Consider the following 133,928-nt stretch of genomic DNA (forward strand, 5'->3'; position numbering starts at 1 on the left):
GCAAAATTAAATATAAGAGCGAAGGAAATCTATGGAAGGTGTTGAAACATGTTCGTCTTGTCATTGTAAGCCAATGGGCTAAAAGAAATTATTGCTATCAATACTAGCTATTGATATCTAACAGAAACCAGTAAAAACTCCATGGATTATATTACCTAGGAATGAGCAACCTGTCCAAGTGTCATCCCTGTCTGTAAAGCAGCAAGCTCGTCGACTTCATCAACTGGTACATGGGACAGATACAACTGGTACAGGGGCAACTGTGGCCGCCTGGAGAAGCCTGTTCCTCCAAGTAGGCTCCTTCATGTTCTCCAAGCTCAGCTTCCAATTCATCCTGTAGAAGCAATGCTTTTTTCAATAGCAAAGTTGAATCTAAAGAAAGATAAAAGAACCTGCACGAAACAATACCTCATCATAATCAGCAGCTGCACCAATTTGGTGCTGACAATGTCTCCTGGAACTGTTTCATCATGCTCCTCAGTTTGCTCATCGATCTCATCCATTGTTTTGTCCAGATCTCTTTTATGTTCCTGTGCATGATACCATGCAAAAATAAGGCAAAGCATTGATCAAATTCTTCCCAGAATCAGCCCTAGTAACCTAAACTTGATTACATATATGTGGAAAACATCGCATGTCATACTTGATCATGAATGCTCAACTGGTAATTAGCAAGCGTCTCCATTTCATCGTTCCCAAATTTTCTTTCCCTTCAAACATCTCACTGCCTGCTGCACAATCACAATAAGACTAAGTTTAAATAAGATTAAAAGCAGAGCAGAAAGAGATAGAAACATTTTAGAATGCAACTTTGCAGTGACTAATTAACATTTCAGATGCAGCATAGATTCTCCGCACTATTGGGCCCATAGGCCCAACATCAAGAATCTCTTTCAGATCCAACATCAAACAGAATGCAAGAAATCTCTATTTCATAGAACATCCAAAATGATTTTTAAATTTACTTACCATTAAATGTTAATTCATACAAATTAATCAAAATAAAAGTATTAATAACAAAATTCATGGCAATTAAGAAATATAATAGTAAAATTGTATCATTGTATAATTATAACCTCTTTTTTTTTTTTTGACAACTCCCCATAAACTATCTTATAGTAACCATTCTACCCAACATCTAGGCGTGACATTTTTTGACAGAATAAAACATAAATTAGTTTGGGTTTTCTATTTTGGGCCCAAGAAAAATTAGTTTAGGAATTAGAAGAAAATAAAAAAGGTAAAAATGAAAACGGCCCCTGACGTTCTCTTTTTTAACTTTGTATTTTTAAACGGAATCGGAGGTGGTGGGAAGAAATTAAAAGAAAAAAAAGGGGTTAAAAACGGAGGGAGGAAAAAAAGAAAAGTAGGAAAAGGAAAGGAAGCGATATTGTTACTCAAACGATTGTTTCATATCAAAAGCCACGAAGTAACAGCTGAATAAATTCATTTCCTCCACAACGAATTCGAGATCTAACATTCCGCCCATTAATTCTCTCAGATCTGTGCCGTCTGGCTGGTTCGATCTCACATTTTCTTCCCCCGGTTATTATCTTTAATTAATTTTTTTTGTTAGATCGGCCATGGATTTCATGAAGGCCCTCGATCAAACGGTTCGCGAAATGTAAGCTCTAAACTCCCTTGTTCTGAATTTTGAATCAGAATTTGGTTGAGTACTGTTTGCAATACAAGATAAGTTGATTTAATTTGTTTTTTTTTTTCCTTTGATAATTTCAGCAAGAGGGAGGTTAACCTAAAGGTATTGAAGGTTCCGGAGATCGAACAGAAGGTGAGATCAAATGCAATTTAATGTTTTCTTGAATGCTTATTACTTGGAGAAATATGCTTAAGATTTTGTACTTGTTCATTTGTTGTTAGTTTCATTAATCTGTTTTAAAAAAAGAAGAGAGTAGGATTATGATTTGGTGTATACGGTAGAGTTCTTTATAGATTTGGCACAGATGTTTAAACTTGCGTGTGAAACAGAAATGTTAAATAGGAGAATTAGAATGTACTCACTACTCTAACTGAGGTTTATGCTATGATCGAAAGCTCAGGTTAGTTTTGTGTCGGCTTTAATTATCTTTTTTGGTATAATGAAGTTGTTTATTGCTTGCTAGTATATGTTTTTGATCCATGATCAAAGGTATCATAATTCTGTTATTCTTTGACTTGATCTTTTGGATTATGAGTTCTATTTTGTGTTAAAGTTAAAATATTTAGGTACAAAGGGCATCGTTCTGTCAGAAATCTGATTAGTGGTGCAATTATTTATTTATAGCGCAGGTTTTGAATCCGCCGACTTTGCTTTTTGTTACGGAACTGGTTGAAGCGTATGATGTTGCACAATATACAGAATTATTTGTGATTTTCCTTTTGCCGTTGGTTGTGACATTTATGGTGGAATTTGATGGTTTTATCTTACTTTTATTAGTTGTAATTGAGTGATTAGTTCAGAACTTGGTGGGCAATGATAAAAATGTGTTACAATATGTATAATAATGCGCTCAGTTTTTCTGGTAACGCTTAGGCTACATTTGAAGTGCATGTAAAGTTTTTTATGAAGATTAGTTGGTTTACATAATTATTTTGGCAAATGCATGCAGGTACTAGATGCAACAGATAATGAACCATGGGGTCCTCATGGTACTGCATTGGCAGAATTAGCACAAGCGACAAAAAAATTGTAATTATCGACATTTGCACATATTTCCTTTTTTTTCATTCTATTTTGTGTCTTTTCTCTGGTATTGGTGTTTGAAAGAAACATCTCTCTTTATGCTACTTGAATGGGCTGCCATATCTTGTAGCACTGAATGTCAGATGGTTATGAATGTTCTTTGGACAAGACTGGCTGAGACTGGAAAAGACTGGCGCTATGTCTACAAGGTATGTATATTCTTCCATAATATGACTGACTAGTCATCTAATACCAGTAGAAACTTGATATTTGTTTCCAAGCCTTGTTGGCTTATGGACCTTTTCATGCCTTGAAATCTAAAACCAATTCTCTACCAGGCATTGGCTGTTATAGAATATTTGATTTCCCATGGATCTGAACGTGCGGTTGATGACATAATAGAACATACTTTCCAGATTTCTGTAAGGCTCGAACTCCTAAATTTTTCGAATTGCCTTTGTATTTCTCTTACAATTTATGGAGTAAAGTTGAATTTCCTTTACTATTCTGCTTCCCCTATTTGTTTTGCATTTCGCAGTCCCTCACAAGTTTTGAATATGTTGAGCCAAGTGGGAAAGATGTGGGACTCAATGTCCGGAAGAAAGCAGAAACTATAGTGGGACTTTTGAATAATAAAGAAAAAATACAAGAAGCTAGAAATAAAGCTGCTGCAAACCGTGACAAGTAAGCTTATTTTCTTCAGGAAGTGAAATCATATGCTTGCTTGTATTATTGTCATGGACTAAACCGTGTCTCTGTTACTATTTTTAGGTATGTTGGCCTATCATCTACTGGCATTACTTATAAGTCTGGTGCAGCCTCATATACTAGTGGTGGCTACCATGGTGGTGGGGATAGGTATGGAGGCCTAAGTACCACAAGAGAAAGTGACAGCTATAGAGACAGTTATAAAGAGAAGGACCGATATGGAGAAGAAAAGTATGATACAGATACCTATGTGAAGTCACGTCGAGGGACTGCAAGTGGAAGCCAAGGGAATTCCTCAAAGGAGTCTACACGTCCTGGCAGGTTTAAGATTTTATGCTGTTAATTATTAGTTGCAAATTCTTAATAGTAATTTGAATAGAGTATAACTTGGCTACACTGTTATTTTTAAGTCGAAGAAAATTACTTGGGCATGTCCTTTTCCATTGATTGTGAACTACATAATCATTAGGACACTGCATTACCATATTTTTGGTTCTAGGAATCATGTTGCTGTTCTTAATCCTTTTATGTAGATGATGTTTCCCTTTTCACTATTCACAATACATTGATTATGGAAGTTCAAGCTCTACTACTATAACATGTTGGTCTTGTTCACACACATGCAAACACATAAAACGGGAGCTCGCACATTTTCACATCCTTAAACATACATCTGTACACCTGCAACCCTTGCATGTATACCTATTCCTGTTTTGCAAAAAAAAATTTCCACACTGCGTCCCACCTTGTCTTAAAAATTTTATTTTGTAATGATTGTTTTGCAGCAAGGATCCAAAGAATAAATTCTCTTCAAAGTTGAGTGATTCCAATAAATACAGTCAAAGCGCAAGCACCCCTTCAAATAATTATGATGCTGATGATTTTGATGATTTCGATCCCAGGGGAACATCCAGTTCTAGTAAGAAAAATATTCATTTCTTAAGTTGAGAATGCTTCTTCAGAGGTTTTCCTTTTATCATGTAAATCTTAAACATGGTACAAATCCGGTTTCTATAGTTCATTTTGTTAACAGGCCGAGGGTTGGTTGAAAGAGTGATCCTTTTCAGTAGTAAGTTTTATATGGGATGTCAGTTACCAATGCCTTGTTGATTATTATTCTTTTGACAGAGCCAGCGGCTGGAAGTTCTAACCAAGTGGATCTATTTGGACAAAGTTTGATTGATGACCTCTTCGATGCACCAGCATCTGTCCCTACGGAAAAGTCTGCTGTGAATACTGATTCAACAGAAGTTGATCTATTTGCTGATGCAACTTTTGTGTCAGCACCAACTAAAGTGGCAACCGAAGCAAGTCCTAAAGCTCAGGTTAGACAATTTTTTCATCTTAATTTTTAGCAATGCAACAATGAATTATCATAGCTATGCCAATTGAATTGACCTTAAAGAAAGTAGTGGTGTATTTTGTCTTTGAAACAGATATAACTAGCTTATCATGTAATATGAAATTCAATACATCTTGTTCCTTATGAAGCACTGACAATGTGTCAACCCCCTGCATCGGTGTTGTCCGTGTCTGACACGGACACATCTCTGATATATCAGAATACAGATATGACTCAGCTAGATATGGCAAATAATAATTTACTCGGACATAGCAATTGACAGTAGATTTCCAAAACCAAACCAAGAAAAAGGAGAGACATTGCTACTGGTGAAGCAATGGTGGAGGTGGCACACCTTGAATTGAAATTTTGAGATCACAAACAAAAATAACTAAAATTATAGGGAGAGAAGCCTTGTTGTCTGTATTAAGTCGATGGATGGCAAAATAGAAGAAGAACAAGAACAAGAAGACACGCGCTGAAGAAGACTTGAAGAATAAGAGAAATTAAGGGCTTTCCTTTTAATTATAACTTGGGCTCTTGCCTAACAAACAATAGCATGGGTTTCAGCCTTGAGATAATTTAAAACATATTTAATTATTTTTTGATGGAATAAAATTATTTAAAATCAACACTAATTGTCAATAATTAGTTCAATCGCTTAAAATATTTAAAAAGAGAAGGATTTATATAGGAAAAAATAAAAATCAAATTTAGTTATATATGGTAATGAATTAATCAAAATATATTTATATATTTAATATATTTCTTTATTGCCATAGTCTTGCTGTGTTGTGACTTAATTTTTTAGAAAATGCAGTGTCACTGTGTCTGTATCTTGTTGTATACGTATCCCATGCCCATGTCAATCCTTCATAGTTTTTTTCTTTACCTTGAAATATGGGATGGCAGTGATCACTTATGGCCAGGTCAGTTCACGTCCAAGCAGCTTGTAGTAGTTGGAGACTTAAGGGTCCTTTTAACCCCTTCCCTTCTTCTCTTTAACACAAAAAATATGTCTACTGGCAAAAAACCTTTATTTATTTTCCATTGGTTTGCTTAAGAATCCCTGTGATCTTAGAAGTGCTTTTATCTGAGCATGCAGAGTATTAACATATGTGCATGCAACCTGTTTTTCAGTTGGATATCATAGAGGTATTTGACTAGTTAATAAAGGAGTCAGGGTATATTCTTTAATGAGGAGGTCAAATCAGCTTCCCCCTTTCCCTTTCCTCATTTGTGCAGGAACAGGTTGATCTATTTGCTTCCCAGCCTGCCATCACTCCTGCAGCCTCTCCAACTGTTGACCTCTTTGCCACCACCGATCCAGTTGTGCAACCAGACACCATTGCACCGAAGTCTGAGCCAGAACATGCTAACATTGTTGATCCATTTGCTGCTGTTCCACTGAACAATTTTGATGGATCTGACATTTTTGGTTCATTCACTTCTCATTCTGATTCAGCTTCAAAAGAACCAACACAGAATCCCATTATTGATGGAAACCTTAACAACTTGAGCACCAAATCATCACAAGACTCTAAATCTCCTCAAAAGAAGGATACTTTCCAGGTGAAGTCTGGAATTTGGGCTGATTCACTGAGCCGTGGGATAATTGATCTTAACATATCTGCTCGTAAGTATCTTTCTTAGCAGCCCATAACATATATTATTTTCGTTATGTAGGAAAACTTGTTTCCACATAGTATATCACATTGTTTTTTATGGTCATTACTTTATGGGTGTTAATTGTTTTTTATAGTCATTGTCTAACGACTGTTCTTTATCGATGTTGCAGCCAAGAAGGTTTCGCTAGCAGATGTTGGAATCGTCGGGGGATTGACCGATGTAGATGAAAGAGAGAAAGGACCTCCAACAACTTCATTTTACATGGGGAGAGCAATGGGTACTGGGTCTGGTCTTGGTAAAACTGGGTTCGCATCTACACAAGCAGCTGCTGCTGATGATTTCTTCTCAAGCCTTGGCAGCCAACAATATCAATTTGGTAGCTTTAAGAAGTAATTTTGTTCACTTTCCCTAAGCATTCTTTTCCCAATTTGGAAAAAAAAAAAATTATCCAACGTGTGGTGCACATTGGTGTGCGAGTATTGTTCATCAATTCATGATGAGTATACTTATTATGCATCAATCATGAGGGGGTAACATATTAACGGTACTCCCCACACAGTCTTCAAATGTTTCCATTGAACTGTTGCTTTGTAATTTGGTATTGAGATTTCATTCAAGTTGGCACCCTATTTTTTGCTGTTCACACTACTTGGAATAATTACTTAATTAGCATTGCGCGAATCAAGTTGTACAGTCTGTAACCCAAGAGATTTTCCCAACATCGGACCTGTGAATGGAAAAAATTATGATTATCATCAATTTTGGATGAGATCGTTAACATTGGCATATTATTTGAAAATATTTTTACATTAAGAATAAAATTTTAAATAAATTTTTATTCTTGTATTACATTTAATTAAATATATATTTTTATTTTAAGTTAAATAAATTTTAATTATTAATAATTGACTAAGTAATATTTATTAAAATATTATTTATTATTTTATATTCACATGATATTAAAATCATACATAGACATGTTAACATATAACATCAAAATATTATATTATCATTAACGTCATGTGATATAAAATTATAAGAAATATTTTAACTTATAATTAATCAACTATTAATTATGAAAACTTATTTGATTTAAAATAAAAAAAATAAAATATAAAAATTCATTTAAATTTTCTTAAAAAATTTAAAAATTTATTTAAATATTACATTATTTGCTTTCAGTAATCCTCTTACCATACGCTACCTCCTTTGCTCTTCCCATCTCCTAAGCTCTTTCATAAAAATGACTATTTTTTCTAATTTTGGATGATGAATATCGTATCGGATTCAACATGACTTTCCCTGTATGAAAACATCATTAATTATATTTTCTTTAAACATCATATATTTGATGCCCTAAACCTGGTCAAGGCCACCCTCATCACTGGATTTATAGAATATTTTCATTTTTAGAACAAGAATCAAATTGCATCTAAAGGCTACCTCCAACACCAATATATAGTCTGCAATCAGATCAAAGCAGCATTCACTCAGATGGGTAATAACGACGGCTGTACATACAGGGAGGTCAGGCAAACACAAATCTATAGGGAGTTTGCAATCATTTGATTAAAAGTTTCAGAAGAGAAGCCCCCTAAGAGACACTCTCAATATAAATCCACCATTCTTCCCCTCAGCATGGCTTCAGCTTTTCTCACCTGCTTCACAGGTCCTATGATGAATACCTGCACAAAAATCCAGAAAGATATAAAGAGCTCAATTATGGAGATAACAGATAGTGCGTCAAAGTAAGTACATGTACATTCTCGAAAAGAATAAAAAATTATACGGTATATGTAGCAGCTAGGTACTCCAGCAAGGTAATTCTTTAAGATGTCAAAGAACTAACCTTGTCTGGTGGACCCTTAGCACCCCCAACCAGGATTTCCGCGCTGCAAGAAAATGAATTTGAAGTAAAGAATAGGTAGAAAATTTTGCAGTTCCAAACTTCAAGAGAAATATGTATGCATGTTCGTAGGGAGAGGGAGAAAGAGGCATATTACTTGCAAGACTCCTTTATTGACAAGATTGAAGCCCCTTTTCTTCCAATAATACGCCCCATCTTCCCTGGCGGAACATCAAGAATAGAAAGTATTTCTTCCTCGGGAGCATTCCCCTCCAAGTGATCTGCAGAAATAAATCTCACCCTCGGTCAGTATCCAATTAGAAAGTACAATATTTTTGCTTGCATTCTTAAAACAATTTTCCTTCTCTCTAATGAATAATGCTGAGTCCAGTACAATTACATGTATAGTTTGAAACTTGAATGTTATCATAATACGCACCATCACACTAGGCGAGAAATGACATACTCTATCAAAGCATTAAGCTCATTCAAACTTCATGAATATACGCCACATTACCTTTTCTTTGTTGATTCGGTGGCAAAAGGATCCAAACCCTGCTCTTTGAGCAAGGAGATACATGCACCAACCAGTAAAAGCCAACTACTTTATGCATATGCCACATTACCTTAATCGAAGGTAAGAGACTAAAAAACACTAATCAGGAAATTATATGGAGATACTCAGTAGATAGCAACAACTGTGCGTGTGTATGTGTGAATAAGAGAGAGAGAGAGAGAGAATCACATAAATGAATACTGTCTCTACAAAGCTCAGCGAATTAATTAACATCTTTCTCCAGGACTCTAACAAGAAATAAATCATTATAATACAGTCATTATGAATACAAGAACCTGGAATGGGAGGAACAGATGGCCAATCAGCATAGTTATTATCATTAATGCAGAAACATCGGCAATACAATGCTCCACGAACTGCAAGGTACCATAAGGATCGTTGATTTAGTTTCTCCATCATCATGTGGTAGATGTATAGAAGGAAGCGGACATCATCTGTAGCTGCACGGACCATAAGCTCAGATAATGGTCTGTAAGTCCAAAACTTGGGATCCTGCAGATAGGCAAGACATAATTGTGAGGATTGGAAAGAAATTCAATTTACATAGTACAGTGAAGTACGATTTTATCAACAATGAAGCATCTGCATATGCACATAACTTAATTGAGAGAAGAAGAAATTTTTTTTTTTTAAAGGAGAGAAGAAGAAATTTGATTATTGATCTACATGTAATCACATGACCAATAAATAGGAAATGTTTTCAAATCTACTTCTGTTGATATTGCAAAGCTATTTGCAGATTGGTCTTGTTCTCTGTAAGGGGAAATTTGGGTTAAACCTTCACCACCCAATAACATTTGAGAAGTGGCAAGAAACTTGCTATCCTTACTAGCTAGCTAGATGGCATCAAAGATCAAAAGAACACTGTGCAGGGTGTGAATAAAGTGGGAGAAGGGGGGAAATCATCAGTATAAAGACATGCTAATGTTCCAGCCAGCTACTTACCAAACTAGGATATCAAACATGAAATGCATAATTTGCTATCAATAAGAAAGCAAATACCAAATAGCTTTCTGGACTCCAAAAAGGACAACAGGGAATTACTTTTACCCCAAACACTCCAGCAGTATAATTAAAACAATTTTATGTTAGCGATAAATTGATTAAACTAACCTGCCTAAGGAGGAGACGAACCTCTTCCTTCTCCTGATAAGATATGCCTACATTTAAAGTATCAGGGCATAAATCAAAAGTCAAAACAAGCCAGTGGCTGTAACTTGATGAGCAAGTTAAACTTTGCTGGTTTAAAAGAAGCCTATAACACATTCAGTTTCAAATAGCAAAAAGAAACATTTATAAATCTTCCATACAATGTCATATCAGAGCATCATTACTTCTCATATGCGGAAGTTTGGAAAGTTGAAAGAAACAAATAAACAAAATGTCAGATTCCTGCATGGTCACAGTAAGGCAAACATAACTGCTTGATTTCAACATTAATTGGAGCACACTGCTTAAGTTACATCAACCAAAAGACCCGAAATGGGTACTTCAAGGCAATTAATAATACCTATTTCCGAAAGCCATTTAACATAACATCTTAAAGACTTTGCAAGCGAAAAATATATTCATTCAGCACAGTTAAGCTGCAGATTAAAAGCTTCCACAACCTGCATTAATTAAATTCAAATAGATACCAGGAAATATAAATACCACAATAGCGTGGATCTGCAAGGAGGCTAACAAATGATATGTAGTCATAAAGCAATCTTGTCCGTCCTTCTTGTTCCTCTATAAGAGAATAAGCAATCTGCAGGGCAACAAAAAAAAAAATGCAATGTCAAACTACTCAACCTTATTTTAGTAGTCCTCATATCAATTTGGACAATATTGAAAGCAAGCAAGAACAACCAACTTCAAGATTGAAGCAGTGTGTTTTTGAATGCATCTATGTGGATGTAAATAAAGGAATGAAATAAGCACCTACAAGCAAGAATTGAGAAAAAGAAAAGAAAGAGAAATGAAACCACAAACATTAGGAAAAAAATTGTTTAAAGTGCTAATTAGATAGGCTTAAATCCACCTAAGTACTCCACAATGGAGTAACAACAAACATTAACATGAAAGGAGCATAAAAAGAAATTACCAGTTTTTTCATATGATTTACAAGTTTGATATCAATAAGTCCTCAATCTCATAAAGGATGCTCACCTGGGTGTCCATAACATTGTGTAACTTGATGCCAAATTGAAAGTACAATGCCTGTAAAATAACAACAAATTCTAATTCGCCATAAAGCAAATCAAATACACCATAGTGTAAAAGTCAAACGAAAAACAATTAGACACCTCGCTATCTCGTTTGCAATCGTGAATAACTTTTTTGACGTAACTAGACTCAAGTGCAGGCTTACAGGCTTTTATAAGTGCCTCACCACCCTCAATGGCGTCAACCAAATATATAGCATCTGGAAATGCAAGCTGCCAGAAAAAAGTATTTCTATAAATCTTAGAATAGCACAGGCAATTTAAGGCATTTTGATTTTTAAACTAACCACAACAAAAAAATCTACTCTCCTATAAAACATAACATACATGTCTTACAAACAAACCATAGTTCTTCATAAAGCATATCATTATTGACTCAAGGAGCTACCTAAACTTTGAATAATTTGAGTCAAACAGTCACCAGAACTATAGTTAACCTGCATAATACAGAGAGTGCCGTGGCGACAAAGGTCAACACCTTCACAGTCAAAACCTACGACCAACTGCCTCTCCGGCGAAGGATTCAGGAACTCCACCGGAAGCTGAGAAGCATTGGTCACTATATGGATAGGAACCATAGGAGCTTCATTGTCTAATGGCTTACCACCTGCAACACATGCGTCAAGTCACCAAAGTTCAAAATTAAAACTAATCCATAATAGATTCAGTTAAATTCTATAAATAATATCCATAAGCAATATATAAAAAAAGAAAAAAGAAAAAAGTAAAGAACAGTGAAAAATCAGTGATCTGAACTGACGTTTCAGTTTTTTTCTTCACCAAAACAGGCCGGTCGAAGTGAATTAGGGCATGTCAAATGGCGGATAATCCACCACTATAAACTAAATTTGAATTAAACAGTAAAAAGCACAAGAGCAAACTTATAACTCAAACCAGAAAAACTTTTAAATTGATAATAAAAAGGATTACGAGATTAAATACCAGAGTTCGAAGGGAAAGGAACGTGAGTGCGATGAGAAGGAGGATGGTGAGACGAAGCCATGCGATCGGACCATCCAAGCAGATCGAGTTTTTTTTTTTTTTTTCTTTTTGTCCTTCTTTCAATCTGACTGAATTTATATTACTCTCCTGTTTTCCTTTTTATTTTTTTCTTACTGTGGTTTTTATCGCTAGTGGGATTTTCATTTCAAGGATGATCTGGAGCGGAAGGTAGTACGCGATTACGAAACGACTCGCTTTAGATTTTCGCCACGTCATTTAAAACATGGTCTTTCATTTTATATATCTCCCAAAGGTTTGAACATTAAACTAATTACGTGAATTATGACGCATATTCAATCACACACGCACTAAAAGATTAAATAATTAGTAGCGTTTTATGTAATGTAAAAGAAACGGAAATTGTATTACCATTCCATAAGAAGAATTAAATATTTGGAAATTGTATTACCACTCCATAAATGTAATACCTTTTTTTATTTCCCCACCCTTTAAAGTAATCCTATAATATATCTTGGAAGATGAGCAAAGGCATACGAATAATATTGATAATTCAAATTTGTGTCATAAGTTACCTAAAAGTTTTACCTTGTAATAAAGAAAAAGGGATTTTGGTCGATTTCATAAGAGTCAACTCATTAAAAAAATTGACTGATAGATAGTGATAGAAATTTTTTATTCTCATTTGATGTCTTTTTTATAATTTTGCATCAAATATTGGAAAAACTTTTCTTATTAAAATATAAAAATATTTTTTTTAAAATTTAATAAAAATAAAATTATTTTTTTGAAATATTATCATATTAGTAAATTAATAAAAATATTAACAATTAATTAACGATTAGATTCATATGTTTAGCAAAATATATTTTAAGATGCATTGTGCATTTTAAAAATAAATATATTACGTAAAATTATTATTAAAATTTAAAGATATTAATATATTTTACTTTTAAAAAATTCTAAACAGGTATCAAATAAAGACAAACGATTTATGTTGTCTGGATAATGGCATGATTTGAGACAATCTGTTAATATCAAAACGACATTGCGATGAGCCGCATATCCTATATGGGCATGTAAAAAAATGAATTGCTGGAAGCGAAAGGGTATGGTTAGAAAAATGCTTAATGAAATAGACACTTGCCGGCTTGGCTTACAGTATTATTTCCCTGGTTAAAAAACTGATCATCGGCAGAAATCTAGGATGGAAGCACCACATTTCTCACATCATGCTTACACTACGATTTAAAACTATTTGCCGAGAGGATAAGCATAAGTTTTTTAATTTGTTAATACCATCGTATATGTTGACGTCCAGGGATTATTTAAGGTTGCAATTTGTAAACAAAAATGCTGATTAAGTGATCATATTTGGTTCCAATCATATTTATTGAATGACAAATAAAGCAAATAATCGAGTAAAGGAGCTTAGTTAATAAGGTGAGAATAATTAGGATTTTATTTTTGAATTATTATATACAAAATTTTAATTTTAAGTTACGTCATTGTTATTGAATTTATGTAATTTTATGAAAATATATAAAAAAAATTGAATTGTTATGTTCAATTGAATCTGATTTTGAGCATTAAAATAATTTATTTGATTTCAGTTCAATTTTTGATTTGTAAAGTGAAAATTTAAAAATATTTAAAGCGAATGAATGAAGTTTTTATTATTTTTATATTTTTTAATTTAAAATAAAATATGAACAAATAAAAAATATTGAAATTTAAAAAATTATTTGACGAAATTAAATAAAATTTGATTTGAATAAATTCTTTTTCGATTCAATTAATGTCAGAATTCTATAAATATTTTTTTTTTTTTCAGAACCGAACCACCATATGCTGTCATGAAAGTCGGAACGCAAAGATTGGAGTGGAACTATCAATATCTTTTGTGGCGATATGGGTCTCCACTCGCCATTCCTTTGTTTTGTTTATCAGGGATTTCTTTGTAACTTTGTTGGCTTTCGAGCTGTTCGGCACAAGGAATAAGATGACACGTGGCGATTCTCCAATGGTGCACGTAGGTTTAAAAGTGTTGCACTAAAACGTGGGACCTTTTTCTAAAAAGCGACTGCACACGTGTACACGGCACCGATGATGTGTACGATTTGCACATTTCTTGTCAATCGGGATTTATTTCCAAAAACAAGAGAAAAAAAAGAAAAAATTTACTTACTTAAATTTATTACTGAATAATAAAAATAAAATTATAAATACTCCTTCAATTTTTTTTCATCTTTCGTGTTTCGAAGGTCCTTGAATAAAATCTTTATGTTCTTTTTTAAACATCTAATAATTTTACTTTTTGCATGATACAAATATATTTTTTGTGATTTTTTAATCATTTTGTATTAAAAAAATATCAAATATTAATATTATAAAACTTTTTAAAATTTTAATATAAAATACATTGAAATAAAAAATTTAATCTTAATCTACATTAAAACTAAAGAAGAAAAAAATCAGAAAAGTATTTCTTACCTTGAATAGTTGGATTGTAAAATTGCCAAATGCTTAATGTTATATCTCAATTGAAAATTCCCCACTTAACCCTTAACGAAATATTAATTTAACTTACAAAGTTATTTATTTTAATAGTAATTAAATAATTTGAATTTGAAACTTATTAAAATTTATTAATATCACAAATATATAGTATATTTTATTTGTCTACTCTGACTATTTAATATAAAAATTCCTGACCAAACACTAGTATGTTCTCTCTCATTTAAAGTTAAAAGGAACGGAGTGATTTGCAAATAAGGATCCTTCTTTCAGCACTGAATAAAATCAAGCTCAAGATTTTATACCAACTAAAGACATCATTAAGTCTGAAGTCATTACAATAGAAAGAGCCGTAAAAAAAAGACTCGAGGACAGTGTTGCCAAATGTCAACAGCATGCCAGTAAAACAAAATCCAGAGTTATTTTTATTTTATTTTTTGGCCAGTGGAAAGATCCAAAAGTGGGAGAAGGGTAGTTTTGTAAAAAGACTCAATGGTTAAAATGGATAAGAATGGTTGGACCAACCATGGCAAAGGGTAAAATACGAAAAATCCAAGAGGAGGAGCTTCTAGTTCTATCCAAAATGGGCCCACAATCCAAGCGCTTTTTCCCTTTTTCTTTCACTTTTCTGAGACCAGCCATGATTTTCTCTTCCTTGGTTCTCTGTCTTCCTCTCCTTCCCCTTCTCCTTCTTCGGAATACCTAATTAAGCTTGCCCTTCCAATTTGTCTCTCTTTTTCACTCTTTTCGAATCTCTTCTCTCTTCTCTATCTACTATAACCTTTTGTGTTTTTAACTATCCAAATCCTACTTTTATTTACATAACATTGTTTTTTCCTATTTCCATATATATCACTTTTCCTTTTCTTCTCCTTTTCTAAGTTTCAGTTACAAATTACCATTTTCCGAACTGGGTAGTCTCTGAGTTCTTGTAAATCTGTTTAATCTTGAGTCAAACAATCCAATTTGACATCTGGGTATTGACCAATTTGAGTTTCCTTAGAGTCGGTTTAGGTGTTGAATCCCTTTGCTTTTGTGAAAATTTGATTTTTTTTTTTTACTCAAAAGACTTTATGGATTGTTAAACTTTTAGTTTTTAGAGGTGGATTTTAATTTTAGTGGTGTGGTTCACAGGATCTCTGTGTGAATTCTATGTAAAAGTGAGTGTTGGTAATTGTGTTTTTCTTTTTTTTTTTTTTTTGGGGTTGAAGTTTGAGTGAGAAAATAAAATAATGAAGAGAGGGAAAGATGATGAGAAGATCATGGGGCCTATGTTCCCTAGGCTTCACGTTAATGATACAGAGAAAGGAGGGCCAAGAGCTCCTCCAAGGAATAAGATGGCTCTTTATGAGCAGCTCAGTATTCCTTCACAGAGGTTTAGCCCTGCGGTCTTGCCTCTTAACCCAAGTAATAAAAGCAGCTTGGTTCCTCCTAGTTCCTCAAGCCAGGTATTTTTCTTATCATTTACCTGTCTCTTTGTTATTCTATTGGTATATTATGGTAATATTTTTACACATCTGTTGGGGTTTGGTGAGGGGTTTTATTTCCTTATGAAGATCAACTCAATATTTTTACACATCTGTTGGGGTTTGGTGAGGGGTTTTATTTCCTTATGAAGATCAACTCATTACTTAGTAAACTTTGTCCAAATGGAGCATGATTATAGTAATTTTATAGGCATGGTGATTTATACTATCTCTGATTGCTGTAACTGATTGATGCTTGCAGGGGAGTAGCCTTGAAAGAAATATGCTTTTCCCATCTCGTGTATCTCTTTCCACATCCACAAATCTGGCTGAGAAGTTTAGTACTCGCCAGCTTGGAGGAGCAAGTGTAAATGCTCCTTTGGCACGCCTTGAGCAGAGAAAGGTCAGAGATGAAGATGATTTCATGGTTCCTGTATTTGTTAACTCAGAGACAGGTCACCAACATAATAAAACTAAGAATGGCTCAGATGGAGAAAAACTCACTCCCTTGAGCCCAACTTATCCCAGCCGTCTAATAAAACTCCAAAATGTTTGTGATAAGGATCCAAATCGGAGTAGCTATTCTGTTGTGAATTTAAGAAAAGAGGTTAGAGACCAGATTGAAGAGAGCTCAAGAGTGTGCTCAAGTAGGGAGCGTTCAGTAAAAACCGCTACGGACTTATCAACTAGAGAAAAAAGTGGACATGTCAAAGAAGCTAATATGTCTCCTGATCAAGATTGTGGAGAGCACCCTACTTCTAGACTTAGCCGATTGCATGAAAATGATGCTTGTCTGCAACAACCAGCTAATAATGGGTGCAATAATGGTGCTGAGTTGATGAGAGATATTGATGAGGGAATTCTTTCCCGGCAGAGAAGCATGTCTTATTCAGAAGGGAATCACAGTGGTCCAGATGAAACTAATAATGACAGTGAATGCCGTGGAGACAAGACATGTGGCTCACTACAGTGGGCAAATGAAGATAAAAGTGACAATGTCTCGGAGACCTCCATAGTGGATTCTGCATCTGGCTCGGATATCTCTCCTGATGATGTGGTGGAAATAATAGGTCAGAAGCATTTTTTGAAAGCAAGAAGAGCCATTGTCAAGTAAGTTTTCATTGTTAGTTACAATGTCTTGGAATTATTAAGTTTTCATTGTTAGTTACAATGTCTTGGAATTATTTCACTTTTCCGGATTTATATTGGAGAGGCCATGTGATTTTTTTTTCAAATGCTTATTCATGTTACCTTCTTGTAATATATTGTCAAAACAGTGCAAGCCTTGTGCTTTTGAAAATGAGAGAATGGCAAATTTAATCATGCACTTGCACAAGAAGCTTTCTAGGTCCCTTAGGAGGAGGGGTGGAACAAGAAATCTAGTCTATATTGCAGTGTTTCCATGTGATGTTTCAGAGGATACCTTGGCTGGTCCAATGGTGAAATTCTTGTCCTGATATTTGACATAATGCAGGTAGAGCTCTTGAGATTGGTCATTTAGGAATTAGTGCTCCCAAGACCTTGAAGAAATTTTTTAGATTGATAGATCCACATAAGATAAATTATGAAATGTTCCATGCAATCTGTACATGAAAATATAATTGAATTACCTTTATTAGTTTAAATGTGATTAATATGTTTTGAGGGTGGTTCTATTTATTTGTTAGTATCTTCTCTCTTGTTACATATGGAGCTATAACTTTTAGGTCCATGGCTGTAGCTAGTAGAAATAAAAGCACTGCTTTTTTAGTTATTATGAAAGTTTTGAGTGCTGCTTCCCTCTTATTTATTTTGGTTTTTTTGTTCTTTTTGGAATGTAAGCAATCAATCGCAATAGGTGAGTTTTAATTACTTCCTCTAGGCTGATACTACAATTGGATATAGACTACGATCACTATTCCACTATCTCTAGTTGTTATCACAAGTTAAAGTTGCCTCTAGTTTGCTGAATGCAATATGGATTACTAATAGTAGGAATATAGATTAAATGCTATCTTGTGGGGAGTAGTAAATATGGCTTTGATGGAGGGGAGAATTTATGCTCTGGAGTCCTGGGATTCCTCCCAAAGTGGCATTTTTGTGTTCAGAGGCCCTCGATAACGTATTAACCATGGATCATCTTCCAGCAGGGAGAGGACTAATTTGTGCAAGGCAACATCCGAGACAGCGGAACTCTTATTATTCATTGTCTGCTCATCTATATTTGGGTTTTATTTCTGTCTCGGTTTGATGCTGACTTCACCTTTTGGTCCTGAGAAATTTTGCTTCCATGGCACCCGAGGGCTTGGACAGGAGGAGAACAAGCTAGAGCTAATGTTGGTGGATCTCAAAGGAGGTGAACTGGGGAATGTTTGAATAATTTGAAGTTGGTGATGGTTATTTTGGCAAATGAGATGTTGTCTAGCATGGTATCTTGGGTTCTGTGGCGAAGGATTTTTTGGGAATTGGGATCTATAAGCAGAACTTAATATTACAATTTAATTTAATAGTTCTGTCCTATGTACAGCTTCTAATTGTTGTACATTTGTATAAGTTTGTATGCTTAACTCATTTTTGTGCGTATTCCTGTTCAAGAAAATATCTGTTTGTGTACATGCTGTAAATTGAAAGAAATTCTATTTGCAACAAGTGCATGTGGCTTTGGCTTTGATTTTATTGTACTGAAGCTAAATGTTCTGCATTCGGCTTGCCAAGAAGATGGCATTCAAAGAATTTCTGAGTTATGGTTATTGCTAGCCTTCAAATTAATTATTTTGTGTTTTCTCCAATGTAATGCTATCATATTTGTGTGATTGGTATTGCCTTCTTCTGTTTGTTAGATACTGATATAGCATTATCCTAATTGTTATCAAGTTCATAAGGTATATTGTAGAAAGTGTTGCCATTTAGAGCTAGGAAGAGGTTTCACCTATCAAAGAAAACTGAAGGAGGTTTTTGTTGTGAAAGAGTCACAAATCACCCCTCCCGAAAGCTGAGAACAAGGATTGAGGATAAGTGAGAGGAATCATAGACTTAAACTCAACCCTATTAACCACTTTAGTTACTTTGTCCTCATATGAAGTAATTCTTGTCTGTGTACTAATTTTTTCAAAATTATGTTATCTAGTGCTTATTCTGATGAATATCCAGTTGATATTGTCTGTTCACCTGTCAGTGATTGTATGTCTGTTAAAACTGAAATATTATGACCTTTGCAAGTTTTTCTTGATCAACTCCTGTTACTCTCTACAGTCAGCAAAGAATATTTGCAGTACAAGTGTTTGAGTTGCATAGACTTATTAAGGTAAGGTGGTCCTTGACCTTGTTTAGTAGTTTCTGCTGGTTCCCATTTGGATACATGCACACACTCACATGTATACATATAGTCAAAATGCTTAATGCTTTGGGTTGAAACAGGTTCAGAGACTAATTGCTGGATCACCACATATCTTGCTTGAGGATACAGCATATCTCAGCAAACCCTCTTTCCAAGGCTCTCCTGCAAAGAAACTACCACCAGAGTTTATTGTAAAACCACTGCCACACACTAAGTGCAAAGATGACACTGAGAAGCCAAGTCATAAAATGGAATGTTCTGCAGAAAATGCAGTTGGTAGGACATCCCTCTCTTCAGTGAAAAATGGTAGTCAGCCTTCAAACTATGGACCTTTCCTTGGAAACCCACCACCTGCACCAGTTAATGGTGATAATAAAATGAATCCTTGGTGTTTTCATCAAATGCCTGGCCATCAATGGCTGGTCCCTGTCATGTCCCCTTCCGAAGGACTGATATACAAGCCGTATACTGGACCTGGATTCATGGGATCCATTTGTGGAGGATGTGGACCTTTTGGACAAACTCCAATGACAGTCAACTTTATGACTTCAGCTTATGGAGTTGCAGCTCCTCCTCATCAAGGAATTGGGGTTCTACCCGGTGCTCCTCCAGTTGGCCACTCTTACTTTCCTCCTTATGGGATGCCAGTCATGAATCCAGCAGTCTCAGGTTCTGCTGTGGAACAAATGAACCAATTTGCTGGACCTGGTTCCTATGCCCATAATGGCCAGTTTTCTGGAGGTGGGGCAAACTTTAACATGCAACATCAAAATTCATGTAATTTGCCTAGCGAGAAGAATGGTGCTATTTCGCATGTCATGAAGTTTCAGGCATCGAAAGACACCGAACTACAAGGGAGTACAGCGAGCAGTCCTGGTGAGAGAGTGCAGAGAGATGGGACCCGTAGTGCTGCTGAAGGAAAAAATGCACTTCCGCTGTTTCGTACAGCTCCAACCATTCTGGAGGGAGCCCCTCAACCTCACGATAGTGAGCAGACGACAAGAGTGATAAGGGTTGTGCCTCACAATCCAAGATCAGCCACTGAATCAGCAGCTCGAATTTTCCAATCTATACAGGAAGAGAGAAAACAATATGACTCAGTTTAGCTTGTTTATATCAAGCAATCTATTACTAGTAAAATGATCTGGGACTCATCTAGCTAGGTGTGTTGCTTGGTCATTTTCTCTGTACTTTTTGGTAATGATACTGTAACCTTTTCCTACTAATTTTCTATTTTACCGGTCTGGTTATAGGTTAGTCATATGTAGATAGGAGTTTACAAGTCAATGTAACATGTATTTGTTATCTCTTCAATACTTTCTGATTGATGTTTCGGAGGAACAAGGATAGTAAATTCTGTGCTTGGATACCCTTGACTGCAGGCTTAGTAAGAGCTTTACTTTCCTATCAACATCTACAAGAGTTTCTTTAGGAGTAACTTCTGCATCGATACTAAGGTACTAAAATCAGATAAAGCCGGTACCAAGAAAAGCCTAGAAATCAGTTTTGCTCCTCAGCAATGGGAACACGAATCTATCTGAATGGTAAGACAGCAATGGTAATCTGAATGGAAATACTAATCCAAATTTCATTTATTTGTATAAATCCCTTATCTGTCCCTTGGGTTCGGGTTTCTTTAACCTTTTTGCTAGTTACTGATGAGTCTTTAAGAAGAGCTTGCTAGCATATCATCCATTCTGACTTCTGGAAAACATAGAACGTACTCCTTTCACTTTTTATTGGCACTAACCTCACTATCCTATAGAAAGAAAGAAGGAAAGAAAGAAAATTAACAACAGTAACCAATTACGGCAGCCATTACTAGTCCTTAAGGGCACATGAGATTCCTGCCTGGGCCCCCAAAATAGAATTCAGGATCTTCAATGTAATCTCCAACATATGTAGAACGATAGCAGTTGTATTCATCCACTTGACTACCCACCCACTCTGGGAACTTCAAGTTATAAGAGATGTCAAGTACTCGCATTCTTTTCACGAATCCTGAATTGCCAGTGATATAATCAGGAAATCTTCCATTACCCATGGCTGTTTTTGTATGGGGAGAGTGCCTTAACTTGGAGCTGTAGACATCGCCTCCCCACTCGGCGGATTCTGCACCCTGACTCAATCTTGTAAACAAGGTTCTTGGCCAATACCCTATGTTGGTTTTTTCCCCATACTGCACCCATATATTGCTTGTTTTGGGATCCTGAGCTTGAAAACCAAGTAGAAGATAATCAGAAGATTGAGGACTCAAAAATGCAAGGCTCACAAACTAATATTTCAATCCATGCACCAGTCCATGTTCTAGTGATTTTGGTTCTGATAATTGAATGATAGTTCCATCCTTAAGTTTTATTGCTAGCATTCTTAGTATTATCACTATCAAGAAAACAGACACTACTACTTTTAGTAACCAAAGTTGAGCTCTATATTTCCTGACCTTAAACATGAAGAGAGTTATCTGATATGGGAGCCCGCCGAAGACTGAGATAGGATAAATTGCTGCACCAAGAGCAATTTTATTGCTAATTTGAACGAAGCCCGGACAAGTGATATCAAAACAACCTGTTGAGTTCGATGCATCAGCCTATACATGGAGAAAAATATTTGGTTATTGATCAGATTTGTATAGCACAGTGCAAGCAACATGTTGACTAGAAAGAATGCACGTGCAATTGTCCCCCAGAAAGTTTTCTTTTAAAGCTTCAAGGCAATCACTCATGGTTAAAATGTACTTACAGTCCAGTAAACATATAATCGAGTTTGTCTGTCTCCGTAGACACTCGGGTTCACCTGAAAAGTTCAAAAATCAATCCTAGATTAATAACTATCAGATCTAATATGTAGAATCTTAGCTAAGGGGAGTTCGTACTAACCGCCCATCCAGATTCAACGCACTCAAAATCAAAGTAAGGGCCATTTCTGAGGCTGATTCTAGAAGTACTGTATTCATCATCAGATTCAACATGAGGATTCCAGACTTTGATGTCTCCTTTGACTCCAGCATAATTATACCCTGCTGTTAGCAATATTGCCTTCTGGTTCACATAAAGTTGGGCCAGAAATGCAAATGTGCCAATGAGAAATAGCAGATTTATAATAGTAAACTACTTGAACAACTGAAGTCTAGCACAGAAAGTGATGGATACCGAGTGATTCATTTGGTTTATTTGTTGAAGGGATAATGGAGTCTCCTCATTGCAGGGCTCTTTAACAGGATTATAATAGCTTGGCTTTTTATTCCAATAGCCTTCTCCAGAGTTGGATAATAGCCCTTTATTCCGGGTTCTGCGAACTGGGATTGTTCCTTTTGGACAGCTTCCACTTTTCTGCCATGGTTGAGATGTCATAATCCTGGAAGAATGCTCACTCGCTGGAGTTTCCTCCATAGTTGGATTATAACTTGGTGTCATCTAAATGGAACGAACAATAGTTTTGGTTACAAACAATTCCGATAGAAACAAAGTATCAGAACATCCAAGTAGCTAGAAATAAAGCTAAACAATTGAATGTTGATGTTCTAGCTGCAATAAAATGCATACCTGAATGATGTGATTCCTCAAAGCAGGATGATCCAACGCAGGCTGCTTGTAAATGTCAATGCAATCTATAATGTCACCATCTTCACTCTGCAGGCAAAAACATATCCTGCTTAAATGCATTGACTGGTTAAACAGGTTATATTATTCAAGAAATGAAGCATGAAACGAAATTCAGATACTATAACGTGGTCTTTTCACTGGCAGGCGACTTTCAAGGTTGCAGCTTTCAGAAGTGCTTCTTCTGATAATGAATATGAAGAGTAGTAGGATAAAAGAATCGAAAACCTATACCTGAATGGATTTCACTGCATGCCTTCCGTGGTTGCTTCCTTTTCTTCCTTCCAAAATCTTCTGTCTAGCTAAGCCTAAGTCACCCTCCCCAAGCTCATAACAAAGTGTTAGCCCCAAGAGAATAACCATGGCTTCAAAACTAGGAGAGTACAAAAAACCAGTTCTCATTTGTTACTCTCAGTTTCCTCTCCCTGAAAGGTGTTTGTATGTAATCACAAGTTCTAATGATATAATTATGAAGATGGAAAACTCTTTGGAATGCTGATATAGATGCTCTTGATGATCAAAATAGAGATGTAAGCAGCAATATTTATTTCAAGTCACACAAAATTTGCATGATTCAACTTCTAATCATGCATTTTCTATTTACACTTTCAACATTTGAATCATACTTGGAAACAAGAAACAAAAGTGAATTTTTAGCCATACTTTAGAACCACCAAATAGATATAACATATTGTTAGTATATTGGAAAAAAAGTAAAAAAAAAAGAAACCTTCAAAGCGAAACATTTAAACTTAAGTAGCCATAGACAAAGAGGCACAAAAAGGGGAGCTAGAAGTTTTAATATTTGGATTCTAACATACATAATGATGAATATATATATATATCATTTCAATTCGCAAAGGGTAAACAATTTAAATTTTGCTTAATAGCTTCAGTTCCTTCTTCTTGCTCAGTAATAATAATAAATTAATTTTGAATGGAGAATATTTTAATAATTTTATTAAATAAAATTAATCGTGTAAATTTTTGTAAAAATAAAAAATTAATTAAATAAAATTTTGTATGGTGTTAATTGAGGAAAAAAACATAAAATGTCGTGAATAAAATTGAAATGACGAAAATTGTAAGTGAAATTTATTCAAAAAGTAATATTTTGATTTTAAAAAAAATATCTGACTGTTACTTATAATAAGATACAAACATAAAGTGAATACTTTTGGGCCTTGGAATAATGGAATTAATCAAATGAAAATTAAAAAAAAAAAAGGAAATTAGGGGAAAGGATAAACATTAAACCATCTTTTGTTCTAAATAATTTCATGTCAAAAGAATCATTTCCAATATTAATGAAAATGTTTGTTTGAATATTATTTTACATTTCCACGTGGCCACTCAATACTGGCATATTCAGCCACGCTGGAGACGGAATATATTCTAGAAGGATCACACAAAAAAAAAAACATCTAAAATCCTTGGAAAATGGAAATCTAAAAGGAGTTGAAAAATCCTCACAAAGGATTTTCTATTTGTCTCCGACAGCCACCTTTTCATCCAGTGCACGGAGGAAGTGAGAGGGAGAGAGTGAAAGAGAAAGCTTGAGATAGACGCCACTAAGCGAAAATGGTGAACTTCATGCTGAAGATCGCTGCCGACCTTGAAAATCTAACGAACCTCCAGCCTCAAGGCGGCTGCGACGATCCCTCCTTCTCCTATCTCTTCAAGGTCTCTCTCTCTGTGTCTGCTTTTGACTTTGCTTTTCTTTGCTTGAGCTGAGCTCATTTCATTCCGATATGGTTTCCGGGCTTCGAACTGTTTCTTTTTACTTCTCTAAACGCAGATTACTACTCTTATTGTTGCTTGAATCCAGTATGTTCTCCGTTTTAATCCTTCTTTGTGGTCAAATGCCGGATTATTAGTTGAAATCTTCTTTTCTCAAATTTTTAGCCCTTTTTTTGTTTTAAAATAGTGAATTATTATAAGTTACTATAGTTGATAATTCTTGAGTTGAATTTATAATATTTTATTCATTTTGCTTCAGTTATCGCAACTGCAAATGCACGAAGATTTACTTTATCTGTCCGCTGCAAATGCATGTACCATTGACTTTATCTATCCGTTTATATTTCTTCCTTCGAAATTTGCTTCCATTTTCTTATTCTATTTTTTTTAATCTATTTCTCGTTATATTTATGTGATTTTACGCCTTTTTTTTTTATGGATTGCGATTAAAGATTCAGTGAAAACTACATAGATCTTCGATTTTTTCTATTGTTTTTGGATGGCTATGCTTTTAATATTTCTTTATTTGATTCCTTTCATAATTTTCTTGCAATCTCTTCCTTGCAGATCTGATTTCATTTTAATAGATTTTACTTAACTTTCCTTATTCTTCTTTCTCCTTACATAGATAAGGATGATGATAATTTAATGTTAGCATCTCTCTCATATCCTTGTTCTTTTTGTATGTCCTGGCTTTACGAGGTTTCATTTCACTAATATTTGAAATCTTGTATCTATTTGCATATTTGGAGTTTCAGCTGAAATGCGGTAGGTGTGGAGAGTTGAGTCAGAGGGAAACGTGTGTGAGCTTGGGCGAATCCATTCCTCTTCCTGTGGGCAAGGGAACCACCAATCTCATTCAGAAGGTAATCTTGTATACGTGTATTCTCAGTAAATGAATTGATTTCAAGTGAAAGGTCATTGCAATTGGTGGATTTTATGTCTGTTTGGTTGCTGAGAGCAAAGAATGGACGAGAGAGACAAATTTCTACTTCGTATAAGTTGCATCCTTACTTGGACTTAGTCAATTTCACCTGGGCTACACGTGGTAATACTAGTCTTGGTTTATGTTATTCCCCTTCTCATTTCTCAAGCTAGCAGATATTTCTAGTTTAGTGTTCTTAGATTATGTCTAATTGGAAGTTTTGTTTTGTGAATTTAGTTGTAAAATCACTGTGTTTTCTGAACTAAAAAAAAAAAAAAGGAATCTCATGCATTAGAATAAATCCACAAATCCATGCTACATGTTAAGAACCAATATTTAAGCAATGTTTTTTGTAGTTGCGAGATGCATAATTTTCTTTCCCCATCCTGTGCTGTATAATTTAGAAGAAGCATGATGTGATTCTAAACTCCAATTGTAAGTCCGCATGACTCCTTTCCATTTCACATGCTGTATTGTTGGTTGAGTTTTTCTTTGATTCATTCCTTCTAAAAGTTGCTTGGGGTCAAGTAAGCTTTGAGACCAGTATTTTTTTCTAGATAACATCTGTCTTATATCTAATGGTTTCAGTAGCCTTATGTAGATATTCTATGTGTTTATCTTGTATACAATCAAACTTCTGCATTTTATATGGCATGCTACTTGTAGTTGCTTTAACTGCAAAACTTCAATTTACTATACTGGGTTTTTCCTTTTTATCTACCTAGCTATTTACTTCCAGTGATTAATGGTATTGTTATGCCTTTTCTTTTTTACTTTAGTGCAAGTTTTGTTTGAGGGAAGGAACTATAACAATGATCCCTGGCCAAGGTCGACCACTGACCCACAAAGACAGTGAAGCAGGAAGCTATGCACCTTTGATGCTATTGGACTGTAGGGGTCATGAGCCTGTGGGTTTTATATTCGGTGGTGGCTGGAAGGTTGAATCTGTAAGTCTTTGTTCTTCATCCCCCACCCTAGATGATCTTTTTATTGGGTAGTGGAAATTGTGAACAAAGCTTTATTATAGCAAGGGCTTCAGACTGTAATGTCTTGGTATATATTGATTTTCCAATACCAATCATAGCAATAATCATTTATGAGCTATTAAAATGATAACACATTCTTTGTTTTTTATGACAAAAATAACCAGAGTCAGATGTAAAAGATCAAGACTAATCACTATATAGAAGTCCCTGCTTTATATTATGCATATTATGATGTTTGAAGATATTGCATTTGCTGTATTTCCTAGCTGGGAAGTACCTAGTTTGAATTTTTCCCACCCATTTCAAAAAGTGTATAATAACTTAGTAAGCACCTTGCACCTAAAGCTAAGGGCATTTAAACCACGTATTCAATCTTCAGCGGAATTGGATGGCAAGCCTGGCTAGAAGTTACAGTTAACGCTGCACTTACATGTGAATTTGTTTATGTGATGCTAGTAATTGCATAATATCCTGACCATAGTTAGGCATTGTTGTTGTCTGATTTCTGGTAGTTACTGAAATATTCCCTCACCGTTGGGTTGTTGGGCATTTACACGGTTACTTACTGCCATCTATATATTTGGTGAATGTGTTTCCATGTCAACTTACTGTAATTTGTTTGTGTAGCTGGAAGGGACTAAATTTGAAGATGTTGACTTGTCTGGAGATGACTTCGCTGAATATGATGAGAAGGGAGAGTGCCCAGTGATGATATCCAACCTTCGTGCTACTTTTGATGTGGTGAAGTAGAGTAGTACTACTCCCCAACTTGCACATGTCTTGGTAAATAAGACTGATGGTTCATCATGAATGAGGTAGAAACCTGTGACTGTAAAACATTTAATGTAGGCATGAAGCTATATCCAATCGTGGTTTGATGTGAATTGTTCAGTTTGTAGTATATGCTAATAGATACAATGGCAATGGTTTGCACTGATTAATGAATCACATAATGTTTGCGTGTTCATTGTTTTCTTTATTTTTTGAATTATGAAGATAATTACGCTGAATGCAAATAGCTTTCCCTTAAAGAAGTAAAGAAGTCCCCCATGTTTGAGAATGGATTCTTTTTAGACCTGGGGAAGCTTCATGGTTCTTGCTCTTCATAGCAAGAGCCTGGAGTTGTTGGTGAGGCTGAAATGTGCCAACTCGGAGTAGTGTCAAGAAACTTTTATCTGGCCTAGATTTTTTTATATTTTTCAGTTCACATTCGTATGTGGGAGCATACTAACTGTTCTTCCAGTACTTGGGAATGTTTCTGATACACTTGAAGACGCAAGGCTGCTCCATAATTTGCTGGTGCTGTAGTGCATCGCATATATCAGGTATTGTGAGAGATTGCGTTTTTGTTGGCAGGAAACAGATATTAGTACTTTTACTTTGGAAACAGATGCAACCGCCTTCTTACTACTACGTTTCTTTATTTATCTAGGAAACCATCGCCTGATCTGAATGAATTGGACAAATTTGTTCCATTGGGAGTATACGTAAGAATATTTTGCGGGATGTTTGAGGAATTGTCCTTCACCTCGTTGCCAGCCAGCCTTCGTTGGAAACAGGATAACGACTAGAATCAACTTAGGTGGAAGCGGTCCGCACGTCTCATGCATATGTTGGTGAGCAATCTTATAAATGTAGCTCTAGGTGGGTCCGGATCCGAGCTTCGTATGAAAGTGGAAACTCCACCTCGATGAAAATTCGACAAATTAGCTTTGCCATTAAATGTGTGAACCATACAATGGGTAAATGTTAATTCACTGCCCTTCCTGTTAAGAATCAAAATTCGACTATTCTCTCCTTTATTGCCTTCTACAGAAGGAGTTTGAATTACCTAAAATAGATTGTGTAGTGAGAATCCAGAGGGATTTATTTCGGGGGAGTTTCAGATTTTTCATTTTTTGTTTTTGATAATCCCATTTTTGGAGGAAAAGAAATCCTAACGGCATTGATCATGCTTAATATCAAATCCCACTTTCAGTGACGTGAGGGAATTGTACTTCTAGCTGACTGCCTGGCCCCTCTATTTGGGTCACCATTAACCCCAGAAGTTTGATCATCATGCCTCATTCTCCTGGTGCCTTGTTAACATCTTAAATATACAAAGAAGCCATTTCCTCTTTTAAAATTCCCATTATATCCCTGCATGTCAAACAGTAAACTGTAACTCCATAGGACAAGACTGCCTTTTTAACTCACTCAAGGCTGCCCAAAATCACAGGTGGGCATATCATTTTTAAATACCGTTCTTCACATGGCAGCCAAGAAAAGGCATCTCCCCGACAACTGCAAACGCCAACTCGCGAAAGGAAAATAAAAAAAAACAGCACTCACTTCACACTCCCAGCCTTCCTTCCTTCCTTCCCTGAGTGAAGAAAGAGACACTGTTATTAACTTGCCACAGATTTCACAAATCATGCTCTTAGCACCACAAAATCCAGAAAAACATACTTATTGACCAACCAACTTCACCACATCTCTTTCTCTTGGCCTTCACCAAACTTTTCTGTCCTCCTCTGCCAAACCTTCTTTAATCTTTATTGTTTTCCCATACTGACCTTAATAAATAGTCTGGGCGCAATCCCAGCACCTCATATAGAATTAGAAACCTCTTTATCTCTATATCTTTCCGCACCCAAAAGTTTACATGGTACGTTCACTGTCTTCTACTCTTTTTGTTTTCTTGTTAACGAAGACTTCTGTCAGCCTCGTTCTGGACTTTGATCTTGGGTTAGATTCTTGATAGAACACTGTTTATCCAATACCCTTTTCCTTTAAACTCTTGATTCTCACGTTAAATTAGTTTATAGTGATTTTTTTTTTGGTCAGGTGGTATAACTTGTAAACTCTGGATCTGTTGTTCTATTATTGTTTCTATTGCTAAAAGGGGCTGTATTTTTTAAAGTTAGTTAGTTGCTAAAAAACCCCAAGGTAGTGGAATTTATTTCACTGAATTAATCGGTGGGGATCTAAGATGCGAGAGATTTTAGTTTGCTTTTGAGTGGGAAAACAAAGAAAGGGGCGGTTTCTGGATCTGACCCCGGAAGTTGAATTCTGGTTTTTGAATTTTCTTAAACGATGCAAACAAGAGTTGGGTCGGCCGGGTCATTGGATGAAGTCAAGGATCCTGTGGTTACTACTAGGACAAGTCAATCTAAGACTTTGCCACTAAGGTTATTACAGTTGTTTGGGTTGTTCCTTGCTCTCTGTATCGCCTTTTCGATCGTTAGTATATATACAATCCGGCGTTTTGGAATTTATAGTGTGGTTACTACAGTTAAGTCTAATTTTGTACCGTGTGTTGAAGAACCAAATAGTTTGAATCGGTGGATAAAGCCTCCATCGAATTTGCTTCACACGATGAATGATAAAGAGTTATTATGGAGGGCATCTTTCGTGCCTCGAATAAAGAAGTATCCATTTAATAGACTTCCGAAGATTGCATTTATGTTCTTGACTAAGGGGCCGTTGCCGCTTTCTCCTCTTTGGGAGAGGTTCTTGAAGGGGCATGAAGGCCTTTATTCCATCTATATTCATTCACTGCCATCATACAATGCCGAGTTTCCTCCTTCATCAGTTTTTTACGGGAGGCAAATCCCAAGTCAGGTATGGTACTCATAATGTCCATTTCTTTTATAGGAGTTTTCATTTGTTTCTGAATTCTGTATTTTTTTTAATCGTCTTTGTTCTTTGTCATGTTATGAACCCTTCCATCCTTATTCCTCTGTAATGCACTTTGTGTGTTCTTTTACATGCTTATGCACAACATGGTAAGTTACTGTCCTTGATAATGCTAATTCTGTTTAGAACCTTTCTTATGTAGCGTTTTTGCTAAGTAGGTCTCCTGAGAATCTTTGTCCATAAGAGTGATAGTAGCATGCTTGTTATCTAGGCATTTCATAACTGTTGCAGAAGTTAGCATGCTAACTTAAGTTACATTAGGAAATTTGGTTTTTGGAGGTTAGACTTAGAACTGCTACCATTCATGGCCTCTCATTCCCTTTTTTTTTTTTCAATAATGGGATGTTAGTTTGTTCCTCTCCTTATTTATCTACTTAAATTCAAGTTTTGATTGGTTCTTGGTTAGCTGGATAGATGGTGATCTGCCTGACCTTTATAACCTCTTTGCCAGTGGAAAGGTTTTCTCATGTTCAATACATTTTAGGCATTCCACAAGTTTTTTGCAAACACACACAAAATTGTGGTCACAAATAGACAAATAATATATCACTTTGATAAACAAAAATAAAAATGGCATGAGATGTATTTGATTGTTCAAACTTTATGTGACCTTCAATTTTTTAGATCACCTAACCTGCATGCAAGCTTGCAATTTGAAATCTGTCTATTTTTACCATCTGGATTTATCTTGTGCTTCAAACCACAGCACAGGTTTAAGACCCTCATAGTATAGCACACTATATCAGTGATGCTTGTTGAAACTGGAGACAAAGTTAATTCTGAACTAATCATGCAGAGTAACATCAGGGTGACAGAGAAACTTTATGATTTAGACTTTAGAGACCTTTCAGGAAGTGAGTGTGGGGAATAGGAACTTATAGTGAGCTGAACATTTGCTTTGGAACAGATAGCTGTATTGTTTTGGCTAACTTGTAGGAGATGGCAAATTATTGTGATTGATTTGCCCGAAGAGATTTCACTAGATTTATGGTTGTCTTTCTAGTCCTGGTGTTAAGTAGAATATTGTGTGTGCAAGAGATGTGTTTTTGTTTGGGTCCCTGTAGGAAGATAAAAGAATCTGATTGTTTACATGTAAATTGTCAGCTGTTGTATTTGAAGGTAAAGGGGTAAACGTCTTCTACCCAGTATCTGTCATCTCTATATCAGCTCTTGTAGTGTTTTGCTGAATTTCTTTCTTTCAGTTACACCAAAGTACCCTGTTGTGGTTTCTATTTTTTTTTACTTCCCATCAGTCATGATTTATAGTAATTGTTTGGCATTTGTTCTTCAACAGTTCAGATAGATGTTTGTTATTTAAATGAGCAGCCTTTATTTCTTCTCTTTTGGGGATTGAGTTCCTGATTTCTGTATTTGCTCTCATGCAGGTCTCTGAGTGGGGAAGGATGAGTATGTGTGATGCTGAGAGAAGACTCCTTGCCAACGCCTTGCTTGACATATCAAATGAATGGTTTATCCTCCTCTCTGAATCTTGCATACCTCTATACAATTTCAGTGTCATCTACCACTACATAAAGAAATCCAAATATAGTTTCATTGGTGCATTTGATGACCCTGGGCCATATGGTAGAGGACGTTACAATGAGAACATGGCTCCTGAAGTGAATATCACCCAGTGGCGTAAGGGGTCCCAATGGTTCGAAATTAACCGAAGGCTTGCACTCAACATAGTGGAAGATAGTACATATTACCCGAAGTTTGAACAGTTCTGTAGACCGGCATGTTATGTTGATGAGCATTATTTCCCCACCATGTTAACAATCCAGGCATCAAATCTCATAGCAAATAGAAGCATCACATGGGTAGACTGGTCGAGAGGTGGGGCTCATCCTGCTACATTTGGTAGAGCAGACATTACAGAAGAGTTGTTCAAGAGAATTTTCGAAGATCATCAGTGCAGGTACAACGATCAGCCATCTTTGGTCTGTTTTCTTTTTGCCAGAAAATTTGCACCAAGCGCATTGGAGCCTTTGTTACAGATAGCACCAAAGATTTTGGGCTTCGGACTTTCTGAGTGATGAATGAACATAAACCTTGCCACTGCCAGATTTAGATCCTGAAACAAAATTTGAAGTGGAGATGAGTCCATGAGAGACTATGGGAGCATGCCAGGTCCATTCTTTGATCTCATACATAAATGGGTCCTCTTTTTCCTTTCTTTCTTTTATAAAATTTAACCCTCGTCGGTGATACGGTGTGGTTTTCTTACTTTGTACACTCTCCTAACTCTTTGGCACTCCCAACCCAAAAAACCATTCTGTATGTACAGAAAATTCACATTTTTGTATTGAGGTTGAGAATACTACTGTATCAGGATATTTAGATAGCACCAGTGTTTTTGTTTTGTGCAATTTTCAATACACCCCCCACCTCTCTCTCCCTCTCTCTTGATAGTTTTGGCCAATGAGTTTGAGCTTTGAAGTTTAAAAGAGCAGCAAGAGTATCACGTTAAAACTTCAGGTATTTGGTTCTGATTGGTGTGGGAAGAGTGACGTAATAATGTGAGAAGAACATTTTCTTGCTAAAGATAAAAGAAGTAACTAAACTAAAATGAGGTGGCATTTGTTTGTCTTTTAGGGTAAAAGTAAGCGACCTTAATCGTTGCTACTTAAGAAGCGTTGCTTTGTCATTTTTGTCAAAAGAAAAAAACAATGAGAATCCCATTCCTTAGTTCGTTTTTTGGTAGAAAAATCCCAATAATAGCTTATATCAAACGCAAATAGCTCCCCCCCCCCCCCCAAATTACACGCAAATTTAAAACCAAAAACGTTAGATAGATATGAGCTTAAATGCTTTCCCTTAATTAACTTTGAGAGACACAAGTCAAAAGTAAAACATTAAACAATAACACGTGTTGGTCATTCAAAATCGTGTGTGCCTTTTGACACCAGTCAAGGGGAAACTTCTCGAATTCATACACCTGTCTTTCATTCTTTGCTTTGAATTTCAAAAACAATAAACCCTGTTCCTTTTGGGCCCTCCACGTGTTCTTCCCCGGTTGGCCCAACCTCCGTCTCTACCATGTGACGTTTTGTGGACCCACGTTGAATCCGCATCTTTGCAGTTGTTTCGCGACGAAATCAGCGTGATTACTTCCTCAATTGCGGGCTGCCCATCACTCCTTCCCTCTCCTCTCATCTCCTCTGTTTTAACTTCGCTGCGAATGTCTCATGCGCGTGTCAACACGGGTGAATACTGAACCTCAATCTTAACCAGACCTATTTAGATAGCCACCAGATGCGCGAGTAGAATCACGCTCTTTAGCCCAGCGGTCCCACTACTCCCTTGATTTGGCAAAGAATCAAATTCTATTCCGAAAGAAGAAAAAACAAAGATCCGCCCCTAACAAGCATTAACAGCGTTAAAACGACCGCGTTTTCCATTGCACTACTTGTCATTATCAAAAAATACTGGGGGTAACGAACAATTTACACGCGTAAAATAAAATTAAGGAAGCCCTTTGAAACGGGGACCCGCTGGAGTACCAGCTGCAGCAATTGCAATCTCCAGGCTGGATATCCGGGCAGCTGCCCAAAGTCTCTCTCCTTCTCTCTCTATATATAGACCCCACCTATCCCACCCAAAACCCTCAACACATATCCTCACTCTCTAAAGGGGAAAAAGGAACGGTCTTTTTAACGCTTAAGAATTCCAACAATGGCTCTCTCCAGGGCTTCTCTAATGCTTGTTCTCGTCGCTGTTTGTGCTCTCATGGCTTCGGCTCTCGCTGCTGAGGCCCCAGCTCCAAGCCCCACCTCGGGAGCTGGCTCTATCTCTCTCTCATTCGTCTCCGTTGTCGCCGCCGCCGCTATGGCTCTCCTTTTCGGCTCTACTCTCAGGATCTGAAGATTTGTCACCTCTGGCGGTGGCGTCTCCTTGGATTGATGGCTATGGATGGTGTAGAGAGGGGGCTCGGATTTTCATTTTTATATATTTTTTTTGTGTTTTAAATTTGGTTTGGAATTTTAGTACTAGTGGATCTAGGGAGTGAGTATATATATATTTGAGAGAGTGAGACGGGGAGAGGTAGCTGTGTTTTGTGTCTGCACAGATTATTGATGTTGATGTTTGGACTTAATTATTTCAGTATCATTTCTTATGGATTTATATCATTTTTATTAGTATAATGAGAGATCTTTTATTTTTTACATACACTCCATTTGTTTCTTAATTTTTTCTGTTCAGTTATTTCTTACGTTTTCTCTGCAGCCAAACAATAGCCACATATTCTCTGCAATTATTTATATATACATTGGAATTTTCTGGTTCAACTCCTAGCCTAGGTCTTGCTTTGCTCTTAAAGTTTTGCTAGGACTGTAGAGACAAATTTACCCTTCAATGGTCCACACTCTAACCGTACCACTACCAGTAAAGCAAAAATTTTGCAGTAATGCTGGCCTCCACTCGCTACCATGTGACCTACAAAATATCCTTCTGTTCTCTTTACATAAACGAATGGCAGAATGGGGTCCCTCAAAAAGCTTTAAAAAAAGGTTGGTAAGAAGAAAACTTCAGAAAACTTTGCTTTGAAGTTAGCCTTGGCAGCAGCTCGCTCTCATTTTTTATTTCTTTTCCTTTATTCTTTTTCCCTTTTGCGGGTTCCAACTCCCAATTGTGGAAGTTGTGCTGCGTGGGTACGCAATTGCACAGATTGCCAGTTCCTAGTCTCTTTACAACTAATGATTCCATGTTCAATGTTCTTGAACAATTATTAGTGGTTTAACATGTTGAATTTTCTTTTGTTTTCAAGAATATGCTTTATTACAAAAAACGGGGTCTGAATACGAAACTAATAAGAGCACATGCTGGTGGGTCTTCTTGAGTTTATGGCACAGATCAATAATTCATTAGTGGTTAATTGAAATTATTTTTGAAGTCAATGATTAATGATTAATCCCACACGATTCTTTTAAATGCAATTTGGGAATCTGGAGCATTAGTCTTATTCTCCACTGAGAATTTGAAAGTGCCCTTTTCTTCTTTCAGTTTTTCACCAATCAGGTGGGCCGGTTTCTTCCATTTTAAGTTTTTTAATTCCGATAAACTAATCATGAATTGAATTGAATGTGAATTATGAAGTTAAATTTTCAAAGAAAACTAGGTCATATGAGTTAGATGTCAGCTTCTAGTGTGGGTAGGCTACAACGGCTTGTCCTGTTTGTATTTTTTTTTCTTTATTTATATATTCTATGAAGAGACGGGTCAAGATCCTATCAACACGCTTGAAGAAATGGGCAGGACCTTGGGCACTTAGAAGTTAGAAGTCCGTGTGTGGTTAAGAATGTCGATGTCGTGGGGAAAATCTTTCGCTGTTGAATCATTGATTGCTACCGGGTTCCATACACTACTAAAAGAATGACTGGCAAGATAAGTATGTTGCATCTTTATATTCTCTGATTATATATATATCTCTAAATTATATTAGTTTTATAGATAAAGGAGATATATATAAGCTTAATTTTAATCTTATTCGTTCTAACTAATTAATAGTATTATAGTGTAATTTTAATAAAATATTGTAATTTAATTAGATAATAATATTGTATAATAATTTTAATATAAATATTTTATGTATTTATCTTAACATGTCATGTGATAAGATAAATTTCCAAAACCGCAAAATTAACAAAGAAACATGTGAGGGATGCAAGATTAGATGTTCTCTTTTGATTGGGCCAGCGGATATAGAAAGTTTTAATATGCTTGTAATAGCGTTTTCCAGATCAATTCATTTGCTTAATCAGTTAAAACAATGGCGCCATTGTCGTACAAGCTTGGAAGAACCTAAGCATCGGAAACTCGCAAGTAAAGCAAAGTCAGTCAAGTTTTTACCAAATGAAAGAAATCTGGGGTGTTTACACACTGTAATCTCCTCGCAAGGAATTTCATTTTTGATTCAAGCCCCTTTAACTTTGTGGAGTCAGGTGAACTTTACACTTTTTTGCTTTTCGGGCTAAGCATTTAGTCCTAGTCATAGACGCCCCAATCACGAGATCGTGGAAAACACGGTGAAGTTTTCAATTCATTGCTAGAGAATTCCAGACCAGCGGCTGTACGGTAGACTGGAGTCAGTTACTGCGAAAATTGTTTTTCCTCAAAGGTCGTATAATGGGTCAAGAAAACCTGCATTTGTAAGCTTGTACGCAACATTTGCACCAGTCCATTAAGAAAATTTAGACTTTATTTTATTTATGCTTTTACTACTTGATTTTCGTTTTTCATTATTTATAATTTTTATAAAAGAATAATAAAAACATTAATACCCAAAAGTAAAAGGTTGAAGTAAACACCAAAAATTTTGGCTTAATTTAATTCTTTCATTATCCCAAAGACCAAAGGTCATCATTTACACAGTTTACACCCTTTCTGTCATCCTCCAAAACAAAAAGGCCTAGGTCTTCTGCCCATCAACATCTCATCATCATCATTCCATATTGCAATGCAAAAACCAACACCTGGGCGGTTTTCTATTCAGAATCGGATTCCATATTACCCATTGCCTTCAAACCTCTTGGTCTCTGCGCAAGGATTCACATTAAAACGATTTCAGCTTCGAATATATATTAGTTCTATCTAGGAATGAGAGAAAAATCAAGAAAACAGATGAATGATTTGATACTGTATTGGGACGGGTACCTTCTTTGAGATCTTCTTCTCCCTGACCTCATATCGCTCAAGGGTTAAATCGCATAGCCATGCCCCCGGGCTCACCAGCTGTACAACAAATTTCCCGAATTAGCTTTTGTTAATCCTCCGATTCACAAAGCTTCCAAACGTTGAAATAAATAGCGTAAGCAACAACCAGGAAAACAAAAGAAAAGAATAATAATCATTATCACTTTTGTGTCGTTTTGGGAAGAGAATCATCCCAACCACCGCCTCAACAGTTGCATTTATTATTCAAAAGTAACCCTACAATCACAGCATATTTGCAGAAATGCCCCCCCGACAATGATGGGTCGGGCCGAGCCACATGCTCTCTGTCCTTTTTTTTGTCGGTTGCTCTTCATTTACAAAACCATTTCATCAAGAAACTATTTTTTGAATCACACGTGTACGGCGGTGGGACCCACTCATTTTGTCTCTGCGAAGACATTCGACATTCGGCCGCCCACTTTTTGGGAAAATATTTCCCCTTTAATGAAGTGAATAAATTCCTATAGTAGATGAAAATAAAAAATCTTAAATAATACTTAGTAATAATTCACAAGTTTTTCAGAGCGAATGGAAGATAACAAAAAGCAATAAAAAGCTGTCCACTTGAAATATTTAATGGGAGGACATTAAATTCCCTAGAGTTGTACTTATTTTAAAGCCTTTTCTCGGGAAAAGAAGAATAAAAACAATTAAATAATGTATGAAAAAGAATGTAGTTTATTTCTTTTATTAGTTATTATTTTATATGCCAAACTATATATATATATATATTCTAGATGGTCGGCTGGCATTACGCATTACAGCGTAGCAATAGCAGTACACAGACAAGGCATAACGCACAACATTATCTAAACAAATTAAATTTGGAACTGGCTCACAGCCTCACAGTCACAGGCTTTCCAGTGGGCCGCTAACAAATTTAGGTACTTTTATTGGCTGCTCCTCCACAATTTGGCTGACACGTCGACTTTTACGTATCACTTACTATCGCTTTGCCCGCTTCCCTTGGCCTATTCTACTTTTTTACCTTTGTTCTTTTGAGTAGCAAAGTGGGCATAAAATAGAAAAAGCAAACCAAAATCATTATTTCACGTAACTCACAAGTACTCTCCTGCTCTAAAATGTTGTACCTCATCTATTAATTTCCTATACAAATGGTAGTAAATTAATTTCGCTTTCAAATCAAAGTCTGCTATAGTGAGTAAAATTTAATTCGTCCCCAATTTTAAAATTTCGAAATTACGTGCAAACGAAAACGATATTCAAATGAAATGAGGAATCACTCAAGGAAAAAGTAATGGGGATGCTTACATTGAGGGTACGTTGGATAAACTTGGCTCGTTTTTTGGGTCTTTGTGGTAGCTTAGATCCTTTAATGGCCAGGAAATCCTCTTCTTTCTCTTTATTCGTTAAAGCAATCACGAATTTCGGTGGCCAAACGGGTGGAACTGCCTCACCGCTCCCGGAAGACGAGCCTCCCTTTTTGCTATCGTGAGCCGTCTCCGAAGATGCCGCTGATTTGTTGTTGTGCTGGTGGTTGTTATCATTGTTGCTGTAGTGGTTGTTATTGTTATGGTTACCACCTCTCTTATCGCGCGCACCCCTGTCCGGCGAAGCGAATCCCCTTACACCACCGTTGCTTTGGCCTCTCATAGCACTGGGATTCTCAGAGTTCCTGAAAGATTTCCAAAGAAAAAACAAATTCGCATCGCAATAATAAGAATACCAGGGACAAATATCTTGAAAAGAATATGGTAAAATAATTAAAATAATTGGAGAAAGTATCAAGTGGTGTGAGTTTTGGAAAAGTAAAAAAAAGGGTAAGTGGTAAACGTAGAATTACCAAAATAACCTTAAAATGATCTAGAACAGTGGGTGAAAGAGAGTGGATAGAATCTGGACAAGTTTTGCGTAGAAAATGGGGGATGGATTTGTTTTTGGCTTCCTTAGGGGAGGGTTGGACTTTGGGGTTGGCTTTTAAATAGGGAGTGGATAATTTCTTCCTTTCTTTCTTTTGATGAAGAGCTTTAGATATTTGAGAAGAGAGGAAAGAGTGATTCTATCTCTATCCAAGGTGCACAGCTGGTTTTTTCAGACGGTTTAAGGCCGTCGGATTTTTAAGGCTTTCGCCTTTCTGGTGGATTAAGGTAACGTGTTGAAACATGGCTTGGTTTTGGGGGATAACAGTGGACCAGATTCCTAAATCCAATTTTCTGATCGGACGGCTGACCAGGGCTGAGATCAAAATAGACTTTTCGTGGACACGTGGTGAGGTAACTGTCCATTCCATGTTTCCAACGGAGTCCATGGGGTTAGGGCTAATGCGCTAGGCATTCCGGATCAGAGCACCTGGGTCTAGGATCAGGTGTGGTAAGGTGCAGTGTACCGTACATATAAAATATCTAAAACAGGTGCAATTCCATTAAAAACAATACTATTATTAACATAAAAGAAAGTAATAATAGCAAATATTAATAGCCTGTTGCAATTGCAATCAGATACCATCAACATACTAGTAACAGCAATTATCAAATAAAAACAAAAGATCAAACACTGATTCTGACTAGGACAAGAGATGAAAGAAAATCTCAGCAAGCTTACATGATAAAAATGATTTAATATAGTATATTGAATTGAAACTTGTTTCCAGCGAAGATGGAGGGTTATGTCAAGGAAGAGAGCTAATTTGTTATTTAGGCCAAAAAAGGAATGCAATCAAATAGGAAAAAATCCCTAAAAAGGTGGTCTCAATATATCATTCATCTTCGCAAGAAAAGAATCACTGCTAAGAATAATTTTCCCAATTATGTGGTTATTGAAACACGTAACCAGCACAAAATGAAGTAAATACTTCACAAGAAAAGAACTTAATATATCGATTCAACCAGAACCTCCTTGACGCACGAGATTTTTTTTAGACTATATTGATCATGCTAAATATAAACATTAGATATGCAAATTGTGCAAGTCATTAGGATTCCTCATGTAAAAGCAAAAACTTGCTCTTATGTCTATTTAAAGAAAATAATCACTGAATTAGCATGAACAACCTGCTTTCACTCAGAGGTAAGACCCTAACAAAGAAGGCGCCTTGATAAACTCACCAAGAGTTTCTCCTGAACCATACACTGGCGCCCACCTGACCAATTGGAGAGTGCACAAATATAAGCCTCATAAAAATAAATTCAGCCTTGATGCATCATAACATTTTGAAAAAGCTAAAAACTCTTCTGACGGTTCCGGATCCGACAAACCTTTACAACACTAAACATAGCAAATTCGAGGCTGAAATGTTATTTATTTATATATGAGACCCATACAATGCCATCACCAACTAGTCAAAAGGCCCATATGGAAATACCCATCCAACTTTGTGTAGGTTATAGGAGTGTCAATGGCGCCAGCTGTGCAGCTTATCCATTCCTGGAACAGCCTTTCCACTACCAGAAGAAAAAAAAAAAAAAAAGAAAAAGGACGATTGTCAATCAAACAGGTCAATTATCATATTATCACCAGAGCACTTGTGCCTCACAAAATTTGAGGATCTTTCTGCCATGACTGCGAAGGCTTTCCTCTAGACCAAGTAGATGCCAAATTCTATTGCCCCTAAAAGTAAAACTATGAAAACGAGAAAAAAAATCATGCAAAATCAAAATATGAATTGAAACAACACAAATTTTCTTCAGAAAATGATTACCAATACTTTCATCACAGCATGCAATAACTACATTAATTTTTCTTTTTCTTTTCACTTTCCATTATATGTGAAAACCATAAATTTTATGACCCTGTTCGACTGGGAAAATAATGACCTCAGAAAACTAAACTCATTAAACGTCATGTATGGAATAGTCAAATCGGCTAATCCAGCGGTAATCTCTGCTATTTTTAGAGGAGAAAAATAAAAGAAAAGGTACGAGTATTTCAGACTTATAAGGAAGTGGGACCCAGAAATGACGGATCTAAGTTTCATAATCATTTTACTCGTGCTCAACACCCAGACGAAAGGCAAATAAAAAAACTTGTGGAGTACTAAATGAGTTGATATACACTATACAGTACCTGAGAACGCGCTGAGGTGGCGGAGCTTGAGGAGAAGGAGGCCTTTGACGGAGGTTAAAACATCCATTCCCGTGATTATTATTGCTTGGCTGACTGGAAGAGTCTTTATCGGCCCTCACGACCCGGCGATCAACTCGAACCGTGGTTCGATGAACCGGGCCGGACTGATCGTCTTTGACCTGGATCTTCATACACCTGAGGCGCTTCCGGTTTCCCCACTGCAAAACAAAATCAGACGACGACGGCGTTTGCTTCGCCGGATCTGAGCTGGATCTTAACAATCCCCCGTCGCTTCCGGTTCTGTCTCTGCAGTGGTTGGTGTTATTACCATTGTTGTTGGTCCTTAATGAGTCCTTTTCCATCCTTCTTTGCACACCTGTCCCATCATGAGAGTAAAAAATTGAAAATTAAAAATACGATTCGGGTTAAGCTTTCAATTAGTAGTGGGTTCAACTTCAGAATTAAAGTGGGAGCGCCGAAAGGATAAGAAAAGGAGGAGATTAGGAGGTTTTAGATGTGGCTTCGCCTTCTCTTAAAACGTCCACGCAATTTCAAACAAAAGTTGTCTCACTCAGCTTTATCATCATGTCCATCGGACGGTTAGGAATTTCCGCCGAAACTTTGAAAAGAAAAAAATAAAAATCCGAGGGAAAGAAGGCGGCCTAAGCGTGAAGAAAAGTTGAAGATGGGAAGAAAAAGGCAAGCATCGAACGGTCTTTGCATCTTCGAGTAAAGAAAAAGGATTAACGGAATGTCAGCACTGAAATTGAGCGATTTTTATAAGATAATCAAATGGATTAACGAGAGAAAACAGAGATGATGAGAATTTTAGGTGGGATTGAGAAAATTCAGACAAGAATAGCCGCACTAATTTGAAAAATAGTTAAGTCAGAAAAGGAACACAGTTGAAACTTGAAAAGAAACAGAGAATGGGAAGATGTCTTTGGTCTTAGTTTAAAATGTAAGGAACAGGGACAATGATAGATTCGAAAACACAGAGAGAGATAACTAATCACTCCATTACAAGTTTCGAGGTTTTTTTTCTCTTGGTTTCCCGGTAACCAAACGGAAGTCATTGGGTAAGCAGGAACGGGAAGATAAGGAAAAAAAAAAGACAGACATGGAAAGAAACTTCAACAAAATCCGGAAAAACATCACAGAAAAAGATGAAAAACGTTTCTCAGCGGGGATTTAAGGAAGCGAAAATTAAAGACAGAGACAGAATAAAGCGAAATCAAAACCAAGATGCAATCGGGAGGAAAAATCTTCGCGGAAAAGGTCAAGTTCTTCCTTAAACTGTTCGAGAAAAGCCATTGAATGAAGGATTAGAAAGAAACTTGTGACTAAAATCCTGAGAGAAAAAAAAAAACACTACCAAAATGAAATAAAAATATGAAAATACGGACTCCTAATGCTCTCCAGAGAGATTGAGTGAAAGTCGCTTGCGAAAGAAAATCAACATTCTCGAAAAAATGCGACTCTGTTAAAGAAATCTTTTGTTCTCAATCAAATCCAAACTAGAGAAAACCGATTACTAAAACACTGAGCGTGGTCCAAAAAATCAAAAGAAAGAACAAGACGATGGGGAGAAGAAAAATATAACACTGTTTTAACAAAAAGCTTGGTGTATCAATGGCGAGTCAAAATCTTTAGGCAGATTTAAAATCAGTACTCAGATAGTCAGATTTCTGATCTTATCGTGAGATAATGGCTCTCATACCTGAATTACTCAGGCTCTGCCTTTCCAACTAATTCACCAAAAGCTTTGCTTCTTTTAGTCCTTTTGGTAGAAACACAAATCTACTTTGGATTTTCAACGAAATATTGACATTTGAAGCCTGTTCTTTCGACTCTCATGTGATGTAAGATTCTAATCTTTTGATATGTCAGCAATTGATCTGCCCATTTGCAGATATATTCAGTCCAAATTTCTTCAGAAAGCAGCTCCGGTCTCTTTGGAATGTATCTGTCAAACCAAAAATTCCAACAGAAACAAAATCATTTCCAAAGAACGAATCAAACACAGTCGTTGTTGCAAATCTCCAGAACTTGTACTTCGTATACCTTTTCTTCTTACAGATTCTCAAATTTCCAACAGAACATAAGCAATCTTCACGATCAGGTAATAGAACCAGCAAAAAAACTTTCCTCCAATCTCTCCAAATGTATCTGCAGAAACCAGGAAAAAAAATGGAGCATGAATAATTAACAGTTTCCTATTGAAAATAGACAAAGAAAAATCATCATAGTAAATGAAAATATAATCAATCTCTGCTCTCAATAACACACCTAACAATTCTCAGATTCTTCTCTCTCTCTGTCTCCCTCGCTTGGTTTAGAATTTAGATCCTCAACGTTTATTTATCAAATTATCATCAGTTTTAGTTTTTCCTCGGGAATTCTCTGTTAGGTTCTCGAGAAAGAAGAAGAAAGAAGAAGCAAATTAGCAGAGAACAAGAAGAAAATGAAAAACAAAGAAAGAGTAACAGGGAGGCTGTTTCTTCTTCTGATAAAACGAAATGCTCTCTCTCCCTTTCAAAACCAATTTTTATACCTCCTCTCACCCTCCGTTACACAACAAAGGTTAAGCACCGAGAATTATTGACCGTTGGTCATTAATCCAACGTCTCCTATCGCCTTCTCTTTCGACCGTCAACTCCGTCTATGTGCACTCCCCGTTACGGGATTTTCATGTGCCTGACCACCGTTATTTTAACTAACGGCGTTAATAGATCTAGCGGAATCTACAAACGACGCTGAAATAAAAAATAAAAAAAGCTATTCTAAAATTAAAAAATATTGTGTATATTTTTATTATTCATATTTTATTAATTTTGTTTTGTTTTAATTTTTCTCGCCCACGGGGTGAGGTGGTGCTGAGCGCAACAAGTTAACTATTGTTGGTTTGTAACTCTGGTGAACTAACCATGGTTAATTTCAACTGGTTTCCCGAATCTCATATTGGAGGACATTTTGGTAATTCTCGGCTGACTTTGGATTAAAGGGTAATTGGCCTTTTCCAACGTCAGTTGTCATTATATATATACTAGGATGGTGCCCTAGTTATACTACGAAAAATATTACAAAAAATATTGATTATATTAGAGTTGATTTTAATTTGACACTTTTAAAAGAGTTTGTAGAGAAAACAATATTGTATTAGTTAATTGTATGAATGTCTGATTTTTACTGATAAAGAAAAAAATAAACTGATATTAATTGAAAATAATTATTTGTTCTGGTTTCAATTATCGAAAACTTGTACCTACATATATGATTATAAAACAATAGAATATTAAGAAATGAGAGAGTATATAACATGTATTATTGACAGATTAAGATAAACAATTGTATAATATAAGGCAACCATATAATATAAAGATCCTATCAATATAAAATAGTTACTAATTTATAATAATATATATTTTATATATAAATGAATGGCTAAATATTGTCAAATTTAATTGATTTATTTATTCAATGACGACTATGTACTATGTATATTAAGAAATGAATAAACCTTTTTAATTTTTTTATTTTGTTCAATGAATTTGATAAATGTTTATTAGAATTTAAACATTCATATACAAAAAATGTCTATATACTATAAATTTAGGTTGATGCAGAATAAGAAAATATAGATAAAAAATAATATTAAATTGTAATTGATAAATATTAAATGAATCTATCTTATAAACATTAAAAGTTGAAAATTATTATTTTTAAATATTTTTTACTAAAATAAATAAAAGTAAAAAAAAAACCCTTCAAATGTCAAAAACATTGTAGTTTTAACATAAGGTGTAAAAAAAATTAATTTAATTATGAATGACAAATGTCAATTAATTGATCCAATCAATTATCCTACTTTTATATAATAAATTGGATGANAATGATGACTATGTGCTATTTATATTAAGAAATGAATAAACCTTCTTGACTTTTTTATTTTGTTTAATGAATTGGATGAATATTTATTAAAAATTAAACATTTAAGTGTAAAAGATATATTTATATACTATAGATTCAAGTTCATGTAGAATAAGAGGATATAAACATAAAATAATATTAAATTATAATTTATAAACATTAAATGAATCTGTCTTCTAAGCATTAAGAAATTATTATTTTTTAAGTTTTTTTTATTAAAATAAATAAAAGTAAAAAAGAAAAAAAATCCTTCAAATGTCAAAAACAACTTCTTTTTGACATAAGGTGTAAAAAAAATTAATTCAATAGAAAACGAAAGATCAAAAAAATAAAAAGGAATTATAATTGAATGACACTTGTCATTCAATTGAAGACTCAATTGAAAAAAATTGAAACATCTTACTTTTATATATATTATAGATATACACAGAGAGTAAAGTTTATCAAAATGTCTTGAGAAAGTTCAAGGAAATTAAATCCTCTGTTCCAAAAACATAAATTTTGTTTTAGTATTTTTAAATTATTTTTTCATTTTTTTGACATTGATAACATTTAATTTATAGTTTTTTCATTAATTCTCATAACATTCAAAACAAAAAAATAGTATGATAAAGAAATGTTTAAATGTCGAATTATAAGTGCATAAACAAAAATTAAAATATGATTATAATATTTGATTCATTAGTTGGTGTATAATTTTCTGTTTAAACAATATTTAAAATTTTTTAATTAAAAAACTTAAGAATATTATTTTAAAATTTTAATCAAATAACACATTTTTTGTAAGTTTTTTGGAAAAAAATCGCTTGACCAATGTTAATAACCACTGTTAGCATTTTAAACATGTGGAATCACAGGACAAGAGTCTTAAATATATACATAAATAAACAGTACTTTTTTCATTGATGTAAAATGATGATGTGAAGCAAGACATACCTTGCAATGCCATGCTACGTCACTCATCAACAAATACAAGTAGCCATATATATTCCATCTTCTTCTATCGAATTTCACTTTTTGTTGAAACAGCCATTAATAATTTGATAATTGAAGTTGTTGACAATGTTCCTAATTTCATATGTATATCGTCAATGCAAAATTTAAAATATAAGCCTCTCAACAATATGAGTAAAGACATTATAGAGAAAATTGTAAGAAATGACCTTCATAGAAAGGTAACTTAAAAAATGATCATCTCTATAATTTAAACTGTATTTAACCAGTTTTTTGTATTACTTAACAATAATACTCTTTAAATAATTTCAGACAAATTAAAATGGTTTCAATTTTCTCTCTCCTGCCATCCAAATAAAAATTTTAAAATTAAATATCGATTTCTCTTTTTGCTAAAATATGTTTATTTCATCATTCAATTCGCAGATATAACATCAAACTCTTTCTTATTTTGTTTTATTTTTTTAGATGGTGGATCTTGGGGTTCTTAAGGGCGATGAACAACGATTTTGCTTTTTGCAAGTAGCGATTTTGCTCAGGGAAAAAAAACAGTTAAAGTATGTTTGATGGGTTTTATGGTGATTCACGGTTTTGTTGTGTCTGAGATTGGGATGATTGTTAAGCATGTTTGTTAGGAATTTTGATTTTTTTTATAAGATTTTGAGTTGAAATTGTTCAAAGAATATTTTGTAAATAGGGTATATTTTATTTTTGTATAAGGGGAGTGAGCAAGAGCTTTCGATAAGGATATATTTTCTCTTGCTTTGGAGGTTATGGAGTTTTGTAGCCTATCTTTTATGAAATGCACAATTTCGTGGCTTAGCAAAAAAAAATATGTGTTTTAGGTTATTGAGTTTGTTGGTTTATTTATAGAACCCCAAAATTGAGTTTACTGGTTTTTAGGTATTGCGTGACTTAATTATCGTGTGACTAGTTTTTAGTCATTACGTGATTAATTTTAGGCATTACGTGACTAGTTTTTATACATTGCATGACTGATTTTTAAGCAATGCATAAGTCATACAATGCCTTACGAACTAGTCACGCAATGCCTTACTAAAAAGTCACGCAATACTTTACTAACAAGTCACGTAATGCCTACTAACTAGTCACGCAATGCCTACTAACTAGTCACGCAATGCCTTATCAGAAACTAGTCATGGAATGCCTTATCAAAAACTAGTCATGCAATGCCCAAAGTCAGTCACGCAATGTCTATTAACTAGTCACGCAATAACTTATCAGAAACTAGTTATGCAATGTCTTATCAAAAATCAGTCACGTAATGCTCAAAGTCAGTCACGCAATACTTAAAAACTAGTCACATAATTCATAAAAATTATAAAAACTATGGAATTCTATTTAATAAGATCAATAACTTCAAACGATACACCATATTCTATTTAAAAATATAATAAACAAATATGAATGCTCAAAATGTTCGAAAGTTTTTTTTATATATAAAAAATCACTCTAAAATGTTTAAAAATGCTCACAAGTTTTTTTCGTGTATTAATAATTACTAAAAAATGTTCAAAATACTTAAACGTTTTTTTTTCTGGTAAGAAATACTCAAGAGATAAATAGTCTGTTGAGAAAAGCTAAAAAAATGAGTTAGTTTGAGGCGTAAACCTAAACATACTTGACCTGTTAATAGATTTCGGGTTGAGGCGCGGAACCTAGTTAATGAGTCAGTTTCATTAAAGATAATTTTGTTTAATTTTTTTTTCTTGGCTAAAAATAAATAAAATTATAAGGAAAATTATTCTTAAAAACGCCTTATACTTCAGGCCCATTTATAAAAAACACTTGAAATTATATGTATGCATTTTAATATGGAATTGAAGCAATTTATGTATTTCGAATTTTATGTAAAGAAATAAATACGAAAGAATAAAAATTAAGAGAAAGTTGGTCAAATTTTATGTGGACTTTGCATAAGGACAAAGAAAAACTACTTTATAGATGTTGCTTGGATAAACTTGAATAGAAAGAAAGAAAAAATCATTGAGCTTCCTATTAATGCAAGTGGCAAAAAAATACTTGACAAACTTAACTTTAATACATATCATTGGCTTTAACGAGACCAAATTAAAATAAGATTGAATCAGATAGATGCCTTTAGGAAAAGCTATTTATGGCTGTATTTGTTCGTTTTGGGATTTCGTAAGTCATGTGATCGACCAATATGTATAACATAAAATGTCCTTTCCTAAGGAAATTCTAATGCTCGGAGTCCATCGGGGGCACAAGCGGCAATGTAGAATCTTTTGAACATGCAAGTCTATGAAAAGTATTCTCATAATTAACCAAGATAGCAAATTAAATTTATTTAATTTTCTTATTATTAATATAAAAAGTTGACAAGAAAGACGGGAATGTTTTGTAAAAACACAAAATGTTTTTATTTATTTATTCTTTATGTAATATTTATAAAATATCGTTAAACAATTTTTTGCAAAACAAAATCTTTAATCTATTCCAAACAATTGAATTACAAAATAATATGGCATGCAATAATGCATTAATCAAAATAAAAATATACCACGTGCTTAATTTTTTTTTTTTTTTTGAAGAATTACTAATTGTCAAAGATGTGAAAAATAAAAAATTGGCTCCACACTCCAAAGCTAATAGCCGTGTTTAGACAGATTAGGGTCCGGACCCCAGAGCAGCAGAGCTCGCCATTCGCGCCAGTCCTGGCAAAAGCCCTGAGTGTTGATTAAGACAGAAATACCCATCACATTTAGGAGGGTTGGGTATTGGACGTGGAGGCTTGTTTTTTGTCCACAATCCAGATAAAATTATTTTTTTTCCTTTCCTTTTTTTTTGTTACTTTTAATAGAGAGAGCAATTGCCTCTTGTCCCTTTCCCTATCCCGTCCAAAGTCGGTTGCACGAAAAGAACAAGGCGAAGGAAATTCCCGATTCTCTAAAATAGAAACAAGCAGGCAAGTTGCGTTTTATTTTCTTGAAAAAAATCTCAGTCTCCTGAATTTCTATGAAGCCAAATGTGAATTTTCAGTTCTTAGTGATACGGTAATTTTATTTTATCTTCATCTCTGTTTTTATTTATTTTTTTTGAAAAATACTGTTTTTTATATATAAAACTGTAGCACTGTTGGTTTTTTTTCCCTTGAAGTTGGTGAATTTCGATCTGTTTGATTCGACAGTGTGGACCAGCGAGCAAGCAAGAGATGGATAACGGAATAGGATTACAAACCCCACAAGCGTCCGGGACAAGTGGGTACATCCAGACCAACAAGTTCTCTGTCTAGCCAAAGCCGGCCCGGATGGCTGAAAATGCCAGCCGATTGGGGGCGGATCAGTGTACAATCAGCTGGAAGCCCGATAAGGATTTGCTTGAGCATGATCGCGAACGTTGGATTGAGGTGAAGCTCGTGATGCTTGAAGACGAGCTTGTTGATCAAGCTTACCCTAGCTGTGAAGTTGGAGGAGGCCAGGAAGGCTTTGGAAGCCAAGGAAAATGGCGAATAGGAAGTTTTGAACAACAGGCTTCAGTAGCTTACTCGGGGTTTTTAGATGTAGAGATGACTGATAAGAGAAAAGAAAACTGATAGAAGCATTTAGATGTATGTAATCGGAGTAATGGCTTTGACCTTCGTGAACAAAGTGCTCTAGCTAGAGAGGAATGAAAGAAATGGAAAATAAAAATGGTCATATATAGTCTCGTAGACCTAGTGTTTGGTTTAATTTTTTTTAATTAATTTATTTTTTTTAAGTAAAAGTTAAATTAAATATGATATTTTAAATTTTTTTTTAAAAAAGTAAAATTTTTTAAAAATAAAATTAAAAAAAGCTTAAAAGAAGAGTTTTTTTTTTAATATAAGAAATTTTTATTTTTATTTTAAAAATATCTTTATTTATTAAAAATAATTACAATAATAACTTCTATGAAAATAAGAGAGAAAAGGATTTGTCTAGTACAGCTGGAAGTTGAAGAAATATAGAAGAAGAGAAAGTAGTGGTAGCAAGTGAAGTATAACAATGATTTCAACACTTCAAGACATGGGGACTACGGTAAGGGTATGGAACAGGAGGAAAGGAGCCAAGTCAAGAAGTCTGTCAGATTAGATACTGACTGTAAAATCTGAAATGGATGGTAAATCATATAGGATGAAGAATGACTGGGGTAATAGAATCATTCTTAACATTCAGCTGATGTTACATCGAGGATGTTGAATGTGAAGGCAGATTTCACACAGATAAGAAAGTATGTCTTAGAGACTTTGCAAGTCATGCAAGCCGTGGAAAGATGAAGGGAAGCTTTTGATGCCAGTTTAATGAGTTAAATCATCTTCGCTTCTATTAACACATTCGATCTTGTTTTGTGATCTGATGCAAAGTCATGGAAGCTTGCTTGAACTCTGAATTAAATGATTCCGAAGTCTTTCATCCTTTGGGCCGCAGACGAAATGGTCATTTCGTGCTTTCTTTCTTTTCATCCACCTTTTCGTTTTGTTTTGCGAGCCGTTTAAAGTGGAACGTAGGTCCTGTCCGTGTTGGTGGTCTTCGTTTTTTTGCCTGGCATATTGAATGGCGGTTGCCATAATTTTTTTTTATTGGTGGGAGAGCCGACCAATTGTTTACGAGGCAGATGGCAGAAAAGTTCACAAATTGGGGGGAAAAAAAATCAACTGTGTAACAGGGAATGAAAGTGTCGCTGAAACCCTCTGTGATGTTGCTCGAGCCCTTTTCTCAACAAATCTCTGAATCTCGAGTACAAACGTGGAATTAGAGTATTTTTAAGAGAGGTTAAATAAAAAAATTAATAAATTAAAAAGAATTTTATATATAATTTAATTATTATTTATTTAAAAAATTAAATAAAATTTAAAAATATAAAAAATATACATTAATAATAATGATGATGTCATTTATATATATATATATATATGATTAAATGAATTATAAAAATAATTTTTCTCATTCTTTGAGTACTAGAGTTCAAAAAAAATACAAATTTTCAAACTAAAATGAATTATCTTTTTACTTTTTGTGTCTTTAACTCTTTTTTTATTTTTTATTTACTTTTTAAATTATTAATTAATATATTAAGTTATTGAATTGAACTATTGAGATTTAATACTTAATGAGTTTGGATTAGTAGATTCACTTTTATTTTTTAAAATTTGCNATATGCTAATCATAATGATTCTAATTTTATCAAACAATTTGTAGAATAAAACAAATATAAAAAATTATTTTGAGAGTTATTATAAATAAATATAATAAATAAAATTATATTAAAAGAAATACAATTATTTCATTCTATCAATTTATATGTATATCCTTACTGCTTAAAGTTTGCAACATACATATTAGAATGCATTGGTTATTTTAAATAAAAAATAATATATTGATAAAATTATAAAAAAATAGTGTAACCTTGTAACTTATATTTGAGAGTTATATAATAAATTATTTATTTTTAAAGATTAAAATTATAAAAAATAAAATTCACTAACAGAAAAACAAAAAAAGTAAAAGATAAAATCCATATATGACTTAATAAAAAATAAAAAATATATAATTGATGGTTTGTAGAAATTTGTAAAAAGAAATCTATAGATATTTAGAATATATAAATAAATAGAATAAAAATAAACTTAAAAAAAAACTTTAAAATTGAATCAAATATATAAAATTATTTTATTATTTATATTAATTATTAAATAATATATCATTTTGAGAAGATCATTAAAAAAATTTATATAGTATGTAAAAAGATTTTAAAATTTTAGAGGGCATGATCCCGCAAGAAGGCTCCGCCCCTGCTTGAGCAGTGACCCAGTCACCATTCCAGGTAGTATTTTTTACGATGGATGGTGATGGCATCTATTTTATTCTCTTTCCATCTCCTGGGTTCACTCTGTGCGGACGTTTATGGAAACCTGATAATGAATTACGTTACCGATTATGGATTAAAACTTGGAAAGCAGGACTGAGTACTGACGCAATCACAAAATTCACAGTCTGGATTATGCATGTGTCAATAGATATGATCATAAGTGAAAGTGAGATATGACCCAGCATTGCTCACCCGTCACCTCTGAAATCACTTCAGGACATAATCTTCAAGCACAACAGGTGCAACAATTTCGTTGTTCGCGCATCCCCTGTATTGCTTACTGGGGTCTACCATCTACCCCAAAGACTGCTTACTCCCCTCTGGATGGTGGGTAATAGCATATGCCAAAACGGCAATTACCAATTTGCTATCAGCTAAAGCTTGCAAAAAAGATGACAGAGACAAAGGTTATTGCCACCTTTGTCTTGATCGGAAACCAGTGACATGGAGAGGGCCCCTTTGAGATTTTCACCAGTAAGCAGAAGTTAAAACATTCTATCCATTTGTTTCTAAAACTTAGGAACTTTTGTCTTATCCATTCAACACATATGGGAAAAGATTCATACAATCAGATACACACACTTACATCTGATGCATATACTTAAATTAAGCAGTCTGGTACAGAGTTGCTCCTAAATAATTTTTACACACAAGCAATCACATTAACTATCATATAAATGCAGCGTTTGGACAATCTGTATGATAGGAAACCACATTGTGGAGTACAACATAATCCAAGGTTTGGCCTTTAATATTGCCTATTCTGCTGTATTTATGCACTGAACCCTTTCTGAACAGAGCTCCAATGACCAGAAGGAATGCTGACACAAGCTTGAGCTGATGCCTCAGCCATCTGCTCTGTCTGAATTCCAGCATTGCAGATGTTTGCAAGGGAACGCATGTGTTTCATCCCATACTGGGCTAGCGATCCACAGTGTGTCTCAAAAGTTCTCACCTGTGTAGATGAACAGAGCATCTTCTTAAGTAGCAAGACAAAACAAAGCAATGAAAGAGAGGCCAAGAATCAAGAGTATTACCATTTTCTTAAGGCATTTCCAGTCATCAACAAGAGGTTGCCCAGCTGGCCGAACAGTCTTCATAACTTCTGGGCCTTTTTCAATTCCAAATAAGAGCTTGCCAATGAGTTTCATACTGTTATCTATATGCATTCTATGAGACATAGCTTCAACAAACTGCTTTTGGGCTTCAAGCTTCCTAACAGAGCCATCAGGTGCCTTGCGATACTGCAAAGTAAATAGGGAGAAAGCTCGAGTGAGATGGGCTCTAGCACTAGCACGGTGGGTGCTTTCATACATATATGAAGTGTCACTATCAAGTAATTGACAACTTACATTCATTTAAAATAACAGCATTATAGAGAAAGAAAAACCTATAATTATTGACACCAAAGCATCGATTCCGAAGTCCCTCATATACTTTCTACAGTTGCAACCATCTTGTGTTTTTCTTCAAAGTATTTACACAAACATAACTCCAGGCTCCTGCCTTTTTGCACCCCATAAGATTTGTAGGATGTCCATCTAAATATTCAATCTAAGAAGAAGTCCCGTTCTTTATACTTTCAGTATTCCAATTACTCTACTCATTGGATTTCCTCCTCACAGCTTTAGGTATTACTAGAACATGGTAAGGAAATGCTTCCATAAAACACCAAATAGCACAATATCTTATTTACAACACCCATTAAATGAGTTCAGATAATAGTGTCATCTCCCAATTACAGATTGTATAGTTAGTTATACCAACGCCCAGGAACAGATAGCTAACTTTTAACTACCAAATTAATGCCCATTTCTGAATGTCTCATATATGCACTGATGCCTCATTCTATTAAAAGAATTGATGCGAAAAAGCAAATTCTTGAGTTTAATATATACTGTGTAATTTAAAAGAAATAAGACACAAACCTTATCCCAGAAATGGACAAGATCAGCATCACGCTGGTTGACAGCTTTTGTAGGCGGCTGCAGGGAGTTCTCATCAACAAATGTGAAGTTATCATTTGCAGGATTTGTACCCAAGTACACAAAGACAATGTCCTTGCTAAGCCCTATATCACCATATTGCATGACATGAGAGCCATATGCAGAATTACCATTTATCGTCCTCCTTTTCACCTGCAAAAGCCAGCAAAATGAAATTGCATATCAGATCTAAACAGCAAACTAGAAGGTTTTTGGAACATTATAGTAATGAATAAATGAGCACTTGAATCTGATGTCAGAGTAATTTAGACCATTGTCTGGATATAGTTTCGTACTTCTTAGATCTCGATGGTAATAAATAACTACTATAGGCAAAATGTAATTGAAGTTTTCCATTTTTCCCAGAAAGGAAAGGAAAAGGTTCAGGAAAATATGCTTTTTAAAAACCTTACCAGTTCATACTGCTGGTGCAAAGTCTCTGTCTGCAAATTATGTATGTCACTGCTCACAGAAACATAATATTAAAATTCACAGCAAGAGAGGTAATTCGACAAAACGAAAAGTTTATAAGCTGATTCAGCTTGAAAAATCTCTTAAATTAGTCCAGATCATTACTAAGAGAATTAAAATTGCATGTGTATCACCCACATCACCTCTGATTTAGTTATATGATTAGCATGCTTTAATCCATACCTATCCTCCATCCAAGCAACACTGTACAAGTCTCCCAAGCAGGTTTCATACTCTGGGGGAGGACTTGGGTACTCTCCAGGACAATAGGTCCCCCAACTACTCTCTTCTGCGTTTGATGCTGTGGTCGCATAGATATTCAAACCCTCAGGAAGAAGACCCTCGAAGATACTTCCTGACTCACAAGCTTCAAGATAGAATACCTACAAAGTTACATGTAAACCAGAAATTAAAATGCCACTAAAGAGATGGAGAACGCATCCAGAAATAAAAAGTTAAAACAACAGTTTACCAAGCTTTTATAGGTCCCTGAAGCATGCTTTTTCTTGAAAACTTCAATCAGGTCATCAGCATAAAGATAAGGAAAGGTAGGCATCCCTGGATTAACAACAAATGAATCATTAGCAGCTTCATAAACTAGTATTAAGTTTCAAGCTGAAACCATACTAGACTCAACTATAAGCAATTAAGTTAAGGTGCAAGGTACTCTGAAAGCCATAAGACATAAGTGCTAATAAGATACTACTAACCAAGCACTCCAGGACCCCCATGGTCAGTGTAGTATATGAAGATATGATCATTGGGGCCACTATCCACAACCTTTCCGCTACCCCCGGTCAGAGCAGTTTTGTTCCCGAGGATGGCAGCCAAGAGGTTGTTAACCGTAACATCTTCTCCAGTATAATCCTGCACCAATTAGGGAACGGTGAGAATCAGAAATTGTACAATCAACAATTTTTCTCTCGAAAACAGTAACCAGGAAAAAAAACGAACAGACCTTTGGAACTCCCTCATAAACATCATCGCCATGAGGACTGTTAATGATGATTCCAGGCCTGGGGTTTTCTTCATTGAAAGCAATGTCATCATACATGAAGACAATGATATTTTCGTCTTTGAGACCACCCTTTTTTAGGAGTTGATAAGCATGACAAACATCAGCCTGAAACAAATATAAATATCCTTAGCAAAAAGTAAGACCCGTCAATCGATTATCAATCAACTAATAAATTCAGCATAAAATCTGAAAAAAAAAACTTAACACTCTTTTGAAGTGAAGTGGACATTAAAAAATGATCACAAAACTTTTAAAAGATCATGCCAAACACGAAATTTAGAAATTGGGGAAGACTTTATGACCTGGTGCCTGTAGTTCCAGTAGCCATTAGATCCAGCAATCAGGACCGCCCATCTCGTGCCCTCGACTTCATCATCGTTGCTCCCACGGAAGAACTTAGAAGCTTCCGATGGTAACCGAAGGACGTCTCCGGTGATATCTCTACCGGCAGAGACGATTCCAGTCAGAGACAATAGGAGAAGAATCACACCGGACACGAGACGGGTCATGATTTGGCCAACCTTTAATCAATTGGAATTAGGAAAGAAAACTGATTTTGATGATTATGCAAAAATTCAAGGCTTTGCAGCTAAGATATAAGTAGAAATTTTGAATATAGTGATTCTATGTGGAGGGCCCCAGAGAAATGTATTTCATGACCTTTTTTATTGTAACGTGTGATTGCATCTGTGGCCGTCGACGATGGGACCCGTTTCTAATCGACGGCTTTGATGAGAGTGAGGAAAAAATGGGGTAGGAGAGAAGTTGAATTTCGTGGGCTCTGTGGGGGCCACGGAGTCGACCATTTTATTACGTAATTGTGTCCTATTGGCTGGTTATTCCCGGAGAAAGAAAACTCAAAAACTCCAATTTTCTTGCCAAAAGGATTAAGGATTTTTGTTAATAATAGTTGTAAATTATAGTTAATTTAATTTTTATATTTTTTTCAAATAATTTTTTATAAAGAAAATAATTAAATTATTATTAATTAAAATATCATGTATTATTTTATATTCACATGATATTAATATATAAAAATGTTATCATATAAAATTATATCATATAGTTATGTTATCATATAATATTATCATATCACATATTATTTATTATAACATATTTATATACTATGTCAATGTTATGTGATTTTGCAATACAAGTGATTTTTTAATTAATATCAATTAATCAATTATTAATTATAATAATTTATTTAATTTAAAATAAAAATATAATAATTTGATTAAATATAATAAAATAATACAAATTTGTTAAAATATTTTTGAATAATTAAGTGACATTTTTATATATTATATCAAATATATTTGTATTAAATATTATAATTTATATTAATAAAATTAAATTATTTTTGTTACTTAATATTTAAATGGTAGTTTTAGGACAATAGTAAACAAAATCCAAATAATTAGGACTCTTTTTTAGATTATTTTAAGTCACTACTTATTCGGTTCTCCTTTTGCTTATCCCCATCGGGGAATCTCTCCCCCCCTTATCTTGAAACGAAGGCATGGACTTGAATCTTTGGGAATCAATTAATAGTGACATAAAGTAGGAATCCGTGCCGTACACTCTTCCTCCACTAGGGTTCATTTCTCTTGCACATGGAGGATTGATTTAGACAGCCCCCTTGTATTTATTATTGAATTATATCGGTACAAAGCCCATGCAGAGCTAATCAGAGTGTTAGTGATGGATCGTTTCATGAATGATGATGGTTAAGTATACGTTTTATTTGAGTAATATATAATTCAAAGCCAATTACCAACGGCTGTCATTGTCGCCAAACTTCATTGCTTTTGTTTTCGAAGCCATTATTATACCTTCTTTTTTTGGGGTGGGGGTGGGAATGAAAGCCATTATCATACTTTAATATCAGACATGGGTGAAGTTCCAAGTCGGGCCAAGGGGTAGTTTCGTTGATGATAATTCCAAATCAAGGTTCATTTTCATGGCTAGCTAGCACTTGATTGCACAAAAGGATCATGTTATCCGTTACGGAGTAGCAATTGGTGTAGTACAGTGTCAGCTTCCAAGGATTTGCAATGGGTATAAATCGATATGAATTGTACTCGTAAGATTGATTCTTAAAGAAATAAAGATAAGAATAACGTGGCCGCGACACGCTTTATTTTCTAAAGAAAGGAAAAGAATTTGTTGGGAGTAAAATAATGTTTGGAGGGCTACTCCATCGCTATTTACGCAATAACATAATGTCAAATTTGTGGAAAAATGCGGGTATTACTATTATTTGCATGATGCAAGTTCGATGAGTAAAGAATTCCTCTCTATGGTGTCTTGTGTGCACAATATTAATATATTATTATTGTTATAAAATATAATTTGAAAAAATAATTATAAGAGAAAAAATTAATAAAATAAAAAATTTAGAAATAAAGTGAGGAGTCTATTTATAAGTTAATAACTTTTTAAATTAATTCAATTTATATCTAAATCTAGATATATATAGTCAAATTTAAATATTTAAATTGGATTATACTTATTATGAAAGTTTGATACTGTTTAACTTTTTTTTTTTATAATTAAGAAAGGGAATTCGAACCTTACTCTTTAAGCAGGAAAATTATACACTAACCAGATAAATACTCAGGTGCCATAACTTGATTTAGACTTATTGGATTATAAGATAATGGATATTTATATATATATATTTTATAACAATTACTCAATTATAAATTATTTTAATTTTTTAAATAATTTTTTTAAAATTTATAAATATTTATTTTAAAAAAGTTTTTAACTTTTAAATTTATTAATTAAATAATATTGACAAAATATCAAGTAGGAACTTTATAAAAAAAATGGACTTATAAACATAGCCCAAGCGTGGCCCAGAGCCTTTTTCTCATATTTTATTCATTTGGGCTAAATCGACATTATTCCGACAAAAGAATGGTCCTTAGTTGAACTAATTACGCTTGCCCGGTTAATGCCCCCGAATGACAAAATCTATCCATCCAGCCCAATATAACCGCCTCTTGAGCTCTCTCGCCACAGAGCAAAACTCAAACGACCACACCATCACTGAAAGCTCGCCGACGAGCTTTTGATTTTACATTTAAAGGTTTATGAAGTAAGGTTTTGGGATTTGTTTCTTTAGATTTTTTTGATGGAGGAAGGAGAGAGCATATTGGAAGCGATTTACGAAGAGGACGGTTTAGGGGATGGCGAAGATGTTGAGATGCTTGATGTAGAAGAAGGAGAGCTCGTGGATAATAACTCGGGAAATTATCGGGAAAAAGGCGGCGTTGCAGATGCAAACATTGAAAGCGAAGGGTCCCAAAGTAAAAACAAAAAGCGCAGAGCAAATAAGAAGAAGAACAGGAAAAAGAAGGGTGGTTCGGGGCCTAAAGCTTTTGATATAAACAGGTAATATCTGTGAAGATTAATTTTTCATTGCATCAATAAATAAACTAAATAAACAGAATATATATTTGGGTAAGTTTGGTTTTTGAGAAGTTGTTAAATATGGGGATTTGCAGGTTTGTGTTGGATACTTGTAGACGGTTAAAAGAGAGGAAGTCGTATATGGTATACACTGCTGTGGGATGTTTGGGGGTTTCTGCATTAAGTGATCTTGTTAGAGAGGTATTTTTGATTTTATCCCTTTCAAGCTATTTATTTATTTTATTTAATTTTTTGTGTGCTTAATGTATAATTCAATGTTGGCTTCACCATAAATAAATTGTTTAATTTATAAAAATTACTAGTGAAAATTTATATGTGCTTTGAAGTTCTGAGATGTTTGAAACTTGTTGAGATTATGCTGTTGTTTCTTCAGAAAATCTGTATGAATAATGATAGATAATTTGGTTAGGCTGTGTTAATGTTGCCTGTTCTATAATGCTCTGACAAGCTTAGTTGAGTTTGGTTCATGTCACATTCTCTAGTTGGGATTATGGTGCATTAGTAACTTCTCTTTCAGAAGTTAATAAGTTTGTGCTTGGTAACATTTCTGCCTTGCACCTTTTTGAGAGCTCCTCAGCTAATTTCGGTCTTGCCTGTTGCTGTCATCTTTGTGGGTACCTCTAAATTCTGAGTAACCTAAGCTTACCCCTTTTACATTGGCCTCTATTTTTTTCCCAATAAGATCAGTGCTTTTAAAAATAAATCACTGCCAGTAGTGAACGAGAAAATATTCATTTCGTTGTTAAGGAAAGGTGAGAATGTGGGTTGCACTTCATTTTGAGTCTGCCTAGGCTGCCGATGCTTGACTACTCTTTTTAAAAACAATTCCACGCTTAACATCTGATGGTCTACAATGTTTTCCCTACCATTGCTGATTTTTTTTACAGATGTCATTTGCTACTTCAAAACCTGTGCTCTGAGCTGAGATACTTAATAAGTTCCTTTTGATATAGGTTGTTACCAATTTTTCTTTCTTCGACTTGCACAACTCAGCGTTGATGTAAAATATTTTATCAAGTAGGTTTTCAGATATCAAACAGCCAACTATAAGAATGGATATGTTCAAAATAAAAGACAGCCCTTCATGTCTAATTATCCAGATGGTAGGATCATGAGAAAATATTGAAGCTTCATGTCTAATTCATTTTTCCATGCCACATAAGAAGTGATATGTTAAAAGTCTTCGCCTTGGCTATTATTGCTTGACCTGTATACGAGGAATAATTGGTAGAAATTCTTGAGTTGTTCTTCGTTTTGTCCTTTTACATCTATGGCAACCCTACGCTTTTTGTTGTATGTTCAGTAATTGCTTAATGTTACAATGATGATTTTTGTAGTTTAAGCTTTGAGCTAACAATATTTTCATATCTGCTACTGTGCTATCCACCCCCTTACTTTGTTCCTTTTTTTCCTTCATTCTTTTTCTTTCCACACCCAAGATCTTTTGCATTTCCTTTTCCCTGCTATTGTTCCTACTGGGATGTCTATGATGAAACATAAAATTCTCAGGTGGATGCAATTCAATCTTGTGGAGGTCAGATGACTGCTGATGGAAGACGTTGTCGGACAGGTGGTGGGATATTATGGAATATCATAAAAGCACGGGAACCGGCTGCTTATTGTGAGATAATGAAAAAAGCCAAGGACTTTGAGGTTCGTACTTATGGGCACATAAAGTGCTATTCTTTTCCTTTTGGTCAGTTGAAAGTATACATGTCTGCATGAGAACTTTCAATGATCACCTATCAATTGGATGTCTAAATAATGTTGTTAGGAGCCAGTTGGTTGGTTCTTCGTAAGCTCAGCTTATATAGAATCTATTTCTTTGATCAACACTCAATAGTCTGTGACAGTTTTATGTGGCTTGGTAGTTTTGCTTAGAAATCTGATTGCAGTAGTGATAAGTTCTTTTTTATGTGAGAATTTAGTATGATTCAAGCAACTCTTGTATTTGATGTAATAGTCTTTGAACTGGATTCATGATGCCATTCCAATGCAATTCATAAGCCTCTTGGTTCTTGTATAATGTTATGGCCCATTCGATTCTTTTTATTCTTCAAATAGTATTCTAAAATATGTGAGTAATGGTATTTATGTTTTTGCAGAAGCAATTTAAGCAACAAAATGTCAGCCAAGTACTGGCACAGAACAGAGAGAGCTCTTGTCAAGGAACGGCCTGTACACTCACTAATGGAACTTCAGCAAGCGTTCCAGAAGATTCTCAACTAATACCTCAAAACCTGAAAGAGCAGTTCAGTGCTGAAGGAACACGCAAATCTGTTCATGAGAGGATTAGGGTCCCTGTTTCTTATGATGACCTTCTAGGAGAGGAACAAAAAGAAGAGAAATATAATCATTGAAAAATTGGAAATTTTGCAAATTTTGCTTGGCATCAATTTTGCATGCATAGATTTATTGATACAAGGGATTTTATATTGTTTGGGAGGCTACAGATGAGATCTTTTTCCCCACTTAATGAGAGAATTACCCAGTTCAATAGTTGTTCTTGAATCAAAATGCCATTTTAGAAGTAAAAATTTACGATTACTCTTATTCAATATCCTTTTTCTGGGTCATCTTATTGGTACTTGTTTCTCATCTTCTCTTTGCTTCAAATGGAGGTCGGATTTAGATTATGGGTCCAGTAGAGAGTTCCATCGGAAGATATTGCTTTGAACTTTAAAATCTGAAACTAACCAAATACTGGCTGGGAGGGGATCAGTGGTTTTGAGCGTTGGCTGGTATAAACAGGATGTTTGTGTTGACATTTTCCTAGGTGTTTTACAAGTAAAAGAGGAAAACATTGATTGATGTCACTCTAAGCTTAGATAGTCTCATGTTTGTGGTATGTCTGTCGATAGTCGCTAAAGCAGTCCATGTCGCTATTAGCCAAACCCAAAACAAAACGATGAGTACTTTGGATCTTCCATCATTGAAGGAATCTGGTTTTATCATTAAAACCTCTTCTCACCTCCATTCCTGTACCGTACATGACTTTGAGTCAGCCATTAGTTTTAGATCATTGATCAAATATGAAACTTACTGTTCCATACATTTTGTTTTCTTGGCAAAGTAATGGATACAACGTGGCTACAATCGTTAGGACCAAGACCTTAATCTTAGAATAGTTAACGGTGGCTAACAAAGTCACAAGAGTATCTAAAAACTTCTGCGACAAAGGTCATCACAAAATTAACAGAGGAGGCCGACCAACTAGTTAAGTCTCCGCAGGCAAGAAACTTGGATGTTGCTTCTTTTGGAGGAAGAGGCAAACCACGGTACAGTCATCTACTTTTGAAGATGGAAACTTCTTCTTCCATGAGGCGGTAGCTGCCTCCACCACTGCTCTTGCGGCTGCCTGCTCACTCTCTGCCTCCATCACTATGGAGGCAACTTGGCTGTTGTTTAGCACATCCCATACCTAAAGAAAACAGGCCAAAAACAAATGTTCAGGTTCATTCTTATAGTGGAAACTTTCTACAAAGCATTATTATTTCAGTGAAATGGGCTGTACCCCATCTGTTGCAAGAACAATGAATTGATCGTTTGGAGTAAGGTGGTGATAGAAGACGTCAGGGATTGCGATTATTCCATGGTTCTTGAGTAGGAAGTCTCCAAAAGCTCGAGACATGGCCAGGCCTGGAGAATCTTCATGGGGCAGCCACACACGCTGGATATGCGATTCTTCCTTTAAAGCAAGTACCCTTCCATTGCAACTCCTGATTCGTTCGGCTTCACCTGTATCAAAATAATTGATCAACCACTACAAACAAAAAGGATGGCTTGAAGAAAAAAATAATACACCTATAGTATATGCTCTTCAGTCCTGCTAGGAAAACTTTATTTTGACGGTCTGTCCTTCGGAATGACTTGTAGCAAGAAAGATGCTGTGAGCTGTGATTGCTCAATATACCTTAGAATACATGTTGTTTTTCTTCCTGGGGTATACTAAGAGTTGGCAAAGAATTTAGTCGTATAAGAAGAACAAATATTTTTCAGAAGATTCAGAGGAAGGGCTATTTTTTTGCTTTACCAGAAAGGAAAAGGGTCTTACTGGGTAAACCAGGCTTCAAATCAGTAGATAATTGAACAGCCTTGATACCATTTGCTGTTGTTGTTCCTAGAATCGCCCTTGAATCGCCAAGGTTTGCAATCATAAGATCTTCACCCTTTGAAAAACCAATAGGAAATAATAAATAAAGATGGGACTTCGATTTCCAAACAGTTTCTACAAATCACGAACGCTAGCTTTCTTACCTGTCTCACAACAACAACAGCAGTGGTTCCACTGGTAGAGCAGTCCAAATTCTCTTGAAGCTTAATCTCCTTGTCCATCACCTTGAAGGCACTGATGCAAGCCTCTTGCCATTTAAGCAAATCCTTGCTTAGTACCGATCCACTCTTTAAATCTGCTACTTGATCCTGGAAATTCTTGTGATCTGCTGATGTCTTCATCGTTGCTAGAGCATTCTTTTGGCTTAGCAAGAGTGATGGCAACCGGTTTCTCACCTTATTGCTCACTATGTGACCATTCTTTCCATGACCATCAAAAACTCCACAAAGAGCTCCACCTTCCATTCCATAGTCCTTTAAGAACACAAACACATTATATACTCAGTTTGATCCCATCTCAATTCGACCTATTAATTCCTTTTTGATTAACAAAATAAACCAACTATCATGTTTAAAACTGCCATAATATAACTAAGGAGTAGCAGTGGCAAACCTGATAAAGGATGGCAGCATCCTGTTTCAGTCCTTTGCTTCCCTGCCTAGAGTAAAGAGAGCCAAGTCCCTGAATTCCTATAGAAGCAATGTTTTCTGCCAAGTAGACAACATTTTCCTGGCAGTCTTCAGCCTCATGAATCTCTGAAGATGCAACGGATATGCAGATTCCCATCTCAAACTGAATACAAAGAATTTTCTTATTCTCCACCCAGAGTCACCGCCACCTTATTAAATTCCGATGACTTGTGGAAACAGTCCCCTCAATCATGTATTTAAGGACTCCTACAATGCGCATGTTAGCAAGATAATAATTATATATAGCGGCACAAGTGGCTCCCAGTGACCTGAAAGCACACTCCAATTCATTAATAAATTGTTTCTTAATTAATTGTTGAGTATTATTATAGGCTACCCCAAGATTCACTTAAAGAGGCATATGAGGTGTGTTCTTGCAAAGATTAGTATCTTGACAAGACATTCAAACTCTAGCCTCTCACGTACACAAGGAAATTTCCTCCTCCTTGCCTCAAATACTTTGTAAATAGCTCTTAGACATATTTGTGGAATACATATCACATGATTTACAAGCCCCTAAGGTTACATTTCATGAAATCCCAATGAACAATGGATGAACTGTGTGACCCAGAGGGCTCATGGAAGCCTATGTTTATAAAAATCAAAGGTAAAATGGACGGTTGGTCCCTTCCATAAAGTAAAAAAGGAAGGGATGGTTGACACTTGACCAAGCATATGTACTTTACAGGGGAAAAAGACTGTATCCATGGCCAAAGGAATCAGTTTTAACATTAACTCAACAGCTTTCAGACAGAATTATAAAAAGATGCATCAAAATGTTGGTCAACTCTTAAAAAGAAAAAACAAATAATTAAGCTATTGAAAGAAGTTTAATGCTACCCTCAAGAGCGCGTAATCATGGTTCATTAAAGTCTGCCAAGCATGCACAAGTTAAGGGAAAGGACTTGTTTGAGGTACGTCAGGCTGATTCATTGCTTAGTCTGATAGAGTTGATCATAAGATCATAACCGTACAAACTGTGGACTTTTCTTGCAGATAGTTTAAAACTTGGTTGATTATCCAAGTTGACTTTTTATTAACAGACAATTATTCAAATGGATGGGTCCCTTTCCGAATTGGTTGGATTTTGTTTATGCTATGCCATTGGAAACCCACGCAGGGATCTCAATGAGCAAACATGCCGTGTAGTTTTGGCAGAAGCAGCTGGAATTGAAAAAGAAACAGTCTTTTTATTATTTTATAAAGTCACAAATAAGAATTGAAACTAGAAAACTTAGAAGTTTGATTAGTGGCAACAAGATAATAATAATAAAATTCTAATAACATTTGCTCTATTAATTTTTTTCACATAATACTTGACAAAATTTAAATAAATTTTTATTTTTTTATGATATTCAATCAAATTTTCATTTTTATATTAAATTAAGACCTATATGACTAATAATTGATTAATTATTATTAATTAAAATATCATTTGTTATTTTATACACATGTGATACTAATATGATGTTGATGTGGATGGTGAAATATCACATAATTATATTATCATGTTATATCATCATCTAACATATTATTATGCCATGTCAATGTTATGTAGTAAAAAATAACAAGTGACATCTTGATTAACATCCGTTAATCAATTATTAATTATAAAAATTTATTTGATTTAAATTAAAAAGTATAAAGATTTGATTAAATATAAAATAAAATAAAAGTTTATATAAATTTTCTTAAATGATGCATAAATTTTTTAAAGTATTTTACCTTCCTTTAAAAAAAAAAAAAAGAACAAATATCCTTACACAAATGGTAAAGGTTGATTGGCTATGTGTTATTTTTGTCCTTTAGATTTCTCCAATTCATTAAATCAAAGGGATGAGAAGAGTAATAGCTTCTTATAATTTCAGATTGTTTAGTTGTTTACATGAAGGATGAAATCTACTAGAATAGAGTAATCAGATAATGATGCCGACTCCCCTTCCTCCAAGGAACCATTGACTGCATTTTAACAATTATTAGCGTTGAATCTATCTGATTCTTATTCTTTAAAGATCAATAATTGATTCCAAGTTAGTATTCGAATTACATAGAGAAACAAAAGCCCACCAGATTTCTACTACTTTGAGTTTTTCATTTTTTGTTGGCCGAAACTGAATAATCTATGCCCTGATTGGCAAATGTAGCAGACTGGAAGCCTATGAACACGCGTTAATGATGACACGGGTGAACATAATCCCAACATTTTGATCCAAGCCATACACTTTTATAAGCACGCTTCGTTCTTTGTCTAGTCAAATAAACCCATCCTTCTCCCAAACTCCGTACAGGTCAGACTTCCATTTTTCCTTTTCCCCAATGTTTTGCATCAGTGGTTTGGATAGCCCAGGAATCTTATCAGATAAGAAACTTTTATACAATAACATTATACTAATTCTTTAATGGAAAAACATTTGTTATCAAATGAAATGCTTGGAAACCTTGAACTTTCCAGATAAGATTCCTTCTACAATCAAAACCAATGTATTAGGATTAGGCATGCTAGAATAATAGAACACTTGGCATGCATTAAATCAATGGTTATAAGCTTATGCACCCCTTACGTGGACCAGTTAATGTGCAGTTTGCAGCCAAATGTTGGATCAAAGGTCTTTGCATCTGGTGCTCTTGGACAAGCCTTGTCTGGTGTGCCTGTGTAAGTAAAGGATCAAGGAGAGTTTATTACTAAAAAAATGCTAAAAGAAATGCTCCTGCGGCTGCCTCTGACATGTTAAGAAAATTCGCATTGTCATATACATTGATCCATAACAATAACAAGTATGATTGATGAACATAGCGGTCGATATGACAAGGAAGCATCTTCCTTCAAGAAGCTGAAATATAAAAAGTTTAACATATCCCCCAGATTGGATGGATGACCATTTACTGTGTAGGTGTAAGATAATGATATACTGAATCATATATTAAATGAAACAGTTTCAAAAACACACACAGAAAGGGTTTAATCTGTACAGAATGTTTACAGAAGATAAATAGGTCATCTAGTCCATGTATCTTATTTCCAGCACATCCAGAAATCATACTGGTAAAACCCAAGGATCGAAGCAGCATCGAAATTCGGTGGTTAATATTCTCACTGGCTGGTGGATATAAGAACACTATCTTCACCATTTCCTGATTCAGCTGACTTCTTCATAAGAGGCTTGGGAATATCACAGTCGTCTTGAGGGCAACGCTGTTGAGGGTGAGACAACAACATAGACATGAAACGGAAGAGAGTACGCGGTAGACCATGTCCACTCTCATGGATGTATCCTTCATACTCGCTGACATGTTCAAGCGCATCAACAAGTGCATCATAGACCACCTGGGGACAGTTATCTGGTCCAGGCTTGTCGTGGAGGTACATCACATCCAAAGTGAAGAGTTTCTGGTTAACAGGCCATTGATGCTGGGGCCGTATCGATGATCTGCAGTATATAAGAATCTAAGAGACCAGCAAAATATCACACCATGTGTCAGAATTACTAAGGAAGAATGAGGAAAAAGAAACATTAATATATTTCAACTCTAGGATGCACATACCAAAGGTTCATAACTTAATCTTTACAAGAAATGGGAATCATTCCTAGAAATTCATTAAACAAAGGATGCCTTGAAAACAAAAACAACATCTAAGCAGGTGTAGATAATGAATTCTACCAATAATTATCAAAGATAAATTACTGAGGCATAACCTAATTGGTAGCGACACTTAGAAAAGGAGGTCCCGAGTTCCAATCCTTTCCCCAACTTAACCATAATAACAATGATAAAGAGGAAAAGAAATGGATACTGACCACTCTTAAAATCCGGTTCTGTGCACGAGATTTCTTTGCTTCATGAGCTGCTAAGCGGAATAAATTGGTGAGATCAGCTTGGCCAGAAGAGACGGTAGTAGCCGAGAGTGCCCGAACAGCAGCAATGGTAGACTCAACATCACTGCTGAACTCTTTTCTAAGCTGAAAAATCACAGGTAATCAAAAAGAAATAAAAATTTATAAATAAATAACTTTCAAGTCCTTTTTCGAATTCATGAAATGCTAGACTACTTCCTTCTGTTTCCCACATTTCCAATCAATCTTAAAATAAAATTAAAGACAACAAAAGGAGAAAGGGAAAAATACCCAAGAGGCGGATTTGGACAGTGTGGCGAAAGCGAAGCGGTGATCGGGGTTGATAGAGAGTTTGGAGTTGACGAAGAGAAGGATGGCCTGCCTTATGGAATCCAATCTGGTGATTCCCGCTGTTTTCATCTCAACAAGCGACTCTGCGTCCACGTCCACGCAAAATATTATGTCCTCGTTGCTTTTTCGTGTTGGTTTCAGAGTGTAACGCCCTGTTCCACCCACCGAGGCGTCTCCTTCGACTCCTTCCATTTTCATTTTCCCTCGATTTCCTTCCTTCGGGAGAGAAGACATAGCAACCTACCAAGGGGCGGGACGGAGGGGAAGAGAAGAGGAAAGGAAATTGCCATATAGACCATCGAAACGGTGCGTTTTTACTCTAACAACTTCAACGGCGTCGTTCTAGGGTGGACAAAAAAGGAAAGTAAAGGTCGGAGAAACGGTGCGTTTTTGCAGCATGTTTTCGTTCCTGTTTGGCTGCTTCTCGAGTGTTCCCGTTTTGTTTCTTTTTGGTTTTTGCTTCTTGGCTTCGTTTGGCTGCGAAAGTGAGAGAGATCGGAGAGAAGGCGAAAATGGCGTGTACGCATGACCACAGCTGCGAAGATCACGATTGTTCTTCTAATTGGTCTCTTTACAAGCACATCGACCTTTCCAAGGTTGTTTCTCCTTTTTTTTTTGAAATATATTGAAGATTCAACCTATTCATTACTGATTTTTCTTGTGTTTTTTCATAAGTGGATTTTGGTTTTCCCTGATTGAATGTTTAAGTATAATTTCTATTCATTTTTCCACTCTCCAATTTTAATGAATTGACATGGAGTATTACTTTCGTTTCTTGGAATTTTGGTTACCGTTAAGGTGACTGCTCTAAATGAGGCTAATCCAGGAAGTGTTAAATCGGTGTTTAAAGCTTGGGAGGAGCGATTGAATTCTTCTGGGGTAAATTTTTATTATTTTTTAATTAAATGTACTTTTATCTTTCTTATATCATGCATCAGTTCTTTTCTTTGTTGAAACAAATGAATATATATATTGTTCATGTTTGTGTTAGCATGCTTTTGGGAGAATTTTGAATTTTGCATCGAAGTATTTGTCAAGTTCATGGTATGTGAAGCTTAATGTGTGGTTTTTAATCGTGGCAGGAACACTTGGAAAGCAATGAGGGTGATCCTGAGCTACTTGTTTACATCCCGTATGTGCCTGTTTCTAGTTGTTTAGTGGTTTACCTGAAAGTTTGCTTTGAATGTTCATGCCTTTACTTGCTTGAATTTACAAACCACCATCTATGTCTGTGGTCTTGTTGATATGACAAGTGACTACCTTAAATTTTTTGTGCTTGAGCTAAGTGAAGGAAGCATGCTGGTTTGAATATCAAGGATGACAAATTCATAATTTGTATTATATTGATAAATAGTATTCCATTTTATTTTTACCCAGTGTACTGGTCTCATTTTTCTGCTTTGTTATACATTATTATAGCTATATTCCTTGCTTGCTAACTCAAGGTATGCTTGAAATGTATATCATGAATCAAGTGGTCGACTCTATTTGTTCATTTTCTTGGTTTGGAATTTTAATGTTCCAGAAGTGCTTGTCTAACTTGTCATGTACTTATTGGGTTTGTTCTAATAGATTTACATCAGATGTGAAGATCAAGAGCATATCAGTTGTTGGTGGTGCTGATGGAACAAGTCCTTCTAAGATGAGAGTGTAAGTTCTTGTGACTGACCTAGTGGTTTCATTGCTTCTGAAATGGTTAATCTGCAGTTAGAAAGTGAAGGTTAATATTCAACGTTAATTGCAGTGATGATATTTTAACTGCTTTCACACTGTAGATATCTTTGATTTTGGTGTTTCCAAAGAACATAAGATTGTAGTGTTTTGAAAGGGGCGTCTGCTGTCCATATTGCTTTCTTCTTAGTTATTTTCTTTTGCAATTCTTCCTAATAAAAGGTTTTTTTTTTTTTTCAATTTGTCTTGATTAGGTTTATCAATCGAGAAGTCATTGACTTCTCTGATGCTCAAGGCATGCAACCTGTGCAGGTATTGGTTGTCTTGCCTTGCCATGGAGTATACTGATAAATTGAGCTAAGTTGACCTAAAACGTGTATGTTTTCTTTGAAGGAGTGGGATTTGGTTGAAAATTTGCAAGGAGTGTTAGAATATCAGACAAGGTAGGTACTTATCCCTCCAAACAGTGTTATCTTTGTTTTAAGAACACTTCTCATCCATTTGTGAGCAGTTAACTTGCTTAATTTGTCGTGCATGAATACTTGTTCCACATAGCCCTGATCCACTGACAATGTTGAGTTGATGCTAATAAAAGAATTCATAAAATAGCATACCTCTGTCTCATCTTCTCTGTTATCTAGTTTCTTTCTTTCTGATGTTTATTAACATGTATATCTAGGTATTCAAAATTTCAAAGTGTGGCAAGTATTACGTTGCATTTCCCTGAGAGTTTTGGTGGTGACACTACTCAAATTCACTACATTGGTTTCAAAGGTGAAGCCACACAGGTACTTCCCTTGACAAAGCTCGGACCCACTGGTGGTGTTGATTCTTTTCTGTTCCCTGTAAAAATTGGGTGCTTCAAATGATCTAGTTTCCTGAATTTGACTAACAGTTGAAGAGGGATGTTGTTGCAACAATTGTTTATGAAATTACACCCAATCCGTCCGATCACAAGTAAGTGGTTGCTCTTTCTAAATGGTTATGTACTGGGATAGACCTTGAATTAAGCATTTTAATGTGGCCTGCATTCTTGTTGAATCTTGAATTATTCTGTTATTGATTGATATGTGTTGTAAATCTTGATCATGCATTATATAGTAGGCAACATTGGGACAGCTGACATTGATAGATATCTACAAAGCCTTTTCCAAGTTCATGCAGTAAAAACTACTCCTCTTATTTTGATTAAGTTTCAAGATGTCCATGCATTAGTTTTCGTTCAATTGGTATTTTAATATATAACTTAATTTAATTTATAAAAAATGATTACTCGTGCAGGACCCGGGCTGAAACTGGTGGGGGCTTTTCTCAAGTGGAGTAAAGAAACTGTCCTACCTCTGGGTGTTCTTGTGAAGAATCTGACCACTCCTTATATACATTCTATGATGAAAATTACACAAATGTTAATATAGCTGATGCAGAATCCCCCTACCCATCGGTTTCTTCTTTTCTTTTATTTCCATCATGTTATCAAAGATTTTATGCTTCATATACTGTGGGAAGGTTGAAATAGTTAATATTTGAAGTTTGAACTGAGAAGAGTCAAATTGTGCAAGCAACTTTGCATCTGCTATTTCCATTTGGTATCACACTGGGTTTCAGTTTGAAGTTACTGTTGCATTATTTCTCATATTACTCATCAGTTTCACGCAAGGTAAAGCATAATGAAGTTGGTAAAAACACTAGGCAGGTAATACTAAAAACAGATGCTACCTATATTAGCACTTTACATTTCATATTTTATAAGCTAAAATCCATCCAAGCTAGGGAAGACAATTCATCACGTTTTCTTGTTCTAAATTCTAATATATGATCACAAAAGGAACTGTCCTCTAATATAAAATGACAAAGCACTATTTCCTTTCATAGTATATTATAAATCTAATAAAATCCTGCAAGTTTTTAAAAGGAAAAAAAATGGAATGCCAGGCATGTATGTCATTTTTTTCCCCTTTTTGGCCGTAACGTTGGTCATCCTAACCTGATGAAGGCCAAGTGGCAACATCAGAGTCGAGTCATCGGAGGAGACACGATAGACCAACCCCCAGAGGACTTTTTGCCCTCGACAAGGATTTTTCCCAATTTTCCTCCTCACTTCTGAGTTCCGAGTTCTGACATCCGAGTCTCTGCTATCCAGCCGCTTGGCTTTTCCAATTTTTTTTTCTTTATTATTTTCTTTGTCTTTAAAGCGCGGCTCAATAATTTTAATAGAGTATTAGGGTTTTAGCCACGCACTTGCTTCACTCCATCTCAATAACGTTGCACTCCGAAAAAGAAAAAAGAAAACTCTTCCGAAAAATAGGCTCTCTTCTCTGTATTCGTTGAATCATTCACTTTTTTTTTTCTTTTAAATCCGTTATCCTCTCTGATTTTCATTTCCAGTTATTGGATTTTATGTTTGAGCCATACTTCTTGGTCTTGGCCAGGGCTTTTTTCACCCACTAATTCGTTCTATTAGATTTTATCAGGTACTATTATTTACGATTCTACAGAGTCAAAAGTTTACTTATTTTTCCCATTTTTTTAGGAAAAAATTGTAGTATATGCTGTAATTCTTGAGCTATATATGTTTTATCGTGGTCTCAGGAATTTGTAAGTGTCAGCTTTTTATCAGTCTCCTGCGAGAACTTCACTTTGCAAATCAAAATTTCATTTTTTTCTTTTTCTTTTTCTTTTGCTTATGGGAGAAAGTCATAAAAAGCTTTTCATTTTAACAAAGGAGAAGTTTGCGAATTAATTGGTGTTGGGTTGAATTTTTCATTTTAATTCTCTGTTTTGTCCGTAAATTCGTAGGAAATTTGTGAGGAATACTAGCGGAAAGCCAGAATGCAGGCTTGTAGCGGAGCTGCAATGATGGGTTCTGTGCAACAACCCATGAGGGTCAATAGACCAGCATTTCCTTTAAAAGGGTCTGGTATTAGTGGATTTCCGCACCAGATTAAGCTTAACTCAGTGAAACCCTGTAGAGCTCAACTTGAAGGGAGCTTAGTCACTGGGAGGCCTCCCTCTTCAGTCTCTGTCCCTGTGCTCGAAAGCAGTTTTGTGGACCATGGCCTCAGCGAAGCTGATCCTGAGGTTCGTGCAATTATTAGCAAGGAGAAGGAGAGGCAGTTTAAAAGCCTTGAGCTTATTGCCTCGGAGAACTTTACATCCCGTGCAGTGATGGAGGCAGTTGGCTCATGTCTCACAAACAAGTATTCTGAAGGACTGCCTGGTAAAAGGTCGTCTATCTAATTAAGCAAAGTGCATAGAGATTTAATTTTTTGTTAAGTTTTGATTTAAATCTGTGCAGCTAATGATCTTATTGTTTGTTGCAGGTACTATGGTGGCAATGAGTACATTGATGAACTTGAAATACTTTGCCAGAAGAGGGCTGTGGCAGCGTTTCATTTGGATGAAAAGAAATGGGGCGTTAATGTTCAACCATTGTCTGGTTCCCCTGCTAATTTTGAGGTTTATACAGCAATTCTTAATCCACATGATCGAATAATGGTAAGATGCTTCTGCCTGTTTTAATAATTTAATTTTTTGTCTTTGATAAGATACGAATTAATAATTTCTTCATGTAACTGGCATAGGGTCTGGACTTACCTCATGGGGGACATTTGTCACATGGATTCATGACTCCTAAAAGACGAGTATCTGGCACATCAATCTATTTCGAGTCCATGCCTTATAGACTTGATGAATCTACAGGTTATGCATCCTTATTATTAGACTTGCTAAGGTTTAGTGGTTGGTACTGGCTTGGTGGTTAATTCAATTTGTCTGAAATTTGGAACAGGCCTTGTTGATTATGTCATGCTTGAGAAGACAGCTACTCTCTTTCGACCAAAACTCATAATTGCTGGTGCCAGTGCATATCCTCGAGATTTTGACTATCCTCGTATGAGGAAGGTAAGGACTAACGTGCTTGCTGATTGTGCTGTAAAGCGTGCCACCATTTACTTACCATGTAGTGATTCTTTTATTAAGCATTTTGGATATTTTCCTTATCTTTGCAAATAACTTATTGGAATTGATATTTGTTTGAAGATCGCAGATGCTGTTGGTGCATTTCTCATGATGGATATGGCTCATATAAGTGGACTTGTTGCTGCTTCTGTAGTTGCTGACCCCTTCGAGTATTGTGATATTGTGACAACTACTACACACAAGGTTTAGGATTAATGCTTACAATTTCTGTGTTGAACTCTGTGTATGTTAATTCACTTGACATGCTGCTTTAGAGTATTAGTGTTGCTTGTCCAAATATTGATATTTAGTAAGGGTACCTGAAAAGTTTTACTTCTAGCATGACTAATGTCACTTGATCTTTTCCAGTTCTGCACTTTGTTTGTCATATGTATTAGAAAGTTCTGTTCTGCCCATTAATTTGCCAATAGTGTTGTATCTTCCAAATACTATATACTTCCTTTGCATTAATGTCCACAATAAACTCAATTTTCTCATTTATTTCCAGTCTTTGAGAGGTCCAAGAGGTGGCATGATCTTCTTCAAGAAGGATCCTGTTCTTGGAGTTGACTTAGAATCTGCCATTAACAATGCTGTTTTTCCTGGTTTGCAGGTTAGTTTGACTTGTCTCCTTTGGTCCTATTACTAATCTGAATTCCCCTATTCCAACCTTCTACTGACTTTCAAACTGAGGTTTTTTAGTTATGAAATTAATTATAGATATGAGAGGCATTTATAGACATGAGAGGTATGATGTTGTCTGTGCAGGGTGGTCCTCACAACCACACAATTGGTGGACTAGCAGTTTGCTTGAAACATGCACAGTCACAAGAGTTCAAGGCTTACCAAAACCAGGTACTGCCCTTTGAAGATATAAATTCAGTCCAAGTTATGTTTTGATGATCTTAATCTAATATGTGTACTTCATCCTGCAGGTAGTGTCTAATTGTAGAGCTCTTGCAAGCCGATTGGTTGAACTTGGCTATAAACTGGTTTCTGGTGGCAGTGACAATCACCTTGTACTTGTGGATCTGAGGCCATTGGTAAGTTACTATCTCCACAAGACATGCAGACATGTGCCCTCTTTATCTTCAAATCTTGAGTAGCATTGGAAGTATTTTTGTGATTCTTTTATAGATGCCCTATGCTCCCTTCCCCCTTTTTTTTTTTTCTAATTTTTTTATTTCTATTATCAACTTCTCCTTCAACAGGGTATTGATGGGGCTCGGGTGGAGAAAATACTTGACATGGCCTCTATCACCTTGAACAAAAATTCAGTGCCTGGTGAATTATGCCTTATTTTCTTTCTTTTTTTAATTCATTAAAAAATTTCCTTATTACAAAACAGGTACTAACACATCTCGAATTTTGCAGGGGATAAGAGTGCACTCGTGCCAGGTGGCATCCGCATTGGATCACCTGCTATGACCACTAGAGGATTCACAGAAAAGGAATTCACAGCTATTGCTGACTTCATCCATGAGGGTGTGCAAATAACTGTTGATGCTAAAGGATTAGTGTCTGGATCAAAGCCACAAGAGTTCTTGAAGTTTGTGGTGTCTCCCGATTTTCCTTTGACTGATAAGGTGGCAAATCTCCGGAGTAGAGTTGAAGCACTGACAACCCAGTTTCCCATTCCTGGGGTATGAATGGTGTCGATGCACTCTACTAAGTAATAATGAGAAGTTGAGAACATCATGAAATTCAACACAGGTTTTAGGGATCAAATTTGAATGTATTCATAAAGTTATGAAAATTTTGAAGTGTTTGAGATCTTGTATTGAAAATTATGGATTTCACTTGGTATAGATCTCATCAGTAACCACTTATTAGTACTCCATTGGTAGATAGGAAAAATTAAACCATTGGTCATGTGATCAACTTTCCATCGTCATTTCCCAGCATCTACGGTGTTAAGAGTTGAATTCTACGGATTATTTTAACTATTATTAATTTTAGTTTTTAAAATCTTAATGATAACACATTAACAACATACAACCTGGTAGGGTCCAATTCCTGGATTCCTCTCCGGCCAATCCAGAAATTCTTATGAAGAGGGTATTGCTTTTGTTCTACGCTAATAATTTCCAAGGAAACGAAAAAGATTCTAAAGAATAAATGGATGCGTTAAAATGGGAAAAGAAAGCTATCCCTAGCTTTATTCCACAACTTCTTTGGGTGCAAATAAAGGTTGGTAGTTAACTATCTGCACCAGTTAATCCATTACAATCCTCGAAAGGAAAATAATCCAGTATGGCAATTAATTCAATGCTATATAAATGGTCCCAAAAGGCCCAAAATGAGTTCAAAGGCAGCCCAAAGAGTAGAAAAAGCTTCTGTCCAAAACAAACTAAGGAACTCCTCTCCCTCCGTTTTAGGGTTTTTCGACAAAAGATACTTGTCAGTTTCACACTATTGTTCCTTCTCTTCTCCGTCTGCACTTCTCTTCAACAGGGACGACACCCATCTCCTGGTTTTCTTTTGGGTCTACTGTGAGGTAAGAGGCAATGCTTATTACCATTAGATTGATAGAGAGCTGTTTGCAACTATGGGTTTTCTTTTTTTTCGAAGTTTCAATCCTTTTATTTGCCGAAAATTCCCTTGAAGGATTCGTTTTTTGACAGTGTTGTGAATGATGAGGCGATTCAATATTATTACAGTTATCCCTGTCTGATTACTGTTGCTGATAATTTGTTTTCTGACACAACACTTTGTTATCATTAAGAACGATTTTTCTTTCCAATTTGCTTTTTTTTTTTTTGTTCTTTTCATTAATCTTTGCGGGTTTTGAAGTTTTGGATTTTCTGACATGCAGATTCAGCTAATGCCTAAGAAGAGTTCATCCAAAACGCCTTCAAAAAAGGCAGAAAAGGAAGAAGTAGAAGAACCTGTTCTGGGACAGAAGAAATCGTCTTCAACTCCTAAGAAGGCTGGTAATGAGATTGATGAGATATTTGCTGGTAAAAAGAGGAAGAAACCTGAACAAAAGAAGGCTGATAAGCCAAATGGTGATGAAATCTCGAAACCGAAACCACTGATGAAGAAGAAGAATAAAAAGAGTGAAGAAACCAAAGAGGAAGGATCCCAGGAACCTTCTTCTCGGCCTCGCAAGAGAACTGCAGATGGGTTTGCTATTTACACCGAAGAAGAATTGGGTATTAATAAATCGGATGTCGGAAGTACGCCGCTTTGTCCATTTGATTGTGATTGTTGTTTTTGATAGCGTTGGTTGATTCATTTTGCAACTTTGACAAATCAGTTTGCAGAAATTGAAATAGGGTCTAGGCTTTTCTGCTTCTTGTACACAAGGAATGAATTTCACATGAAATGCAATTTTGATACTTTGTTATTCTTGCAGAGAATTCTGAGCTAATTCTTCGTTTACTTTTGCATGATAATTGAATAGATTATAGTGATGTTAATCACTTCTGTTGATCATGGTATGCAATCAGAGATATTCAGACCAATAATTACAAGCAATTATCTTTTGCTTTTTTGGAATTTCAATGGATGATAATCTTTTAACCACCTTAACAGTTGCATTCTGTGCTCAATCAGATGACTTGTGCTGGTGCTTTTCACTCCTAATTCTGGTTTAGATTTGCCATTCATAACCACAAACAAAACTAGAGCTTCATCAGGGGAATGCAGTCGTGCACAGCCCTGGAGACTTGGATTGAGAAAGGGTAGCCTCTACCCTTTTCTTACACTGCGGATTTTAGTCTATAACATGGCCACAAAGGGTTCTTAGCAAAATTTGCAGATGTTCTTGTCTGGGATAAGTTTGTGATGGCTTCACAAGTAGGTTTCATTCATAAAGAGATTACTGCATAACAGATTATATTTACAACACTTGTGGTGCAGACAAATAGTCTAGTTATACAATATTATTTCAAGTAGGGGACAAATTTTCTTTATAGAGGCAGAAGGCCAAACTAAAATGGCCACAATTGGTGATAGCAATGCAATATATTTGTGGCTAGTGTGCTAAATTGCTGATATGCCTAAACATTGGTGATCAGTGAATCTCTGTAAGTAGCTGAGAAAGAAATCTCAGCTTCCATTTAACCCAAAAGGCTAAGCTGAGATTTTCTTTTCGAGGATTATAATGAATTAACTGGTGCAGATAGTTAACTACCGACCTTTATTTGCACCCAAAGAAGTTGTGGAATAAAGCAAGGGATAGTTTTCTTTTCCCATTTTAACGCATCCATTTATTCTTTCGTTTCCTTGGAAATTATTAGCTTAGAACAAAAGCTATACCCTCTTCATAAGAATTTCTGGATTGGTTGGAGAGAATCCAGGAGTTGGGCCCTTCCAGGTTGTATGTTGTTAATGTGTTATCATTAAGATTTTAAAAACTAAAATTAACTATAATTAAAATAATCCGTAAAATTCAACTCTTAACACCATAGATGCTGAGAAATGATGATGGAAAGTTGATCACATGACCAATGGTTTAATTTTTCCTGTCTACCGATGGAGTACTAATAAGTGGTTACTAATGAGATATATACTAAGTGAAATCCATAATGTTCAATAGAAGATCTCAAACACTTCCAAATTTTCATAACTTTATGAATATATTCAAATTTGATCCCTAAAACCTGTGTTGGATTTCACCTTGTTCTGATGTTCTCAATTTCTCTCCAAGTACTTTTTCACAACTTTATGGATACATTCAAATTCGATCCCTAAAACCTTTGTTGAATTTCATGATGTTCTCAATTTCTCATTATTACTTAGTAGAGTGCATCGATACCATTCATACCCCAGGAATGGGAAACTGGGTTGTCAGTGCTTCAACTCTACTCCAGAGACTTGCCACCTTATCAGTCAAAGGAAAATCGAGAGACACCACAAACTTCAAGAACTCTTGTAGCTTTGATCCAGACACCAATCCTTTAGCATTGACAGTTATTTGCACACCCTCATGGATGAAGTCAGCAATAGCTGTGAATTCCTTTTCTGTGAATCCTCTAGTGGTCATAGCAGGTGATCCAATGCGGATGCCACCTGGCACGAGTGCACTCTTATCCCCTGCAAAATTCGAGATGTGTTAGTACCTGTTTTGTAATAAGGAAATTTTTTAATGAATTAAACAAAGAAAGAAAATAAGGCATAATTCACCAGGCACTGAATTTTTGTGCAAGGTGATAGAAGCCATGTCAAGTATTTTCTCCAACCGAGCCCCATCAATACCCTGTTGAAGGAGAAGTTGATAATATAAGTAAAAAAATTAGAAAAAAAAAAGGGGGGGGAAGGGAGCATAGGGCATCTATAAAAGAATCACAAAAATACTTCCAATGCTACTCAAGATTTGAAGATAAAGAGGGCACATGTCTGCATGTCTTGTGGAGATAGTAACTTACCAATGGCCTCAGATCCACAAGTACAAGGTGATTGTCACTGCCACCAGAAACCAGTTGATAGCCAAGTTCAACCAATCGGCTTGCAAGAGCTCTACAATTAGACACTACCCGCAGGATGAAGTACACATATTAGATAAGATCATCAAAACATAACTTGGACTGAATTTATACCTCCCTAGAATTTTTATCAAATAAAATAATACAAATATATACAATTATATTTAACTCGATCGAATATAAATACAATCATTAATCCAAGAAATTCAAACTTAAGAAATGTAACTTGAAATATTAATAAAATGAAAACATAAAAGATAAATAAAAAATTAAAAAGGTGGAGTAGCTCAGATTCTATGGGTGTAATAAAAAGTCTGTCATGCCCAAATTGAGCAAATCAGAACGAGGAATTATTTTTATAATCATTGCTAACTCCATACCTCCATTCTTCATTTAAAAAAAAAACTTAAAAAAATAAAATAAAAAATAATAAGGCTCAGACACGCACAAACGCTGTCATCAAAAAGCTATTTGGTCCTTAAATTAAATGAATTTAAGAAAAAATCCAAATCAGAATCGAGAAACATAAATTTGTCATCATTGCCTTTTGTAATAATTAGTTGATGAATTAAATTTCTAATGAGAAAAACTGACAAAAAAACTTAAAGAGACCAACAACAAGAGTATCTATTGCCTTTTATAACCATGAAAAAGAAATCCTAATTTTGAGCGTTTTTAAAATTGTGTAAATATTGATGCTATGCTTCTATGAATATATCTAAGATAAAATATTAAAATTTTATTTTATAAAAGGAAAATTCAAATTTAATTTTTATAAAGAAAAAAAATAATTATAATATCCATTTAATTCATATAGTTACATTTTTTTTTAATTTAACCTTTTTACTTAAAATAGTGACAATTTAATCCATTGATTTTAAAAATTATTTCAATTTAATCCCTTCAACAAAATGCTAACATGGTATATGAGGTGAGCTCGAATTACTAACGTGGTGTTGCCACGTTATCATATCAAGGTGTCACATTATACACTCTTTGACGTTCTTGCCACCATAGCTAAACTCTTGCTTTTGTTAAAAAGGTTACTGTGCTTAAACCTAAGTTCCAACCTCAACATGAAGGTATCATATTTTAGACAAAATAAAGAAGAGAAAAAGAGAACGTCCACAATTTAGACGAAAAATGTTAAATGGAATTAGAGGACAATAAAAGGATTGGGATCAGGTGTAAGACAATACCAAAATGATCATAAATTTAGCTGCTTTAAATTTGAAGGAAACCATGGAGAGGCAAAGGCTCCCTCCAATCGTGTAAGTAGCTCGCTTTAGGCACCATGCAAAAGGTGGATTGCTACTGTAAACAACAAACACCCGTGTCTGACTGAGTGCCCGTCAACTATTGAGCTCCTAAAATGTACTTCAATTCAACCCACATTTCTTTTGGAAAAACACATTTAAAATAACTGAACAAGACCTAGAAAGAAATCAGACAATAGGAAATGTAAACGGGCTATTGTGTCATGAAACAACGGTGAGTTTCATGGGTCTTCTCCCGTTTAACTAAATCTTGGCTCCAAGCGGCAGTCAGGTCGCCATGGATCGGCACCTGCTGTTGACTCTATTTGTGGAGCCAGGATCCTAGTATCACACTTCATCGGAGAATCCCCAGTTTGCAAACAAAACAACTATCCAATTTAATAGTAGAGCAACTTCGGGAATCAAGAAAGAAGAAAATCTCCAGTACCTGAAAGAATCGAGCACTCAGTTGACTGATAATTTCTTCTTCGTGGCAGCAGCACCCACCGAGGTAGCAAGAAAATCATTATTCTTTGATGCTACATGTCAACTGTCAAATGGTAATTTCGCTCACTATTAGCTACCCAAGTGATCAGATAAGAAAAATAACAGTACCTCAAAAAGATAAAGGTATGAAGTATTTACCTTGCTGCCAGAGTATCTGCATAAGATCCAATCGTGCAGACTGCAGCTGCATTGGATATTACAAGACTGATGGCAAAACATGAAGGATTCCTGATGGAAAGACCATCAGCTGTGAACATTCTGGTATAGAATCTAAGTTATGAAAGACAATAAGGGATGGGAAGCAAAGTGAGAGAAACAGGGGCACTTGAGTGTTGAGATGAGGAGGCTGGATGTTGCTCAAGAGCTTAAAGCATATGCTTTTATAGAGTGGTATCTCCAAAACCCTAAAAACACTTGGGCTTGTAAAATTACTTAAATAGACAATGATTTAACTTTATTTACTCGACTCTTTTTTTTTTGGCAATATCACTAAATTTTTACTTAATACTATATTCAATCCGCTTATCATGCGCGTGAGTAGGTAAAAGTTATTTATTAATACTATATTATACCTTAAAATTTAGGTTAAGGCAAAAGTCTTTGATTAAATGAGAAAGAAAGGAAAACGATTTCTGTACTAGGCATCATCTAAATCATACATGCACTTTTTGTATATATTTATTAGGCATGATTTTTTGTTTTACTTAGTCAAGATCTTTTACATATATATATATATATAATTAATTAAAAAAACTTATAATTTAAAATAAATAGTAGTTTGATTAAATATATCAATATAAGGAAAAAATTATGATTACAAATCTACTATTAGTTAAAAAAATTAACATTATTTGTTTTAATATCATTAATTTTATCTTTTTTAGGTCAATTACTATTTAAGTGATAAAGAATTGAAAATTTAATATATGAAGTTACAAATTCACAATCATAATAATAATTAATTCAGTATAAAGCCAAATATTTTTTTTTTTTGTGAAAGTTTCAAAGTTATAATTTAAATTGTTGACTAATGTGTTATTTAGTTGGTGTACTCAATTAGTCACTTTGGTGGTGTGGAAGGCTTTAAGTCGTACGAGACGGTGTCGTATTACCTTGCAAGTAGTTAATCTTTCGTTGACAATTAGAATAGAAGTAGAACTATTCAAGTTTGGTTGCCGAGAAAGACTTGACAAGAAAATAAAGGTAGACGAAGAAAAAAAGGAAAAAAAAAAAGGTATAACGAGACGCACCGTCTTAATTCCTAGCTTCTTGGAAGCTTCTGCATAAGGTTTAGGCAGCCATCAACGTCTCCCTTTGAATGAAAATACTGTAGCTTTAATAATACGTTTACGCAGTTTTTATTTGACTTTCCGATCTCCAACTATTTTCGCCATTTTCTTCTCAACCAACTCGTACAAAAACCTCTACCAAAGCCACCAAAAACCCAGATTCCATTTTTAATTTTAGTTTCCCACTTTTCTATTCTCCAGCTTCATAGTTTCTATTATACTTTCAATTGAAAGAAGATTGTTTCGATCAGAACCATGGAGGCAGCATCTTTATCTGGAGTTCTTTCCCACACCAACCTTTCTGGTTCCAACCTTAGGAATTCTGATTATAGATTTTCAAGGTGAGACTTTTGTCCCAGAAATTTGGGATTTTTATCAAATATTTATGTTTATGAGTTAATGTTAGATCCCAACTTTTGTCTAGAAGGTACAAAGATTTGCTTGGTGAACAAAAGATGAAATTTTTGGACCAAAATGATTCCCAAATTTACGTCTTTGTCAATTTCTTTTCTTTTCTTTGTTTTTCAGGTCGATTCGTAGGGGCAGATGTGTTGCCTCTGTCTCACGCCATTCCTCTGAGGGATCAAATGATGTTGATAAACCTTCGTCTAAAGCCCTTGTCATCTCAAGTTCTGACTCGAATACTAAAAATTACAGCGCTCTCAAAGGATCCAATCTCAGCGGTGGCTCAAATCAGAAAAGGAATCTGAACTTGCAAACGAATTGTGCGGTGGGGTTTTGCACTTTTGGTGAAAATGTTGTAGAATCTCATGCACATGCTGCAGAGGAGAAGCTTGGGGTCCTGCTTTTGAATCTTGGAGGGCCCGAGACTCTTAACGATGTTCAACCGTTTCTGTATAACTTGTTTGCTGATCCTGTATGTTAGATTTCTTGGGCATTTTTTAATGTACTTTATATAACCATTTTTGGGTTTTAAGGTTCAGTAGTGTGCTGATGGTGATATTGTTTTTGTTGTAGGATATAATACGGCTGCCTAGGCTGTTTAAGTTTCTTCAACGACCTTTGGCAAAGTTAATTTCTGTTCTTCGGGCTCCCAAAAGTAAAGAAGGGTATGCTGCCATTGGTGGTGGCTCACCTTTGCGTAAAATAACTGATGAACAGGTAAATTCCTTAATTGTAGAAATTGAAATATTACTTTGTGCTTGTGTTGTGTTAAAGTGAATTTGTATGGATATTTTTTTCAATTGAACCATGTTAAATGTGTTAGACGCTTTTAAAAGTTGTCCTCATGTTGATGGTAAAACTTGTGGTTTGAATGTTATTATTGTATTTATAGCCTGAAGAATTTGCTGCAGGCGGATGCTCTTAGAATGGCTTTGGAGGCAAAGAATGTATGTGCCAATATATATGTTGGAATGCGATATTGGTACCCATTCACTGAGGAGGCAATTGAGCAGGTGGGTCTTCTAATAGTCAAACAAATTTGTGTGGGTTTTAAGTTTCTTCATATATCGTTGGTGAAGTTATGAACTTGTGTGATACCATATCGAGGAGTTGCTATTTTTGTTTAGGTGATATTAAGAGTTTATTGTTAAGTGCATCAAATCCTTACAGAAGGGATAAATATAGGGAGTTGGAAGAAAAATAAAGACTTCCCATGCCTTCCTGCAAGTTCTCCTTTTATATGACTTGAAATTATATCTTATATTTTAATAAGGAATTATCTGTTTAACATTGAATTATCTATCTTCAAAGTACGTTGAGTCTACGTTGCTAAGCATTTACGTTATGCTACAGATTAAGCGGGACAGGATAACAAAACTTGTTGTGCTGCCACTATATCCTCAGTTCTCCATCTCCACAACTGGATCAAGCGTCCGAGTTCTCCAGAGTATATTCAGGTGGGTGTTTGATAATTTGTGCTGCACCTTATCTGCTTGAAATCATCTATAACACCCCTTAGGAAATGGCTCTGAATGTGAGTTATATTTCAGGGAAGATGCATATCTATCAAGACTACCTGTTTCTGTCATTCTTTCATGGTATCAACGACAAGGTTATATTAGGTCTATGGCTGACTTGATTGAGAAAGAGTTGGGGAGATTTCCAAAGCCTGAAGAGGTTTGTTTGGTTGCTGCTTATACTACTTGTGTGTACATTTTTAAGCATAAAGTCAGAAGTTGATATGTCGAACTTGTGGTCTTTTGAGATTGACTTCATTACAACTCTTTCTAATATTCTTCTGAACTTCAGGTCATGATATTCTTTAGTGCTCATGGGGTGCCCGTCAGTTATGTTGAGGATGCTGGAGATCCGTACAAAGATCAAATGGAGGAGTGCATCTGCTTAATTATGCAAGAGTTGAAAGCTAGAGGAATTGGAAATGATCATAAACTTGCTTACCAGGTTGGTTTTAGAACTCAAGTTTCTGCTTTCACTTGAAAAATGAAAAACTGTTATGCTCAACTTCTTCTTCATGCTATTCCTCTAGAGTCGAGTTGGGCCTGTGCAATGGCTGAAGCCCTACACTGATGAAGTTCTTGTTGAGCTTGGCCAGAAAGGTGTGAAGAGTCTTCTAGCTGTTCCCATAAGGTACATGACTCTTAGTTTTAAGTAGCTGTTCTTGATGTGTGCTTTGAAATGCCAGATTATGAACTGAAAACTAATTCTACTTCCATCCAAAATTGTAGCTTTGTAAGTGAGCACATAGAGACTCTTGAAGAGATTGACATGGAATATAAGGACTTAGCTCTTGAATCTGGTATCGAGAATTGGGGTCGTGTGCCTGCTCTTGGTTGCACCTCTTCATTCATCACAGATCTAGCAGATGCTGTAGTTGAAGCTCTACCATCAGCAAAAGCCATGTCAACCTCAAGGGACACCGCTGAAGAAGCTGAATATGACCCCTTGAACTACCTTGTCAAACTGTTCCGCGGTTCAATCTTGGCATTCATTTTGCTATTGACACCAAAGGTGTTACTTGCATTTAGAAACCATCTCTTTTAATGATGATTAAAGAAAGCTAACGTTCATAGAGAAGACAGAGTTATATATATTAAAGGAGTTGTCCTCCATTTAGACCTGAATCTTAGAGACTTGTTTGGGGATGTGCCCCAATTCCGGCATATAGAAAGCAAAGATGGGATTTTTGCATAAGTGTAACCTTTTGGAACCAAGATTTTTTTTTTTCTTGGTGGTTTTGCTTAAGTGTAACCAGGGATATTTGCTTCCAGTGAAATAATAAACTTAAAATGCATACTTCGTCGCTGTCGATTGTTCTATTTTTGGTCACTATGAGGCTCGGTGAGAATGCCTTTGAAAGATGTTCAATTCCCGAGAATTCCTGTTCTTTTTTCTTGTAACTTCCCCAATGCTTTCTACAGGCTGTTACCTTGTAGCAGAATTCCTACTTATTTTTGGTTGAATCAAAAAAAAATCATTAATCTCAAAAGAGAAACTATCCAAATGTTAGCAACAGTTTGGGTTTTAAACACATTATCATAATCATTGCATGAAATAAACGAAAGAATTCCGAAGAGTTACCAAATTAAGTCCTTGATTACAACCAGCAAAATGTAAAACTTGGTATGCTTCAATGCTTCGTTCACGCTAGCAGACTCAGCATGAGGAAAGAGGACTTCATATTTATTCTCAAAGAGGTGCAGATAAGGCTGTTTACAGCCACATGTTTTAGATATATCTGCCACTATCCTCGAGAGAAAGATATATCCGGTATTATTTTTATTTAAAAAAGCCCAAGTAGATTAAGCCTATAAAGAGTGTGATTCAGGACGATTACTCAAGTCTGTAACATCTTTTATGCTGGATATTAGTAGGGAAATTAACAGCCAAAATGCCTGGTTACTCTCAGCAACCTCTTCCTTAATAGGAATACCTTCAATTGATAGAATTGCAATAGAGAATGGTGTACCTTTTTTGTGCAAGCAGGAAAATGGAATTAGAGATATGTTGATACGAATGGGTTGTTGCTAATCAAGTTTAATTTTTCTTGCAGAACGGCAACTTGTATGTTATGATGACAAAAAGATCTTGAAAAAATATATATATGGTGAAAGCTTTGATCAGTTCAAATTCAGAAGCTGTTCTTGTTGAATCACTTAAACATAGTAACCAGTTAAGGTGAATCCTCGACCAACAATCTCTCCAGCGCAGAACCAGGCAAAACACTCTAACCCAAATAGAGCAGCAATGCCAGCATCCTCAATCTTCAATTCCTTCCTGTTCTTCCACATATGCTTGGCATAATCCATCTCCTTCCAGAATGTCTCATAGCGGCCGGGAATACTGCCTCAAATTCAGAAGATTAACTCAGTGGGAGGGTAGAAAAGTTTGACTGATGCAGATAATAGCCAAAGAGGTAATGCATTTCTAGAAAAAGAAAACAAAATCACAATCAAACAACATTAGGCCTTCTTACTTGTAGATGTTTCCAATGTCAGCAATAGCAAATGACTAAAAGACTAGAAGGGAGAACTGATGATAACAGAAGTAACAAATTCAATGGATCAGCATGAAGGTTTGATCAACGCAGGGAGCATGATGGCAGCTGACAGATGTTCAAGGAAGAGGGAAAAAGGAATATATGATGTAGGGAGAAGTCTAGGCTGGCATTTAATACTAAAATGCAGCCCACGCCTTTTATTTCAACCCGCTGCCATGCTTGAGCATAACATGATTGTTGTAGGAGAGGTTGCGAGAGTCGCAATGCAATGACTAGAAACAAGGACAGGGGCCCTCTCCCTTTCCCTTTAACTCGACACCCATCACTACCAGCATAAGCTTCCTGCTCAGACCTTTTACTTTTCAGCCATCATATCCATGTCAATACAAATAACACAAAAGATTAACAAAAGAAAATCACCGCAAGTCACAGCATAGATTCATTTGAGTCTGAAACCTTTGAGATTACCCTAAAATGCTGAAAGGAAAAGCAGAAGAACGAATGGGGTAAAAGGGGTAACCTGGCTAGACGAGTGTAAAACAATTGCTTTGACAAAAGGTTACATTTCTCAACCGTAGGTGGCTCTTGAATGTAGTGCTTATTCTGCTCCAGTAGCTGCTTGTAGTAGGCAGAACCATGCTTTGCTACAAATTGGGATGCCTGAGTTGCCTTGGACTGCAACTGAGCTAACTTCGGTGCCAACCCCATCGGCTTCACAAACAAACAAAACCACCAGGATAGAATCGTAATACGTTAGATAAACAGAAATTTCATCAGAAATCAGCCAAAAAAGTTTCAACTCGGCAGACTTGTTTGGGCAATTTGTCCATTTTCCATCAAATAATCCCAGAATTACGAGCTCTTGAATTCATAATACTATACCTTAATTCCCACGCTATTGATCTAAATATCAATTTTAAAAACACAAGAGAATCGATTAGAAAGGATCAAACAGAAAAAGAAACGTTTACTTAAGCAGCATTAAAGTAATTAATCCCACTGAAGTCCAAATTCACTGGAAAAAAGAGAGAGGGGGATGAAAAGAAAAAGTACAACATGTTGTGGAAAACAATAAGAGCTCCATTGCAGAATCCAAGAATAAACCGAATCGATAAGCCAAAAACCAGATTTCTAAAAGTTTCAAAGAATTAGTAAGAGTCAACAACATTTGACGATATATGGTAAGTTTGGAGAGCTAAAGATGCAGAGTTGGATAAGTAAAATAAGGAAAGATGAAGAGAAAAATGCAGCATTACAATCTGAGGGAACGAACCTACCTATATCTGTTTTTGGCGATAGGAGAGAGAGAAGGAGCGGTACAGAGCAGAGGGAGAAGTAGGGTTTTATTTCCTCGTGTAATATTTATATATCCTGGTAATTTTTGCTTATGTTCCGCTGCGGTGAGTCCTCGTCAGTATCCTGCACTGAATGCAAATAATCTTACCATGTGTCCAGAAGGATTCAAATATACGAGACACATTATTTATTATTATTATTATTATTATTATTTGACAACTTCAAATTTCAACTACAAAGGGAATAACATACGTAACAACGTATTTAGAATCTACTCTCTTTTTTTTGGCCGCAGTTTTTTTGATTTTACAATATTATCACTTTTACTACCAGTTAATTTTTTTCAATTTTGAATTAAAGAGTACCATTAGCATATATTGATATATATATATATATAATCCGGTTTAGAAGACCCAAGAACATGATCTAACCATTTTTGCATTGGTTGACTTCACGAGTTGACACAGGACAGCCAGTATCCGGATGATCTCAATTGAAGATGGTCATGGATTATTACCATGAGCATTAACTCCTACAACATAAGTTGTTCAACCTTTTCTCTTTTTCTTTTTTTCTTTTTTTTTTTTTTGTGCTAGACATTTCCCGCATGGTGATTATTACCCTATTGCACGAGTGTCATACTCAAGTATTAACTATCACAACCATTGTTCTGGTTAGGTCAGGCTGAACCCATTTGCCGACAAGAATGCAACTACTTTTGGACTGAATTTACAAAAACGTATGTTTACAGCTCACAGCCAAAATGCTGAAAATCCTTCGTTCCCCAGCAACAACAGGAATCGGCTTATGATCCAGCCTTCAAAAAAGGAAATCGAATACAGTAGCACTTGCAACCTTTAACAAGGTCAACTAGGAGATAAATGTAGCTTCCGCCTTCTGTAATATGACAACTTCCCTGGGTTTAGACAACCGTACCAATGCCCCTCAATATTAAGTGATTTTGACATTCTTCAGGAATATACATACATACATATATATATATATATATATATATATATATATATATAACTTGAACAAAACGAGATGATAATAACATTAGAAAATCAGTATTTAGAATAGGCAAGTATAAACCTTCGACCATAGCATAAAGCGGGAAAATTAAAGCATCCAAAACCACTGCCTCATAATATTGAAGTAAAACACTAGCACTGTCTTTGAATACTGCCAAAACTAACTTGACCTAATTGAAATACAATAAACCATCTGCATCAACAGTACCAAAATATAAATGTCTTCAACAAACTCACCACAAATCAACTTTGGGGTGATGCCTTGGCAACTCCACTTTGTTGAACAGTTTGAGAGGCTGTTGGTGCTGCATCATACGTCCCACGAGTGCTCCCACTTGCATTGCTGTCAGCAGGATATGCTGGAGGCTGTGAGTAACTACCACCATAAGAGGTGTTATATGGTGGTGCTCCATAACCAGGCTGGCTGGCTGGTGCTGCTCCATAAGGTGGTGCTCCATATCCTGGCTGCGCGGGTGCAGCACCATAACTAGATGATTGAGCACGTTGTGAACCTGATTCTGGTTGAGCATAGCCAGATGGCGGTGGCTGTGAATGATATCCTGGCTGGCCATAGCTTCCTGGGGTGCTAGGCGACTGCTGCGTCTGCCCATAGACAGGGGGATTGGCCAAAGGTTTCTGTGCTTGTGGTGGTCCATATCCAGGCCCATAGCCAGACTGAGCTGGTGGTTGACTCCCATAGCCAGCCTGGGAAGTTGGAGGCACTCCATAACCAGGTTGAGTACTTCCTTGAGGTGGATAACTTCCAGGATTTTGGCTAGGCTGCTGACTAGTATTGTACCCTTGCTGGCCCATCGCAGATGGTTGGGTAGATGTAGGTGCTTGACCTGAATCCCCTTGACCACCATAGGAGGGTGTGTGACCCTCTTGAGTTGGGTTCGTTGCATTACCATAGCTATGTGCAGACCCATAACCTTGTTGTTGATCATATGATGATGGTTGTCCATAACCTGATTGCGGAGGTGCAGGGTATCCACCATAGCCATCCTGAGGATAACCTTGTCCTGGTTGCATGTAGCTAGAAGCTGGTGGTTGACTGTAATTGTAACCACTGTTATCAGCTGGAGCTGCTGAACCACCAGGGGTTTGCTGCTGCTGTGAAGAAGGCTGTTGATTATAGTAATCATAACCACCTGCTGCAGAGCTTTGCTGGTTTGGTGGTACAGCTGACTGGTCCCAACCAGAGGCATAGCTGCCAGATGTTGGTTGCGAAGGATAGCCCCCATAAGGCGGCTGAGACATGTTATACTGAGGTGATGGGCCAGGATATGCCCCAGGCTGCATATAACCATAACCAGGTTGCTGCATTGGAGGAGCCCCTTGGCCCCAGCTTGTAGGCGGTCGTGCTTGGTAACCTTGCTGTGTATAGCCTCCAGCCATTGCTGGATTTCTCAGACGATTCTGCACAAAATTGTTCCCTCAAATAACCAAAGTGGACTTTCCAATGACGCTGGCACATAAACACATACAGCAAAACAGAATATGCATCTACACAAATAGGCATATACAAAAACTGAATAGCAATTATCAAAATCAGTATGTCCACAGTGGCATTAACGGAGTTTGTACTGTAGTACGAAGGTTATAAATGCCTACATACCGTATGGTCGGAGGGATTATTGAGTTTACTCCAGCAGAAGCCCATCCTCTCCCTATTTGAAGTGAATGGGTGCAAAAAGAAAAAAAAATATAGAACCCCACAAATACTAATAGAACCTTTTACATCAAAGCACAAGGAACCATGAACCCCATTGCCAACAGGCAAGAAACTCATAGTTAAAAGCATACTATATATCATCTATCCAACAATCCAATTGATGCATTTAACACACAGAAGCATCAAATAAGGAATGACAATATCCTAGAAGATCAATCAACATGCATTAAGCAAATGATATCTCTTAGAACAGACCTAAATTTCTCTAAACAAAAGAAAGGAAAAAATGAATTGTAGATCTAACACTTATACAAGATTGATTATCTGCATTTAGAAAAGATAATTGACTTGTATCACCAAAATAAAGGATTTTGCTTAACATATGAACCCTAACCGCATAGGGCAAACATCTGATAAGAAATACCATAGACCAGAGCTAACCTAATCATAGACAAAAGTTTTCTGGAATAAATTCAATCTAAATTACAACTTTCAATAAAACAACTTCAACACAAGAATAAAAAAGATATGCAAGACAAAACAAAATTACATCAAATATGTATCCTCATACTTGAGGCTTTCCGAAAAAGAACATGCAACTCGACCAATGAACAAAGTGAAATCCATAAAGAATAAAACTCGTTAAGTTAATGTTTAAAAAAAAAAATCCCACAACATGTTACTGATAAAAATACAAGCTTAAAGATTGCTTAAAGATGACATTTAGAAATACAGGAAAGCTCAAATACTAACGCAGTCAAAAACAATCTTTAAGCAACTAAAAAAAATTTAATTTACAAGGCTGGAAGAAAAGACATCTCAGTATGAAATATCCACAAATTTAGAATTATGTAAATTTGTCAACAACCAGCCAACACTATTAAATGATGGTGACAGAAAAAATCAGGGGCAATGTAAGGAAGAAAAATTGGACTGAATGGTTTAAGCATTCAAATAATAAACCAAATTAAGAACCAAAAGCTATACCATCCTTGTTTAACCAAAAGAGAAGATTAATAGAAATAGGAACATTCTTGTGATACACGTTAAAATGAACAAATCCTGTGGTGCCAGAATGATAAAAGAATCTAGTATTTAGCAATCTTATATATCCAACAATAACTTTCAGCCTCTCTCCAGTATAAGATTACTAAATATCAGAAATAGGATCTGAAACCATACCAGGGCAATGCAGAGGAAACACCAACAGAAAGAAATCAATGTTGGTGTCACCAATTGTCCAACAGACTAATCCTACAATAGTTCCCAATGACAATATCAGTCTCATCATTTACAATTAATAAGCACATTCGGTGGCTAAACATGCCTAATCCCAACGACAATATCAGTCTCATCATTTACAATTAATAAGCACAGTTGGTAGCTAAACATGCCTAATCCCAACAAGTCACTTAGCCATAAAACCAAAGAACGACGAAATTCGACTTCTATCACCAGAATGAAGGAAGTCCTTGTTTATACTTTATACCACAATATCCTAACATAAAATGAGTGGGTAAGACCTGCCTTGCAAACTAAGCATCAAAATATCAAGCACAAAACTTAAGGAAAACTAGAGGGCAATAACCATCACTCTTCACAAAACTTTGGCAATTGAAACTATCAAGTTTGACCTCTGTCCAATTCCCAACACACAATTTACCTTAATTAATACATAAGAAACCGACTGCAGATAGAGACCTTGACAGTTTGAACTTAACATGTAAAAGTATTAACTCCACCCACAAGATTTCGAGAGGATACCAAGCAGTGCAAATTACCACGTTATCCAGCTCCTAATGACACTAGAACCAGAAAATTTTGATACAAAATAGCCATGAATCTCTTACAAAGTAGAGGAGCTGCTCATCTTGCACTGGTCATTTTGACACATACAAAACAGCTGTCATAGCGACAAGGATCACCAGCAAAAGATGTCTGCAACTCTCAAGATTTTACAAGTGCAACAAACGGAAGAAAAGAAATCGATGATAATATAAAATCCAATCTATATCTCAAAGTGACTGAATAACTACATCAAGAAATGAGGATGCAAAAGCAAGTCTAGGAAAAATTATTCAGCACAATACTTAGCAGAAAAATTATAACCTGAGTGGGAAAATCATCTACTTCCTCAACAGGTATATGGAAGTATAAGAAAATGTAAGAATTTGTTAGATAAAAAGAGAGACTTCCAGAACATTGACCAGAGACAACAATTGACAGATCATAATGACACAATATCTATGTAGGAAGAAATAAACACAAAATAAAGTAGCAATTTAGTCCCTACTTTACCCAAATGAACAAAACTGTTTTTAACCTGCAATTGAGAATATAAGAATACCTCTAGAAAATCTGAACAAGGAAATTTCTTAAGCAATGTTAATGAGATGTCTCAATAAAACTAAAATTTTGAAGAGTCCAATCTTTACTAATGTTGTACAGACTAGAGTGATGCTCCAGAAGATCACCTAAAATCAACATTCAGAATAGAACTAAACAGGTCCTACAGGAGTAGGCATACAAAATAAAGGTACAAAACAATCACAAGCGATTCATGTAAAAAACTAGAGACAGAAATAGGTTAAACTGAAGAAAAGCTTTCCTCCCAACATTCACATCCAAACATACCTCGCTTATGACCTCATCAACCAATTCTCTAGCATTTTTAATCTGTTCACTTGTCCCATCTATGTGTAATGACCTTTCTGTTGATGGATCACCAGGAGGCAAGTGCAATGGTATCACCTGCACCAGATTAAAAGAGATACTGTTGTCAGAAACCGTAGTTGTAGATGCAACTACTGCAAGATTTAAAAGACCATATCGAAGAAACTGATTAAAAAATGAATCTGGTCCTAAGGTAGCTGTTTTACAATTCAAACAAATACATTAATTGTCAGCGAATATGAAGCTAAAGCAACAATAGAGGACTTCCAAATAAGAATGACACTTAAGATTCAAACCTGAATACGAGCTCCAGTTCTGGCTTGCATATTTTTAATTGTTTCACCACCTTTACCAATCACCAGACCAACCTGAAATCATGCTCACATTACATATTATCTTGAACCAAAGTCAATGAACAAAGTTGACTAATGCTTTTACACTGGTCTACCTTGTTATTTGGAATCTTCATTTCAAAATGTTCACTTCCAGCTTGTCCTGTCAATCTTCGAGAAACTATGCCAGAGCCCCCTGCTTCAGCCTGGCCAGAGCATTAATTGGTATAATCATATTTCATACTTACTATAACTAATATTGCAAGACTCCAAAATGATAAAATTAGATTAATATTCTGCATAAAGGCAATGCATCAATTTCACATAAATAGAAGGGCGGGATGAATTACCTCAGCAAGAACATCGTTTATCAACTGCTCTGCCTTGGCAATTTGTTCAGCAGTACCCATGAGCTCTACAGGCCTAGTCACAGAATTTGGGTCTGCATCCATATCTCGCTGAACCTGAATCTTTGCCCCAGATTGTAGTTGAAGATATTTGATGGTTTCTCCGGCTTTCCCAATTATAACACCAACCCTGATTTGTGGAATGTCAATCTTTTTGCTAGTACCATGGTAGCTACCATAAGAAACTGGTATAGATGAAGGAGCAGAGTTCGACATAGGCTTCATATCTGTATTCATTAAAGCTATTCATTACGCTTTGCGTCAACTTTCAAAAATCAGATCTACAATTTAGCATCTTGCAAACAGCAGCAACCAAAAGATTGTATTCAAAAGTTCGAAACCGTAAATACAAAACCCTAGATGCAACAATCTACTCAAAACACTGAAAGCATTTACTATCAAAGAACACGTGTCACAGGCAGGAAAAATGAAGAAAGAAAGAGAGACAATACCAGGAGGTGCGGAGCTAAATCCCTTGTCGTTATCAAAACCACCTCCAGAGCCGTTTTCGACGCGAGGGCGCTTGGCCTCAGCGCCGGCGGATGCAGCAGAGAGAGTAAGGCGAGCAGCAATCTCTTGAGCTCGCTGCTTGGCCATCTCGATGCCGTCAAGCGGTGGCGGGACGCTGTTGTAAGAAGGAGGAGCCGAATCTGGGGAGGAAAACCCTGTCGGCCTCCTGCCACCGGAAGAAGGCGGCGTCTGGTCATCGTATTTGCGCTTGTTGCTGCCGGCGTCTGGACCTGAAGAGTACTGCGCTTCGTCTGTCATTGTGCGAGAGACCAAAAGACAGACAGCGAGAGAGAAACCCTAGAGGGATAGAGAGAGAGAGGAGGGTGTGGGACGAATAGCTAAGAAATAAAATCACGTGGGGTATTTTATTTATTTATATATGTCGTGAGTTTAAATTGCTTTTTTTTTTCTTTTTTTTTTGGGTTCCCTTTGTTGTGCATGTGAATTGGATTTTTATTCTATTTTCGGCTTTAGAATTCGATCTTTTTGGTTTACATACGGTAAAAAGCATCTACTGCTTTTAACTAAACGGGAGGAGTGGTTTGCTTATAGACTTCTGCTTACGGTCAAGTTCTCATTTTTAGTAGCTTTTTCATATTATTTTAGCCATGGTCAACGTCAAGATATAACTCATTTTAAAGTAAATTTAATTAAAAAAAATCCACTGCCCTCCGTGGGTAAATTATGATGATTGATAGATACTATAAAGCATGACGAGTTATTAATAACACAAGCTATGTTATAATAACTCCATTTTGATTGGTCGGAATAATTTACAATTGTATTTAATTACCAAGAAAAGTTCCTTGGTCCAAAAAATTATCTTAGTTCTCTGTCCCACCCAATGAGCCCAATTCGCCATATCTTTGAGCTAAAAACCACCTTTGAGTAATATGTTTCTATATTATGTTTTACATTATTGTTATTGATATAGCAAGTGAAGTCTCTCAGTCTCAGACCTGGCAAACTACTGTAATCAACATGCACAAACTTGACTGCACGAGTCAAGTCCCCCAACCCAGATTTCCAACTTACCATGGCAATGGAAAACCCAAATCCTGCCCTTAGAAATTCATCCCATAGGCATAAGGGCATTGACGATCACCATTATGTTGACAGACTGTTCCGGATATGAATAAAATACTCCTCAGAACTGCCTTCGAAGTTCAAACCATCAAATCGAGATACCACAGAAAAAAAAAAACAATGAATTTATTCATACCCTTGTAAAACGACAAAATAAACATCCTTAGAACAACAGCACAGGTAGGTAAAAAGAAAACTAAAGCCGGTGCAAATTGAAATTCCAAGTAATACAGGAAGTACAATCACCATACATGTAACCGAAACTTGATTTGTAAAGCTCATGGACTTTATGTTCAAAACCATTTTAATAATCTATCTCTACATGGCATTTCACCAGCGAACTGATTTATTTTACCTTAACACTGCACCCAAAATAGCCCAGGAGCAACTTGTGATATCCTTACTTGTTCCACCAATGGAGGAAATCCTTGCGCCTGTTGATCTTTTTCTGCAACTGAAGAACTCCATATAGTAGAGCCTCAGCAGTGGGTGGGCAACCAGGTACGTAGATGTCAACAGGGACAATTCTATCACAACCTCTAACAACAGAGTATGAGTAATGATAGTATCCACCACCATTCGCACAACTTCCCATAGAAATGACCCACCTAGGCTCCGGCATTTGGTCATAAACCCTGCAAAAATTCAACATGAAGGTAAAATTACCAAACCTCGAGCAAATTTCTACAACTGTAGTACAGAAGGAAGAAGAAGAAGATAGCCAATGACTTGGTTCTTTGCCAAGTCATTCACACAAATTCCATGGAATCCCTTCTCTCAAACAAAAAATTTAGAGAATCCCTCAAGCCTAGAGTAACAAAATTCAAAATGAAGAAGATGCTATACATCATCAAGAAAATAAAGAATGGCAACAAAATTTGGGGAATGCTACTAAAAATTGTAAAACTTGGCAAAGAGTATGAAACCACCAGCAGAGGTAAAACTTTAAGGTTGCATCTATTTGCACGACTCTGAGAAATAAATCTAAATGTCAAATCACCATTGAAACACCAAACATTTTTATGCACATCGCACTCCAAATTCACCATCATAACATAGCCTATAGCCCTAATCCACGCAAATAATCCAATTAAGCCAGCTTCAGCAGACCCTTATCAGACTGTATAACAAGCAAAACAAGCCAGCTCAGCCTAGGTTGGGTAGTTTTCTATATGTAGATGCCATAAACCAGTTACACAAATGTCAAGTTGAACAACCATCGACATATAGTAATATGTTACTAGTTCTGATTATAGGTTATTGACCAAAAACCTAATTACTAACTTACCAAGCCAGATCACACAAACTTATCCAGGACCATTCCAGCTAGACCTAAGTTGAGCTCCAGGTTGACAGCTGTAAAATCCATGTTCAGCCAACCAAGCTAAGGCCTTGAAAGATTACAGATAGCAAAATCTTGTTCCATAGTTTTTTATCTTCATATCTCTTCAACAATTCCGCCAAAATCAGGAAGAAACAAAAGACAAATTGAAAGTTGATTTAACCTTCTTTAGGGATGCACCAATCACAATGCCTCATACAAGGGAGCACGGAAAAATCATTTTGTTACACTGAACGAGAAACAACCTCGGGTAGCTTTCACCTTTCAGATCATTTACTTTAGCTACCCTATTCCCCAAACAAAAATCCGTAAATTTCACAGAAATTGTCATCTTCATTATTTGAAATATGCTCCCAACTTATATAAAAGCAAAGATCCTACAGCATTACAGGAATTCAGTCACAAATCAAATGATAATTTTAATCCTATAAGAAAAAAAAAGATTTTCTAAATAATCCTTGACACAAAGCAAATAGAGGATTTAGGAATTCAATTTTGCAACTATGCCTATCGTTAATTCAAACCTAGCATAGCTAAAAAGAATGTTGGGACTGCCAAAATTCACATTCTCATTCGCCCCAAAATTTAAATATAAAGATAAATAAAGGAGTATTAAATTAGTATAAAATAAAACCCTAAGAAATGAGATTAAAACATAGTATAAAATAAAACCCTAAGAAATGAGATTAAAACATACTTGCGGAGAGCAGGGGCCATTTTGTTTGTGAGAGTGCCAGCGACAATCATGCAATCGGATTGGCGAGGGCTAGGCCTGAAAATGATACCGAAGCGATCGAAATCATAGCGAGCGGCACCGGTGTGCATCATTTCAACAGCACAGCAAGCGAGGCCGAAGGTCATAGGCCAGATGGACCCACGACGGGCCCAGTTCATGAGGTCATCGACCTTTGAGATCACATATTCGGCAGTCTTGGAGAGCCCAGCGGGAGGGCCGGACGTGGAGGGAGGAGAAGGACGAGCGTAAGTGGTGGGGAAGGAGGAGGAGGAGAGAGAAGGAAGGGTGGTGTGCAGAGAGAGAGCCCGCTGTGCGGAGAGGAGGTGTGGGAGGCGATTGGCGGTGTTTCGGCTGATGAGAGCCATGGCTCGGTGGTTTCTGTGAAGAGAGAGAAATGACCTTTCCCTTTGGAGATGGCGAGAGATTTGGAAGTATTGATTCGGTGAGGACTCCCAGACTATTGGTTATGCGCCATGGAGTTATTAACTGGGTTCATTTTGGAGATGACAGATCTGTACGGGCCTTGTAAAATAACTCAGAAAGGAATGAGTTGGATTTTTTTTTAAAAAAAATCTTCTAATTAAATTACGTGTATATATTTAATTTTGATTTATAAAAAATTATTAATTTATATATTAAATAAAATATATTTTTTGAATATATTATTTTATAAATTTAATAAATTATTAATTTATTAAGTCGATTACAACAGAAAGGATAATACTAACTATATGCATTTGATTAAATACAGGCAACTAGTCTCAGATATTTCTTTAATTTGTGATCATAAAAAGCTTTGATTGATAGTTTTTTGTTAAATTAATTGATTGACCTAATAATCACGCAGGCCAAATTTCGAGGGTATTATTTTGCCTCTTTTGTCATTTCATTTCCATTAGAAATGAAGTACAATTGGCTCTTCCACTACAAAAATCTAGGGAATACTTGTATAAATAGATTTGGTATTAATTTAACGCAAGTTACTATCAAAGTATAAAGTAATAATAATAAAAATAATGGAGGGTCAGAAGATTGATTTAAAGGAGGGGTTCTACTTCATCCCAAAACCAACACAAGGGAATTCTGTGGAGGAGGAGGAGAAAGAATAGTTAGAAATTAAATAACAATAATCGTAATGGAATATAACAAGTATTAATCTAAAGTTGAAAATGGTACAAGATTAAAGCACAAGGCCTCAGAGCTGCCTGTATCAATGAGAATTGATGCACCACATAAGTCCTTTTCCCTCAGATTTTTGGTTAAGATCCCATCAGTCTCAAACCCAGCAACATTGCAGCCCAATTAGAAGCGAGTTTGTTTTCAGTAGTTGGGAGTGCTATCATCATACTTTTTCTTCGACCTAAACAAAACCAAAATAGGGAGAGCACTGTGTCTATCCCTACAAAGAATATTAAATCAGGGGGCATGACCTGCCTGGAAGCATTAAAGTCAATGTACTACGTTGACAAATCAACAACAGCAACATTGAACCCTGGTGTTGGAAGACATGATAGAATTTCAATGAACCACCCAGAGTCTGGTAAATTGGTGCAGCTTCCGCATCATTAATTAGGGAACAAGGCAAAGCAAATCTCTCCAAAAGCAAGCGAGAAAAGCTTTGCCCAGCAAAATAATCACGAGCCTTGTCGGATCATCTTCATGCATAATACATGTAAAGACTATTTGATGCAGCGCATGCGAGAGAGTTTTCAGTTGGATGCCATGCTAGGTGTAGCAACTTTGTTGTGAAATCAAAAGCATTTCCATTTGCATCAACTCCCGAGTTATCTGCTCCTTTTACTGAAAGTGGAAACAAAGAGATGCATAGAGACATAAATGTTAAATGAACCTCAAGCAACCGTACAAAAGCAGAAAAAATATATACTTTCCATGAATCAATAATTGTTCAAAAACTAGTTACCTTAGAAAAAGGTTTTAAGCCTAATTCACTAATATCACAGCCCAGTGATTAAAAGAAGTCATTATGCAAAAATAAAGGAAAAGAAATTAAACTGATGGAACACAATCCAGATATCTGGACTTTGTACGAAGGGTGTGAAACAAATACCACGTCTGACAACACCAGAGAGGCTACCAAGAGATCTTGAAGGCCTTGATGATGTCTGAATTTGTCTCCTGTAAATTCATTATATAAATTACAAAGTGAATCTCTGACAATATATAAGACATTCCTTTTGATTCAAGACTTCACAAACCAAGAAAAGTAAAACAAGTCCCTCTAACAGCTACTCACATCATTATATCTACAATAGCCAACTACCTCAGAACATACCTCATTGGGTTTTTGCTGGCTTCCAGTGTTGTTGCTTCTGTACTACCTTCAGAACAACCAAACACCCGAAACAGATTGCTGAAGTCACAAAAAGCACTACATTATATACTGGTTGATGGTGGAATCTCTAGGATTCCTTCTCTTGTACATTCATGCCTTCAAGTTTTGTTTTCTGTTTGCTGGGATTGTGTTTATTGTTGATTGTATAGGTTCACACCCAGCAGCTTATTTTGTTCTGATGGGCTCTTTTGTTTGGTGTCTTGATAGTGTATTGGGGAAATATGCTTATTTTTGTCTAAAGGCATATCAACCAATATGCAGCCATCTTGATGATGTTCTTGCCATGGGAATTTTTTCCATTCCCTATTTATTAATGGATGATATCTAATGATTTCCAAAAAAAAAATATGATGACCAGGTCCTTCCATATTGTTGATGTTTTATATAAGATGATAAAAAGAATTATTCAAATATCTAAACTGTACCTGTAGGAACCAGTAGCCAATCGAAGTCCATCTCCACTTAGACAACACTCAAATTTGTCAAAGATAGAATCATTTTCATATAGATCGCAAAGCTGCTCAAGGTCCAAAAAAGAAAAAAATCACCCATCATATAGGGTAAATGTAGTGTCTCTTTTTTAAATATTACCTAAACCCTACAAAAGAATCTAAGAAGAATATGTTACCTTTGGTCTAAGATATTCATGAACCTGGAAAGTTGCAACTGGACCAGAATCCATATTTATGTCCCACAACTGACAGCCAAGAAACCAAAACCTTGTTACAGAACAATAGAAGAGGAGGAAGGAGTAAATAAATATAGAAATTCAGCTATTATACTAGCATCATATCTGGTAGTTATGACACAACAGCAAAGTGCTGCTCAAAAGAGAAAAACTAATTTCACATAAAAATATATCAACCTTAAGGGTCATGTAATCACGACTTAGTATATGCCTTCCATCCTTGGCAAACTTAATGTCTGAGATTGATGCTATGATCTCTGTGAAAAAAGACCTGGAGCCGGGAGCCTCTTGTTCCTCAAACCTATACCATCAAAAATCTTATAAAAACACAGAGAAAACAACATGAAAGAAAACACAATTAAAGCATCTATAGCTAATAATGATCCAAGCACTATAATGAATAAACCAATAAAAAACAGAAATACCACATGTCACTTACAATTTGCTGTGAGTATCACACAGCGCAGACTGGCGCATATCAATAAGACGAATTGAACCCTTTGAACTACTATATGCTAACATATTACAGTGTGTAGGATGAAATTCTGCCGAAGTTATCACCTCTGCAAGTATTGATTCAAATAAATCAATCATACAAACATGAAAAATACATATAGTATTACTTTTTAGGGAAACATCATAAATTGACAGCATTGATGTTTGCAATTGCCAAACAGTAAAATGAGGAGAGTCGATGAAGAACAGGAGAGAGAGAGAGAGAGTTGATTCTAATAATAAGCAACAGAAGATAAACAATTAAAAAAATCCAAATAGATAAATAATTGAAATTTTAGAAATGGATTCCCACCAGTCAAATCCTCCATATTTGTGGGTTTCACATCAACGATGTTAAAACTTTGATTGCTAATTTCCAGGTTCCACAGATTAATTCGCAGGTCGTCAGCCGAAATAAAAGTTTCACCATCACTACGAATCAAGAAGAAAGGAACAATAAGTATTTGGTAAAATCATGATCATGATAGCTTAGAACACCAAGCATTTCAGGTTCAAAAATCAAACAGCAATTTCTATGACTCTCTCAATCGATGATTTTTCTAAATGCCCCCAACACCCCCCCCCCCCCCACCCACACAAATTATAAAAAGACTCAGCCGCAATAAAGTGGAAACTCAATAGAAAATAAGAGACATGTACCATATATAAGGATTAAGAGGGGAAAAAGAGGTCAGGGCTAAATTCAATCAAATAAGTGGACATACCTGTTGTTGGATATGGAATTAATATGATAGTCATGAGCATGAGCATATATTCTTCGACATCTAGCCATAAGGTTCGTCTCATGACTGGTTACCTAATTACAACAGAAGCATTAAGTGTTAGATCAGCAAATCATATATACAATAATGTTGACATACAAAACATTGCAGAAACCAGCTCTTGAAACATGACAAAACTAACATAATAGATTCTGAAAGTATCAAAATATATGAAAATTTAATTGTTATTCTTAGAATCTGGATTGAGTACAACTACCACAGGCAAATGCAAAGATGAGAAACCCCCAGTAGGGAATGAAAATTCATTGCTTGTGCATCCTCCATTTGCAATGTACTGTTTGGAGCTTGTTGATATATTTGAACCAACAATAGGACCATTTCCCATGGCTTTTGTGGAGTCCATATTCATGTCACATACTTTTTTAACCTTCTTTTCTTGAACCTGTCCAAAGTAGAAATGGAATTAGAAAGACTAACAAGCAAGGATACATTTGTAGATTTGCTAAGTCAGTACTTTTTTAATATTGATTTTCCTTTGAAAAAAAATTTACAGGGCGACCATATCAATACCAATCTGTGTAGAACTTCAAAATAGTAAAATCCAGAATAAAAAAAATGCCTTCACCTACCTTCCAGAACTTGATTGTTTTGTCATTAGTAGACAAAAGAAACAGAGCACCATTAGCTGACTGGCACCATCTAATTTTGTTAATTTTCTCCTCAATTTCCAAGCTCTTAAGATAGTCAAACTGCATTAAACCAATAAAGTTGAACATTTCAATAGATGTTCAAGGCCAGAAATGCGTAAGTATGTAAACCCAAACAATTCTATGTTTATGTATGCCGTATACCACACATAAATACCTCAGGTTCGTGGCTCTGAAACTCTGTTTTGTAGCGAAACTCAGGGTGCCTATTTATTGGATAATCCATCCTCTCTAGATCTCTCTGATGTCCAACATGCTACATATGGTACATTTATATCACAGAACCATATTACAAAATGTGACAACAGAACACTGGAGCAAAATAGTGCATGAAGAACCTAGCTTCAGAAATATAAATAGGAAAACAGTTAGCATACATACGTCTCGAGTGTCAGTCCTTTCAAACAAAACCACCCGACCTCCACGATCTCCAGTAGCAAGGTGATCACCACTTCTATCAAATTCAATAGCAGATATGATATCAACTGAGAAATAAAAAACAACATGTAAATGGAGTGAGCCGAGGAAGCAGAACATGTAAGAGAAGCAAGTACCAAGCACATCATACCCACAACTGTTTTCTTCACACAGGAAAAATCATCAAGCAAAGGGCGTCATGGAAAATACGATCTCCCTAAAATTTTAATTTAAATCCATCTCAAGTTTGCGGAGGATGCAAGGAAGGCATCAAGTAGAGCAAAGTTAACAATAGCCCAGTCAATGTAGTTCACATAGAGAAATAAGAAACTATGATTCCTACCAGCCCAATACAAACAGTAACTCATAAACCTGCTTATTTCACATGGCTAGAGTTCTAAGTCAGACCATTTGGTAAGTTCACTTGCGCCTTTTTCTATTTTCTAGAATACCTACCACGTGAAAGAACCTAAAGTCAAGAACATCAATCACGCAGGCAAACTCAGTCTCTTACAAGCAAAGACTTGCTAGTGCCTTCTTTTCATGGGGCACCAGCCTCCAAGACCCTAGTAATAGGATCAATTTGCAGAAAACAACGGCCAAGCATTTATGAAATAAAAAGTTTATTGAATTAATTATTCCAATCATTCAGACAATAACAACTAATATCAGCTAAAACTCAACTGCTAAGTATAGAACAGATCGATAAACCACAATTTACACGCCATTGCTTCACATCACACTTCAAGAAGCTACACAGTGATCAAGCTCGACCTAGATCCTAACATTATACCGTAATCCAACCCAATATATATCCAGTAGAGCTCACTTATTACCAATTTAAGCAGAGGAAAATAAAATAGCAATGAAGGAAAACGATTACATAAGCAAATTTGGAGCTATAAGAGTTAAAAACATTAAAATTCGATCATTCATAAACAGTGAGACACAATCAAACCCTAAGAGAAATCCCATCGAATAAATCCAAATATTGCACCTTCCTGTACTTCCTCTCCGGCCGTCCGTTCCCCGAACACCTGCGAGAATTTCCACTCCAGCGGCTGTGACCCTCCCACCGGAGCTATGGCTGCTTCAGCACCGCCGTTGTTCATTGTTTTCCCCCCCAAAGAAAAGAACAAAGAAATTAAACCGATTCCACCTCAGGAAACAAAATAAAAGCAAACTCAATGCATCAACGAGCCGATCTGGCACTCAGATTCACAACAAAAACGAAACACTTCATCGATTCGAAGCAATCTCCATTGAGAAATGCAAGCTCTCGATCGATCATCTATAAATGAAAAAACAGCTTCACAATGAAAAATTATCGGCGTTTTCTCTCTCCCTTTTGCTTTTACCGGCAATGAACATCGATTGGATATTATTTTTAAAGAAAAATAAATAAAATTCTCTTTCGAGAAAACGAACATAGACGAGATTTCACTCTCTCTTCCCTACTCTTTCTCCGTCGATTGAGACTCTCACAGTTTTTTTTTTTTCCCTTATAATTTGGGAGAAGAAGGGGAAAAAAATGGAGATTGGAAGATAATGACGGAGCAGGAAATGCGACGTAGCTTTTTGGCTGATTATTGGATCTCTCTCCTTCTATTCCCTCTCTCTCTCTCTNCTCTCTCTCTCCTCTCTCTCTCTCTCTCTCTCTCTCTCTCTCTCTCTCTCTCTCTTCTTCTTTTTTCCTTTTTCTTTTTCTTTTTATGTTAATTTGGTGATTAATTAAGTGAATATTGAGATGTAAATTGTCTTAAGAAGATGGAAAAATTGGGAATGGATGGGCTCTAGCTATAAGCCATTTGATGAAAACGACATGGACTTTGGTTTCAAATTTAATAGCCTAAGCTTCTCAACTTTACGGATGAGGTTGAGGCCATGTTTGGCGTCGATTACAATGCTCTCCTTCTCTTCCCCTTTTGGTTTTGCTTTCCAATTATAACCCAAGTTTTGTCCTTAAACAAAACACCCATAATGACACCAAGAATCTTATGCTTTTGAAAGTGGTTTTTTTTTTATTTTAGTTTTTTGAAAAGGTTTTAATTTTATTTTATATACTGTAGGGTATCTCTTACTTTTATCTAACCCTAATTTTCTTTTCGAGGTTTTTTTTTTACACTCTCAATGTTATCTCTAGTTTTATTTAGTTATAATTTTTTTCAAATGATTTTAAAAGTGTATTCTTTTATATTAATGTGATATATTCAGAATTTTAATTACAAAATATTTTTCATGAGAATCAAACTCTGATCGATAAAGAAACGAAACTTTACTCGGTAACAATCGGATTAATTCACATGGATTTAGGTATAAAAAATAGTGAGTCATTTAAATTTAACAAATATTTTAAAAAGCTCTTTAATTATTTAATAAAATATAAATAAATTGTTTTTTTATTATATTCGATGAAATTATATATTTTTATTTTGCATTAAATATGTTTTTATAACCAACAGTTTACTAATTATCATTAATAAATATGTCATTTATTATATTTAGATTACATGACACTAATATGAAGTTAATACAAAAATTGAAAAATACTATATAATTCATATCATCAAGTCACATCAATATATCACATTATCATATCAGTATATCACGTGAAAATCACGTGACATAAAATGATAAGTAACATCTTAACTAATAAGAATTAATCAACTTTTAATTATCAAAATTTATCTTATAAAAAATTAAAATATATGAACTTAATTGAATATAATGTAAAAGATAAGAGTTTATATAAATTTTTTTAAATAACTTAATAAATTTTTAAAATATTGTGCTTTTAAATTTAAGAAAAAAAATTAAAGAAGATTTTTTTTTTTTTTGTGCTTTTAAAAGGGAGAAATATGTGAAGTGAATTGTAAACTATAAGCGTATAGTATTTGTTGCAAGATAAAGTTGATGGTGCCTGGATAAGATTGAAATCAAAATGGAATGGTTTCCTCGATGGTACATAAAGCAACATGCAAAAAATATTTTCCCTAATTTGAAAGTAGTATTCGAAATTAACAGCTGTAGGCCTTGTGGATTCGTCGGTTTCGTGTTATTCGTTTCCTAAATACGAATCCATGTTTGATTTTTCATTTTTGTTTCCTTTTAGGGTGTGAATGTGTTGCAACATTGTATGTCCTAAAATGTTGTTTTAAACACTTTGAATAAGTAAGAAAGATTTTCAATTTCTTTTTTTGTTCCAAGTTTAATTTCTGAAATCAAACCAAAATCTCAACTAATCCATAACAAGGAAATCTATTTTATTAGTGTAGCAAGTGAGCTATTTTTAATGTTCTGCATGAGATTCATAATAAGTAATTTTTTTAACATATGATATCAAATTGCACATGTCATGAGATGAGTCTTCTTTCACTTGATAAAAATATCTTTTTGATTAAAAATATAAATCAATAACAAATGGTATTAAAACTTATCCAACTCTTTATTGATAAAAAAGTTTTTTTTTTCACGTGATAAATATGTATTTTGAGTTGAAAATGTAAATACATGACATATATATATATATATATAATTTAAAAATGCGAGTGATTTAAATTTGTTATTCTTAAAAATTTTGTATTAATGCATAATACAAAAGTTTATATTATTGCAAAGATGGCAGGTAACATTCCAATAAGACAAGGAGATGTGCAAAATTTGTTAATTTTTATCTACTCTCTAAACACTAAAAAATTATGCTAACGTGTATAAAGCACTTAGCCTATTTCTTAATTATATGGGGAGGAATGACGATTGCATTGCAACCTAGCTTAACCAACTTTAAGATAATTGTATCATAAGCTATAACATAAGCTACTTTCCGATGCAAAGCCCTTTCTTTTTGTTTGCTTCCAATAAAAAATCAAAAGCAACATTCTCTTCCCCGTTGTACCTCGATGCAATATCATTAGTGCTTGTTTGGTCTAAATTTTTTTTAATTTATTTATCTCTTAAAAATAAAAGGTAAGCCAAACATAAATTTTGAAAAACTCTTAAAAAAAATAATTTTTTTAAAAAAATAAAATTTTGAAAAAAAATAGTGTCAAGAAAAGCTCATGTGACGTGTTTTTTCTTATCTTCTTTTAAAAATGCAAGAGTATTTTAATTTTTGTTTCAAAAATATCTTCATTTATTAAAAATAATTACAATATTACCCTCTCAAAAAAAAATACCCTTTATGATAACTTTAACCAAAATTATAACTTATAAAAAAAAATTTACCAAATAATTTTAGTTTAATTTTAAAAATTATTATTTTTCATAAGAGCTTCATAATAGCTTTTAAATTAAAAAAAAATTATGTCAAACAGGCTTTTAATCTTTGACAATATTAAGACGAGAGCTTAAGACAAAAATAATCAAAGAAACCAATGTTAGCAGTGGTGCGCGGTTACTTTGCTTTGGTTACATAATTACCAATATAAAATATTAAGATTTAAGATGTTCACGACACTTACTTGACTATCGATTTTAGTTTTAGACATAAATTATTTAATGAAAGTAAAATTCGATACTAATTATAATTTCTTTTAACTTTAAGCACATAAATCAAATAATTAATCATACTTCAAGTACTAAATATGTGATTTATCCCTTCTCCTTCTACCTATTTGCTTCCACAAACGAAATATTTCAAGAGTTAGCTCTCCGAAAAATATATGCGTGGATATCAGAAAGAAATGTTTTACATTTCAACAAAAACAGAAATTAATGAAGAGTTGTTCCCTTAACTATACGAAGATTTATCTAAAATCTGAATGCACTATCCACAATTAATATTATTAATTATTAAACTAAATAAAAGGAAGAAGTTTCGAGATGCTTTAATATTCTCATTTGACTCTTCTCCTTATTTAAATATTTAGATTATCTACTTTATTTTATATTTAATTTGGTGACTTTAGTATCTTTACTTATAATTGCTATTAGGCAACACGTCCCTTTACCAATTTCAAAGATTATCAGTCCCTTTTTCTTTTAGAAATTCTTTAATTCTCAATTATTATATAGGTTTAGATTAAATACCCAAATAAGCTTAAGAATTATGTCAAAAAAATCAATTTAACCTTTATCTTTTTATTGCATTCAAATAAACTTCTAAACTTTTATTTTGAGTCTAATAAGCCCCTTTATCTAACCGTTGATCAACTTTCATTAGTCAATGGTACATGTGGTACTTTTATACCACATCATCTACCACGTGACAGATAATGTGGCATTAAATGTTGTTGATTACAATTAAGTAAATGGGTAAAAAAGTAAGCACATGAATTATAATTAATAATATTTAATGTCATATCATCTACCACGTGGCATATGACATGGTACAAAAGTGTTACATGTATTGTTGATTAATGAAAATTAATTAATGGTTATGGAGAGGGGCTTATTTGTCTCGAAATAGAAGTTCGGGGGCTTATTTGAATGTAATAAAATAATAGGGGCTGAATTGATTTTTATGACATAGTTTAGAGACTTATTATAGTATTTAACCATAGTTCTAGCATTTCTCATTACATGTAATAAAAAAAAAACTCATAAATGACAATACAAATGTAAACATCTCATTTCCACACATTGCATGTCAATGGGTACCTTAAAAATGGATACTCTGCATTACATGATCCAATTAAGTAAGATTAGGGTACTTTATAATTAAATTTAAGTTGTGGTTTAAGGGTGTTCACTACTTAAATTCGATTATAAATAATAATTTATTGGTATTACTTTTTATTATATTATTTTTCATTTATAAATGATTTATAATTAATATAATACTTACCAAAATTCATTAATTGTTCTAAATATTTTTAATTTTTTTAGGAACTAACTTCAATTTATTAATTTAATTTTTATTAATAATATACATAAAAATTTAGTTTAAATTTATTTTATTAGAGTATTTAATCGAGAACGTCAAAATAAGGATTCAAATAACAATTTAAAAATTTAATTAGATATTTGTAGAGTTCAATACTTTAAATATAATAAGATTCATGTTAAAATACCTAAAATATAACGGATAATTTATTCATTGACATCTCTACATTGTGAAAATAACAATTAAAAAAATAATAATTTATTTTTATTGTGGTAAGTAAAATACTCTTAGAGCATGACAATTACTATCATAACAATGATGTATAAAATTTAGTAAATCATGGTAATTAACCATCCATTTTCTTAAACAATTTCTCATATTTCTTCAAATTCTTTCCCACATGTCTAATACGTATTGCTACTTTAAATCTCCCTCCACCTATACCAACTACCAACTAAATTAACAGACAAGATAATATGGTTGGGAGAAACAAAAACAAAGGGAAATAACTTGTAAACAAAAAAAACTCTACAAAATATTAAAATTTAGTATTAATTTTTTTTTTGTAGGGGGAGGTGGGGGGTTCATTTCTTTGAAATGTCATTGGCTCCAATTCAAATGCGTGACGTTACCAAAATACCCCCAACTTCCCTCCCCTTTCTCCACTTTCCAACGCTGTTCCCCTCAGAACTAGGGTTTCCCTCGCCCTGCAATTCCACCACACTCACTCTCCCAACTCGCACCACCTTCCCTTCATTTTCCCTCCACGGTTCAATCAGTTTTGAAATTTCAAAATGATACAATCGAATTCAAATTGCAGCACCACCAATCCAAAACCACCGGACACTTACCAACCCATGTTAACAGAATCCGTCCACCGGTTTTTAAGCGAGTACCGTAACGGCGCAACCGATTTCTCCAATTTCACCTCTATTTTCTCTAGGTTGCTACAGACTTTACCCGATCCACCCCTCGAATTCGTCTGGTTTTACTCCGCAGTAACTTTCCACTCCACTAAATTCGACTCTCCGAATTCAATCTCCGCTTCCAAAGACCTTTTCCAGCTTCTGGTGTCCTGCTCCGCTTCTTGTAACCCCATTAAAAGAATCTCCGTACTTGCTCCCGTTATTTACGAGCTGTTCCGTTTAGCTCTTGATCGTAAAGTGTTAAAGAGAGAAGTTGAGAGTTTGCTAGAAGGGATTGTTAGTTACATTAGCATATGTTGCGGTATGGAAGCTGAGGGAAACGACGATTTGAGTTCGCGTTTTGTGGATTTGTTGCGCGTTTGGATGGTGGATAGAGGTAGGGAAGAGGAAGGTGAAAAGAGAGATTACTTGAAGGTGTTTTTTCCAATTGTTAGCGAAGAAGTTCAAAAAATGATTGGCGGAGAATGTAGGGTTTGGTATTTGGCTGGTGTTGTTATGTGTCAGGCTTTTCTGCTGAGGTTGTGCTTGAAATTTGGGGCTGAGATTCCAAAATTGGAGCTGGAGAAAGACGTGCATGATTGCGCGGTTCAAATGATAACTGGGTTTCGGAATTTTTACTTTCTGGGTAAGTCTTTCTTTTGCTTGTCCTTGTCAGCGGATAAGTTTTTATTTGAAAATTTGGATCAATGAAGCTGTTTTTTCTTCACTGTTCTAGATTCTAGAGTGGTATAAACTTTACTAACTGTATTGACGCTGATATTGCTAAATTGATAGGGATGAACTCGCTTGTTTATCTCAGATGTTGAGTCACTAGGTTGACTCGGATATCAACATTGGCACTGCGTTACTAATTATATTTATAGTTTTCATCGAAGGCAGCTTTGGCTATTTGCTTTTGGCCGTTTCTTTATAGAGCAAATAGCAAAAACTTATTTGGTTAATCTTACGAGTAACCAGATAAAATTAACACCAACCCAAACAAGGTAGATGCCCATAGAATTGACTTAACTTCATGCCTTTTTGCTGCCCATGCATGTATGTATTTGCTTGTGCACACATGCCTTGGAAAGCATTGGGCAAGCAGTAAAAGTCACAATCAAGTAGGTGCGTCAATCATTTTTTCTTTTCCCTTGTGGACAAATATTTGATTGACATGTTGTATATAAAGCCACTGTTGGGAGTCTGATGTCTTCTTCTGCTTGACAAGGCTTTTGTTCCTGCCTTAGTGCCAGCAATGACATGATATTCCTTTTCTTAGTGAGGTTTTTGTTTTTTTCCTTCTCCTGTTCAGTTGTCAATGTAGTAGTTCTAACTCATCGTTGGTGCGTAACAGATATCCTTTTCAGGATGCTGTTGGAACCAGTTTTACCCATTACCTCTCTACTGGTCAGTTTCTTCACACTTTCTTGCTTTAATTTTTAATGCTTCCATACTTACTATTCAAAAGTTAGATTTAGCTTTTGGTTATTCAAGAAGGAATTTTTGTAGTCTCAAACTATAGGGCCAAGCATTTTTCATAATTTTTTGAATTGAAAAATAGAACAGTAGAAGATACATTGTAGAGAGTCCAATGGCGACATGTTGGAACAAGACTAGAAAGATATTTAGCTATTTGTAATCCCCTTGAGGAAACATCTTGTTCTTAACATGCTAGATCCTAGTCTAGTCCTTGCTTTTAGTTTTTATCATTAATTACCACTCTGTTCTTTATTTATGGTTACTGTACTAAATAAATATTTTAGACACGAGCTTCAATTTAATGGAACAAGTCACATATCCTATTCGTCATCTCTTCTTAACCACGGCCACTTGTGGATCATCAGTGGATGCTGAGAATCAGCAAGACTTTGTCTTTGGCAATATGACCGTCAGTGGTCATTGCTGATGGTCACATTGCCTGCTGGCTATCACCAGTAATAATCATCTCTGGACAAATATTTCTGTTTTTTTACTATTGACTATAATCACCTAGCATTATTTATGCCTATGAGTGGTTGTTTAGAACAAAGTTTTATCTAACACCGAAAATAGATTGTTTTCCTTGAAAATAATTTTCTTGAAAAAGTTTCCCTCAAGATTATTTTTTGGGGACCAAACAAAAAACTTCCAAGCAGTTGTCTTTCTCTAGTAGTTTTAAATTCCTTGGACATTTGAAACTTTCAAACTATCTACTTTGCACTTTGAGCTTCTGAGTTGTTTAATACGTTTGAAATAAGGTTGCTTGTACTTGCCCCTGAGATACTTGAATAAACCTTCATTTTACTGCAGGGCCATGGAAATGAAATTCTTTTAAGAGAAATTTTGTATGATGCTGTAATAACGATGGACCACACATTCCTCAGTCCCCAGGGGGGATTTCTGCTACCTGGCAAACAATTAAAAGAACTTGCTTTGACATGGTCCTTTGTTGCTGACAATGCCATACGGTCAGTGAGGTATGATTATGAATGTGAGGACTGGCAGATGCAATTGTTATTTATTAGAACATCTCATCCAGGAATCTCATGAGCCACAATCTAATGCCACAGGGAGAATGGTAACCAGACCAAAGCTATCACTTACATAAATGCTTTCTCTGAATCTTGCCTACCCTCTCAGTTGATCAATTGGGTTACCAGTCAGACAGGGATGGGGGACAAAGCAAGGAGCCTAAATGTTTCCACTCCCGTAGCTCTGATCAGTGAGTTGCCTGCTATCTCTATGCTCTTGTCATTTGTTGTCACTTGTCAGGACTTCAGCACCTGTTTCAATGGATTGTCTGGTTAAGATTGTCAACATGCTATGTGATGATATGAAGATATTTTGTTCTTACCGTTGTCCAAAGTGGAGCATATGTAATCACTAGACCAGCAACCTCTGCATTGGATGTGTCGCACTTTCGGTAGCTAAAAGTGCAAATTTGAAAGACATCTAACCATAGGACGCACATGATTTGTAATTCTTTCCTCTTTATTCTAATAATTTTTTTACGTTGGTTTCTTAAGTGTCTAACTATAAAGCGGCTGCATTTTCAGAGTGGCTACTCATCATTGAGGATCAAGGTGTGAGAATATTTGAATGTGACATCTCCAAGGTTTATGCCAAGGCAGTGCTTTGCAAGTCAAGGGTTGAATATGAGATCCCAGTTGTTAAGACCAATGGCAAAATTTTGGGTGAAAATCTTGTTTACATGGTTCATGAAGGGAGAGAAGACAAGAAAGCTGATGGTGATCTGGAGATGATTGATTCTATGGATACTGTTCCCTTGACTGCTCCTTGCTTGATGACATCAACACCAACTGATAGTGTAAGAAAACGCAAAGAAGGGAGCAATGTTGAAGAGGAAATACCTGTTAAGTTTGTGAAGTATCACTTTCATGAAAATTTGGTAAGGGAGAAGCTTTTGTCTTTGGCTAAAGATGATGGTTTGAGTAGTGGGAGTGAGGTTGACAATCCAGCTTCAGATGAAGATATGAAAGATATGGGACAATAATTTTAGACAAAGGCAGCAACTTGATCACAGTAACCAAAATGATTTTGGTGATTGTGGTTTCTGAGACAGTTACTGCTGTTGCATTCAATTTCGACGAAGAGCAGATGAGAACATTCTGCAACTGAATTTGCACCATTCCATATAGTATATTTTGAGGTTGGCTGCATGCTGATAAAGATAGAGATGCGGCTCGTGATCTTTCTGTCCATTTTTTGAAGACCAAGTTTATGATTCTGCCTTACCCCAAACTTGATGGTCGTCTTAGTTGTATCAATATTTGAAGGCTTTGTGGCTGAAGAAGTCAGTATTTTGACATTGGATGATGGCTTCTCACTTCAGCATCGGCTCCTAAATTCCCCCTCGAATTGTTCATTATGCCATTGTAGAGGAAATATCCAAGTTATTGTAGTATATGATCTACGCAAAGGAATCAAGTTGTACTAGAAGTGAAATCAACTGCCTATATTTCATTTCTCTCTTTCCCTCTTCATTACTAGTGAGATAGCATGGAGATTGTACTTTACTGCATGACTCTCCTGATTGCTGGATTTGACCATTGGGAGTTGGATGAATTCCCTTTGCCCTTGTTGAACTTGGGGTCTTTGGGCTGGGCTGAGCTTGAATATCCACTATATAAACTCAGCATAATCGTCCAAAGCCTAAAAGGTTTCATTTATCCAGTCCAACCCTAGGCTGGGCTGCCGACTTCGTTCTTGTTTCAGCATGCACTTGTCCAGTTTCCCACTCTTTTGGAAAGGGTACATTGGAAGTATAGCTCAATGAGTTCGAAGAACTCCGAAATCCAAATCCTACCGACACTAGAAATATGCTAAGGACTGATTCGTGGTTTGGCATTACATTTTAGACGAAAAAGATTCTGCATTGCAATAATTTTTATTGATAATAGAAATGAAGAAAAAGGCTAGATTTCTTTGTAGGGGGAACTGACCTCCATAAAAAGAAAAGGCATTAATTCATCACGTGTAATTCATGGTAGGTCCCAATCCGAGAGCGCTCTCCAACCATAAAATAACTAAGGCCAAGATTTCAACACTTTTGTCTTTTTGTATTACTAATAGTTTTAATATATGAAAAATTGATGATCAAATTACATTTTAGTTACATTTACATGGACATCCCAATCATTACAGTACAATCGGCTGTAATACAAGCAAAATATACAATCTTCTTGAAAAAACGACACGTGGCTTCTCTGCCCCCGTGATATGATTACTGTGACGTGAGGGCACGAGAAGTTTCCCCAAAAAAGAACACCATAAATTTTTCACCAAACCCCCCTTTTTGTGCCATGTAAGCTTGGAGGCGAAAATTGCTATTTTCTTTTTTTCCTTGAAACCTTTGCTTTGGTCCAAATCCTCCCATGTACTTCAATGCCAATCAACTAATCGTGTCGCCGACACTTAATAATAATAATAAAAAAAAAAAAAAAGGAAAGAAGCTTCCCTTGAGCTTTATATTTCAGAAACAAAAAGAACGTAAAAGGGGCAAATACACAGATTTTCATGACTTTGTCTGTCTACTCTGTGATTTATGATTAGTTTTTGGATTTAATAAATAAAAAGCTAAATGTTAAAAATGAAGTTTAATGCAAAGTTATAAAGCTCCAAATTAATCGGATCTGATTTATGGGTCGACTTAGTTGGACCACCGCTGTGTCGGTGCTGACCGCTGCAAGGCAAAGCCTGGTCTCAAAATGTACAAAAAGGAAGAAAATTTCCCGTAATGTATACATCCTGGTGTAGACAACCTCACGTGTACTTGGTTGACTGCAACCGGATTCAATTATTTTGGCTGTAAATCACCCGATCCCACGGAGATTTTTCAGAGTGAGAACAAGAGTAGTGGTTTTGTCTGACCATCGAAAGAATTTAGATGTATCTAAATTCGCTTTAATCAGAGATTATCAGTACGATTCAAATTCAAATTCATTATTTATAGAGATAAACAAATTTAAAATTATCATGTTATGTTAATATTAGGGTAGTGGAACGAGATGAAATAGGAGAAGTATGGAGCCACACAATATCTATACTTTATGCCAAGTGCAGCCAAAATATCGACATCCGGTTATAAATTACACACAAATGATTGAAAGGTCCTTGGAAAAAAGTATTCCCTTGTCGATCACATCAAAGGAAGAGTCCTTTGAATTATGAAATACATATATATTAAGAATTTATAATAATAAACAAATATGATCATGAAATTTGTAATTTAAATGAGGTTGTTGGGTTAATGATAAAAAGACATTAAACCTTACATATACATGTACTTGCCAGTTCCTAGTCAAAGATTCGAGATTAAGACTGGCATTCAGCAGCAAAAGAAAAATGGTGAGATACCCACTTCGATTTTCTTCATACAACCTGCTGCCTGTGGGACAAAACTAGAAATGGTTAAGCTAGCAAATGTCATAGTTAGACTGTAGACGGCCTTGTTTTATTATCTTAATTTATATATTTTTCATAATTTTATATCACATATTTATTAATTTTTTTTAGTCACTAATATTTTTCGATGCTTCATGTTAAAGACAGCATGTGAACCAATCCAAAGTCACGGAGGGCAACTTTTGAATATTAAATTAAAATTATATCATGACATTAAAATTTCGATTTGATTTGAGATATGATAATAGTTCTTTTTGATACATGAGATGTAACACTATTAAATCTGATTTTAATGCTTGATATTGTGAGCTTAAAAATTTGAAGTCATACATAGAGCTTGCTTCACGGTACGGAAACATTCGAGGTCCCAACTTATAAATTAATTTTTCGAACATTATTATTTTCATCATTTATTAATATGGGACTCACAGTTTGTAGGTGAATTTCATAAATACACGCAACAACTATGTGTATATTAAAATAGTATTGGTAAAAGAAAAGGGCCTGTAGCAAGTTTCTCAATTTGCAACTTTGAAATTATAGATACAATAAATAAAAATAATACAAAAAATAAATTAATATTTGTTATATAACTACAATAATTATAAACATGGTACGTGCATGAGGGTCGTTTGGATTTAATTTATTAAGACTCATCCACTGCCATTAAATTAAAATTTATTGTTAGATTGGTGACATTCAATTAAAATAGGAAATAAGAAGTTTGGGTATTTTGTGAGGTAAAATGTCCATCTCTCAAAGTTTCAAACTGCCTTATTTTAAAGCAGCAACCAATAATACATGGCTTGAAAAGCTAGAAAAAAAGGTCATACTCATGACAATGTTCTTAACCCACTCATTACCTAAAAAGAAAACAAAATAAAAAGAAAATCTTTAGCAAATTTGAACGCGACGGTGATTTTGTATCTGCATGACAAAGGAAATAGCTGCATTTCGGCCCATTGTTTTCAGTTTGTTTTTTGTTTTTAATTATTTTTATAAATATGGTCTTAAAGAGAAATAGAAAAAGAAAAAAGGAAAAAGGAGAACGTTTTTTTAATTTGAGTAAAACGACATGAAAGCGGTACGAAGAGGGACTTGCGGGTTACTGTCTGGTGAATGGTAATGACAGATACCAACTTGAGCTGAAAATGACGTTGCAAATGTTGGCATGCGATGGATGGCTGATGGGCCCCATCTCAATCTAACCCGTTTGATGATGTCTCAACAGTTGGATCCTGTGGCTGATTGCCCGACTTTGCATCTTCCATCCAACTCCTCCTCAAATTTTAATATACATATCACCAATTCATCATTTCCCCCTTTATCACTATTTTTCAAAAAAATAAAAAAAATCTTACCCATCTGATTTACTAATATTTTAAAAGTAAATATGAATAAACGATAAACTCGATCAGAAAATTCATTCATATCAAATTCAGTAATTTTAAATTTAAAATTTTATCAAAAACCTATCGATGAAGTTTTATAAAATATTATAACACATCTTATTTTGTTTTAAAATTTTATTATTTATTATATTAAGGAGGTTAATTTCAATTGAAGCATTTTAGACAATAATCTTTTATTTAAGAAAATTCAAAATCATTCGAATTAGTTGGAACAAAATCTTGCATGACAAATGCCAACAAAATAAAAACAAAAACGAAAAGCAATATATATGAAAAAATAAAATACGAGTAGTAGTTTACTTCGATATATAAATCAAACGGTTGAGCTCATTTGATCATATCACAGACAAAAACAATCAATCAAAAGTCAACAAATCAACTTTATAACCTAACTCCAATCTTTGTACTATAAAAATAGTTTAATCCTTAAATGATGATTTTTTTTAAAAAAAGGGTTAGTTTTTAATAAATTAAAATAAAAATAGCTAAACAGGCTTGAGGTTAACTAGTGAATTGTGAAATGAAGAGAGGGTAATAATGTAAAATTGAAGAAACTGTCGGCCTCTTAACTACGGTTCAATAGACCCGAGACCCAGGTTAAGGTCCGCTTGTGCGGGACCCTTGTGAGTTTTGTCTGTCTGTCTCTCTCTCTCATAAATCGAGCGTCGGTGACTCGGTCCGAGTTAACCACGAGTTAAACTTGTATTTTTAGAGATAGACATTTTTTTTGGTGGAAAAGGGATAGACAAATTTAAAATATATCGATTCTATTTTTCTCGTTATTATTTTTATTTTAATAGAGAGAGAAATCTGAAAAGGAGGGACCGAGAGGGAGGTTTGGTATATAAGACATGGAAGCCAATTCTAAAAGTGCGTCTTCAGTTTGAGAGAGAGAAAGGGGGAAAATGGCAGATTCTAGCGATTCCGTTTCCATCGATATGGAAACGATCTCTCTTGGCGGCAAGGTAACCAGCATTTCTCTCTTGTTTGGTTACAGGGAAAATGCGGGAATGGAAGAGAAAAATAAATGGAAGAATTTTTTTCCCGGTTAAAGCTAAATGCACCTATCTGGCCTTTTTCTTTAGCTTAGCCAGATTTTGCTTCCATTTCTTGTTTATTTCTCTATTTTTCAGCTGCAAAGCAGTTATTTAAATCATTCATTATTTTTTATCATTGACAATTTATTTACATTCTTGCTGCATTTATTTTTGAATGATCACGTAATTTGTCTTTGTAGACTATAATCCATTGATTAATGGCTTCTGAATTTATTCCCATCTGAGAAGCACATAGCTAAATGAAATGAAATTAAATTAAAAAAAAACTAAATTTAATGATTTATGAAACTTATAAATGCTTTTTTCGGGTCTTATTTGCTTCATGTGTTAGAAAAAGAATTCCTAGACTAGTAAATTCGTTAGTTTTATGTCAATTTGTCATATTAGGAGTTTGGATGATGCAGAATATGCCTAGATGAGCAAAACAGTTAGGTTTCTTGAAAAAGTTCTGCTGCACATGCAAATTCTATCTAGTCAGAATATACTTAGCTTGGGCTATGCCTGAAACGTTTTTCCTTTTAAAGTAAATGACAACCAAGTCACTTGGGCTCTCTTTATGTAGCTAGATCATAAGTTGTAATTTTCCGCATTGGCTATTTGTTAAAATCAAGGCATTATTTTGTTTGATGGTAATTTCTTTTGATTCCTTTAGTTGCTTTCCAGAAAGTTTTGTTAAACCAATAACAATGCATTGTAAAATCTGTCTGCAGGAGTACCTTGTGAAAACTCGCCATGGTACGGTTTCTGTTGCTGTGTTTGGAGACCAAGATAAGCCAGCTCTCATCACCTATCCGGATTTAGCACTAAACCGTAAGTAATGCAGAAAACTGTATTGTACTCCACATTTTCCTTATGCTTCCCTCATGACAAAACATGTGCTGCAATGTCTAAGAAAACTGGTCTTTATTTGCTAACAATTAGGCTAAAAAGGGTCCAGGATTTTCATTTTGGAATAATGACTTTTCTTTATGACATATATATTGTTTCAAACTTGAGATCTTCATTTGTGATTTCATCATAGTGCATATGAGACTTTGTGTCTGTAAGGCAATTAATTTTAGCTAAAATTTTACATGATAGTGTAAGATGTCTGGAGTTTGTGAAATTATTTTTAAGATTTCCACAATGACCAAGACCATTTTATCCAATGATACTTCTGGTTTCTAACCTAAGCTTTTATTTGTGTGAGATTGTGCAGATGTCTCCTGTTTTCAAGGCTTGTTCTTTTGTCCAGAAGCTAGTTCCATACTTCTCCACAATTTCTGCATATATCATATAAGTCCTCCTGGGCATGAGGTCAGTTCTGTGCATGTTTTACTCTTGTATTTGCTGTTTTAATAATCTTTTTTTCTTGGTTGAATCATATAATTCACATCTTTCTTATCCGGGACTTTCTTCAAGAAATATTGCAGTTGGGAGCTGCCCCAATCGGTTCTGATGACCTTATGCCTTCTGTTGATGACTTGGCAGATCAGATTGTTGAGGTTCTCAATTTTTTGGGGTAATTATATAATTTCATTGTTATTTTATTTATTTTCTCTTTCTATGTGTCAGCTGATTAGGATTTACTTCACTGTAATCTCTTCTGCTTTGACATTCTTTGACACATTGTATTTTGTCATGATGGCTGATAATTGTTGTAGTTGTTGTCTGAAAATGATGTAAATTGATTCACCTACTACCCTTGTCTAATTTCTTAAGCTGTTGTTTTCTTTAATATTTTATCACCAGTAATTCTTTATATGGAAAAGAATATATGCAAGCAAGCTGATATTCCTTATCCTTAAAACTTTTTCCTTCTCTTTTCTGAATTAACCGCAGGCTTGGTGCTGTAATGTGTATGGGTGTTACAGCTGGAGCATACATTCTTACCCTATTTGCTGTAAGTCAGCTTCCTTGGCATAGTGTGAAGAAATTTTCTTTTCCCTTTTATGTTTCCAATGAAATTTCTAAGTGCTCCTTTGTATTCTTGGAAATAATTTTTTGTGTTTTTGTCTTAATAGATGAAATACAGGCAACGTGTCCTTGGGTTAATACTTGTTTCACCCCTCTGCAGAGCGCCCTCATGGACAGAATGGTTGTTAAATAAGGTTCCTTTTCTGGGCCTTTCTATTTTTCTTAGGGTTAAATAGATTATGTGCTCAGATGGGTTTTCATATCATTTCAGGTGATGTCAAATTTACTTTATTTCTATGGCATGTGTGGAGTGGTGAAGGAGTTATTGCTCAAGCGCTACTTCAGTAAGGTATTTTTCTGCTTCAAAAGTTTATGCCATTTATATCTTTGTGTCTAGAATTGGACTAGTTGGGTGATAAGGTTCTGAATGACAATGGCAGGAAGTTCGTGGTAGTGCTCAAGTACCCGAATCAGATATAGTTCAGGCGTGCATAAGAGTTAGTTCCTCAGCTCCTTGTATTTGCCTTCTATTTACTAGTCCAGTGACTTACAATGAAATATTTCTCATGGCACTTTCTGACTTAAATCCTGTGTTTTCGCCTTCCAGTTGCTAGATGAAAGGCAGAGTATAAATGTTTGGCAATTCCTTGAAGCAATGAACGGGTAATGCCTGTCTCCATGATAGATAGGTAGACTAGGTTTCTTTTTGAAGATGATGTTAAAATAGGCCTCACGTGGCTGGTTTCCTTATCATCTTTACTGGGGGAAATAAAAAAGAAAAATGTTCAATGCGTGCATGCAATTACAGCTTTGATCCGGCATTAAAGTCTTATTTAGTATTTACTGTCTTTCAGGAGACCTGACCTTAGCGATGGATTAAGAAAATTGCATTGCCGTTCACTAATATTTGTTGGGGAGAACTCTCCGTTCCATTCTGAGGCTCTTCACATGACATCAAAATTAGATAGAAGATATAGTGCCTTAGTGGAGGTATGAAAACAGTCTATTGCCTAACCTGATATAATGTCTTTCATTTAGCTTTCAACATCATATAACAGTGAGCTAACTACCTGGAAATTGGGGAACCTACAGGTTCAGGCATGTGGGTCAATGGTAACAGAGGAGCAGCCTCATGCCATGTTGATACCAATAGAGTACTTTCTTATGGGATACGGCTTATACAGGCCAACCCTAAGCGTCAGCCCAAGGAGCCCTTTGAGTCCATCTTGCATCTCGCCGGAGCTTCTATCACCAGAAAGCATGGGCTTGAAGTTAAAACCGATTAAAACCCGTATCTCCGTTGAGGTTTGAGAGAAGATGAAAGAGAAAGGGGGCAAGATCACCTTTTTGTAATCTATATATGTGAGGTGTTTGTAACATCTTTTGACCGGTTGGTGACGATCAGAGAGGATTACCAGAGGGTTGTAGATAGAGAAAAAAAGTACAGACAGAAAAGGAGATATTGTCATTCTTTTATTTGTAACCATAAATCTTAGCTGAGGTGAAGACGTGAAGTCATCTGTAAATGGTCGGAATAATTATTTACTAGAGAAGAGCCAATAATGATAATAACAGTGGGTGGAAGGTGCATTTACACTTTGCCTTTTTCTTTTATGTTATGAAATATAATTACAAAAGAAACGTATTAGTAAAGTAACAAGAGTTTATTTAAATGTGTATTTTTAAAAATGACGTAAGAGGTTTATTTATTGATTAATAATTTATTTTTTTATTTTGTTTTTACATAAATATTTATTTAGATTTTACTGGTTTTATATTATTTATGGACTACATATTTAAAAATTTTATGTTTTGCAAGGGAGTTTATTTTCTTATTGATTGTGTCTTTTTTATCATTTTGTATATTTAATTTTTTTTTAGAATTTTATTTTTGGAATCAATTAATTTTCTATGCTTTTAACGGCCTTGTCTTACAAGAACATCAATTCTAATGCAAGCATTTGCAATTGGTATATGAGATTTATTTATTCTCTTTAAGTTAGTAAATACGTCTTATTACTGATTTGTTATATTTTGTAAATGAATTACTTTTGAACTTTAAGTTTATATTGATTTGTATGAATATTGTTGCATTAAAATGTGGTGTGTTCACATTGCATGCAATTATGTTAATTATTTGTGAATAATTAACAAATATTTGATTAATTAATATTGGATATTGTTATGATATTACTTGATTGAATAATTGAAAAATGTTTATAAGATAATTGAGATAGGATATAAATTTAAATTTAATTTATTTAAATTTAAATAAAGATCATTTATGTAATAATCTATTACATTTAAATTTAATTTGTTTAAATTTAAAAGAGATATCTTATCTTTATATTCTTAGCACCTTTATAAATAGTAATTGGTTTTTACATATAATCAAGAGTGGCTATGAGTTGTTATGTAAGTCAGAAAATCAAAATACTCTCTCATTCTCTTTATTCTTAAGTCAACATAAAAAAGACCTGAAGGTTTTGGAACGTAGGGTAATTTTTCATGGAGGACTCTAGTAGTTGCTCCATAACAACAAGAAGAGATCATTATATACACGAAAGAGAATTCGTAAAGCAAGCTTTTTTAGTTAAGAAGGGAGTGGAAAATTCATCTGAAAAGATAGGCCCACCTTTCAACAGTAGTATCAAAGCAAGTTTTGGCTTGTTTTCACCTTTTTAATTCGTACAGTAAATATATATATGTGCGCGTGTGTTGCGTATTTTGAAAGCATGTTTTGGTTGATGGCTCAAATGTATATATCATGAGAAAAAAAATTGGCCCACCTCTCAACAATGGTATCAGAGCAGATTTTAACTTGTTTTTATTGTTTTAACTTGGTTTTAATTTGTACATTAAATGTGTGTGTGTGTGTGTGTTGCATATTTTGTGAGCATGTTTTGGTTGATGGCCCAAACGTATATATCATGAGAAAAAAATAAGATAGCAAATTTGTTTTACTGAAATCAATAAGCTTTAATCTAGTGCAAACAAGTGCATTGAACTAGAGTTGTGGTGCTTTATGAATGGCAGCAAAACAAGATAAAACGTATATATCATGAGAAAACAACTTGGATAGCAAATTTGTTTTGTTGAAACTAATAGGTTTTAATTCAGTGCAAACAAGTGCATTTAACTAGAGTCATGTGGCGCCTTATGAATGGTAAGAAAATAAGATAATAAGTAGCAAGATTTGAACCTACACTGATAAAATCATTATGACTTTTAAATGAACCCTTCAACCATTATACCAAGGAAGCATTTTTAAGATAAAAGTGCAACAGAAAAAGGTCCAGACAAAGCCATGAAAGGCCTGATGTGGCAGCCACATGGCACCAATGGATATATTTTTCACAATTACGTTTTTACCCCACAAGTTATGTTTTTTACTGAATGACCCTGAAATTTTTTGGTAATTATCATTTGATACAAAAAATTTATTTATTTTTCCAAAATATTATTTATGTTCTTGGCATGTTTATATTTTATTAAATTCACATGTATTATAAATATAGTTAATTAATTTGTTAATTAACCACCTTTGATGCTTATATGTTGTATATTAGAAATTGGTTTTCTAAAATATATATATGATTTGAGTAAATTTAGCAAATGCCTATTAAATTAATTATTTTACATATGTTGTAAAATACTATATCTCTTATGTGCCATTAAAGAATATTTTGCATGATTGCAATATTTTACTTATTTGATAGTTAAAATCTATAAAATGCATAATGTGATTATTTTACTTATTTATTATGTAAAACTGTATGCTAAAATTGATATTTTATAATTGTTAGTATAAGCCCTACAAGCCAATAAGTAATTGTATGAGGATTGCACTTTAATCTATTTATGTATGACATTTGTTATTTATAATAGTTAGTTTTTTATTCATGAATTTGTAATTTAATTACTATTTATACTTAAGTAGATAAAGCCCATGAAACTATATAGAGAAAATTATGAGGAATAACATTTCTTGATAAGGGCATTTAAAAAATAACTATACAAATAAATTTAACTGTTTTTAGTCATATTTAGTCATGACTTGACAAAAATACTCTTGAAACTATTTCAAATAAATTAAACAATTAATCACAATTTTTCGCTTTCAATTTCTCTCTCTCATCATCCCACTCTCTCTAATTTTATTGATTTTTCTCTTCGACATTCGTCTGCTATGCTCCCAATTTCTCTCTCCCGTATTTTCAGATCTCTCTTTCCTGTGCTTTCAAGGCACTAAGTGATAGTTTTGATGTACTTAGGTGGATGGCTATTGGGAGAATTTGATTTTAGGTATTTTGGATAAAAATAAAATGGTAGAAATAATCACAGATGTTTGAAATAGCTTTTAATTGGATCAATTCAGGATCTAGACACTAATAAACTCAAAATTTTGAAATTTATAAATATAGGTTTTCAAAGGATTTTTTTTTTTATTTTTAGTCGAAATAAGTGATTTAGATAAGAAAATTTGTGTTTTGATTTATGAAAACATATTAGAAATACTTTAATCGGTGCCAAATTGTCAAAAATAAAAAATAAAAAAAATGAAGAGAGTTGAGAAGATTTGAAATTTTGGTTCGTAAATAACAACAAAATTTTAGATATTAAAGTGTAACAAAATGTTTTTGAATATGACGTGTAATAATAATATTTTTTCAATATGATGTGTAACAACAATATATTTTTTTTTAATATGACGTGTAACAACCTAACCATGACGTGTCATATGTTTTTGTACATGACGTGTGACAACCTAACCATGGAGTGTCACATGTTTTTGTATATGGCGTGTAACAATCTAATCATGGCGTGTCACATGTTTTTGTACATGACATGTAATAACCTAACCATGGCGTGAAACATATTTTTGTACATGGCGTGTAACAACCTAACCATATTGTGTCACATGTTTTTGTACATGACGTGTAACAACCTAACTATGGCATGTCACATGTTTTTGTACATGGCATGAAACAATCTAATCATGGCGTGTAACATATTTTTGTACTTGACGTGTAACATCATGATGTGTAATTTCATTAAGTGTAATTTTGTCCAACTTAGCTAAAAATAGTTAAAATTATAAAGAAAGTTATTTTTAAAAACATATTATCTATAAGGATATTTTTAAAAATGCCCTAACTATATATGCTTTGCAAAGAAATTGTATTGAAATATAATTATGAGATCCTTATACATCAAAACATTGTTTCTAAAAGTTCCTAATCATTCTATTATTGAGACATGACATCAATAATACTCAAAGATCGACACATACTATGTTCTTTACTTGTGAAGTAAGCAATTGATTTCATAGGTTAAAGTATAGAGATACTTAGAACTAGCATGTGGGTGTTTGCTTTGAGAAAACAGATTCTCTAAACATGACCGAACATGATAAATGCATTTGGTATCTCACTTTAGTATTTATACAAATATTTCTCATGTGTTAGTTGTGTAAATACTCATTAGACTTGAGACACTAGGTTATCTTATATATGGAGTGTTCTATATTTGATCATATCACTACAAGTTCTACCGAGGATGCCAAAACAGGATATGATTAGTTGTAGTATGAAACATATCTTAACAATTTTTTCTAGATAGTATTTATTTAATTATCAAATTAAGTACCTATCAAAGTAACATCTAGGAATTTATGGTCATTTATTTAATAACACAATGTATAACAAAGCCAAGGGTACCTCTAATTAAATGGACATTACATTTCAATCAACTTGTTATTATTGGGGTATTCAACCATTTTGTCCATGATAATATTTCATTTCATACGATTTCTTTCGTCCGACTCAAATCTTAAGTTATCCAACCATTGACTTTCACCAACTGGCAAACCTTAATTTAGTTTATTGGTAATTTCTGGAAATCTCCTACGAAAGCAAATAAATTTTTTTTTTCAGGTTCACTGTCAATTTTTGTCAACCTTCCTTCCTGGTGAAGGTGACAGATAATTTTTTTTTGGAAAAAATACCCTGACTTCTTTAAGTTTTGATTGAAATTACACTAAAATCCATTAGTTTTCGAAATGGACACTTTGCCTCAAAAAAATATTTTTTGCTGGACACGTAGGTCCAGCAGTTAATCAACTGCTAGTATTTTCATCAATTTGCTGACATGAAAAGGGTAAAAAGATAATTTTATCCTTGATTAATTTTTATAATTATAATTATATAATTTTATTATTTATTATTTATTATTAATTAAAAAAAAGCTCCCCATTGGGGATCACCGATCTGGTGCATCCGTCCCTTGGGAGGGCCTACCAGTGCTCCCCTTTCTTGGGATTGGTGCTTCTTATTTTTTTATTTTTTTTAAAAATATAATAATATTTTTTAAAATTAATAAAAAATAAAAAAGTATTTTAGTCTTTTTATTATTTTTGTTAATAATGTTTGTAGTTTTGAGATAGAGTGTCTATTTCGAAAACTAATAAATTTTTGTATAATTTCAATTAAAATTAAAAAAAATAAGAGTATTTTACTTTTTTTTTAATTGCTATTTAGAATGAGACAGAAGTAGGTCGTGCACACAATTATGCAAATAATTCTGTGGCTTTACTATTGATGATTCAATGAACCGCACTCTACTATTTCAACTAAACATAGTGTGGTCTATCAGGCCATTGTGGTGGTGCACTGCTGCTGACTTGCAGGATCATATAGCTGTTTAGTTTACTTATCTCTTGAATATGGATTCATGTCACTTTCCAGGAAAATGGACAAAAAAAACCGAAAACCCCATTAGAGCACTAGCTGTCACTAAAATAGTCCTCCCTGTCATTGCCAACTTTCCAGGAAATTTATTTGATTTTCATCACATGAAAAAAGAAAAAAAAAAAAGATGTGTAGGATTATCCAATGAACGTGAATCCAAATATTAAACACAATTGAAAATAAGAGTAAAAAGTCGTTGTTTGCATTTCCATTGGCTAGTGTGGAACTGGTTGAGTTCAAAAGGCTGCATGGGCAGGGACCGAGCTTGTCTTGAATTTACAATGAACGGGAACCATCTGATCGACCCCAACAGCGTAGTTCTCTTCAATTGAGATTTTGTTGACTAAACGGGACAGGACATCGCCAAGCTCCTCCCCGTCATTCCATTCGTGAATGTTTGCTCTGATGAGTTTGGGGTTGCTGCAAATCAGCTCCCACACTGGAAAATTCTTCCTCGGCATCAGGAAATCATCCTCTCCGAGTTTCAAACCCGGGCAAAAATCAGCAGTTCCATCGCCCAGATAGATAAACCTTTTCTTTCCGGTGGCAGAAACAGAGGCTTGAACTCTTTCCATGATCAGACCCTATTACACAATGAGAACGAACCATTCTAAACTAAATTTTTTGAAGATATCTTCTAAAAATTATTGCATACCATGTATAGATGTTAATCATAAGTTTTTGTAATTGAAGATTTCTACTAATAGGAAATAGAGGTTTTAATATTATTTACCTTGCACATGTTGGGAGGGCAGATATTGCAGCCGTGGGAAGACGATTCGAAATCATGGTAAGGAGAGATTCTAAGCCTGCCTTCTCCATCAACATAACTAGGGTTCGTGTTGATTTCCGAGAAACAATCCAACAGTCCATGATTCTTCAAGATTGTCTCGATGAAGAAGACGTTGGCATCACTTATTATCCTCAGATCACACCTGAAACAATGTCATATTACTTGTTAGGTTCAGCGTTGTGCACCATTCATCATACTATTACAACACAGGAAATAGTAGTTCAGGAGGCTTACCCCGAAGCATGGGCCGCTTTAATAACAGAGACAATTCTGGGATGTAATGGAACCCGTCTTAAACAGGCGGCGATATCCGCAGTTGAGTTTCCCCTAGACTGGACCTCCATTATCATTCTATCCTGGAAAAACAGTCGAGAAAAAGCATCCAACATGAATCTCTGATAGTTATCATGATGAAAATCGTATTACATAATCCATAATGCATGTCAAAACAACTGAAATTAGAAGGAAGATTAATGTTGGTACTACAAAACCAGATTATATGACACTGACCATGAGAGTGTTCAAGGGGAAAGTAGGCCGGAGTTGAGTGAACAGCTCAGAAACACCAAACCCTTCCACAACCCAATCATCACTGTCGCATTCGATGATTGTCTTGTCAAAGTCAAAAACCAACACCACCCCTGCCATTGCTGATCTGATTGTACTAACACTACCACGATCTTCACCAGCACTTTTTAGCCAAAGGCAGGAATATATATACTTGTAAGATAATTGATGGACAAGTGATCGATCTGTTACATGGACTTAGACTCCTATTTTCTTTAGGAAAAGGGGGCACGATGACTGTGACAGTTGCACTTCCCCAGATCACATATATATAAAAAAAAATTAAAACCCAATTCGTTTACGAATTAGATTTTGGGGTGAGTATAAGATATAATAATGATGTTCTTTGATCTATATACGCTCTAGCTATTTTTTTTTTTCCTCTTATTTTTTTTTACAGGTGAGCAATCTCAAAATAGAGAATTCAAATTTTGCGCCTTAAAAAGGGGAACAACTCTTAAATACGAAAATTAATTGATAAGTAGACATAATTTATTTTTGTACTATTTCCATCAGACAGATGAATTATGTAATATTCAAGGAATTCCTTTGTTCGCTGGGTCGGTTAGCAACGAAGCATTAAAATTCAAATGTCTTTCTATTTAGCCCTGTTTGCAATGCCAAGAATCCTTTTTTAAGATTGCTTCGAAGAACTAAATGACAATGGCATATGCAAACCAGAAATAATCAAAGACGAAATTAAATCGAGCAGGACACTGCTACAGCCAAAACCCACCCTCAATTTATCTATTTTTGTTGCAAAAGGAAGAGAAGTGATGTGATACGTTGCAGAAGAAGTAGTTCCATTGCCCACTAAGTAGTTTACTGATATCACGTGTCATAATCTGGTTGAAGTTAACTATTTCACCCCCGCATGAATTATGTGGATTTCTACAAAATTTCCACTCAAGTTGGAACTAAAATAGTACAAAAGAAAAAGAGAGAAAAAGAGCAAAATGGCTTAAGAGCACAGGAAATCTTTCTTGTTTTATGAACCTTACAAGCAGGAAATTTAAATGAAGGCCAGGAATCTGGAATTGTGTTGTTTTCAATCAAGTGGACATGACAAGTTGACAAACAGCCCACAAAAGGTTTCCGTTCCTTGACGCGGTGCTTTTGCACTGCAGGATCGGAAGTGGTATACACATCCTCAGGTTCAATCGTGGCGGATCAATAATTCTTGAGCAGCAACTTTTAGCCGCCAATCTATCATGTTCATGTGCTATACTACTAATATTTGTTGTTTTTGTTTAGTTTCAGGGACATCATTAAGTACTATATTGGTGACCCAGGAATCCCCATGCATATGAACAAAAGTGTGCCACCAGGGTCTTCATACCAAGTAATTCCATATAATTTAATATGAATTCATAATATTTTCAACAAAGGGATTACTGTTGAATAGAATATATACTAATTACTGATAGAATTATATCCTTAAGGCTAAGGTTCCAACTATATGGAGCATTATGTACAGTTGTAACCTTGAGGTGGATGTGTTGTTTCTTTCCTATTGAAACCTGCTCGAATTCTTTGTCCCCTTGATTCTTTCTTCAGCTTCAATTAATGTTAAATCTTTGATTGTTGATGCTTATCTGGCTTCTGTGGTTGCTGTTGGTTCCCTCCTCATTTTGCCGAGCCTTTCTCCTGTTCATCTCTGAGTACATTTCCTCTATCATTGGTTTCCATAGTCGAACACGAGCATTTATGAACCAGTTGGAGACCTGCTCATTGGTTGATCCAATTTTACGCAGTGAAACAATGAGATCATATTAGAAACTCAAAATTACCAAAATACATGACATGTCAACACCTTTGAACTCTCATAGTAAAAGAGGATTAAAATGCTTCACCAACACGTTTACGTTCAAAGATGAAACAAAAGCTCTAAGTACCTGGCTCCTTGTCAAGCCACTTTTAATTGCAAGTAAATGTTTCTCTGCATCCTTAGGGTACCTGCAAAATAGGAAATCTGTCAAAATGTGCAAAACAGTCCCCATTGTTGTGCATAAACGTGAAACAAGCAAACTATTTCTTGTCCTAGTTTGACTTCGAGAAAATGCTCGTAGCAATTCTGCAGAAAGAAGCTCACGGGTGAAGAAAGTTCTGAAACATCCACGCACGTAAAACTGAGACAGACTTTTCAGGCAACCCTCTCTGTGGTCTCCATAATTGATCTTTTTTCTTTAGCTGCTGCAGTGCCCATTGCTCCTGGATGAATGAATTCTGAAAAGATTTTTCCCTGCCTCCTGTATATCCACTGTCAAAATTTGCTCCCATAGCTAGGATTTGGTTGCTGATCCTCTCTCTTAGGTTCTTGTATAAGAAAGAGATTGTCTGTAGAGCAAAACGAGCATGCACCTGAGGGTCCAACTCAGTTGCAGCATGGAATGCAGATATAACTGTATGGATCTCATCCAAGCATTGACTGTATCTGTCATCAACCTGGTCTCAATGAAGGAGTGCAAACCCATTTAAGTACCAGAAATATGCTATGTCAAATGCAACACAGAATAGAGAAAAGAAAGAAAATGGAGAAAAAAAGAAAATGGCGATTTGCTACTGCTTACATATGCCCGCTTGCTTAACAAAGCCTACTGGCTTAAATAGAGCCGGTAAGGGCGACCCAAGGTTATTCCACAGTTTAGTCTAAAAAATTTTGAAGTTATGAATTTCAATCTATATTTTAGCCTACATCACATTAGCATCCCTCTATAATTATCTATTCAATTGCCAAGGAAGTTAAGCAGCTCATATCTCAAAGTCCAAGGTAGCAATTGATGCAAATCGAATATGATAATTCTACCAACATACCACTTGCAGTAGAGTCAGAAGTTGAGTTTTCTTTGCCTCAACAGTTCGTTTTCGTACTTCTGGCTCTAATCGAACCTCAGAATTACCATCAATATCAGGATGCTCATTTGGATCCATCAGTGCCATCCCTCTCCCTGCTAGAAAGCTTGAGGAGAATGGAATGGTTGCTCCAGCTCCAACACTCATCTGGTCTAGATTTTCCAGTGAATAGCTTGCAATTTGAGCAAGTATTTCCTGAACTGCATGAAGATATCTTGATCCTGATATCAGGTGTGATTCTTGAACTGGTCCATAAGAACCAAAACTCAGAGAAAGCTCCTTAGCATTACAAGAAGGTTGTTCTGAGCCTAACCTTGTTGTATTCAAGCAGAAGTGATTTGCACCAGAACAGTTTATCTCAGAGGACTGATCAGGTATATTGTTACCGCTAATGACAGCAGGCAGAGATGTGGCGAGACTTAAAGAGAGCTCATTACTATGTTTAGAGGAACCACAAGGATAATCTATGCTCATATTTGCCCCATTTGATGAAATCCACCCGTTTGGATCCGGACATCCTATTGATGTATATGGTTGACATGCTGTTCTCAATGGGGGTTTCCCAACAAGCTCCAGAGGAGAAGGAAACTTCTCAAAATCCCACTTATTGTTCAAATTACCAAGTGCTTCGTTAAATACACAGTTCACAGAGGTTACCAGAGAAGAATTTATGCCATCAGAACAGCTAGTTGAAGAATAAGTCCTGACATCCAGAGGGTAGATGGAAGGTGCTATGATTGCTAACTCGTTTAAGTTTTCTTGAGGAACACACTTTGCAGGTGGAATAGAAGAGATGGCTGTTCTGCCCATGAATTGCTCCTGAAACTCCATATTATCCTCTGAAGGTGAACTGCCAAGTGAAACATCACTCACAACAGTCCTTCCAAGAGATGTGACCAATGCATTTGAGTCGAAGAACCTGGCACGATTAGTTATGTGTAGATCAGCACAGAGATCACTGATAATTTCTCCTTGCGCTGATGGAAGCACTGGAAATTCAGCTAGTGTCTGATTTTGGTTGATGATGCTAAATGAGTGGGATTCAACAATTGAATTTGGGGCTGTCCGCGATGGAATCCCATCAACAACCACAGGATTTCGGTTTCCCATGGCTCGTGAAACGCTGAACATATCATTCTCCATCATATAGTGGGCACAAAAATCACATGGGATCGGGCATAAGCAGCTGCTTCTTCATTTGGGGTTCTTAAGCTTCAATTGTCTGTTAAGCCAATTTAATTTCACTATATAACAAACTTCCTTGATTCAACTTTTTTTCGTGCACTTTTACAACAAAAACAACTGCACAAATTTTCTTGCTGCAACCATATATTTTATGTCGTCCCCATAATCATTCTATCTTGCTCAGATGATCCACCAGGAACCTGCAGAATTGGTAATGAAATGAAATCACCATACCAAAATAATTCAAAAGAACAATACTTCACAGTTCACATACTTGCAAAGAAGAAAGAAACTTGTAACCACCTATCCCGAGACCAGAGTTTTAAAATAGCACTTGTATCAGATCCCATTTCTTCTTAAGAAGAGTACAGAATTATGGTACAGAGAGTTCTCAGATACACTATGTGAATGATTTAACCTTTCAAGATTATTGAGGACACTTCCTGCCCCACTCTTACACAAGGATAAGATTATTGATAAAGAAATCTTTCACCACAAATTCAAAGTGCAAAGGATGTCAGACAGAGTAAATGGGACTCGCAAGGCCACAAAAATAAAGCATCAGGACATAGAGTTCCCCAAGAAAACCGTAATTAACAGCCTTGAATAACTCAAATCCATGCAAAAAGTTATAAAAAAAAATCCCCTCCTATGGCAATGAATTGCTAGAGAATGGGAGGAATCCTTCTTTTTGTCAAATAAGGGGTAATCAGAACCATAGCCTCATTAATTAGGAGAAGATGTGTCTGATTAAACATACATACTAGAGTACTAATGAAAAAACGACGTTGACAAAAAAATCTCTATCAGGGAAGATAGAAGAACTTCAATAGTAGTAGTACTTAACAGCTAAAAGGGGTATGGATATGCACACCAAAGTAAAAGCTTGGCAAAGCACAACAGGCTACAGCGCACGGACAGGAAAGTCTAAAGTTGAACCAAAGGAAGAACATGAGGAAATATACAAAGCCTAAATCTTCATATTTAAACAGTTCATGTAGAAAGCTAAATCTTGAAGATGTTTTAGAGGCTTCAAAATATATTTTCTTTTGTACTCGTGTGTTTGCGTGCGTGTCTGAAACCACGTTGATCAGCAAAAGGTAGGCTGAAAAAAAGATGACCAACCTGCAATGATTCGAAGAGTAGCTTTCAACCTTGCATTTATCTATCAATAGAAAAACCAGCTTAGGAAACTATTTTCTTCACCAAAACCTTATAAAAGCAAAGTATCGGAGTCAAGAATTTTCGTGCAGGTTCAATGGAATTCCAGGGGATCAGAGATGAGAAATCGTTCACCCTACTCAAAATATAAAGTGGTCTGTTACTGTATTTTGATTGAGAAATACATGTAGGCTTTTCTCAGAGAACTCCAAAAGAAGCCATTGCAATGCAAAGTTCACATAAAATCATTGGTTTTCTGTTTCTCCATAAAAAGAGAATTGTCAAAAAAGCCAGGAAACAGTAGTAAAAACCTTTGTTTCGTCTTTAACAAAAAGAATAAGGTGAAAAAGCCAACAGGACTCCTGCATTATCCCCACCTCTTTCAGAGGGTCATAAAAGAAATGAAGAAAAAAAAAAGAGCCAACACAAAAAAGTGGGGTTAATTTGTTTGCATGAACAGAAAAGTGGAGTTTTCTCCAAGAACTCAAACCCCAAGAAACTGAGATTCACAGTTTCAGACCCCAACAAGATTCATAATCTCTCCCTCTCTGTCCACAAAGATTTAAAGCTCTTGAACACAAATGGGTTTTGAAAATAAAAGACACCAACAACAGAGAGAACCCACTAAAAAGGAGAGAGAGTGTCCCAACAGGCCCAGAAAAAGGAAGAAAAAGAAAAGCAGTTCTGCAGAGAAATGGAGTTGAATGAAATGGCCCCATTCATTAAGATAGAGAGAGAGAGAGAGAGAGAAGCCACGCAAGAGTAAAAACAAGAAGATAGAGAGAGAAGGAAGGGAAACACATCACTCTTTGATGCAGTGCCACTCATTTCTGTTGCAGGCTCTAGAGGGGCCCTCCCTGTTACTTCTCTCTCTCTCTCTCTCATCTGCTTTGTCCTTCTCACCACATCTCATTTTCTGCTTCTCTGCAATCATCACAATCAAAATATCTGGATTCTCTCTGTTCAAACTCCTGTTCACGGCAGGTCCTCTCAGCACCATTTTTCAGAAGAAAGTCTTTTGCTTT

General features: G+C 35.2%; 25 protein-coding genes and 1 long non-coding RNA gene across 33 annotated transcripts; 12 read left to right on the forward strand and 14 right to left on the reverse strand.

Moving 5' to 3' along the window:
- On the reverse strand, positions 182–685 carry LOC18588022 (vacuolar protein sorting-associated protein 32 homolog 1). The gene is made up of 3 exons (XM_018126769.1): positions 644–685; positions 393–530; positions 182–334 (listed from the first exon to the last, which is right to left on the reverse strand). Exons 1-3 carry the CDS (start codon positions 683–685, stop codon positions 182–184), a joined length of 333 nt encoding a protein of 110 aa, XP_017982258.1.
- Positions 1,293–7,040, forward strand: LOC18588023 (clathrin interactor EPSIN 1). Of its 2 annotated transcripts, none has more exons than XM_007012161.2 (11): positions 1,293–1,624; positions 1,738–1,789; positions 2,607–2,686; positions 2,811–2,889; positions 3,019–3,102; positions 3,219–3,364; positions 3,452–3,709; positions 4,174–4,307; positions 4,517–4,713; positions 5,976–6,366; positions 6,529–7,040. In XM_007012161.2, the coding sequence occupies exons 1-11, from the start codon at positions 1,584–1,586 to the stop codon at positions 6,750–6,752; spliced, it is 1,686 nt and encodes a 561-aa protein (XP_007012223.1). In that variant the 5' UTR covers positions 1,293–1,583; the 3' UTR covers positions 6,753–7,040. The 2 variants fall into 2 exon arrangements, with proteins under 2 accessions (XP_007012223.1, XP_017983645.1); XM_018128156.1 differs by having other exon boundaries at positions 5,982–6,366.
- Positions 7,745–12,085, reverse strand: LOC18588024. Of its 2 annotated transcripts, XM_007012163.2 has the most exons (10): positions 11,932–12,084; positions 11,427–11,596; positions 11,071–11,202; positions 10,934–10,984; positions 10,436–10,532; positions 9,896–9,942; positions 9,058–9,274; positions 8,363–8,486; positions 8,209–8,251; positions 7,745–8,044 (listed from the first exon to the last, which is right to left on the reverse strand). In XM_007012163.2, the coding sequence occupies exons 1-10, from the start codon at positions 11,990–11,992 to the stop codon at positions 7,967–7,969; spliced, it is 1,020 nt and encodes a 339-aa protein (XP_007012225.2). In that variant the 5' UTR covers positions 11,993–12,084; the 3' UTR covers positions 7,745–7,966. The 2 variants fall into 2 exon arrangements, with proteins under 2 accessions (XP_007012225.2, XP_007012226.2); XM_007012164.2 differs by lacking the exon at positions 11,071–11,202 and having other exon boundaries at positions 11,932–12,085.
- Positions 15,100–20,659, forward strand: LOC18588025 (protein EARLY FLOWERING 3). Its single transcript, XM_007012165.2, has 4 exons — positions 15,100–15,914; positions 16,195–17,042; positions 19,164–19,215; positions 19,329–20,659. The coding sequence occupies exons 1-4, from the start codon at positions 15,699–15,701 to the stop codon at positions 20,352–20,354; spliced, it is 2,142 nt and encodes a 713-aa protein (XP_007012227.2). The 5' UTR covers positions 15,100–15,698; the 3' UTR covers positions 20,355–20,659.
- LOC18588026 lies at positions 20,861–23,252 on the reverse strand. The gene is made up of 7 exons (XM_007012166.2): positions 23,085–23,252; positions 22,794–22,880; positions 22,401–22,664; positions 22,128–22,289; positions 21,991–22,044; positions 21,692–21,838; positions 20,861–21,457 (listed from the first exon to the last, which is right to left on the reverse strand). Exons 1-7 carry the CDS (start codon positions 23,250–23,252, stop codon positions 21,077–21,079), a joined length of 1,263 nt encoding a protein of 420 aa, XP_007012228.1. The 3' UTR covers positions 20,861–21,076.
- LOC18588027 (UPF0587 protein C1orf123 homolog) lies at positions 24,267–27,468 on the forward strand. Its single transcript, XM_007012168.2, has 4 exons — positions 24,267–24,533; positions 25,349–25,456; positions 26,295–26,462; positions 27,129–27,468. The coding sequence occupies exons 1-4, from the start codon at positions 24,432–24,434 to the stop codon at positions 27,249–27,251; spliced, it is 501 nt and encodes a 166-aa protein (XP_007012230.1). The 5' UTR covers positions 24,267–24,431; the 3' UTR covers positions 27,252–27,468.
- On the forward strand, positions 28,744–32,543 carry LOC18588028. Its single transcript, XM_007012169.2, has 2 exons — positions 28,744–30,104; positions 31,565–32,543. The coding sequence occupies exons 1-2, from the start codon at positions 29,577–29,579 to the stop codon at positions 32,213–32,215; spliced, it is 1,179 nt and encodes a 392-aa protein (XP_007012231.2). The 5' UTR covers positions 28,744–29,576; the 3' UTR covers positions 32,216–32,543.
- On the reverse strand, positions 36,470–43,439 carry LOC18588030 (myb-like protein D). 2 transcript variants are annotated; one of them, XR_001929545.1, is made up of 8 exons: positions 43,206–43,439; positions 42,981–43,085; positions 42,637–42,882; positions 40,917–41,292; positions 38,166–38,529; positions 37,037–37,354; positions 36,834–36,911; positions 36,470–36,715 (listed from the first exon to the last, which is right to left on the reverse strand). XR_001929545.1 is itself a non-coding variant. In XM_007012171.2 (7 exons), the coding sequence occupies exons 4-7, from the start codon at positions 41,276–41,278 to the stop codon at positions 36,665–36,667; spliced, it is 855 nt and encodes a 284-aa protein (XP_007012233.1). In that variant the 5' UTR covers positions 41,279–41,292; positions 42,637–42,882; positions 42,981–43,085; positions 43,206–43,439; the 3' UTR covers positions 36,470–36,664. The 2 variants fall into 2 exon arrangements, 1 of the variants encoding a protein (XP_007012233.1); XM_007012171.2 differs by lacking the exon at positions 37,037–37,354.
- LOC18588031 lies at positions 48,643–49,461 on the forward strand. Its single transcript, XR_001929317.1, has 2 exons — positions 48,643–48,838; positions 48,973–49,461. It is a non-coding gene; the product is annotated as an uncharacterized LOC18588031 (long non-coding RNA).
- LOC18588032 (vacuolar-processing enzyme) lies at positions 52,174–55,803 on the reverse strand. The gene is made up of 9 exons (XM_007012174.2): positions 55,448–55,803; positions 55,086–55,250; positions 54,838–54,994; positions 54,600–54,685; positions 54,311–54,510; positions 54,070–54,118; positions 53,600–53,809; positions 52,709–52,915; positions 52,174–52,626 (listed from the first exon to the last, which is right to left on the reverse strand). Exons 1-9 carry the CDS (start codon positions 55,652–55,654, stop codon positions 52,444–52,446), a joined length of 1,464 nt encoding a protein of 487 aa, XP_007012236.2. The 5' UTR covers positions 55,655–55,803; the 3' UTR covers positions 52,174–52,443.
- LOC18588033 lies at positions 58,093–61,116 on the forward strand. Its single transcript, XM_007012175.2, has 4 exons — positions 58,093–58,547; positions 58,661–58,766; positions 60,096–60,239; positions 60,692–61,116. The coding sequence occupies exons 1-4, from the start codon at positions 58,288–58,290 to the stop codon at positions 60,944–60,946; spliced, it is 765 nt and encodes a 254-aa protein (XP_007012237.2). The 5' UTR covers positions 58,093–58,287; the 3' UTR covers positions 60,947–61,116.
- Positions 61,595–63,578, reverse strand: LOC18588034 (probable protein phosphatase 2C 72). The gene is made up of 5 exons (XM_007012176.2): positions 63,313–63,578; positions 62,844–63,173; positions 62,641–62,755; positions 62,101–62,324; positions 61,595–62,007 (listed from the first exon to the last, which is right to left on the reverse strand). The coding sequence occupies exons 1-5, from the start codon at positions 63,484–63,486 to the stop codon at positions 61,804–61,806; spliced, it is 1,047 nt and encodes a 348-aa protein (XP_007012238.2). The 5' UTR covers positions 63,487–63,578; the 3' UTR covers positions 61,595–61,803.
- LOC18588035 lies at positions 66,116–67,848 on the reverse strand. Its single transcript, XM_007012177.2, has 3 exons — positions 67,514–67,848; positions 67,187–67,348; positions 66,116–66,834 (listed from the first exon to the last, which is right to left on the reverse strand). Exons 1-3 carry the CDS (start codon positions 67,805–67,807, stop codon positions 66,481–66,483), a joined length of 810 nt encoding a protein of 269 aa, XP_007012239.1. The 5' UTR covers positions 67,808–67,848; the 3' UTR covers positions 66,116–66,480.
- On the forward strand, positions 67,980–70,836 carry LOC18588036 (PITH domain-containing protein 1). Its single transcript, XM_007012178.2, has 9 exons — positions 67,980–68,169; positions 68,372–68,452; positions 68,656–68,705; positions 69,146–69,223; positions 69,499–69,556; positions 69,638–69,687; positions 69,924–70,032; positions 70,140–70,201; positions 70,526–70,836. Exons 1-9 carry the CDS (start codon positions 68,086–68,088, stop codon positions 70,566–70,568), a joined length of 615 nt encoding a protein of 204 aa, XP_007012240.2. The 5' UTR covers positions 67,980–68,085; the 3' UTR covers positions 70,569–70,836.
- LOC18588037 (serine hydroxymethyltransferase 3, chloroplastic) lies at positions 71,324–75,095 on the forward strand. 2 transcript variants are annotated; one of them, XM_007012179.2, is made up of 11 exons: positions 71,324–71,715; positions 72,041–72,468; positions 72,565–72,739; positions 72,826–72,943; positions 73,032–73,144; positions 73,283–73,405; positions 73,710–73,814; positions 73,970–74,056; positions 74,137–74,244; positions 74,413–74,485; positions 74,576–75,095. In XM_007012179.2, exons 2-11 carry the CDS (start codon positions 72,074–72,076, stop codon positions 74,848–74,850), a joined length of 1,572 nt encoding a protein of 523 aa, XP_007012241.2. In that variant the 5' UTR covers positions 71,324–71,715; positions 72,041–72,073; the 3' UTR covers positions 74,851–75,095. The 2 variants fall into 2 exon arrangements, with proteins under 2 accessions (XP_007012241.2, XP_017983479.1); XM_018127990.1 differs by lacking the exon at positions 71,324–71,715 and adding an exon at positions 71,742–71,839.
- Positions 75,436–76,563, forward strand: LOC18588038 (H/ACA ribonucleoprotein complex subunit 4). The gene is made up of 2 exons (XM_007012181.2): positions 75,436–75,698; positions 76,017–76,563. Exons 1-2 carry the CDS (start codon positions 75,501–75,503, stop codon positions 76,419–76,421), a joined length of 603 nt encoding a protein of 200 aa, XP_007012243.2. The 5' UTR covers positions 75,436–75,500; the 3' UTR covers positions 76,422–76,563.
- LOC18588039 (serine hydroxymethyltransferase 3, chloroplastic) lies at positions 77,628–80,762 on the reverse strand. The gene is made up of 5 exons (XM_018126491.1): positions 80,532–80,762; positions 80,335–80,436; positions 78,574–78,677; positions 78,332–78,404; positions 77,628–78,241 (listed from the first exon to the last, which is right to left on the reverse strand). The coding sequence occupies exons 2-5, from the start codon at positions 80,411–80,413 to the stop codon at positions 77,967–77,969; spliced, it is 531 nt and encodes a 176-aa protein (XP_017981980.1). The 5' UTR covers positions 80,414–80,436; positions 80,532–80,762; the 3' UTR covers positions 77,628–77,966.
- LOC18588040 (ferrochelatase-2, chloroplastic) lies at positions 81,672–84,922 on the forward strand. Its single transcript, XM_007012184.2, has 9 exons — positions 81,672–82,023; positions 82,211–82,559; positions 82,661–82,804; positions 82,999–83,100; positions 83,441–83,544; positions 83,638–83,764; positions 83,897–84,049; positions 84,135–84,235; positions 84,334–84,922. Exons 1-9 carry the CDS (start codon positions 81,938–81,940, stop codon positions 84,647–84,649), a joined length of 1,482 nt encoding a protein of 493 aa, XP_007012246.2. The 5' UTR covers positions 81,672–81,937; the 3' UTR covers positions 84,650–84,922.
- LOC18588041 lies at positions 85,690–87,557 on the reverse strand. Its single transcript, XM_018127207.1, has 3 exons — positions 87,383–87,557; positions 86,626–86,816; positions 85,690–85,948 (listed from the first exon to the last, which is right to left on the reverse strand). The coding sequence occupies exons 2-3, from the start codon at positions 86,811–86,813 to the stop codon at positions 85,762–85,764; spliced, it is 375 nt and encodes a 124-aa protein (XP_017982696.1). The 5' UTR covers positions 86,814–86,816; positions 87,383–87,557; the 3' UTR covers positions 85,690–85,761.
- On the reverse strand, positions 88,472–94,373 carry LOC18588042 (far upstream element-binding protein 1). The gene is made up of 6 exons (XM_007012186.2): positions 93,972–94,373; positions 93,463–93,746; positions 93,229–93,318; positions 93,077–93,148; positions 92,742–92,858; positions 88,472–89,851 (listed from the first exon to the last, which is right to left on the reverse strand). Exons 1-6 carry the CDS (start codon positions 94,285–94,287, stop codon positions 88,676–88,678), a joined length of 2,055 nt encoding a protein of 684 aa, XP_007012248.1. The 5' UTR covers positions 94,288–94,373; the 3' UTR covers positions 88,472–88,675.
- LOC18588043 (NADH dehydrogenase [ubiquinone] iron-sulfur protein 7, mitochondrial) lies at positions 95,223–97,739 on the reverse strand. The gene is made up of 2 exons (XM_018127206.1): positions 97,155–97,739; positions 95,223–95,750 (listed from the first exon to the last, which is right to left on the reverse strand). The coding sequence occupies exons 1-2, from the start codon at positions 97,556–97,558 to the stop codon at positions 95,516–95,518; spliced, it is 639 nt and encodes a 212-aa protein (XP_017982695.1). The 5' UTR covers positions 97,559–97,739; the 3' UTR covers positions 95,223–95,515.
- On the reverse strand, positions 98,226–104,220 carry LOC18588044 (serine/threonine protein phosphatase 2A 55 kDa regulatory subunit B beta isoform). 2 transcript variants are annotated; one of them, XM_018128043.1, is made up of 14 exons: positions 103,594–104,220; positions 102,561–102,664; positions 102,337–102,435; positions 102,102–102,221; positions 101,729–101,914; positions 101,455–101,546; positions 101,043–101,161; positions 100,674–100,797; positions 100,412–100,535; positions 100,175–100,243; positions 99,972–100,063; positions 99,487–99,564; positions 99,262–99,329; positions 98,226–98,993 (listed from the first exon to the last, which is right to left on the reverse strand). In XM_018128043.1, the coding sequence occupies exons 1-14, from the start codon at positions 103,706–103,708 to the stop codon at positions 98,851–98,853; spliced, it is 1,533 nt and encodes a 510-aa protein (XP_017983532.1). In that variant the 5' UTR covers positions 103,709–104,220; the 3' UTR covers positions 98,226–98,850. The 2 variants fall into 2 exon arrangements, with proteins under 2 accessions (XP_017983532.1, XP_007012253.2); XM_007012191.2 differs by having other exon boundaries at positions 101,726–101,914.
- Positions 108,980–113,341, forward strand: LOC18588045. The gene is made up of 5 exons (XM_007012194.2): positions 108,980–109,971; positions 110,680–110,732; positions 111,615–111,781; positions 111,875–112,026; positions 112,361–113,341. The coding sequence occupies exons 1-5, from the start codon at positions 109,215–109,217 to the stop codon at positions 112,816–112,818; spliced, it is 1,587 nt and encodes a 528-aa protein (XP_007012256.2). The 5' UTR covers positions 108,980–109,214; the 3' UTR covers positions 112,819–113,341.
- On the forward strand, positions 117,439–121,194 carry LOC18588046 (pollen-specific protein SF21). Its single transcript, XM_007012196.2, has 11 exons — positions 117,439–117,606; positions 118,410–118,509; positions 118,898–118,995; positions 119,112–119,200; positions 119,521–119,581; positions 119,703–119,789; positions 119,867–119,944; positions 120,036–120,092; positions 120,203–120,258; positions 120,450–120,585; positions 120,688–121,194. Exons 1-11 carry the CDS (start codon positions 117,547–117,549, stop codon positions 120,904–120,906), a joined length of 1,041 nt encoding a protein of 346 aa, XP_007012258.2. The 5' UTR covers positions 117,439–117,546; the 3' UTR covers positions 120,907–121,194.
- On the reverse strand, positions 126,385–127,879 carry LOC18588047 (inorganic pyrophosphatase 3). The gene is made up of 4 exons (XM_018127042.1): positions 127,648–127,879; positions 127,372–127,493; positions 127,078–127,279; positions 126,385–126,928 (listed from the first exon to the last, which is right to left on the reverse strand). Exons 1-4 carry the CDS (start codon positions 127,783–127,785, stop codon positions 126,581–126,583), a joined length of 810 nt encoding a protein of 269 aa, XP_017982531.1. The 5' UTR covers positions 127,786–127,879; the 3' UTR covers positions 126,385–126,580.
- LOC18588048 (homeobox protein ATH1) lies at positions 129,035–133,668 on the reverse strand. 3 transcript variants are annotated; one of them, XM_007012199.2, is made up of 5 exons: positions 132,868–133,668; positions 130,519–131,942; positions 129,797–130,149; positions 129,600–129,660; positions 129,035–129,428 (listed from the first exon to the last, which is right to left on the reverse strand). In XM_007012199.2, exons 2-5 carry the CDS (start codon positions 131,701–131,703, stop codon positions 129,264–129,266), a joined length of 1,764 nt encoding a protein of 587 aa, XP_007012261.2. In that variant the 5' UTR covers positions 131,704–131,942; positions 132,868–133,668; the 3' UTR covers positions 129,035–129,263. The 3 variants fall into 3 exon arrangements, with proteins under 3 accessions (XP_007012261.2, XP_017983952.1, XP_017983950.1); XM_018128463.1 differs by lacking the exon at positions 132,868–133,668 and adding an exon at positions 132,046–132,531; XM_018128461.1 differs by lacking the exon at positions 132,868–133,668 and having other exon boundaries at positions 130,519–132,531.

The sequence above is a fragment of the Theobroma cacao genome, chromosome 9, assembly GCF_000208745.1.
Source record: "Theobroma cacao cultivar B97-61/B2 chromosome 9, Criollo_cocoa_genome_V2, whole genome shotgun sequence".
In the NCBI taxonomy this organism is placed as follows: Eukaryota; Viridiplantae; Streptophyta; class Magnoliopsida; order Malvales; family Malvaceae; genus Theobroma; species Theobroma cacao.

What these genes read in the sequence shown, in the direction of transcription:
- LOC18588022 (XM_018126769.1), bottom strand. Translation starts at nt 685, where the DNA reads ATGGAGACGCTTGCTAATTACCAGTTGAGCATTCATGATCAA. An exon ending in AGTTGAGCATTCATGATCAA is followed by an intron (nt 531 to 643) that starts GTATGACATGCG and finishes TATCATGCACAG; the next exon opens with GAACATAAAAGAGATCTGGA. An exon ending in TGAGGTATTGTTTCGTGCAG is followed by an intron (nt 335 to 392) that starts GTTCTTTTATCT and finishes TTGCTTCTACAG; the next exon opens with GATGAATTGGAAGCTGAGCT.
- LOC18588023 (XM_007012161.2), top strand. Translation starts at nt 1,584, where the DNA reads ATGGATTTCATGAAGGCCCTCGATCAAACGGTTCGCGAAAT. An exon ending in TTCCGGAGATCGAACAGAAG is followed by an intron (nt 1,790 to 2,606) that starts GTGAGATCAAAT and finishes AAATGCATGCAG; the next exon opens with GTACTAGATGCAACAGATAA. An exon ending in ACTGGCGCTATGTCTACAAG is followed by an intron (nt 2,890 to 3,018) that starts GTATGTATATTC and finishes ATTCTCTACCAG; the next exon opens with GCATTGGCTGTTATAGAATA.
- LOC18588024 (XM_007012163.2), bottom strand. Translation starts at nt 11,992, where the DNA reads ATGGCTTCGTCTCACCATCCTCCTTCTCATCGCACTCACGTTCCTTTC. An exon ending in GCACTCTCTGTATTATGCAG is followed by an intron (nt 11,203 to 11,426) that starts GTTAACTATAGT and finishes TTTTTCTGGCAG; the next exon opens with CTTGCATTTCCAGATGCTAT. An exon ending in ATCTGTTCCTCCCATTCCAG is followed by an intron (nt 8,487 to 9,057) that starts GTTCTTGTATTC and finishes TTATTTCTGCAG; the next exon opens with ATCACTTGGAGGGGAATGCT.
- LOC18588025 (XM_007012165.2), top strand. Translation starts at nt 15,699, where the DNA reads ATGAAGAGAGGGAAAGATGATGAGAAGATCATGGGGCCTATGTTCCCT. An exon ending in CTCCTAGTTCCTCAAGCCAG is followed by an intron (nt 15,915 to 16,194) that starts GTATTTTTCTTA and finishes TGATGCTTGCAG; the next exon opens with GGGAGTAGCCTTGAAAGAAA. An exon ending in GCAAGAAGAGCCATTGTCAA is followed by an intron (nt 17,043 to 19,163) that starts GTAAGTTTTCAT and finishes TACTCTCTACAG; the next exon opens with TCAGCAAAGAATATTTGCAG.
- LOC18588026 (XM_007012166.2), bottom strand. Translation starts at nt 23,252, where the DNA reads ATGAGAACTGGTTTTTTGTACTCTCCTAGTTTTGAAGCCATGGTTATT. An exon ending in TGAGGAATCACATCATTCAG is followed by an intron (nt 22,665 to 22,793) that starts GTATGCATTTTA and finishes CGTTCCATTTAG; the next exon opens with ATGACACCAAGTTATAATCC. An exon ending in TAACTCTCTTCATGTTTAAG is followed by an intron (nt 21,458 to 21,691) that starts GTCAGGAAATAT and finishes TTTCAAGCTCAG; the next exon opens with GATCCCAAAACAAGCAATAT.
- LOC18588027 (XM_007012168.2), top strand. Translation starts at nt 24,432, where the DNA reads ATGGTGAACTTCATGCTGAAGATCGCTGCCGACCTTGAAAATCTAACG. An exon ending in CCTTCTCCTATCTCTTCAAG is followed by an intron (nt 24,534 to 25,348) that starts GTCTCTCTCTCT and finishes TTGGAGTTTCAG; the next exon opens with CTGAAATGCGGTAGGTGTGG. An exon ending in CCACCAATCTCATTCAGAAG is followed by an intron (nt 25,457 to 26,294) that starts GTAATCTTGTAT and finishes TTTTTACTTTAG; the next exon opens with TGCAAGTTTTGTTTGAGGGA.
- LOC18588028 (XM_007012169.2), top strand. Translation starts at nt 29,577, where the DNA reads ATGCAAACAAGAGTTGGGTCGGCCGGGTCATTGGATGAAGTCAAGGAT. An exon ending in GGAGGCAAATCCCAAGTCAG is followed by an intron (nt 30,105 to 31,564) that starts GTATGGTACTCA and finishes GCTCTCATGCAG; the next exon opens with GTCTCTGAGTGGGGAAGGAT.
- LOC18588030 (XM_007012171.2), bottom strand. Translation starts at nt 41,278, where the DNA reads ATGGAAAAGGACTCATTAAGGACCAACAACAATGGTAATAACACCAAC. An exon ending in TTATCCAACGTACCCTCAAT is followed by an intron (nt 36,912 to 38,165) that starts GTAAGCATCCCC and finishes TTTGTTGTACAG; the next exon opens with CTGGTGAGCCCGGGGGCATG. An exon ending in AGAAGAAGATCTCAAAGAAG is followed by an intron (nt 36,716 to 36,833) that starts GTACCCGTCCCA and finishes ATCCTTGCGCAG; the next exon opens with AGACCAAGAGGTTTGAAGGC.
- LOC18588032 (XM_007012174.2), bottom strand. Translation starts at nt 55,654, where the DNA reads ATGACCCGTCTCGTGTCCGGTGTGATTCTTCTCCTATTGTCTCTGACT. An exon ending in ACTGGAACTACAGGCACCAG is followed by an intron (nt 55,251 to 55,447) that starts GTCATAAAGTCT and finishes TATTTGTTTCAG; the next exon opens with GCTGATGTTTGTCATGCTTA. An exon ending in GGAAATGCCTTAAGAAAATG is followed by an intron (nt 52,627 to 52,708) that starts GTAATACTCTTG and finishes TCATCTACACAG; the next exon opens with GTGAGAACTTTTGAGACACA.
- LOC18588033 (XM_007012175.2), top strand. Translation starts at nt 58,288, where the DNA reads ATGGAGGAAGGAGAGAGCATATTGGAAGCGATTTACGAAGAGGACGGT. An exon ending in AAAGCTTTTGATATAAACAG is followed by an intron (nt 58,548 to 58,660) that starts GTAATATCTGTG and finishes GGGGATTTGCAG; the next exon opens with GTTTGTGTTGGATACTTGTA. An exon ending in TAAGTGATCTTGTTAGAGAG is followed by an intron (nt 58,767 to 60,095) that starts GTATTTTTGATT and finishes TAAAATTCTCAG; the next exon opens with GTGGATGCAATTCAATCTTG.
- LOC18588034 (XM_007012176.2), bottom strand. Translation starts at nt 63,486, where the DNA reads ATGGGAATCTGCATATCCGTTGCATCTTCAGAGATTCATGAGGCTGAA. An exon ending in ATGCTGCCATCCTTTATCAG is followed by an intron (nt 63,174 to 63,312) that starts GTTTGCCACTGC and finishes GTGTTCTTAAAG; the next exon opens with GACTATGGAATGGAAGGTGG. An exon ending in TTTGAAGCCTGGTTTACCCA is followed by an intron (nt 62,325 to 62,640) that starts GTAAGACCCTTT and finishes ATTTTGATACAG; the next exon opens with GTGAAGCCGAACGAATCAGG.
- LOC18588035 (XM_007012177.2), bottom strand. Translation starts at nt 67,807, where the DNA reads ATGTCTTCTCTCCCGAAGGAAGGAAATCGAGGGAAAATGAAAATGGAA. An exon ending in TGTCCAAATCCGCCTCTTGG is followed by an intron (nt 67,349 to 67,513) that starts GTATTTTTCCCT and finishes GTGATTTTTCAG; the next exon opens with CTTAGAAAAGAGTTCAGCAG. An exon ending in AGAACCGGATTTTAAGAGTG is followed by an intron (nt 66,835 to 67,186) that starts GTCAGTATCCAT and finishes CTGGTCTCTTAG; the next exon opens with ATTCTTATATACTGCAGATC.
- LOC18588036 (XM_007012178.2), top strand. Translation starts at nt 68,086, where the DNA reads ATGGCGTGTACGCATGACCACAGCTGCGAAGATCACGATTGTTCTTCT. An exon ending in AGCACATCGACCTTTCCAAG is followed by an intron (nt 68,170 to 68,371) that starts GTTGTTTCTCCT and finishes GTTACCGTTAAG; the next exon opens with GTGACTGCTCTAAATGAGGC. An exon ending in AAGGCATGCAACCTGTGCAG is followed by an intron (nt 69,557 to 69,637) that starts GTATTGGTTGTC and finishes TTTTCTTTGAAG; the next exon opens with GAGTGGGATTTGGTTGAAAA.
- LOC18588037 (XM_007012179.2), top strand. Translation starts at nt 72,074, where the DNA reads ATGCAGGCTTGTAGCGGAGCTGCAATGATGGGTTCTGTGCAACAACCC. An exon ending in ATCCACATGATCGAATAATG is followed by an intron (nt 72,740 to 72,825) that starts GTAAGATGCTTC and finishes TAACTGGCATAG; the next exon opens with GGTCTGGACTTACCTCATGG. An exon ending in GAACAAAAATTCAGTGCCTG is followed by an intron (nt 74,486 to 74,575) that starts GTGAATTATGCC and finishes CGAATTTTGCAG; the next exon opens with GGGATAAGAGTGCACTCGTG.
- LOC18588038 (XM_007012181.2), top strand. Translation starts at nt 75,501, where the DNA reads ATGAGTTCAAAGGCAGCCCAAAGAGTAGAAAAAGCTTCTGTCCAAAAC. An exon ending in TCTTTTGGGTCTACTGTGAG is followed by an intron (nt 75,699 to 76,016) that starts GTAAGAGGCAAT and finishes TCTGACATGCAG; the next exon opens with ATTCAGCTAATGCCTAAGAA.
- LOC18588039 (XM_018126491.1), bottom strand. Translation starts at nt 80,413, where the DNA reads ATGATTTTCTTGCTACCTCGGTGGGTGCTGCTGCCACGAAGAAGAAAT. An exon ending in TTGTGGATCTGAGGCCATTG is followed by an intron (nt 78,405 to 78,573) that starts GTAAGTTACTAT and finishes CTCCTTCAACAG; the next exon opens with GGTATTGATGGGGCTCGGTT. An exon ending in GCACAAAAATTCAGTGCCTG is followed by an intron (nt 78,242 to 78,331) that starts GTGAATTATGCC and finishes CGAATTTTGCAG; the next exon opens with GGGATAAGAGTGCACTCGTG.
- LOC18588040 (XM_007012184.2), top strand. Translation starts at nt 81,938, where the DNA reads ATGGAGGCAGCATCTTTATCTGGAGTTCTTTCCCACACCAACCTTTCT. An exon ending in ATAACTTGTTTGCTGATCCT is followed by an intron (nt 82,560 to 82,660) that starts GTATGTTAGATT and finishes TTTTTGTTGTAG; the next exon opens with GATATAATACGGCTGCCTAG. An exon ending in GTAAAATAACTGATGAACAG is followed by an intron (nt 82,805 to 82,998) that starts GTAAATTCCTTA and finishes AATTTGCTGCAG; the next exon opens with GCGGATGCTCTTAGAATGGC.
- LOC18588041 (XM_018127207.1), bottom strand. Translation starts at nt 86,813, where the DNA reads ATGGGGTTGGCACCGAAGTTAGCTCAGTTGCAGTCCAAGGCAACTCAG. An exon ending in TTTTACACTCGTCTAGCCAG is followed by an intron (nt 85,949 to 86,625) that starts GTTACCCCTTTT and finishes AATTTGAGGCAG; the next exon opens with TATTCCCGGCCGCTATGAGA.
- LOC18588042 (XM_007012186.2), bottom strand. Translation starts at nt 94,287, where the DNA reads ATGACAGACGAAGCGCAGTACTCTTCAGGTCCAGACGCCGGCAGCAAC. An exon ending in ATTTAGCTCCGCACCTCCTG is followed by an intron (nt 93,747 to 93,971) that starts GTATTGTCTCTC and finishes TAATGAATACAG; the next exon opens with ATATGAAGCCTATGTCGAAC. An exon ending in TAAACGATGTTCTTGCTGAG is followed by an intron (nt 93,319 to 93,462) that starts GTAATTCATCCC and finishes TGCTCTGGCCAG; the next exon opens with GCTGAAGCAGGGGGCTCTGG.
- LOC18588043 (XM_018127206.1), bottom strand. Translation starts at nt 97,558, where the DNA reads ATGGCTCTCATCAGCCGAAACACCGCCAATCGCCTCCCACACCTCCTC. An exon ending in ATGGCCCCTGCTCTCCGCAA is followed by an intron (nt 95,751 to 97,154) that starts GTATGTTTTAAT and finishes GAATTTTTGCAG; the next exon opens with GGTTTATGACCAAATGCCGG.
- LOC18588044 (XM_007012191.2), bottom strand. Translation starts at nt 103,708, where the DNA reads ATGAACAACGGCGGTGCTGAAGCAGCCATAGCTCCGGTGGGAGGGTCA. An exon ending in TGTGATACTCACAGCAAATT is followed by an intron (nt 100,536 to 100,673) that starts GTAAGTGACATG and finishes TTGATGGTATAG; the next exon opens with GTTTGAGGAACAAGAGGCTC. An exon ending in TTGGCTACTGGTTCCTACAG is followed by an intron (nt 99,565 to 99,971) that starts GTACAGTTTAGA and finishes TTGTGACTTCAG; the next exon opens with CAATCTGTTTCGGGTGTTTG.
- LOC18588045 (XM_007012194.2), top strand. Translation starts at nt 109,215, where the DNA reads ATGATACAATCGAATTCAAATTGCAGCACCACCAATCCAAAACCACCG. An exon ending in TCGGAATTTTTACTTTCTGG is followed by an intron (nt 109,972 to 110,679) that starts GTAAGTCTTTCT and finishes GGTGCGTAACAG; the next exon opens with ATATCCTTTTCAGGATGCTG. An exon ending in AATGCCATACGGTCAGTGAG is followed by an intron (nt 111,782 to 111,874) that starts GTATGATTATGA and finishes CTAATGCCACAG; the next exon opens with GGAGAATGGTAACCAGACCA.
- LOC18588046 (XM_007012196.2), top strand. Translation starts at nt 117,547, where the DNA reads ATGGCAGATTCTAGCGATTCCGTTTCCATCGATATGGAAACGATCTCT. An exon ending in TCCGGATTTAGCACTAAACC is followed by an intron (nt 118,510 to 118,897) that starts GTAAGTAATGCA and finishes GAGATTGTGCAG; the next exon opens with ATGTCTCCTGTTTTCAAGGC. An exon ending in CAGAATGGTTGTTAAATAAG is followed by an intron (nt 119,790 to 119,866) that starts GTTCCTTTTCTG and finishes ATATCATTTCAG; the next exon opens with GTGATGTCAAATTTACTTTA.
- LOC18588047 (XM_018127042.1), bottom strand. Translation starts at nt 127,785, where the DNA reads ATGGCAGGGGTGGTGTTGGTTTTTGACTTTGACAAGACAATCATCGAA. An exon ending in TCCCCTTGAACACTCTCATG is followed by an intron (nt 127,494 to 127,647) that starts GTCAGTGTCATA and finishes CTGTTTTTCCAG; the next exon opens with GATAGAATGATAATGGAGGT. An exon ending in AAAGCGGCCCATGCTTCGGG is followed by an intron (nt 127,280 to 127,371) that starts GTAAGCCTCCTG and finishes ACATTGTTTCAG; the next exon opens with GTGTGATCTGAGGATAATAA.
- LOC18588048 (XM_007012199.2), bottom strand. Translation starts at nt 131,703, where the DNA reads ATGATGGAGAATGATATGTTCAGCGTTTCACGAGCCATGGGAAACCGA. An exon ending in TTCTGACTCTACTGCAAGTG is followed by an intron (nt 130,150 to 130,518) that starts GTATGTTGGTAG and finishes CATTGAGACCAG; the next exon opens with GTTGATGACAGATACAGTCA. An exon ending in GTGGCTTGACAAGGAGCCAG is followed by an intron (nt 129,429 to 129,599) that starts GTACTTAGAGCT and finishes ACCAATGAGCAG; the next exon opens with GTCTCCAACTGGTTCATAAA.